Source organism: Mobula birostris, chromosome 23, assembly GCF_030028105.1.
Source record: "Mobula birostris isolate sMobBir1 chromosome 23, sMobBir1.hap1, whole genome shotgun sequence".
NCBI classification, from domain to species: domain Eukaryota; kingdom Metazoa; phylum Chordata; class Chondrichthyes; order Myliobatiformes; family Myliobatidae; genus Mobula; species Mobula birostris.
In genome coordinates, this window is record NC_092392.1 from 33,666,442 (window position 1) to 33,810,620 (window position 144,179).

The window sequence follows — 144,179 nt, forward strand, 5'->3', positions numbered from 1 at the left end:
GGAAATGACATTAGCCAGCCTTAAATCTTGATATGTGTATTGTGTTTTTCATGTTGGTCACTGAGGAATGTTGTTTTGGTTTTTATATTTAGTTGAGATACAGCGTAGAATAGACTCTTTCGGCCTTTCAAGCCACACTGCCCAGCAATCGCTGGATTTCATCTTAGCCTAATCACAGGACAATTTACAATTACCAATTAACCTACCGAATAGTACATTTTTGGACTGAGGGAGGAAACCAGAGCACTTGGAAGAAACCCATGTGGTCCAGGGAGAACGTAAAATCTTCTTACAGGCAGCGATGGGAATTGAACCCAAATCGCTGGTAATGTAGAGAATTGTGCTAATCGCTACACAACCGTGCTACCCCTTCTTGTTTTCTAAGTAGCCTGCTGCAGTATCAGCGTAATCCTCCCATTCTGAAATGACTAAACATGATCTAGTGCCCAGTGTACATGTCAATACATTCCCACACACATTGTGTGGCCACTTTATTAAGTATCTTCTGTGTACATGTGTATGGTTGAATGACAATAAACCTGGTGAACATTTCTAAGTATTATGGTTGTTATGATCTCGTAAGAATGGTGGTGAGCTGCCTTCTTGAGTCATTACAGTCCTTCACGCGAAGATACTGTCACGTGCTGGAAAGGTATCTCGTCTAGTGATATTTCCTTGGCCTTTATTATTGTCCTTCTTGATTGGAGGGACCTTCAGTTTGGATGCTACTCTTGGAGTGATCTACACAAGGAACTGCGGTGCACGGTGCACTTTATGTTTGAAACATATTGCAGACACAGCCCATTTTGCCAACTTTATCATGGCTCAGTTTTGTGTGCTTCACTGATACTAAGACCTATGTTGGCTGGAGTCAGGGCCTTGTGGTAGGGTTACCCATTCCAAACAGGTCAAAGGGTTCACTGGTCCTCCAGGTTCAGGGTTTCAGCTCAGGATGACCAACACTGACTGGTCAAAAACAATTGTTACAGAAACAGCAATGAAGTATCCTTCTATACAGACAGAGATGGAGGACATTCATTGCGGCCGTAAATGCCAGTGGCATTACAGGCAGTAAGTTAGAGCACCAAAGAAATCTGGTTCATGTTTCAGGGAGTTATAGCAATTGCAGAACAATCTGGCAGCCAGATTCTGGGACTTAGTAAAGCATTATAACATATGAATGTTTGCTTTCTGAACCTGGGTCTTGTTACATGCTTAGAAGAGGTGTAGCAATGTGCATTTTCTGTCTTTGTGTCCTTTGCTATGTCTCTACTTATGTTTTGAAAAACTTACTACTTATGATACCAGGGAGACCCCTTGGTTAATGGTAAGTGTCCAAAGCATAAAAAAGTTTGGGAACAATATTTCCTTTAATTTGTAATAACCAGTGTGCACAAAAATCTTGAGCTGTGCGCACTGAATAATTTCTTCAACAAAAACCATGTAAATAAGCAAGTTCTAAAATTTGCAGACAAATCATCTCAAACTCCATGTTGTCAACACCGACCGCATCAGAAACTGGAAAAGGAAATGTGACTTTGCACAATCGTGAAACATATTTAACGTGCCAATGACGTAGAGGGTGACAACCTTTTATGCGCAGTTTAAGTTCATCTGTGCGCTAGTAGCAAAGGATGCGTGCGTTGCCACACGTGCTCACCTTAGAGAGAGCATTGCTCAGGAACCCCTGTACTAAGTAGACAAAATTTCCTTGTTGAGATGATTTGCTTTATAAATAAATCCTGTTTCAGCCTCAGATTTCATATTATCTGTGCTAATTTTAAACCTACTTCAGCTAGCCATGTTTTTCTGTCATTTACCTGCATGAATTTACTCTAACTACACCACCTTTATGTAAATTGCGGGAATCTGTTTATTTCTCTTCTTCAAAAGAAGTGTGAAGGAAAATGTTGAAACATAACAATGTTAAACCTCCTCAGAAAAAATCCTGAACTATCTGAGTGCTTAGCAACAAACAATGTGTGTTGTTACACAATCACTACAAAAGCAAATTGCCAAGAGTTTGATGATATTCCACTGAATGTTGATGCTAACCACCTTGTAACATTATGGAATAGTTGTAGGAGGACAGAACTAATATTTACTGGCAAGCATGAACAGGGTTCACCACTTCTAATGATTAAAATGTAGCTTGCTGGGAACAGCTACCGTAAAAGAGCAAAATCTTCCACAGCGGCAGCACTGAGTCAGAGGTCTGCTGGGCTGGGTATGACTAGTGCTTCTCACATGGATTTTGGATCAGTGTCTTTAACCTGCCAAATACACTCCAGTTACACACAAAAGAGATAAGTCAGTGTCCATTTCTCATAAAGCATTAATCGCAGTTTCCACAAAATGCACAAAAAAACCATTAATTTTCCTGTGCAGGGAGCTTGGGGGTTGATGCTGTGTTTTGTTAGTTTTTGTGCTGGGGAGTGGGCTTTTAGGGTCGACGTTCCTGTTGCATTTTGTTACTTGTTTGTGCAGGGATGAGTGATTGCATATCGATGTTCTTGTTGCACTTTGACAGCTTTTTGGTGCAGTTGAGGGGGTTTGGGGGTTGATCATGTTGCCATTCTTTTTGTGTGTGTGTGGGGGGGTAGTGGGTGGGTGTGCTATTCCCTTTGAACAAATCCATGGTTTTCTTTGTTTCGTGGCTATCTGGAGAAGACAAATCTCAGCATTGCATACTGCATACATACTTTGATTACACATTAACCTTTGAATCTTTGAACTTCCCGTAATTTTACTTTGTATTTACCAACACCCTGTGCTCCCTATTACAGCATACTATAAATGATTATTAATCTTTTAAACCATTTAAAACATGCAGGATGCTCAATCAGCGATTGTTCCATTCTGTTCCTCAAGTAAGGAAAGCCATATGGTCCACAAAGTTTGAAGTCACAGTGAATTATGAAGGGACTCATCAAAAATCATTGAGTATCCTATTTATACAATTCACTGGAAAATGTTTTCATCTTCAGCATCTTTTACAGAGTGACATGCAGGGCTTGCTTTCTTACTCGTTGTTTGAATTCTGCTGATTCACGGGGCCAAGAGCTATAGTTAGTCCCAAGTCCAATTACATAAATAACAGATCTAGAGCTATTACAGACTAAACGTTTTCACTTAAATGGCTGTCTTACCGTGTTGCATACATAATGAGTCTAAAAGCACAAAGATGTTCGGAAAACATTAACTCTTAAAGCTCTGCAGGATGTTGCATCCTCAAATGTTATTATCATTCTAAACTTGATGTAACCCAGTTCAAGGAACTTCTGTTCTTATGCTACAACAGTGCTGTGTACAATGCTGTGCAAAAGTCTTAGAAACATATATAGCTAGGGTGCCGAAGACATTTAAACAGTACTGTATCTGTCAATGTGGAGCAGGGAGTGAGTTTGTAAATCTGGCGGGAGCAAAGGATGTTGGGAATTGTGAGGGTGGAGCACCACAGGAGGGGTGCGGGACAGGTGGCAGAGAAGGAGTGTCAAGGGTGGGGGGTGATGTGTGTGCAGCCACCTCTAGCTCTGAGACACCAGGCAAGGTCATTTGATTCCAAACAGTGGGTTTATTGATCAGTACAGAATACCACCTTGGAGCTTCCCACATACTCTTTTCTCCCTTCCCATTTTCCCAGTTATGATTCTCCTCTCCCTGCCCCCTTCCCACTTTCAGTCCACAAAAGAGACCCAGATCAGAATGAGGTTTATCAACACCCACGTACATCATTTCTCAACAGCAGTACAGTGCAATACATAAAATTACTGCAGTAGCGTGCAAAAGCCTTAGGCATCTTGGCTATTTATATGTGCCTAAGGCTACTGCACAATACTGTAAGTTACTTGATATACCTTCCCTTACCTGTCTGAGATACCGAAGTGCAGGTTTGTAGACTGTCATTTTGATGGACTCTCAGTCAAGGATTCCTTGGTACCTCTTGCTGTTGATGCATGGTGAGGGGGTAGGGGGCTGTTGGTGCCTCTGCTGGTTGTTGGTAGGGGGAGGGGGAGTTCAATGCTTTTGCTGCTGCTTGTGTGAAAGGGGGCTTCGAGGTATAACGTGGTGGTTAGGCTACTTGTTGGTCAAAAGGTTCCATCAAGCCAGTCACCAACTGGTCTGCTTGAAACCTGTAGCAGCTCTTACTCGTTGGTTGCCTTGTATGCCACAGCACTGGTGTCCAGTTTCAGACATCCCCGGGGTATAAGGATCATATGTGCAGGAGGCTCTCTCTCTCTTTCCTTTGTCCCTTGGGCATGTTTCACATCACCATTGGGAAAGTGCGTTCTGGAATATCTGCTTGCTCTCTTAGCTAACTATTTGTTTGTTGAATATTTAGTTTTATAGTTTGTTAACTTGTGGGGCTTAGATACTTGGTTGAATCTTTTACTGTTTGTAAATAGATGATTGATATGCTTATTCATAATCAGTGTCTACTGTCTCACTTACCAAACCTGTGAACCAACTTTACCCTGTTACACGGGGATTCGCTGCTTCTATCAGTCATTCTGTGGAGTTTTTCATTTCTTGAATGTCTGTGAAGAGTATGAATTTCAGGTTGTATACTATATACATTCTCTGATATTAAATGCACCTTTGGACCTTTGAACATATTCTAAAAACTTGAAATGAGAAGTCAAGACACTTGCAATATATGGCCAGATAACCCAGTACAGAGAGCAAAGTTACAGGGATTGTTTAATTCCACATCAGAAAGCTGCTCATGTTTGTCCACATATTGATGTGCATTATATGGCAGCTATTCTTTTATAGGCTACTTAATTAGTGTTTCTTTTCGGACCTGGCTGAACCTGAGATTTAGCAGCGATTAAGTATTGAGGTTGATGATATGCATTATTGGAGGGCACCCTCTCATATTTGTTCAGAGCACGGAAGGAACTCCTTCCAGTATCCTGGCTAACATTTATTCCTTGCCCAGGTGAAATACTGATTATTTCCTTTACGCTTTGCTATCATTGAGAGTGCCCTGTTTTAGAGGTAAATTATTAACGGCTTGAGAACAAGATTGTGTGCAGAAACTTAAATTTGGGAAATCTTATCTTTTCAGATTCAACATAACAACTCTGTAAAGTGTTTATTTTGTTTTACTCTTTGTGGAGAGATGAGAGTTGCATCATAGAAACAGTGAACATCGAATATAATTTTTGCACTGCTCCGATGCGTACACTCCTATACTGCCCACAGTCCCAAATCCTTTCTCTAAGTTCAACTTTTTATCTACACACCAGGGGTAGTATACAGTGGCCAATTAACTGACCAACTTGTACATTTTCAAAGTTCAAAGTACATTTATTATCAAAGTACGTACACATTATACAACCTTGAGATATGTCTCTTTACAGGCAGCCCAGCCACAAAATAAAGAAACCCAACTGAACCCATAAAAAAGACCAACAAACTACCAATGTGCAGAGAGAGAAAAAAACCTGCAAGCTATAAAAGGAAGCAAAATGCATTTAGAGAAAAGTGAGTCCTCAGACTTGAAGCCCAGAGCAGCCAGTACAGGCTGACAGCCTCAGTACAGCACAAAGCAGAGTAAACATCACAGAGCCCAGACAGGAGGCCCAGTGCAGGCCGACAGCCTCAGACTCAGCCTCAGTACAGCACATAGCAGAGTAAACATCGCAGAGCCCAGGCAGGAGGCCTGGAGCAGGCCCAGAGCCTCGGCCTCAGTACAGCACATAGCAGAGTAAACATCGCAGAGCCTAGACAGGAGGCCTGGAGCAGGCCCAGCGCCTCAGTCTCAGTACAGTGCAGAGTGGAGTAAACAAGCAAAACCAGCCTGACCCTCTCCTCTGGTGCCAACACCCTGCCTTTTCAATCTTTCTGGCCTGGCATTTAATTCATCCAAACATCGGGTCATTCCTCGATCCGAGAGCTGGGCCCTGTCACCCTCTGGGCCTGGGGCCGCCGTCGTGTTTTGACCTGTACCTGACCTTTCTCAAGTCTGGGACATAGGAAGGGAATGCAGAGCACCAAGAGAAGACTTACATGGTCACAGAGAGAATGTGCAAATCCCAGCCAACATGCATGATTACCAGACTTATCGGTGTAGTGCACTTGCACCTTACACATTTAAACATGTTTGTTGCTCTTTTTCTATACCTGATTTAATATTGAATTCTAGTATGCTAATACACTTCTTGATCATTTATTTTTGGATTCGTAAACCTTATTGATGAAGGGTATAATTTAGTTGTCCCAAATCAGCAAGATTTGTTAGCAGCACACACTTTCGGCAAAATAAGGGCAAAAATTGCTGAGGACAGCAGTAAAATGTCAAAATCAATATCTCAGAATGCACTAACTTCTGGCCCAATATTCAAACAGACTTTAAAAAAGTGGCTATATAGATAATAAACATAGCATTCAGCTAAAATTATGAGAGGCATACAGCATATTAATGTAATAAAATCTACTCAAACAATAACATTAGAAATGTTCCCAATTTATGAAAGCTGACTGATAATAATGTATTGAGCCCAGCATCCAATTTGGGCTTTGGTGGATCACAATATCCATTAATTTTACTGCTTTAAGTTGACTTTTGAATGAGCTTTGCCATTGACAATGTCTAAACATGCATGGTGGCAATAAAAAAAAGTGAATGAGGTGCTGGGTTATATCACCAGATCGTCTGAGTTTTGCTCCTCAGAGGTTAACCTAAAGATGGACAGAATCCTGATCAGTCTGATTCCTCTGCACCAGTTTCTTAATAAGATGGAAAAGTAAAGCTGAAAAAGAGTACTTCAAACTGCCAAAGCAGCAGGACAGAACGATATAGTGTCAAGGTGGTATATTGCACCTTTGGTAGATGTTTACATATACTTGACAACACAAAGGGTGATCAAGCTCTTTGAAGAATCATTGAGACTAGGGCATTAAAATTACTAAAGGTTCTATTAAGACTGAAGGCAGGGTGGGTATCCGTCTCTAGAAAAGGAGGTGTAAGACACTCTATCCCTCTGACACCCTCCGTCACTCTTGGGCAAGATGTAACAACTGCTTAGACCCCTCACCCAATGGATCAGGGGTCAAGTGAAACCATGGGTGCAGGTGGTGGATGGTCAAATGAGCAGCTGGTGCATATCACAAGCCCTGGTTATGCAACCGCTGATGCCAGGCAGACAATCACCGAAGAGTGTTGATAATTGCTGGGTCACCTGTCACCAGAAGAAGGAAATGGCAAACTACTTCTGTAGAAGAATTTACAAAGAACAATCATGGTCATGGGACCATGATTGCCTATGTCATATGACACAACACATAATGACGATGATGATCTATTTAGGGGAATTGCTAATACTGGTATTCATAAAAGAGCTGAGAGACTTTCTTCGCCTTCTGCAGTGGAGGTTTACACCTTTATAGAGACAGGCATAGGAGCAATTGCTGAAGCAATGCAGCAAGCCATTGAGCAAAGCTGTACTGCTTTTACAGTATGTTTGCAGGGAAATCCTAAAGTTGCTCATCATAAGAGTCTTACAACAGCCTCTCTGAACCATGCTATACATACTGACCCTCCATGCTAACGCCAGCACTTGGATCCATAGCTTGGCAATTCAAGTAGGTCTAGATCAGAGGTTCCCAAACTTTTTTATGCCATGGTCACTTACCCCAGGTTCGGAAGCCCTGATCTAGATACTTCCTAAATGTGTGAGAGTCCCTGTCTCCACCACACTTTCTGGCAGTTCTTTCCAAACTTTGAAACTCCAAGCTCTTACTCATTACCTTACCCCTGGTTTCAGGTACCTTCGGTATGAAGAAAGTTTACTCCTATCTACGCCCCTCATAATTTTATAAACCTCTGTCATCCCCTCTCAGTCTGCCATGTCCCATAGAAAACAAACTGTTTCTCCCAATAACTACACCCATTCCAGCAACATCTTGGCAAATCTCCTCTGCATCCTCTTCAGAATCAGCATATCCTTTGGGTATTGTGGTGACAAAAACTGTGCACAATATTCCAGATGTGGCTTAATCACTGGCAGATGCTTACATGGTATGTCTCATGTAGATCTCACAGCTGCTACATTTTCATCTATGCTGTTCCATATCATTTGGCAGTAAAGTACAAGATTCACCCAATATCAGAAGGAGTTTTGCAAATAAGAACAAAGGTGCTTAGAGCTCAAACAACATTGAGTGATTAATAAGTCCCCGTAATTTAATGTAATTAATGATGTTCTTTAAAGATTCTTCAGCAGCAAGGAGCTCTCTAAACACACAGTTCCCATCTCAGACAAATATTGCTTGAAAGTCTTTGTTCATGACACCTTTGTTCACTCTTTGTAATTTTGCTTTATTCAAAGGGGCAAGACAGCATTAATGTTTTACCATAGATCAACACAGATTGGTTTGTTGACCTGGTTGCTTGACATTAAGGGCACAAACATTCTTCAGGGCAATATTGCATCTACTTTCTTAGATTGCTTGGGATGCTTTCCAAGAGCATTACTGATGGTTATGTTTTTTTTGTTATCTCTCTGGGCTGTTCTTCATTGTTGGAGCTTTTTAGTATTTGGGTTTGGTCGTAGCTAGTGACTGAGCTTAGGTAGAACTGGATAGACCAGATTGTGAAAATGGAACTTCTGCACTATTTAATGTCTCCTTTATGTTGTGTTTCTATCAGTGCTTTAACAAATCAAAATACATGCATACCATATTTGCAAAATAAAGTTTCTACTGACTTTGAATGGAACTTGTGACTTAGAACCATATCAAAGAGACAAGAGGTTCTGAAAATAATGGAATGGAGGTCTTGAGTAACTCACACAAACTGCTGGAGAATCTCAGCAGGTCAGACAGCATCTATGAAGGGCTAATGAAGGACCTTGGCCCAAAAGAGTGGGTATTCATTTTCCTGCATAGACGCTAGCTGATCTATTGAGTTCTTCCAGCATGTTCTATGTGTTGCTTAGAACTAAATGTTGTGGGGCAGCACAGTTCAAAATGTGTTAACTAAAACTTTATTGATGTTTATGCAGATAACTTGATCTACCGCTATTGAGCAAGTTATCTGCACAATACCAACATCTCTTTGAATTACTCTGAATAAATTTGGGACTTCACTGCAAAGAAGCAGGTACTGAGGTTGCAGTCCACGTTTTAATACTATTCCTCATTGTTGTTGTTCGTCCATCGTTGTCGTTGATGAGGACCTTGACACCATAATGATGGTGTCCAGACTAGCGCGTGATTTGGATTTAAGTGAGGGAGAGTTGCGCAGCGTCAGCCTCACTCTCTCTTCCCAATTCCCATCTGGGTCCAGTGGCAAGACAGAGTCTAGACGGCTGGAGATGGGACTAGGCGCAGTGGATGACCAGGACATCTTCTGTGTCTTGTCCTGCTCTACACGTTCCATGACGCTTGCAGAGACCGCCTTCTTGACCGTTGGACCTTCCATTGGTCTCGTCCGCTCAATCCACCGGAGTCTGTCTTCACATGCTGGGATAGACAACTCCCTATCTCACCGAGGGTTTGAGACCCGTCGGCTACCCTCACCTGGTTTAGCCGGCTTGTCGAAGCCGTTGCCCGGGGTGTGGCTGCTGTCGCATGCAAACAGCTACGGGGAGCCACAGGTGAGAGCTGAGTGCCAGGTGGGGACCAAAGGTGGACTAACCGCCCTGAAAAGGACGTGACATGATCCCCCACCAGAGGTGCTACCCCTCCATGACACCCCATATACCTCTATTCCTCATAAACGGAGTTAGTTCCCACTGTATACTAACAATTTCTACATGTTTACATAGGAATGGATATCTATGATTCCTCCAGGAAAGGTTGTGTCTACCATCGTGTCTAACAATGACAGGAAACCTGTGCGGCAGAGTTTTTAAAGTGGAAAAGCTATTGCACTGGGGCAGTTCTATTTTCTCGACCTTGGAAGTCCAAGTCCAGAGGCAGGAACATGCCTCATAAACTGGGGCCTTTCTTGGTTGCATTGGGTGACTATGTCTTCTGTGCCCTGTCATGCCCTTCACTCTCCATGGAGATTTGAAGAGCAGCCTTCCTGGCTGTTGAATCTCACTGTAGATCTCATCTAACCAGTCCACCAGAGCTAACTTTGCATGCTAGGACAGGCGTGTCCCTAGCTCACCGAAGTATAAGGCCGCCGGCTACCCTCACCTGGTTTAGCCCGCCTGTCCAAGCGCTATACTGGGTTGTGGCTGCCGTCGTGTGTCAACTGTTACTTGAAACCACAGGTGAGAGCTGAGTGTCTGGTGGGGACCAAAGTTGAGGGAACGTAATGGGCACGACCCTTCATCAGAGGTGCTTCCCCTCCCTGAACACCCCGTACACCCCCTTCCAGTAAATATCAAACTCAAGGAATTGGTGTGACTACCTAGATGATCATTGTTTTCAGTAACAGTAGTAGAAGACTGCCAAATCGCCTCCCCTTTTGATCTAATGATAAGACATCTTATTTGAATGGGCTGACCTGTTCATAGATGTATCACAGAAAACTGGCACAAATGTAAATTAGCTGGCTTCACGAACCTGTTGGGGCGCAGAAAGGAGAGGATTGGCAATGGGAACTAATATATATAAAGCAGCATATCAAGCCAAAAGATAAAAGATAAATCTGTGCCAACAACCAATTCAAATAACCCCAAAAAAATCTAATCAAGAATCTTATTTTTTCTGTCCATAACCTGTTTCCACCAGTAGAACTTATGGAATATCATCGCCCTCCAGGGTGTTTTTAGTCAGCTCACTGCTAATATTAATACATGCAGCTCCAAGTTTGTAAGTTTAAAATTATTCTAATAATGCAATATAACATGATTCCCTTTCTATTATAATCTCTCTAATAGAAATTTCCAACCGGTGTTCCATGGACCCCTTGGTATTGATCCATGGCATAAAAAAGGTTGGAAACCCTTATTCTAATAAGGAATGTTTATTTGCACATCACATCCCTGTAGTGCTGTATATTTTTTTTGCTAGAAAAGAACTGGAAACATTTCCATTTAGAATCTTAGTGCATCTTTTTTCAAAAAAATTAAACATTTAAGGTTATGGTTGACTTAAATTCGAGTGAGCCAGGCAATGAAGTTGCTTCCAACCATCTGTAAACAAAAAGAAATTCAAGCAAGAGAAAATCTGCAGATGCTGGAAATACAAGCAACACACAAACATACACACACACACACATACACACACACACACACACACACACACACACACACACACACACACACAATGCTGGAGAAACTCAGCAGGACAGGCAGCATCTATGGAAAAGAGTAAACAGTCAACTATTCAGGCCGAGAGTTCTGATGAAGGGTCTTGACTCGAAACATCGACTGTTTACTCTTTTCCAAGAAATTCATTAATTCTTCTTGGTAATTAATAAATGCTCTGCATCCATTGTGCTTAGAGGATCCTAGTCCAAGCAGGCAGCATGGGTTTCCTTTCATAAACTCTGCCTTCTGTGTGGGAAAGATTAAAAGTGGAAACAAAATCACTCAATAATGTTATGTTTATTAAATGACAAAGAGCTAGGCAAATTTCCACTCACACTAAGAACACAGAATGGTAGTTAGAAGTTACTTCCTTGGGATAGTTGATACTTTGGATTATTAAACAAAGACAAAGATCAATAATCGTATAATAATGTGATACTGTTGCAATATGCAATAATTTCATATAATCAATTGTGCAGCAAAAATGAGACCTCTGATCACACAGTTCTGTCACAAAATGTTCATAAACTAAAAGTTTTTGGAGTGTACAGGGCTGATGTCAATTTTCAGGTGACACAGAAGACCTCCCCTGTGATAATGATATACACTGGTACCTCACTTATCACTCAAGATATGTTCCAAGGAGGAAGAGTGTTCTGTTGACTCAGCCCTGAAAGGGTTTATTACACACTGCGATGTCATAGGACAAACACTGCTGATTTAATGCACTCTTACCAGGCAAACAATGTCAATACATTAATCAAGCTACCTAGATATATTCCAAATCTTAGAATCATAGATACAGTGCTGTCGGCCAACCAGGGTGCCCACCCAGCTAGTCCCAATTTCCTGCATTTGACCCATATCCTTCTAAGTCCTATACCTCCATGTACCTACCCAACCGTTTCTTAGTTATAGAGTTATACAATACTACAGCACAGAAGAAGGGCATTTGGCCCATCTAGTCTGCTTCCAAGCCATTAATCTGCATTGACCTGCACCTGGACCATAGTGTCCATACCCCTCCATACCATGTACATATCCAAACTTCTCTTCGATGTTGAAGTTGAACCTTCATCCACCACTTGTGCTGGCAGCTCATTTCACAACCTCACTACCCTTTGAGTGAAGAAGTTCATTCTCATTTTCCCCTTAAACACTTCACCTTTCACCCTTAACCAATGACCTCTAGTTGTTGTCTCACCCAACCTCAGTGGAAAAAGCCTGTTTGCATTTGCTCTATCTATACCCCTCATAATTTTGCATACCCCTATCACCTCTCCTCTCAATCTTCTATGTTTTAGGGGATAAGGCCTAACCTATTCAATCTTTCCTTATAACTCAGGTCCTCAAGTCCTGGCAACGTACTTGTAAATATTCTCTATACTCTTTCAATCTTATTTACATCTTCCTGTAGGTAGGTGAACAAAATGGCACACAATACTCCAAATTAGGCCTCCCTAATGTCTTATATAATTTCAACATAACATTCCCAATCCTGTACTCAACACATTGATTTGTGAAGGCAATGTGCCAAAAGCTTTCTTTAATGACCCTGTCTACTTGAGACACCATTTTAAAGAACTTATGGATCTATATTCTCAGATCCCTCTGTCCTACTGTACTCCTTGGTGCCCTAGTGCTCAGTGTGTAAGACCTACCCTGGTTAGTCCTCCCAAAGTGCAAAACCTCACATTTTTCTGCATTAAATTTCACCTACCATTTTTCAGTCCATTTTTTCATCTGGTCCAGATCCCAGAGCAAGCTTTGATAGTCTTCCTCACTGTCCACTACACCTCCAATCTTGGTGTCATCTGCAAATTTGCTGATCCACTTGACTGCATTATCATCCAGATAATTGATATAGGTGACAAACAGCAACAGACCCAGCATCAATCCCTGCGGCACTCCACTAGTCACAGGCCTCCAGTCAGCGAGGCAGCCATCTACTACCACTCTCTCTCTTCTCCCGGAAAGCCAATATTTAATCCAATTTACTACCCCATCTTGAATGCCAAGTGACTGGGCCTTCATGAGCAATTTCCCATTCAGGATCTTTTCATACGTCTTGATGGAATCCATGTTGATCACATCCACTGCCTTGCCTTTATTAACTTTCTTGGCAACAATCTCAAAAACCTCTATAAAATTAGTTAGACATGACTTGCCATTAGGGATAGTAAAGCCCTGTTTACTATCCTTAATCAGCTCCTGTCATTCCAAATACTTAGAATACCTTCCATTAACTTTCCCACTGCTAATTTCAAACTCACCAGCATATAATTCCTCAATTATTCGTAGAGTATTTCTTAAACAATGGAACAATATTAGCCAACCTCTAATCCTCTGGCATCTCACCAATGGCTAAGGATGTTTTGAATATTACTGTTAGGGCTCCTGTGGTTTTCGCACTAGCCTCCCACGGGATCCGAGGGGACACACACAGGCCCTAGGGATTTATTGATGCTAAAGACAGCAACACGTCCTCTGTAATCTGTATAGGGTCCATAGGTTCTTAAATGATACTGTTACACTTTCCTCAGCTACTTCCTCAGGCAGCTTTTTCCATGTACTCAATACACTTTGCATAAAAAAAGTTGCCTTGTAAATCCCTCTTTCCCCTTTCACCCCAAATCTATGCCCTTTGGTTTTGGTCCCCCCTACCCTGGGGAAAAGACTGCTCCCTTACTTGTTCTATAAGGTTGTTCCTCATTTTCATACATTCCAAGGAACAAAGACCTAACCTGCCTAACCTCTCTTGTCCTGGCAACATCCTCATAAATCTTCTCTCCACTCTTTCTAGTTCAGTCACATCTTTTATATAACAGGGTGACTGAAACTCCATGCAAGCTTTATATGGCATCGATGAGGTTTCACTTGGAGTATTGTGAGCAGTTTTGGATCCCTTATCTAAGAAAGGATGCACTGACGTTGGAGAGGCTTCAAAGGAGGTTCATGAAAATGATTCTGGGACTGAAAAGCTTATCTTATGAGGTGCGTTTGATTGCTCTGGGCCTGTATTCACTGCAACTCAGAAGAATGAAGGGGACCTCATTGAAACCTACCGAATGTTGAAAGGCCTCGATAGAATAGATGTGGAGAGGATGTTTCCTATGCTGGGTGAGTCTAAGACCAGATGCCACAGCCTCAGAATAGAGGCATGCCGTTTAAAATAGCGATGAGGAGGAATTTCATGAGCCCGACAGTGGGGAAACTGTGGATTTCATTGCCACGGGCAGTTGTGGAAGCCAAGTCATTGGGTATAATTAAGGTAGAAGTTGATAGATTCTTGATTTGTCTGGGTATGAAGGGATATGGGGAGAAGGCAGAAAATTGGTGCTGAGAAGGAAATGGATCAGCCGTGATGAAATGGCAGAGCAGACTTGATGGGCCAAATAGCCTAATCCTGCTCCTGTATCTTATAGTCTTATATACATCTGCAGCATAATGTCCCAACTCCTATACTCAATATTTATTCTAGCGCCTTCCTCCTTCCTTTCCAGTCCTGAAGAAGGATCTTGGCCCAAAACGGTGACTGTTTATTCATTTCCATAGATGTTGCTTGACCTGCTGAGTTCCTTCAGCATTTTGTGCGTGGGCTTATACTCAATGCCATGACTGATCTAGGTCAGCATGTTGAACCCCTTTTTCGCCACCATGACTAGATGTGATACTGCTTTCAAAGAACTATGCACTTGTACTCCTAAATCCCTCTGTTCCATTACATGCCTTAATGCCTTAATAATAGTACAAATCTTATGAATTTCACTTTCCAAAATGCATCACTTCTCACTTGTCTGTATTGAAATTCATTTGCCTTTCCTTGGTCCACTTTCTTAACTGATTAAAATCCCTTGGTAATCTACAATAACCTTCAATACCAACAACACTTCCTAATTTTGTGACATCCACAAATCTACCAATCAAGCCTTGTGCACTTGTGTCTAGATCACTTATATAAGCAATGAATAACCTCTGCAGCACATCAGTAGACACCAGCTTCCTACTGGGAAATAATCTTCAACCACCATTCTCTGTTTCCTATCTTTGAGTTGATTTTGAATCCATCTAAACTGCTCTCCATAGATTACATGGGACCTGACAAAATGGACCAGTCTTCCATACAGGATCTTGTCAAGGGTGTTGTTAAGGTCCAACTAGACAATTGCACTACCTCATCTACCTTTTCACTTACCTGTTCAAAAATCTCTCAAACACGAGGAAATCTTCAGATGCTGGAATTTCAAGCAACACACATAAAAATTGCTGGTGAACGCAGCAGGCCAGGCAACATCTATAGGAAGAGATACAGTTGACGTTTCGGGCCGAGACCCTTCGTCAGGACTAACTGAAAGAAGAGATAGTAAGAGATTTGAAAGTGGGAGGGGGAGGGGGAGATCCGAAATGATAGGAGAAGACAGGAGGGGGAGGGATGGAGCTATGAGCTGGAAGTTGATTGGCAAAAGGGATATGAGAGGATCATGGGACGGGAGGCCCAGGGAGAAAGAAGGGGGGGGAGCCCAGAGGATGAGCAATGAGTATAGTGAGAGAGACAGAGGGGAAAAAAGGAGAGAGAGAGAGAGAGAGAGAGAGAGAAAATAAATAAATAAATAACGGATGGGTAGGAAGGGGAGGTGGGGCATTTACAGAAGTTATCTCTGTAAGGTTCCTCAAGAATGACTTTGCACACATGAAGGCATGGTGATTCCTCCAAATAAGATTCTTTCTATTTAAGTCTGATAGATTCTGCCCCTCAGAATTTCCTCCAGTAACTTCCTCACTACTGTTGTACTCTGGCTTATCATTGTTACCCTTTTTAAGCAGTGGAACAACATTAACCACTTTTCAGTCTTTGGAAGCTTCACCAGTGACTGACAATGAAGTAAATATCTCCATAAGGGCCTCCCACGAAGTCCAAGGATGCACTCTGTCAGGGCCTGGAGAGCTATCCATCTTAAAGTTCTGCAAAGCTGTAAATATCCTCCATTGTAATATACTCCAAAACATCTCCAGTCAATGTTTCGGGCTGAGACCCTTTGTCAGTCATGATGAAGAGTTTCGGCCTGAAACGTTGGTTGTTTTTATTTCCATAGATTCTGCCTGACCTGCAGAGTTCCTCCAGCTCTTTATATATATATATTACTCTGGATTTCAAGCATCTGTAGTATCTCTTGTGCTTATCACTTGTTTCCCTTATCCCTTAAGCAAGCATGAATTTCTCTCCAGTAAACAATGAGGAGAAATATTCATTAAATTTCTAATCGTCTTCTCAGGCTCAAGGCATGGGGGTCCTGGTGATGTCTAAAGGGATCTACTCCTTTCCTGGCCACCCTTTTTACACTTAGTATAGCTATAGAGTCTCTTGGGATTTTCTTTAACCTTACCACCCAGATACACCTCATTCCCTTTCTTTTCCCTCCTGATTTCCATTTTGTATATTCCCCAGGGTATTTGCTTGATCACAGCCTCCAAGCCCAATGTATTCTTCCTTCTTTATCTCGACTAGAACCTTTATATTTCACATCAACCAAGGGTGTCTTAAAATTGACAGGTTTACCCTTCACATTAACCAGAATATGCTTCTCCTGGACACTTGCGATCACACTCTTAAAAGCCTCCCTCTTGACATTCATTCCTTCTTCTTCAAAGAAGCTCACCGATCAACCTCTCCTAGATTTTGTCTAATTTGCCAAAACTAGCTGTGATCCAGTTTAGACCCTTGTCTGTAGACATCCCCATCCTTCTCCATAGCTATATTAAAGCCAATAGAATCATCATCCATAGAAGCTGGTTATCTGGTAAAGCAGTAAGTTTTGGCAACTTTATTTTTTTTTAGCATTTCTTTATTTAAAAAATACTCTTTTTTTAAACTACTCGAGATGAGTGTTTGGCAGCATATGACTAAGCAGGATACCATTGTATGCAATTACAAGACAGCATTACCATGCACAAGAAGTGAGATTTGAATACCAATACCTTAACTTGCAGTTGTACTATTCATAGGAACCTTACAGATTTCAGAATCAGCATCGGAATTGGGCTTAATATCACTAGCATACATCATGAAATTTATTGTTATGTGGCAGCAGCACAAGGCAATACATAATAATAAAAACTGTAAATTACAGAAAGAGGAACATATATATATAGTTAAAAAAGTTAATTTAAGTAAGTAATGAAAAAAGAAGTTGGAAAGTCAGTAGAAACAAAAATCTTTGAGTCAGGAAAGCAGAGCATTAAGACAGCAACATTTTTCACAATGTTATTCATGTTTCAGAGGTAGGGAGGACAAAGAGGGCAAGTGAATACACACTAAGTGGCAGAAAAATTGCAGAGGAACAGAAGATCTTGGGAGACATGTCCACAATTCCCCATTGGCAGATTACCTAAAAGAAAGAGAAATCATACGGCAATTGCATTCAGTGCAAGTTAGCCCATAGCCAGTGCACAAAGGCATCAGGAGAAAGATGAGAATTAAGATGTTCTAATCTACAATGTTTTAGTCACCAGTAGGGATACCATTTGCTCCCAAGGCCCTGTTATTTCTCTGCTGGCATATGGCCTTTTTGACTTCTTGTCAGTCAGGATTGCCGTGACTGGAGTGGAGAGTTTGCATTGGATAGTCAAGCATGTTTATGATTGAAGAGTTCTTTGAAATGTTCCTTCCGCTGAATGCCTTTCTAATCCTAATATTTTCTTCTCCATTCTTGTCTCGTAGTTGTGTGGAATGCTGGAAGCTTGTGCCATGGTTTTAACAGCACTGAAGAATCTACACATGTCATGCTTATTAGTGCGGTTATAGACATTCCTCTCTATTCCATTCACCATCTGTTCTTCAGTTCACAGATTTCTTGTCTGACGTCAGACTTCTGCTACCTGTAAATCTGATTTTTCCCTCTCAGTCATGAGACATGGTGGAGTTTCTAATCTAACGTTTTGCATTTCGGATGAACTCCATCTCAGAAGTGCTGTCTACAGTCCAAGAGAAGACAAATTCCAAAGGGTGAATTGTTCTGGCTATTTCTTTGGTTATATTGTCTAAATTGGGTGACGGGGTGGAGATACATTTCTACTAAAGGAGGTGTAAGTCGCTCCTTCCCTCTGCGAGCCTGCAAGTCACCCTTGGGCATGGGTGTAGCACCTGTTTAGCCCCCCTCCGATCAGGGTCATGTGAAGCCATGGGAGCAGGTGGTGGATGGTCGGATGAGCAGCTGGTGCATATCACAAGTCCTGGTTATGCGACCACTGACGCCAGGCAGACAATCTCTGAAGAGTATTGATAATGGCTGGGGTCACCTGCCTTGTAAAGGCACTGCCCAGAGGGAGGCAATGGTGAACTATTTCCGTAGAAAAATTGGCCAAGATCAATCATGGTCATGGGACCATGATCACCTACGTCACACAACATGGCACATAATGATGATGATGATCGTTTAATTGTTTCCATGATCCTACACTACACTTAAACAAATGCCTAATACAAAGAGGGTGGCTTGGGTCTAAATTTATTATCCGTGTTTTTATTGGAATTTGGAAAGAATGGGCACCATGAGTGTGTACCTGCAAACATTTTTGACTTCTGATTAACATACAGTATAATTTCTTAATTGTCTTTTTGTGGAATAAAAGGCATGGAGGTAATTTAATAAACAAAAGAAAGATTACAATAATTTAACTCAGCGCCACTGCAAAGTATTTGATGTGAAAACAGGGTTTTTTTATTGTGATGTTGATGAAAGGATTCACAAACACCATAACATTTGGTGTAATTACCTTGATACACACTGGGGCATTAAAATGGTCTGAAGTGAAAAGGGATAAATCAGGACACATTCCAAACTGCATCACTGTCTGGTATGGTGGGGCAGGGCACTGCGCTGGATCAAAATAAGCTGCAGTCAGCTGCATCTTGGTTCAATGGCTCCATGGTTTAATTTAATGTCAGAGAATGTATGCAGTAAACAACCTGAAATTCTTACTCTTCACAGACTTCCACGAAACAGAAAAAAAAAACAAAGAATTAGTGACAGAAAATACTAGAACCCAAGCCCTCTCCCCCTTCCCGCACACAAACAGAAGCAAAGGCATCAGCCCTCCCCCTCCCCTTCCCCCCACTTGCTCCAGCTAAAGCATTAAACCCCCCACAACCCACCATGCAAGCGACAGCAAACCCTCAAATAAACCACAACCATCAAAAACCACTGTCCATCCCAACACTCCGACAACTCATTCAGGCCCTCTCTCGCTAGTGAGGAAGGCAGAAAGATATCGCTCCTGCAACAAGGAAAGGTGAGACCAATAGTTTACTGTTTCGATGTTACAGTCTCCCGCATTGCTTCTCCAAGACCCCCAACCTGAGGACCAACAGACTGTCGCTCAGCGTCAAAAGAGAGAGAGAGAGAGAGATCATTTGAGTGCAGAGGCCTTCTGACAGCAGTGGATACCACCTGCTGTCTTGATGTTTCAATCTCCCTCAGCATTTCAGTCAGCAATATCGGCGAGGAACTGGGTCGTCCATGGGTCCACGCTGTGAAAGCTCACGTCTTCCAGGCCTCGCGTTACGAAATGCCACATGGCAAGTCCCGAATGGAGACCCAGCGCACACAGAGAACCAAATCGAGAAAATCTGCAGAAGCTGGAAATCCAAAGCAACACACACAAAATGCTGGAGGACCTCAGCAGGTCAGGCAACATCTATGGAAAAGAGTAAATAGCTGACGTTTTGAGCCAATATCCTTCACCAGGGCTGGAAAAATTATGAGAAGTTAGAACAAGAAAGTTGGGGTGAGCAGGAAGAAGTACAAAGTGATAGGTGATAGGTGAAACCAGGAGAGGGGGAGGGATGATGTAAAGAGCTGGGAAGTTGATTGGTGAAAGAAATAAAGGGCTGGAAAAGGAGGAATCTGTTAGGAGAGTGTAGAAGACCATGGAAGAAAGAGAAGGGGGTGAATGGACAGGTAAGGAGATGTGGGAGAGGTATATTTGAATGGGGAAATGTGAAGGGGATGCAAGTACTGGAAGTTCAAGAAATCAGATGGGAGGCTATCCAGATGGAATATAAAATGTTGCTTCTCCAACCTGAGTGTGGCCTCATCACAGTAGAAGAGGAGGCCATGGACTGACATGTCAGAATGGGAATAGGAAGTGGAATTGAAATCAGTGGCCACTGGGAGATCTCGCTTTTTCTGGCTAACAGAGTGTAGATGCTTAGTGAAACAGTCTCCCAATCTATGCTGAGTGTCATCGATATTTGTGAGGCCACACTGGGAGCACTGGATACAGTAGATGATCCCAACAGAATCACAGGTGAAGTGTCATCTCACCTGGAAGCACTGTTTGGGGCCCTGAATGGTAGTGAGGGAGGAGGTGTAGGGGCAGCTCTGGCACTTGTTCTGCTTGAGAAGATAAGTACTAGAAGGCAGATCAGTGGGGAGGGACAAATGGACAAGAGAGTTATATACGGAGCGATCCCTGCAGAAAATGGAAAGTGGTGGTGGGGGGGGAGGGGTGTTGGGACCCCATTGAAGGCAGAAGTTATGAAGAATTATATGCTGGACACGGAGGCTAGTGGGGTGGTGGAAGGATGGAGTGAGGGTAGAGGTGCGCAAAATAGAAGAGATGAGGGTGAGGGCAGCGTTGTTGGTGGAGGAAGGGAAATTCTTTCTCTGACGCAGAAGAACCAGAGTTTGAGTTGCAGTTGTAGATTAGGACCCCAGCCACCTTAGGCACTAGCCTTCCCATCATCCAGGACATCTTCAAGGAGCAATGCCATCATTAAGGACCACCATTGTCCAGGTCATGGCTTGTCCTCATTTATACCATCAGGGAGAAGGTAAGGGAGCCTTCTTCCCATCTGCCATTCGATTTCTGAATGGACATTGAACCCATGAATACTACCTCATGACTTTTTATCCCCCTTTATCACTACTTGTTTAATTTAACTTATATATACACACCTCTCACCAACATTCACAGTTCTTATGATTATGTATTCAAATTTCACGACATATGCCCGTGATATTAAACCTGATTCTGATTCTGAAACATACAAATTGTTAAGGCTCTATACATTAAGAGAGATGACAGCAAGACTAGAATGTTCTTGTCAATTAATGCAGATTGATTTGGAGTCTTTCCAAAGTCAGGTGCATGCAGAAGCAAAGGGTAAGCTACAGAGCATTGTAATAATGATGTTATCAGCACCTAAGATCTTAAATGTTTTCTGCCCTTTTCCTGAATGTGTAAACTGAAATGTCAAAAACTCTTGGTGAGCGAAATCTGTTGTCTAGTTTTCCTATTTCACTCATTTATTATGTGAACACATACAACAGTCATTGAATAGCATAACCAGTGCTCTTGAATCATAACATTTTGAAATTTTTAGAGTTAAATGATTATACATAGCAAAGAATAATAGCTTCTGTCACTGCTGCTAATTTCCCCTTTGAGCTAGAGGATAATCACACAAATTCTCTTTGGTCTTGTATCAGAGATGTTCTCCAAACCTTGCAGCTTAGGAATACCAGGATAGGAATTTTAACACACAGCATATTGCTCTACCCAACGTGTGTCGCCATCACACATTCTGTCATGCGGCTGCCCATGAGTATTTATCTTTCAAATTAGTATTCAACTTACATTGTTAATCAACATTAACAGTGTAACTGAATGAGCTGAAGAGAAATTACAATGAACATAAACAATTTTCATAAATTTCAGTTTGTCATGTAACGGGATGTTTGACCCATAAATTCAGTGGAGACAATTCACTCTGTGCTAGCTATGAATTCTTCCCCTAATTATCATTATGTCCTAAAGCCTTACTAAAACCTAAACACACCCTGTCTATTATTGCATATTTCTATCCAATCAGAATCTAAACTGGAAAGTTAGAATTAATTTCCAGCTTTTTCTTCCTGGCCACCCATCACGACAAACCATTTCTGGATTTCAAAAGTTATACCAATTCTCTGACATTACTATTGAGATGGTGAAAGTCTTGGACAATCCAATAGAATCCAACCTTTTGTTGTATGAGAAACTTATGAATAACTATTACATGTTTGTATATATATTTACAGCAAACAACAAAATGGAAAGTGCAACTACACATTTTTAAAAATTTAATCATTTTGGGGGCATTTGGGTGTCATTGGCAAGACCTGTGGGTGGCCGGGTGGAGATACCTCTCTATCAAAGGAGATGAAAAGGGCTCCTTCCCTCCGCTAGCCTGCTGGTCACCCTTGGGCAAGATGTAGCACCTGCTTAGCCCCCCGATCAGGGTCATGTGAAGCCATGGGAACAGGTGGTGGATGGCCGTATGAGCAGCCGGTGCATATCACAAGTCCTGGGTATGCAATCACCGATGCCAGGCAGACAATCTCTGAAGAGTATTGATAATGGCTGGGGTCACCCATCTTGTGAAGGCACTGCACAGGAGAAGACAATGGCAAACCACTTCTGTAGAAAAATTTGCCAAGAACAATCATGGTCATGGAAAGACCATGATCACCCACGTCATACGATCTGGCACATAATGATGATGTTCAGTTGAGATTCAGTGGTAATTTCCAGATGGTGGTGTGGTGTGCTGTGGCTATTCTACTGAATACCAAAGCTGGGTACTTATACTCTATCTTTTTGGACATGGTTATTTCCCAGCACTTTTTGTGTTACAAAGACTTATTAATCATCCTATGCCATTGATAAAAGTTGGATATCTTTATAACTGTTTGCTTATTTACTGTAATGCCAGTAAGGCTAGGCTCCACCACCAGTCTTCATGTGGTGTCCAATGATGGAGCACAGCATTTGTCATTCAGTAAGTCCTCTAGCCAGGAAAAGCTTCATTCCATCTTGGAATGGATATTGAACCCATGACACTACCTCACAACTTTTATTTTTATTTTTGCACTACTCATTCAATTAAACCATTTAATACATCATCTGAATGTAACACACAGTTTTTTTTCTCTCTATTGTTATGTATTGCAATGTACTACTGCCACATTGCAACAATTTTCACAATATATGCCCGTGATATTAAACCTGATTCTGAACCAGTTGCTGTCCATTGACTTGAGTTTTGTCAGGGTTCTTGATGCCATGTATAATTTGGAGCTGCATGGTAGCTTAGTGGTTAGCACAATGCTTTATAGTATCAGCAACATGGGTTCAATTCCCGCCGCTGCCTGTAAGAAATTTGTACATTCTCTCTGTGACCGTGTGGGTTTTCTCTGGGTGCTCCGGTTTCCTCCCACAGTCCAAAAACGTACCTGTTGGTAGGTTAATTGTTCATTGTAAATTGTCCTGTGATTAGTCAGGGATTAAGTCGGGGGATTGTTGGGCAGTGTGACTCGAAAGGCCAGAAAGGCCTATTCCATGCTGTATCTCAGTAAAATATAAAAATAAAAACTACTCAATTACTAACCTGATTTTAGTGTTTTCCGTACAATGCCTAAGTATGAGTATAGCTGCCTAGATGCTCATATTATTTGATGGGAGTTAATAAGAAGGGAGAATTAATAAGAATAAGAAAAACGGTTATAATGAAGAGCATAATAATTAATAAGTGAAAGTAATTGAAAATCAAGCATTAAAAAGGGAAGTTTACTAATGGTGCAAAGTCAGACAATTACTTTAATTCATAGTGACTTGCATGGTCAACATTGTTAAATAATTCGGCCAAAGGAAGAATAATCTGAAGCAAAAGGAAGAACTACAGTGAGAACTTATTCAGGCAGAAGTTGACAATGTGGGGGGGGGGGGGATTTATTTATGTTAAGGTCATGAAGTGCATTTTGCATTTGTTAGATGATAATGTAGATTTCCCCGTGGCAATGTTCGAAACAAAGTCAGGTTTGTTTTAAATAATGTCAGGTATTTGGGAATTTTTGGGGCTTTCATTTGATTCTCTGTTATATGTTCAGTGGAAATCCCAGGGAATCTGCCTCTGTATATGGTAGTTTCCCCTGTCTTTTCTGGAATTGCTGATAGGTGGGAAATTGGGATAATTCTGATGGAAATTCTATTAAATGACAATCTGAAATAGAATACACAAACTACGGCATGATAGTGCGACGTAATTACAGCCCTGAGCATTCCAAAGTTCAGTGTTTAATACTGGTGCTGTTCTGTAAAGAGTCTCTGTACGTCCTCCCCATGGAATGTGTGGGTTTTCCCCGGGTGCTCCAGTTTGCTCCCACAGTCCAAGGACATACCGGGTAAGTTAATTGTCCTGTGATTAGGTTAGAGTTAATCAGGTTTGTCGGGAGTTGTTGGGGTGGCGTGGCTCCAAGGGCTGGAAAGGCCTACTGCATGTTGTAAATACTGTGCCCTAAAATAAAAAATAAAAAAATAAAATAAAACTACCATTTACAACAAATTAAATTTATTTAATTACCTAACATTTTAAAATTTATTAGTTCTCATTTTTGTAACGGCTATAACTTTATATCTATGTTATGTATACATCTTTATCTACTAAATAACAAACTTTGATTAAGAGACTGATAGGCTCCGGCAACATGCAAAGATAGCTATCCAGATCTTAACAATTAAAGGAAAGAAGAGCACCCTGAGCTTTGTAAACTTTGGCGTGTTGTTGTCAGATCAGGTAAGAATGAAATCTATTCCTGAGACTTTGAAGCATTGATTCAGATCTGATACCTCAAAGCATGGATAAAAACAGGTACTAACACTTAGCCAGCTATTGAAGAAAGAACAGAAAAATTTGCCCTCCCTTTCTGTACACTTTTAATAAATTCTAGGGAAATAGATCAGTAGTTCTCAACTTTTTTCTGCTCATGACCTACTTGTGATTTTCATTTTCCTTTGTGGACCCCACACCCATAGTCACCGTTAGCTGCTGAAGTTCTGTTTTGACCAACAGTAGCTATTTATTCTAATACACAGTTAATATTTATGTTTTAACAGGTTATAGGTATTATTATATGTTAAATATAATGTTATAGGTATATATGAAAAATAAAACTATTTCAAAGTTCTGAATAGAGTACTTTATTTGTAACAGATCTAATATTCTTCCAACAGGCAATGAAAAGGTGCTTATTATTGTTACTTCCGGTATTTACATACTTCACACGTTCTACCAGTCTGTTGTCACCTGTACAATCTTCTATGCACTGGTGTGCTGGGGCAATGGCATCAACACGGGCATTGCCAAAATGCTCAATAAACTGATTAGAAAGGCTGGCTCTGTTATAGGAGTCAAATTGGATGTACTAGAAGCTGTGGTGGAACAAAGGACCCTACGGAAAATCCTGGAAATCCTGAACAATGTTTCTCACCTTCTGCAGGTCACCTTGGCTGAACAGAGGAGCATTTTTAGTAATAGACTAAGACAAATGCGCTGCTCTAAAGAGTGCTAAATGAGGTCATTCTCATCAACTAGGCTCTATAATGAGCCCATTTATAGCTGGGGAAGCGAGAGGAGGTAATTCCCTCCTGTTCGACTGTTTGAGGTAACTTATTTTATATTCTTTCTTACTCTCTTCTAATATTTGTATATCTGTGCACTTGTAATGCTATTGTGACACTGTAATTTCCTTTGGGATCAATAAAGTATCTATCTATCTATCTCTATCTATCCATTTGGTGAGATCCTTGAAACTGATATGAACAACTGAGTTTTTGAATATCTGGTTGCAAGTCGTTTAAAGATAATTGAAGATCAGCTCTTCTCACAACATCAAGACGGATACTAGCTTCTGATAGCAGGTGAAGAGCTTGACTAAAACCACACTTAACTAGATAAGAGGTGGGAATTCCAAGTAAGAACAACATTGCTTTCTTCCACAGCTGTGGAAACTTATTTTGAATATCACTAGTTATGCAGATATTTTGCTTGCTGCATTTGAATTGTGCTTGAGCTGTTATGTTTCTCTGCAGCTCAATAAGGCATTCTAGCCCCATGGTGTCAATATCACACACAAACTGCTGGAGGAACTCAGCAGGCCAGGCAGCATCTATGGAAAAGAGAACAGTCGATGTTTTGGGCTGAGCCCCTTCAGCAGAAACAACCCAAAACGTCGATTATCTATTTCCCTCCTTAGAAGCTGCCTGACCTGCTGAGCTCCTCCAACACATTGTGTGTATTCCCCTCGATTCCCTGCATCTGCAGTACCTCTTGTGTCACAGGAGTTGCATCTTACATACCAAACGAAGAACGGTACCTGGAATATGCTAGATCAAAGAGAACTATATTACTAATTTTAAAAAAAAAATCCTTTCATAGAAATATTAATAAGATAGTATTTATTGTTCATCTTATGTTGCTCAGAAGAAATAATCATTATGTACATATTGTGAGCCACTTTGGGTAAGGAGATGCAGACCCTTTCTTTAAAGGTTTTGATGAATCATTTTTTTGAATTCTTGACATTCCTTGCAAATGTCCTGATTCTTTAGGCTGATCCTCCAGAATTGGTGGCACAGTCACGTCGTGGTTAGCACAAAGCTTTACAGTACGGGTTACCCAGGTTTAATTCCCGTCGCTGTCCGTAAGGAGTTTATACGTTCTCCCCGTGACCAGGTGGGTTTCCTCTGTGTGCTCCAGTTTCCTCCCACAGTCCAAAGACGTACCAGTTGGTAGGTTAATTGTTCATTGTAAATTGCCCGTGACTGGGTTAGGATTAAATCAGGGATTGCTGGGTGGTGCAGCTAGAAGTGACTGAAGGGCCTATTCTGTGCTTTAGCTCAATAAAAATTTTTAAGAAAGTTACCATCCATTCAAAGTATTTTCCTGGGAGACATACACAAGAGGAATTTTATGAGATCTTTAGGTCTCAGAAGCATCCAACAAGGAATATTGAGGCGTTAGTGGTGGGTAGAGCTTGTTCCAGATAGTCCTGAGGCAGAATTCCTTGAGAAATCACGGATAACTTTTGACAGAGTTAACCGCTTTGGCTGGAGCTTTCTCAAAGTTATGAAGTAATTTCAACACTTTTTAAATGCCTCTGTCATTTTAAACTATTGCAATTGATTCACATTCTTTAAAAATATCAAAGATTAAAAGAAATTAAAGAAAAGTTCATTTAGTAATGGAATCTCTTTCTCATTCCATAGGTTGGAATTCTCCATTGAAATGAATCATTTCTGCGATCCTAAGCCAGGTGTGATTGATACAGGCTGAGAGAGGCAATTCCTCAGTGGAATGCTACAGAGTCCCTGGATGCCAGAGCTTCTCCAGTAGTCTCCATGTGGAATCTGGTGACAGATGCAGCACCTGATACTCAGGAAGTCCTGGACACAAAGCAGCACGACCTAAATCTGGAACTGACTTCACTGCAAATGAATGAGCACCGGCAGTTCACTTTGAAAGGCTGACCACTGCCAGCTGGACTTGGACCATTGAATTCAGTCATGATTTGAGCTCTTGACCTTGGTCTTTCTTGCACCCCACCCCAAACCCTTATATTACTGCTGTTCAAATATTATCTAACACCTTGAAGTGCATACGATCATGTGCTGCCTTTGATGAATTTTTGTTATGTTTTATCATAGCTTTACTGTGCCTAAAGATACAATTGAATTATCTCCGTATATATCATGATTAATAACAATCACAATAATCTATCTATACTGTTAGTATTTGAATTTCTAATTATTTAAATGATGACAAAGCATAATACTAACATTTAGAGTTGCCAAATTTTAGCAGTTTCTATGATATTACTAATACAACAACCAAAGTAAAGAGTGATCTACATTACTGTGCAGAAGTCTTGGGCACATATACAATATACAGCTAGATTGCCTAAGATTTCTGCACAGTACTGTAGTAATTTTGTGTGTTGCATTGAGGTGCTGCCACAAAAAGAAAAGAAAAACAAATTACATGATATATGTGAGTGATGATAAACCTGATTCTAATATGGGGCTATATTGTGGAATGAGAGTGGGAATGAGTAGGGGGCAGGGAGAGGTGAATCATGTTTGGGGAGAAAGGGAAGGGAGCAGGAAGCATCAGAGAGACATTTTGTAATATTCAAAAAACCAATTGTTAGGAACCAAATGACCTTGCCTGGTATCTCAGGGCTGTGTGTCTGTGTGTCCGTACCCACACCAACCCCGACAATGATACTCCTTTTCTGCCACCTCACCCACACCCCTCCTGTGGCACGCCACCCTCGCCATTCCCAACATCCTTTGCTCCTGCCAGATTTACAAACTCGCTCTCCACTCCACATTGACAAATGCAGTACTGTGCATGTCTTAGGCACTCTAATATTTATACAGTACTGTATAACCTGAAGATCTCTGGTTAGTACATGAGAACTTTATTCATGATGATTCCTTGCTTCAAAACGTTAAGCAGAAGCTGGAATCTTCATAAACTTACAATGTTGCCAAATACTCTACTCTGAAGAACTCTTCCTTCCTTTTGCTTGAAATTCTAGAATAGCAATTACAGCATTACCCCTTACATCATTATCATTATGTGCCATATCATATTGAAATGGGCGAACATAGTCTCGTGACTTTGAATGATCTTGGAAAATGTTTCTACAGAAGTGGTTTGCCATTGCCACATTCTGCGTGGTGGCTTTACAAGATGGGTGACCCCAGCCATTGTCAATAATCTTCAGAGATTGTCTGCATGGCATCAGTGGTTGCATAATCAGGAGTTGTGATGTGCACCAGCTGCTCATAATACTATCCACCACCTGCTCCCGTGGCTTCACGTGACCCAGATCGGGGGGCTAAGCAGGCGCTACACCTTGCCCAAGGGTGACCTGCAGGCCACTGGAGGAAAGAAGCACTTTATACTACATTTGGTAGAAACATATCTTCATTTAGCCACCCATTGACACCCTTAACCGCACAAAATAATATTGTAGCACGTTGACAAAAACAGATTGATGGGATCACCACGGTAGCTGTGGCTAAACAGGTTTACCTCTCTGCAAGCCAACCTTGGTAAAGGTTTTTAAAGAAGTGATCTAAAACACCAAATGCAAATCCCAGAGCTTGCAGGGCATCGACACTCATGAAAATGTGATGCAAAAGTTGCCCATTTACGAGCTTATTTGCAATTCTTATCATTGTTATGAGTAATTTTAGAAGGAATGTGTGAACCACAACAAACCTGAGCTTTGTCTTTTTTTGACGGGACAATTTTAAATCAGTCGGTTACAATGGACAGCACCGTTGCAAGTAGTGAGTCAACTGAGTGTTGTGAGACCGATGCAGGAATAATCTAACAATAACTCGTGCCTGAGGTGGATACTGTCAATCTTCGATGGTGCTTCCAGTGCTTCACTGAAGAAATAAACAGATGTTTAGTTCAGCAGCACGTCTCAGATGATCCAGTTGATCTTTTCTGAAATGGCCTCTCTAGAATAGATGGTGAAACTTACTACCGCAGTAAAAGCACGAGCAGGGCAGTCCTTCGAGCTGCTAACATCACTACTGTTCAACGTGGTAAGGTTGCATCACATCACTGCCACGTGCTTTGAGCCTTTTGTAAGAATTATCTATCTTTATTTCAATCAATTTTACTCCTTCTATCCATTTTACTTTAAAATGCAATCTTTTAACATGCAGGAAAGCAAGCTAGGCTGTAAAATTACTAGGTTGAGATGTTCTGATAGCAGCTGAACAGGTGAGGGTGGCAGAATTTTGCAGCAACAGCCCAGTTACTTTGTCAGAACAGCTGTTTCCTCATTCCAGATATAAAGTACATTTAAAAATAAATCAGACTCTTGGCATTTAGAATCCTAGTTGAGCATCTGTAATGAATGTAATGTTTTTCAAATGTGATCTTTGAAGTTCTTCGGAACTGTAATGGAAAAGTTTTTTTTGCAAACTAAAAGGGTGACTTTTAGTTCTAAAGTGCAGAGAATTTTTTTCTTCAATGAACTGAAAATCTGTGACTAGTTCAAATGCAATAGTTTACCACCGCTTATCTGGTTGGTATCTGAGAATGAGTAGAAGTCCAAGCCAAAAAGTTCGTACTGTGGAATGTGCTGAATTGGAGTTGGTTGGTTGAATGCTAGCAGCAACTAATAAGAAGGCTATAAACTGCATGGACAATACAAAAAAGTCTGCAGATGCTGGAAATCCAAAGCAACACACACAAAATACTGGAGGAACTCAGCAGGTCAGGCAGCATCTATGGAAATGAATAAACAGTCGGAGTTTTGGTTGGAAACACTTCTTCTGGGACTGAGAAAGAAGGGGGAAGTTGCCAGAATAAAAAAAGATGGGGAGCAAGGATGAATGCTAGCTGGAAGGTGATAGGTGAAGCCAGGTGAGTGGAAAAGGTCCTTGGCAAAACCTTGGCAAATTTCTATAGATGTGTGGTGGAAAGTGTGCTGACTGGCTGGATTACGGCCTGGTATGGGAACACCAATGCCTTTGAATGGAAAGTCCTACAAAAGGTAGTGGATTCAGCCCAACACATCACAAATAAAACCCTCCCAACCATGGAGCACATCTACTGAAACGTCATTGTAGAAAATCAGCATCCATCGTCAAAGATCCTCACCACCTAGGCCATGCTCTCTTCTCACTACTGCTATCAGGTAGAAGGTATAGGAGCCTCAGAACTCACAGCGCCAGTCTGAAGAACAGTTACTATCCCTCGACCACCAGGTTCTTGAACAAAAGTGGATAACTACACTCTTTTAAGGACTCTGTTATATTATTATTTCATGCTCATTATTTATTGCTATTTACTTATATCTGCATTCACAGTTTGTTTACAGTTAACAGTTCCTGATGTTTACACTTTCCAGTTACGGTTCTATAGATGTACTAAGTATCATGCAGAAAAAAGAATGTTGGGGTTGTATGTGGTGGCATGTATGAACTCTGATAATAAATCTTACTTTGAACTATGAAAGGTCAAGGCCTACAGAAGAAGAAATATGATAGGAGAGGAGAGTGGACCATAGGGGAAATGGAAGGAGGGGCAGGTGACCTAGGAGGTTACAATGGGATAAGCATCCTTTATCTAAGATTAAACAGGATTGGGAAAAGGAACTCAATTTGACTTTTATGACGGAGGATTGGATGCAGATTTTGAAGTTGGTTAACTCTTCTTCAATTTGTGCTAGCAATTCATTGATTCAATTTAAAATTGTACATCGTTATCATTTGACGAAGGAGAGACTTTCTAAAATCTTTTCTAATGTTGGTAGTCATTGTGATAGATGTAAAACTGAGATAGGAAAACTGACACATCTGCTTTGGTCTTGTTCTATATTGGAACAGTTCTGGAAGTCGGTTTTTTCAACAATTTCTAAAGCACTTAAAATTAATCTACAACCTAATAAATTAACTGTGCTTTTTGGAATAATTCCTCAAAATATTCATGGTATCTCTGTGTCTGACCAACATGTTATTGCATTTGTTACATTGATAGCTAGGAGGGCCATTTTGTTGAAGTGGAAGGATACATCAGCTCCCACTTTGTCACAATGGTTCTCTCAAGTGATGCTATGTCTTAGTTTGGAGAAAATTAGAAGTCGAACCTTTGAACCTTTATTTGATTTTGAGAAATAATGGGGCTCATCTGCTTGTTATTATCATTTGAGCTAATTGACAGATTTTTTCCACGATCTAATTGTAAATTTTTTGGTATATTTTCTTTTGCTGGCGGTTTGATGTTTATTTTTAGAAGCTTTTTGTATGACGCATGGCTCCGGGCTTGTATGCCAAATGGGTTCTTTTTTTTCTCACTTTTCCTGCTTAGTAGGTTTTTTTGTTATCACAAATTTTTTTTCAATCTTTAAGATAATATCTTTTTTGAGACATTGTAAGTGTTGTTACTTGAATGTACTCGTAGTGTAACAATAAAAAGATTTGAAAAGAAAGAAAGACCTAGGAGGGACCTAGGGGCAGGTGAGAAGAGGTAAAAGTCAGAGTGTGGAATGGGGGCGGGTGTTATTTTGTTAACTGGAAGGAGAAATTGATATTCGTACCATCAAGTTGAAAGCTACCCAGATGGAATATAAGGTGTTGCTCCTTCAACAGGTGGGGCGTGATCTTGGCACAAGAAGAAGCAATGGATCAATACATTGAAACAGGAATGGGAGTGGGAATCAAAATGTCATCGGGAAGTCCCACTTCCCGGAAGGTGTGGAAGTGCTTGACGAAGCGGTCCCCCAATTTACGACGTGTCTCACCAATGTAGAGGAGGCCTCATCAGGAGCACTGGACACGATAGACGATCCCAGTAGATTCACAGAGGGCCTGTCCTGGAAGGGCTGTATCGGGCCCTGCTTCAAGGAACTCTTCCCATCTTGACTCCACAGGAACATGCAAAATAAAATCAAAGTTACCCTTTCAATGGAATTAACTTTTTTATGGAATATGAAAGACTCCATGACTATTCCATTTAATGCCCTGCACCCTGCAATCTCCTGCAAAGAGCCTACAAAGGAAAGATGTCGGGACAGTCACTTATGATAGCATAATACCTTTGCTATTCTTGCTAATATAGAATGCCTTTATCCAGACACTGAAGATCCATTGCATCCTGTAAATGTTATTATCCATTTAATGCATCTAAAAAAATTACATTAAATGCATATTTCTAACCCATTCATGTTTCTAGTTACTTAGTAATTTGCATTACATTTGCAAAGCAGTTATCAAAATGTTATGAGTCTAAATGAAGGGTCTTAACACAAAACATTGACTAACCATTTCCCTCCATTGACGTTAAGTGACCCGCTGATAGCACCTTTGCTATCAATGTGTTACAGCTGATGCATATTAGTTGTTGACCGTCCTGTTGGGTGCGATCTTTCATTGATTCTATTGTGTTTCTTGTACTTACTGAGAATGCCTGCAAGAAAACAAGGGTCATGTATGAAGATATATAGGTACTTTGAACTTTGAACTTCCTTTGTGGAAATGAATATACTTAATCCCAGGACACATTTGGGAGAATTTAAAACAGAAATACAGATGGAATATACAACAAGAATAAGGGAATGTGACAAGAATATGATACTATCTTGAGGAGCTTTTCCAGTGTTTTCTTTGACCTGCCAAAGGTACTAGATTCAATGTAATGCATCATTCTTTACAATATCTATTGATTAAAGTTAGCAGTAGTCATGCCTGATTATAGACAGTGAGCCTCATTACTGGACAAGGATTGGATAAAGACACTAAAATGTCCATGCAGATTTGCAGAGTAAACTTTCTTGTCTACTCAGATCCTGCAAAATTACATTTGGAAATGCTATTGCATAAATATGAGTACTTACTGTGTACTTACAATGCAGAACGCAGGGCAAGCATCTGCATCAAACTTAATAATAAATCAATAAGGCATAAATCTTGAATTGTGTCATATTAGTTATGTTTTTGTATCTTCAAAACATTAAACTAATTCAAAGGAAGATACAGGAGTCAGAAATTTGAGTCTAACTTCATGTTTTAGAACATAGAACAATACAGCATAGAAACAGGCCATTCGATCCACAATGTTATGCCAAACCAGCTAAAAAGCAAATCATAAATACCCAAACACTAATGCCTCCTACCTACAACATGTCCATATCCCTCCATCTTCCTTGCATGCACATGTCTATCCAAACAGCTCTTAAAAGCCTCTAATGTGTTTGCCTCTACCACCATACCGGGCTGTGTATTCCAGGCATCCACCACTCTGAGTAAACACTTACCCCTCAAATCCCCCTTGAACCTACCCCCTTTCACCTTCCATGTATGCCCTCTGGTATTAGACATTTCAACACTGGGAAACAAATACTCCCTGTCTACTCTAGCTATGCCTCTCATAATCTTGTAAACCTCGATCAGATCTCCCCTCAGCCCCCGACAGTCCAGAGAAAACAACCCAAGTTTATCCAGCCTCTAAAGCAGGCAGCATCCTGGTAAACCTCTTCTGCACCCTCTCCAAAACCTCAAATTCCTTTCTAAAGTGGGGCAACTAGAAGTGTACACAATACTCCAGATGTGGCCGAACCAGAGCTCTATAAAGTTGCAAGTTGCTTTAAGTTTTACTTAGAGCAAGGCACGCCTGTATTAACTGGTCGCGTCATGACATACTCAATTCGTGTATTTTTATGTATAAACTTAGAGAATTATATAAACAATGAAGAATGTTTTATCAAACAAAATATTTAAAATCTTACTCAAATATTACTAAAATATTAAATACACAATTTTTGTGTGATACCCTCACTGTCCCTACACAACATTCGTTGCATGGTCTTCCCTGCTTTCCTTGTTCTGTTGATAATTAGTGAGTCGGTTCATATGTCCACATTTATTTAAGTTTAATTACTGACATTTGCACACGTGACCATTCGGCTAATTGTTGATTGCTCATAGCTGTTTGCACTATCCTCCTGTAAATTTGTTGGTTGCTATAGCGTTGTCTATTATGCTTTTGTCCCGTGTTTTATGCTTGGCACCAAACCACAATCAATTCTGGTTTGTTTCACATACTGGCAATAAAGTGATTCCAATTCTGATTCTGAAAATGACAAGTGCAAGCAGAATTAGACAATCTCAACAAGAATGGAGTCCCAGCAAAAAAAAAATTAGTCCAAACAGGAGTTATTCATTTTGGACTAAATGTGGATGCCTATCCTTTATAACTGTGGGGGGACAAACTGAAACCATTGTAATAGTGAATAGAGAAGAAATCCAGCCGAACTGAGATTCATCAGGACCAAAATCAGGTTTAATATCACTGCCATGTGTTGTGAAATTTGTTGAATTAGCAGCAGTACAATGCAATACATAATAATATAGAAAACAAATAAGTAAATCCGTTACAGTAAGTATACATGTATATTAATTAGCTAAATTAAAAATAGTTGCAAAAACAGAAATAATAAAAAAGGGAGGTAGTGTTCATGAGTTCAATGTCCATTCAGAAATCGGGTGGCAGAGGGGAAGAAGCTGTTCCTGAATCATTGAGCGCGTGCCTTCAGGCTTCTGTACCTCCTTCCTGATGTAGCAATAAGAAGAGGGCATGTTCCGGGTGATGAGGGTCCTTTAATAATGAACGCCACCGTTCTGAGGCACTGCTCCTTGATGACGTTTTGGATACTAGAGAGGCCAGTACCCAAGATGGAGCTGACTAATTTTTCAATCCTGTGCAATGCCCTCCCCTCCCCATCACACCAGATGGTGATGCAGCCAGTCAGAATGATCTTCATAGTACATCTGCAGACATTTTTGAGTGTTTTAGGTGACAAATCGAATCCCTTCAAACTCCTAATGAAGTATAGCTGCTGTCTTGCCTTCTTTATAGCTCCATCTATATGTTGGGACCAGGCTAGATCCTCAGAGATCTTGACACCCAGGAACTTGAAATTGCCCACTCTTTCCACTAACACATTGGATTATACAATCAACTTCTGAAAAGCTGAGATTGATTTCCCTAACTCACAATCTACCTGAAGAACTGTTGATGAAATAGTGACTCTAATTCAGTTTGGATGCTCTTTAAATACTAAAATTCTGGTGCCAAAACATGGCTGCCAATTAGCAGGGTGGGCCAGAGCCTTTAAAGTGGCCATCCCAGCTATCCACATTCCAAAAAGTCAGAGCGTCTAAGCCTCGGAAGCTGGCGTGCATCGTAACACACTGATTGTACACAGAGAGCTCTCAAAGCAGTACTGTAGAGACTTGCTGGACACAGGTCACCAACTGTTCAGTTTTTGAAAAATTGCTGGTAATGAATTTCGAAAGTGTGGAACAAGCTTCGAGCTCAAATGGTGCATGTGAGCTTGCTTTCACTGTTTAAGAGAAACTTGGATAAGTACATGGATGGTAGGGTACGGAGGGCTATGGTCTTGGTGATGGTCAATGAGATGAGGCAGGATTAGATAGGCACGCAGTAGATGGACTGTAGGCTCTGTTTCTGTGCTGTACTTTTCTATGACTCTATGACTTAGTGCTTATGTGGCTACATTGAATACTCTAATAACAAGAGTTATGTTATAATGTGGAATTGGGTTCTTCTTTCCCAATGAAGATGAAAAATTAAAAAGTCATTTATATTCTTAGATATGAGGTCATTTTCTTTCATTCATCAATAAAATTATTTCAAATGAAATTGCATTGATTTAACCTGAAAAATATGCTTAACTTTGCCGTTTGAGTCTTTGCATGATCTGGGCAAGTTTCATTGTGACCCGACATCTTCATGCAGACATGAGCTGAACTGGGCATAGACATGGTCAAGAAAGGCCACAGTCTCTTCTGCACAAGGGTCATTGTTGCCTCAATGCAACAACTCTCCTTATGTTACCCAGGTAACGATCTTTGTGCACTGGAATAGTTTCACGGATGACGTTGTAGGGTCAGATACATCTTCCTCTCTAAACAATCTCCATCAGCACATGTGCAACACAAAGCTGTGTGCTTAGCACCCTGCTCTACCACTTCAGACTTACGACTGTGTGGGTAAACACAGCACCAATGATGTATTTAAGTTTGCTGACAACACCACTGTCGTTGGCCGAATCAAAGGTGGTGACGAATTAGCATACAGGAGAGAGATTGAAAATCTGGCTGAGTGGTGTAATAACAACAACCTCTCACTCAATGTTAGTAAGACCAGGGAGCTGATTATTGACCAGGAGGAGGAAGTTGGAAGGTCCATGAGCCAGTGGTAATTGAGGGAACTGAGATGGAGAGGATCAGTAACTTTAAGTTTCTTGGTCTTATCTTTTCCGAGGACCTGTGCTGGACCCAGCGTGTAAGTGGAATTTCAAAGAAAGTACGGCAACACCTCTACTTCATGCAAAGATTCAGCATGACATTAAATACTTTGACAAACTTCTATAGGTGTGTGGTGGAGAGTATATTGACTGGTTGCATCACAGTCTGGTACAGAGACATTAATGCCTGTGGACAGAAAGTCTGACAAAAAGCAGTGGATACAGCCCAGTACAACACAGGTAAAGCCTTCCCCTCCATAGAACACATCTTGTGCTGTCACAGGAAAGCAGCATCCATCATCAGGACTCCCATCACCAAGGCCATGCTCTCTTCTCGCTGCTGCCATCACAAAGAAGGTATGGGAGCCTCAGGACTCACACCGCCGGGTTCAAGAACAGTTATTACCGCACAACCATCAAGCTCTTGAACCAAAGGGGATAACTTCACTCAACATCACGGGCCCCATCATTGAAATGTTCCCACAATCTATGGACTCACTTTCAAGGACTCCTCATCTCATGTTCTTGATATTTATTGCTAATTTATTATAATAATTTTTTTCTCTTTTGTATTTGCATAGTTTTTTGTCTTTTGCACACTGGTTGGTTATCTGTCCTGTTGGGTGTGTTTCATTGATTCTGTTTTGGTTCTTGGATTAGTAAGTACACCCGCAAGAAAACAAATCTCAGGGTTGTATATGGTGACATATATGCACTTGGATAATAAGTTTTCCTTGAACTTTGAACTATGAAGATTTTTTGAAAGGTTCATATAAATTGTAATGTCCTCAATCAAATGTGAGAAATATATTAAGGAGCTCCATTCTTTGATAAAAATAATTAGATTTTGAAACATATCAGGAATGAGATTCTTTTGGATTAAATTATTTAGAGTCTTTCAGTAGTCAACATTTAGTAAATGGTCAACATTTTGGGCCGAGACCCTTCATCAGGACAACACACACACACACACGCACACACACACACACACACACACACACACACACACACACACACACACGCACACATACACACACAAAATGCGGGAGGCTCTCAGCATGTTAGGACGGGAACAAATGTTTGATCTTTCAGGCCGAGACCTTTCATCAGAGTCCTTGGCCAAAAACAACGATTTTGTGTGTGTCAGTCTGGATTTCCAACATTTGTGTTTACAAATTTTGAAAAATCCATTATTTTTTATTTTTTTGACTTGTAATATAAATTAATAGATTCCATTTACCAGTTTTTGAGAAATTAACATAAATGTTAAATGGTCAGGAGATTGAGATGTGGGTTGATTGTTTTAAAATTTAGTTTAGACTGCCAAAAATGACTGAAGCTTTAACTGCTACTATAGATCAATTGCTGATTTACTAGTCAATATTTTGCATCCAAAGTTACATTCAGACTGCCTCTTCAGCAGGATGATAGAAGTGGGCTGTTTCATTGAATGTCGGGAAATCTGTGACAGCTGCTTACTAATTTATGCTTCTGAGAAATAAATAGCTTCTTTCCTGCTCTTGTGATTTCAGGAGTGAAGCTTTCTGAATTGCAATATAAGACTGGAAAACTGAGTTTTTAATTGTGATTTCATAATTTTAATTCTTACATCATTGGCAGTCTTCTTTATCTCTGATTGTCTCTCACAACAGGGAATTGGGACTGTTATCAAATATGTGGGTAGAAGTGAACAAAACTGCTAAGCCACCCTCAGGGTGGTGGAGCAACACCTTATATTCTGTCTGGGCATTGATTTCTCATTCAAGTGAACTAAATTTCTTTCTCCCTTCCTCTATTCCCCATTCTGACCTTTTACTTCTTCTCATTTACCTATTAATCCCCCTGTGTCTCCTCCTCTTTCCCTTTCTCCTGTCATCCACTCCCTTCTATCAGATTCTTTTTTTTTCTCTCCAGCCCTTGATCTTTCCCACCCACCTGGCTTCGCCTAACACCTTCCAGCTCGCCTCTTTCCCCTCCCTCCACCTTTTCATTCGGGCATCTCTCCGCTTCCCTCTCTGTCCTGAAGAAAGGTCTCGGCCTGAAACATCAACTGTTTACACTTTTCCATGGATGCTGCCTGACCTGCTGAGTTCCTTCAGCATCTTGTCTGTGTTGCTGAGAAGAATTTGCACTAATTGATATTGAAAGCAAGATACTTAATCTTTTTATGAGATTATTTGGCAGTACTAACAGAGGCAGTGGTCTACTTATTCTTAAAAACTGAACTCTATAATTAAAATGGGTCAAAATTAATTCAATACAACGTCTTCTCATTCTTACACAATAATCCAATTTTGCCCTATTATGTTACTCCTTATCGAATAAATATTATTTATTTATTGTGATATAGCAAGGAATAGGCCTTCCGGCCCTTCAAGTCATGCCGACCAGCAAGCCCCTAACTTAACCCTAGCCTAATCACAGGCCAATTTACATTGACCAATTAACCTACCGACTGATTCATTTTTGGACCGTGGGAGGAAACTGGAGCACCTAGAGGAAACCCATGCAGTCACAAGGAGAATATACAAAGCTCCATAAAGCAGCAGCAGGAATTGAACCTGGGTTTCCTGTGCTGTAAAGTGTTGTGCTAACTATTAAGCCACCATGCTGGAAGATGGAAGAATATCCCAAATTAAAACAAATCCACTTATCATTTTTTGCATTTGTACAGTGGAATTCAGCTGTTAGAATTTTCCGGATCTCGATGAGGAAAATATTATATCTCCATCAGAAACTTGTAACTTGTCTTTCCTGTGTTATTTTCATTATATTTTCAAAATGGAAAATATACATTTAATGACCATTTTATGAGATACCTCCTGTACCTTTTAATGAGTGTGTGTGCATGGTCTTCTGCTTCTGTAGCCCACCCATGTCAAGGTTTGACATGTTGGCCAGTCAGAGATGCTCTTCTGCACATCAGTGTTGTAACATGCGGTTATTTAAATTACTGTCACCTTCCTGTCAGCTTGAATGAGTCTGGCCATTCTCTTCTGACCTCTCTCATTAACAAGGCACAGAACTGCCGCTCACTGGATGTTTATTATTTATTGCATCGTTGTCTGTAAACTCTATTCCAGGGGTTTCCAACCCGGGGTTTGTGGACCCCTCGCTTAATGATATTGGTCCATGGCATAAAAAAGGTTGTGAGACTGTTATGCATGAAAATCTGATGTGATCAGCAGTTTTTGAGATACTCAAACCACCCTGTCTGGCACCAACAATCAGTCCATGGTCAAAATTACTTAGATCACATTTCTTCCCCATTCTGATATTTGGTCTGAACAACAAATGAACCTCTTGACCATGTTTGCAGGCTTTTATGCATTGAGTTGCTGTCACAACATTGGCTAATTATATGTTTGCGTTAACAAGCAGGCATAATTCTGTACCTAATAAAATGTCCGCTCAGTGTAGATTTGAATAAAGTTGTTCAAGCTCAAAGTTCAAAGTAAATTGTATTATCCAAGTGCATATATGTCACCTTATACAACCTTAAAATTCTTTTTCTTGTGGGCGTACTCAACAAATCTATAGAATAATAACTATAAGAGAATCAATAAAAAATCATCCAACTAGGTTGTTCAGTCAGAGTATATCTAACAGCAAACACTGGTTTATAATGCCTTGGTGCATTACTTGATGACAGTTCGCATGGAATAGGAAATGGGAAAGAAGGGTTTGGACGAGTTGAAATCTACAGAGTTGGAAATAGAAACAATTGAAGTGGGATTGGTAAGCTTAGGGGTGATCAGTGAATGGAGTAAGTTTCCTGCAGCAGATTGTCAGCTGTAGCATGGTTTGAGACACGGCAAGTTGGTGAGAGAGGTAAAATGGATTCTTTGGACAAAGGATAGTTCAAACTTCACGTGATTCTTCTGGAGGTTTGGCCAGGTCTGCATGAGACAGGTATTTGATTGGACAGTCTGAAACCATGGAGGCAATGGAGATGCTTTATTGACTAAATTTTAAATATTGTACATTCCCTCCTCCTCCTTCTGTAGCATCAATCACAGCTGAGACTGCTATCAGTCAACGTATTCTGTGCAGCGCTCGATACTAATAAGCTTGTCTCTTTCACCATGACGCTGGCTTCTAGCTTTGGTTTTCCTCCCAACCTAGCCTGGCATTAGCACTATAAAGCTGAAACAGCTTGCAGATATGGCTGTAAAGAAAATGTTACAAATGATTTTGCCACAATACAGTGTAAGCCATTATTTCCATTAGCAGTCATCAGAAGATGCAAATTTACAGTGGTCGATAATATTAGCAGAAAGAAAATAAGGAGTATTTCATTAGATGGGGTGTTTTTATGATGTAACATACATATTTTGAATGTGTTGAGAACAAAAATTCAAAATAAGTTGAATATATACTGTTCTGTGCAAAATTCTTGGGCAGATATATATACAGCTATGTTGCCTAAGACTTTTGCAAAGCACTGTAGTAATTTTATATATTGCATTGTACTGCTGCCACAAAAAAAAATAAATTTCATGACATATGTGAGTGATGATAAACCTGATTCTGATATGGATCTCTATTGTGGACTGAGAGTGGGAAGGGGACAGGGAGAAGGTAATCATGGTTTGGAAAAGGGGAGGTGAGAGGGGAGGGATTGGGAAGCAACAGAGAGACATTCTGTAATGATCAATAAACCAATTGTTTGGAATCAAATGACATTGCCTGGTGTCTCAGGGCTGGGTGTGTCTGCATCTGCGCCATCCCCTGCCCTGGCCCTGGCACTCCTTCTTTGACACCTATCCCACACTCCTTCCAGGGTGCTCCACCCTCGTCAATCCCAACACCACTTACTCCTGCCATATTTACAAACTTGCTCTCCACCGTACATTGAGAAATACAGTATTAGCACACTAGCTATATACATGTGTTTGCAGACCTGTAGGGAAAAAGTAGAATGATCGGATTGCCCTTTCAAGAGTAATTTATTCTTTCCATGCTGCCTAACTTGATTGAGTAGAAATTTGTCTTCAGTTGTGAAACTAATCTCACAACATACTAACAAATTCTTGATGTACTCCACGCTCAAGCTTTGATTCCTTTAATGCCACTAGCTACTATATCATGGGCTGCCACAAGATTGTATTGGTTAGCACAATGCTTTAGAGTTCAGGTGACATGGGTTCAATTCCCACCACTGTCTGTAAGGAGTTTGTTCGTTCTCCCCATGTCCAAGTGTGTTTCTTCCAGGGGCTCCCCTTTCTGCCCAGTCCAAAGATGTACCAGTTCATAGGTTAATTGGTCATTGTAAATTGTTTCATAATTAGGCAAGCATTAAATCGGGAATTGCTGGGTAGCACAGGTCAAAGGGCCAGAATGGCCTACTCCACGCTGTATCTCAATAAAATAAAAGTAAATATTTCATGTTTAATGTCAGGGTCAGGGCTGTACTTGAATCATTAGCTCCTGAAATGCAAGTTTTTGTTGGCCAAGAATTTAAGCCCATTTATAATGAAGAATTTTATTACTTTACTGCAACTGTAGCGTAGAAGAAATGACATTATAATTGCATATTTAATCAGTATGACATGGGTCATCATGGTCTTTCCATGGGCATGAATGTTCTTAGCAAATTTTTCCGTAGAAGTGGTTAGTCATTGGCTTCTTCTGGGCCATGTCATAGTACATAGAACAGGACAGCCCACAATATTGTGCTGACCAGCTAAAAAGTAAATAAAAAAAAACCCAAAATTAACCCCTCCTACCTAAACAATGTCCATATCCCTCCATCTTCCTCACATTCATGTGCCTGCCTAAACATCCCTTAAAAGCTTCTAATGTATTTGCCACTACCATCAAACCAGGCAGCTCATTCCAGGCATCCACTACTCTCTGAGTAAAAATCTTAGCGCTCACAAACCCCTTGAAACTACCCCCTCTTACCTTCAATGCATGCCTTCTGGTATGAGACATTGCTACCCTGGTAAAAAGATACTCCCTGTCTACTCTATCTATGCCTCTTGTAACCTTTACAAGCCTTGTGACCCCAGCCATTATTAATAATCTTCAGAGATTGTCTGCCCAGTTTCTGTGGTCACATCACCAGGACTTGTGATGTGCACCAGCTGCTCATATGACCATCTAGCACCTGCTCCCATGGCTTCATGTAACCCCGATTGGGAGACTAAGCAGGAGCTACACTTTGCCCAAAGTTGAACTGCAGGCTATCGGAGGGAATGAGCACCTTACACCTCCTTTGGTAGAGACCTATCTCCACCCCGCCATGGCACATAATGATGATAATGATTTAAATAATACATTGCATATGCACAATGATACTTCATATGAAATCTTAACAAGAATGGACTATACTCTCTGGAATTCAGAAGAATGAGAGGGGATCTTATAGAAGCATACAAAATTTTGAAAGGGATAGATAAGATAGAAGTAGGAAAGTTATTTCCATTGGTAGGTGAGACTAAAGTTAAGGGGCATTGCCTCAAGATTCAGAGGAGAAGATTTAGGATGGAGATGAGGAGAAAATGTTTTTCTCAGAGAGTGGTGAATCTGTGTGAATTCTCTGACCAGGGAAGCAGTTGAGGCTTCTTCACTAAATATATTTAAGATACAGTTAGATAGATTTTTACATAGTAGGGGAATTAAGGGCTATGGGGAAAAGGCAGGTAGATGGAGCTGAGCTTACGGACAGATCAGCCATGATCTTATTGAATGGTGGGAGAGGCTCGATGGGCCGGATGGTCTACTCCTGCTCCTATTTCTTAAGTTCTTATGGAGTCTTGTGCAGTCTGTAGTGTTTTTCTTGAGCTTATTTCATCAAAAATAATTAAAATCAGATTTAATGATAGTTTTATTTTAATAAATTCTTTTTTGCATGGTTGACAATTTGTTAGGCAAACACTACTAAGTAATTGACACTGTCAAACAGAAGACATATCCTTGAAAAAAATATATCAGCTGTTTTGGAAGCACAACATGCACATTTGCAGATGAGGTAGGTTAATGAAATATGAATGAGATTAATGATTTGTTAATAAATCAATTGTATTAAGAAATCTACTGAGTCAGCAGCCTACAGATGAAGCAGAAGATCAATTGATGAGACTTCAGAGAGATGACATCTTTTGTTTATTAAGTGGGATTGAGTTATTTTCCCCATAATGTTAGTGGATTGTGTGACTGAACCTCTCTAAGAAGTAAAGTCAGAATAGAATATTATATAAATCATAGGCATTCAAAAGCAAATTTAGAAAGTGTATAGTAGTCAGTAGAAGTATTCTTCCATCTGAATTTTCTCTGCTGATAACCAGTTGCCCACTCTTGGCAATAAATGTCATCATCATCATTAGGTGCTGTGTTGTATGACATGGGCGATCATGGTCTATGACCGTGATTGTTCTTGGCAAATTTTTCTGCAGAAGTGGTTTGCCATTGCTTTCTTCTGGGCAGTGGGTTTAGAAGGCAGGTGATCCCAGCCAGTCTGAATACTCATCACAGATATCCTGCCTGGCATCAGTGGTCGCAGAACCAGGACTTGTGGTGTACACCTGCTGCTCATGTGACCATCCACCACCTGTTCCTGTGGCTTCATGTGACCCTGATCGAGGAAGGAGGGGTTAAGCAAGTGCTACACCTTGCCTAAGGGGGTGGCCTGCAGGCAAGGGGAGGGAAGGGGTGACGTACACCTTCTTTGGCAGAAACATATCTCCACACTCCCACCCATGGTAATACCTCACACTTCTCTCTCTCTCCCTCTATCTCCCTCTCTCTCCTTCTCCCTCCCTCCCTCCCTCCACTCTCTCTCTCTCTCTCTCTCTCTCTCTCTATATATATATATATATATATATATATATAGTGGCAAGCATTTGGTCCATAATGACAGATGAGGAAGCTCTTTAACTCAACAACCGTTTTATTGTGACAAACACAAAGCAGACCGGGCACCATGACCCGGAGAGTGAAGCCCACCAGTCTCACACAGACGGGGAGAAGTGACTATCACACACCTCAGTTACAGTCAGGGTGACCCACAAATACACAAGCAAATAACTGTATAACCCAAGCTAAAATGTAACAATAAATGAACTGGAACTTCCCACCTTAATCCCACAAAAGCATTTTAACACAAGAGCAATAAGCAGTACTGGTCATTAGAAATGCAGGAATGCAGGGGTGGGCTGTCAACCGCACCCCCACCCCCAGACACACACACACACACACACACACACACACAGATACATATATATTTCTATTTCTATCTCTCTCTCTGGGAAGGACAAGAAGGATTATGATTCAGGTGCAACTCAATGGAAGTAAGGCTTGGCATGAACTAGATGGAACGGAGAGCATTTATTGTGCTGTCGTATCCTATGGCTGACTCTCTCTCACTCACTCTCCTCTCTCTTGTCTCTCATCTCTGTACTGAAAATATATAAACACGATATTTCCCTCCAGAAAACCTTTCTGTGTTGGAATCAACCACTAGTGCTGTTATGTTTGATTTAGATTTGCACATGCATCATATGCACTTGCAATAAATTGTTCATCCATTCAACTGAAGTGTTTTATTTAATGCGGAAATTTAATTAAACAGCAGCTCTGTAACATAAAATGTGATTTTACCATTAAACAGCACATTATAGACTTGGTCTGATAAATGTTGTTAGAGTATTGTACTTCATCTGATAGTTGCTCATTTGCGATGTCAATATGGCCAGTTGAAGCCGTTAACGATGAAAAATTTCATTGGGGTTAAATGGATGCGCTTTTACTTGTCGGTTGAATAATACGTTTACTTCATTTGATCCTATATGGATTAATCCACAATTTGCCCTGAGGCTTAATGTGCAGTAAATGATGTTCTATGTAAAATGGCATTTCAGTTTTACTTTTCTACTTTAAAGTGGCTTTGTTGTTGATAGTATTGGTGCACTTGAATTCAGGAGAGAACATTTTGCTTGTTTAACACACATTGGTTATATTGCTTGGATCAACATCCATATTGCTTTGAAATTCAAATTTAACAAGAAAATGGTTAGTTCGGGTTGGAAGCTGACTTTGGGTAAGGTGTTGCCCTGTTTTGCTAATTAACACAAGAGAGTCTGCAGATGATGGAAACCTTGATGAAAATACACAGGGCTTCAACCACTAAACTTGTTACTCTCAATTACATTTTTAGAATCAGAATCGGGTTTAATATCAAAGGCCAAAGTTCAAAGTATATTTTAATATCAAAGTAGATACATGTTATCATATGCAACCTGAGATTCATTTTCTTGTGGGCATACTCAGCAAATCTATAGAATGGTAATTATAACAGAATTAATGAAGGATTGCCCAACTAGGGCATCCAGACAGAGTGCAGAAGACAACAAACTGTGCAAATGCAAGTATAAATAAATAGCAATAAAAGATGAGAACATGAAATGAAGAGACTTTGAAAGTGGCTCCACTGGTTGTGGGAACATTTCAATGATGGGGCAAGTGAAGTTGAGTGAAGTTATCCTCTTTGGTTCAAAAGCCTAATGAGTGAGAGGTAATAACTGTTCTTGAACCAGGCGACGTGAGTCCTGAGGCTCCTGTACCTCCTTCCTGATGGCAGTAGTAAGAAGTGAGGAGAGAGCTTAAGCTGGGTGGTGGCGATCCTTAATGATGGACGCTGCTTTCCTATGTAGGTGTGCTCAAGGTTGGGAGAGCTTTATCCGCGAAGGAAGGGGTCAAATCCACTATTCTTTGTAGAATTTTCCATTCAAGGCATTAGTGTTTCCATACCAAGCTGCGATGCAGCTAGTCAATATATTGTCCATTACACATCTATTTACAATGACCAATTAACCTATCTGGTATGTTTTTGAATTATGGGAGGAAACTGGAGCACCTGGAGGAAACCGATGCATTCCACTGCTACTGTAGCGGTTTTGATTTTTTTTCAATACACCTTTGGCTTTTGCAATTTTATAGCGACATGAAGTGCAGATATGGTTGTTAATTTATTAACCAAGTCCCCAGGGTGTTACATTATGTGAGGCTGGTATAGCAATTATTAGGTAAGTATTCATTCATGTAAAAGTTATATGCAATTAGTCGCATGAAATGAGAACAGAAAAGGTGTAAATACACAACAGGCCCAACAGCACCTGAAGGACTAACACCAAGTACATTTTTCAGTTGGACTATTTATCAGCTGAAGCATTTCTCTATATCTCTCTGAGAGATTTGTAGTCATTTTTCACGTTTTCATAAGTCCAGATGTAGGACTTCTCACAGTGTTTTTTCACAATTCTTAAAAAGAGTGGGCATTTTGACACTTTTTAATTTGTTAAGAAAAAAAAATATTTAAAGCATGATGCTCCGTGCCTCAGGAGAAATGATAAGCCTGGACTGACACCAACCTACTGCCCTCTATTGTGCCTATTGTCTTGTTTATTATTTATTGCAATGTCTGCACTGTTTTGTGCACTTTATACAGTCCTGGGTAGGTCTGTAGTCCAGTGTAGTTTTGTGTTGTTTTACGTAGTTCAGTGTAGTTTTTGTATTGTTCATGTAACACCATGGTCCTGAGAAACATTGTCTCATTGTTACTGTGTACTGTACCAGCAGTTATGGTTGAAATGACAATAAAAAGTGACTTGACTTGACTTGACTTGGTAAGTAGCCAGATAGCCAGTGGGGAATTACTTCACTCAACTTCACTCACCTCAACGCTGAACTGTTTCCATGACCTATCGACTCACTTCTAAGAACTCTTCATCCCATGTTCTTGGTATTTATTTATTTTGTTTGTTTCATTTTTTTGTAGTATTTGCATGGTTTGTTGTCTTTTGCACATTGGTTGTTTGTCTTGTGGGCGGTTTTTCATTGATTCTATATTGTCTCTTTTTATTTACTATGAATGCCCACAAGGAAATGAATCTCACCATAGTATCTGGTGACATTTATGTACTTTGATAATAAATTTACTTTGAGCCTGTTTTCAGTAGCACCTATTGAATATTTTGTGTTAATACCAATTAAGAGTAGAATTGCTGTATACAACATGGAAACAGCCCCTTTAAACAACTCATCAGTGTTGATTGTGTTACACAGCAAGCTACCTGTGTTTGCCCCAAAACACTAATCCTCTCCTATATTCGTGTACTCACGTAGATTGCTATTAAATGTTGTAAATGTGCCCTCCTTCAACCTCCGTTTCTGACAGCTTCTCCAAATATGCACCAGCCATTGTGTGAGGAATTAGTCACTGATGCCCACTTTAAATCTCTCCCCACTGATCTTAAACCTATACCCTCTTAATTATACAACCCCTCCCCCTCCTTTTGTGAAGAAAGACCATGTGCTTTGTTTCTGCCTGTGACCCTCATGATCTTACATACATCAATCAGGTCACCCTGCGTATCACGGAATAAAGCCCAAGTCTATGCAACCCCAGCTACTAACTCAGGCTCGCAAGTGCAGGCGACATCCTGGTAAATATTTTCTGCTCTCTTTCCAGTTTAAAAGCTGCCCTGCTTTTTTTTAATGCCAAGGGAGTGTTACAAGACCGACAAACTGGGTCATCAGTTGAACAATTCATCCAAAAGGCTTTTGCCTTCTATCACATAGCATTTGCTCAGTAATGCGCAGAAACAGGAGTGTAGATTAAGTTCTCAAATCACTGGAGGGAAGAATGAGCCTATTAATATCTGGCTCGGGATGTGACTTGTATAATGTTAGAAAGCACGTTTGGCAATTAAAAATGAGGTTCTGATGTTTATATCCTTCCGTGGGAAGGTCTGTCAAAGGCCCGAACTTCAGAGAAATGGCAGCAGGTCCAGGCTGAACTTTTGGCAGTTATCATCTTCAATGTAAAGAACTTCAGAATCTTGTGATAGTCCACAAGCCTGCTGGCTGACCATGCCAACAATGCTCCTATGTTGGGCCCTTCATGGAACCTGGTGGCAGAACACACCATTAGAAAATTCCCCAGCAGTAACTCTGGAGAATCCACTCACTGAACCTGTAACAGTTAAGACCAGGGAGAACATTCATTTGAATGATGTGGAATGGCCAGGAGGGCACAGGGTAAAGTTTTGCTCTAATGTAGATTATTGTTCATGAAAGACTTTGAATAATTTTTGCTATATTTTGTAACTTCAAACCATTAAGCTAATTCAAAGGAAGACACAGGGGTCTGAAATGTGGGTCTAACTTCGTGTTTACTTTAAACGAGGAATGCAGGTATCACGTGGCAGCCAGGTGATGTATGCAATTCACGTATTTATACATATAACCTGTCATTATTTTTTTTAAATGAACAACAGTGCTTAATTAACCAATATATACTGTACAAGAGTATTCAAATATTACCTAAATATTAAACACACAATACTTTTATCATAATCATCAAAATCTATATACGCTGTTTTTGATTTAATTTGTTAAATCGATTTATCATTTTTCAGTGCTTATGATATTCAAAAACATTTGAAGTCCTCAAAAGTATTCACAGTCTGCAAAATTGTTTGCAGTTGTTTCATGAACGGTACTTGTTCTCACCCTCCCACGTGACGACATTTCCATCCCTCATCATTGCCTGCAATATTTCACTGTCAACAAGTCAGCAGAAGACAACTCCTTACAATCTCCATGTGCTATTGATGAGTGTGAGCAACTCACTCAATTTGATGGTATTACTTTCAGTATTACCTTTAAGCTGTTTGTGGATGAAGAAGAAGATAAATAGTTTATTGATCCCAAAGGAAATTACAGTGTCACCGTAGCATTACAAGTGCACAGATATAAATATTAGAAGAGAAGTAGAAAGAATAAAAATAAGTTACCTCAAACAGTCTAACAGGAGGGGGTCATCACTTCCCTGGCTATAGGTTGACTCATTATAGAGACTAATGGCCGAGGGTAAGAATGACCTCATATAACGCTCTATAGAGCAGTGTAGTTGTCTTATTCTATTGCTAAAAGTGCTCCCCTGTTCAGCTAAGGTTGCATGCAGAGGGTGAGAAACATTGTCCAGAATTGCCAGGATTTTTGGTAGGGTCCTTTGTTCCACCACAGCCTCCAGTGTGTCCAGTTTGACTCCTATAACAGAGCCAGCCTTCATTGAGCCTGTTAGCATCACCCGTGTTGATGCCATTGTCTCAGCACAGCACCACATAGAATATTGTACTGGCAACAACAGATGGTAGAACATGTGAGGGAGAGGCCTGCATTCTCTGAAGGACTTCAATCTCCTCAAGAATTAGAGGTGACTCTGGCCCTTCTTGTACAAGAACTCTGTGTGAAAATTATCTAAGGGATATACTGGAACAGCATCATATGAATTTGATCAAATGCAATTAATTCAACTCCAACCTATCTTTGTAGAAAAATACTCCACTGAGCAATAATCAGAGTCAGGTTTAGTACATCAGCATATGTCACGAAATTTGTTAACCTTGCAGCTGCAATACAATGCAATACATGATAATATGAAAAAAAGTGGAATTACAGTAAACATACATATATGTAACTATGATATATGTATGTGTATATATATGTCTACACATATCATAGTTACATTAAATAAGTAATGCAAAAAACAGGAACTTAAAAAATGTAGTGAGATAATGTTCATGGGTTCAATGTCTATTCAGAAATCGGATGGCAGATGGGAGGAAGCTATTCCTGAATCGCTGAGTGTGTGCCTTCAGGCTTCTGTACCTCCTTCCCAATGGTAACAATAAGCAAAAGGCATGTCCTGGGTGGTGGACATCCTTAACGGTGGATGTTGCTTTGTTGAGGAATCGCTCTGCGAAGATGCCTTGGATACTACAGAGGCTAATGCCCATGATGGAGCCGACTATGCAGCTTATTCCAATCCTGTGCAGTAGCCACCCCCCATCCCCATACCAGATGGTGATGCAGCCAGTCAGGATGCTCTCCACAGTACACCTGTAGAAATTTGCGAGTGTTTTAAGTGACCTACCAAATCTCCTCAAACTCCTAATGAAATATTGCCACTGTGTTGCCAATCCAGTTTTTCCTTAGCACCTGTCATAAGTGCTTGATGATGATACAAACTGATGACCTTTCAGTGCTGAAATTCCAATCAAAGGAAGTGGTCGTGTTCCAACAAAATTCTGTTTTAATTTAGAACATCTGCTGAATCTCCTCTTAATCTTCATAACTTTAGTAAAACTAGACCCAGCATCTCACATCTCTTCAGATAGCCACAGCTGGTTAAATTGGATAGCCCCGGAAAAGAGGACAGGGATTGCGTTATAAAAATAACCCACCAGTTGCCTCTAAATCTGGCATCACTCTAATTTCATGTTGCCTGCTAAGTTACATATTTGCAGCCAGCACCAACTGTTCTGTTGAGTGTGCCTCGGTAGGGAACCAAGATCATAAGCGCCCAGTGTCAATTAGGTTAGTCAGCAGCACTGAGAAGTTACACTGCTAAAGTTGGAGATGTGGTTCAACTGCACGAACAAGTAGTGGAAGGTATTCCAACCAAGGAAGTAATGGCATCACGTGGAAAAGTGGATTCGTCATGATTTTCGAGGGCTGCATTGGAAGTTTGATGTATGACATGGAGGCTGAGCACCATGCATTATCCAGAAGCATTAAAGACATGGTGCAAGAAGTTCAATGTCTTCATTTCCCAGGTTAGGTTCAGAAAATGTCTCTTCAAATATAATATCCCGTCAGTTGCGTACCAACCTCAGATACAGTACTACTCGATAGACCATCACACTTATCAACTATAGTAGTCATAGTCATACTTTATTGATCCCGAGGGAAATTGGGTTTCGTTACAGTTGCACCAACCAAGAATAGAGTATAGATATAGCAATATAAAAACCATAAATAATTAAATAATAATATGTAAATTATGCCAGGAAATAAGTTCAGGACCAGCCTATTGGCTCAGGGTGTCTGACCCTCCAAGGGAGGAGCTGTAAAGTTTAATGGCCACAGGCAGGTATGACTTCCTATGACGCTCAGTGTTGCATCTCTGTGGAATGAGTCTCTGGCTGAATGTACTCCTGTGCCCAACCAGTACATTATGTAGTGGATGGGAGACATTGTCCAAGATGGCATGCAACTTGGACAGCATCCTCTTTTCAGACACCACCGTCAAAGAGTCCAGTTCCATCCCCACAACATCATCGGCCTTACGAATGAGTTTGTTGATTCTGTTGGTGTCTGCTACCCTCAGCCTGCTGCCCCAGCACACAACAGCAAACATGATCGCACTGGCCACCACAGACTCGTAGAACATCCTCAGCATCGTCCGACAGATGTTAAAGGACCCCAATCTCCTCAGGAAATAGAGATGGCTCTGACCCTTCTTGTAGGCAAGCCTCAGTGTTCTTTGACCAGTCCAGTTTATTGTCAATTCATATCCCCAGGTATTTGTAATCCTCCACCATGTCCACACTGACCCCCTGGATGGAAACAGGGGTCACCAGTGCCTTAGCCCTCCTCAGCTCCACCACCAGCTCCTTAGTCTTTTTCACATTAAGCTGCAGATAATTCTGCTCACACCATGTGACAAAGTTTCCTACCGTAGCCCTGTACTCAGCCTCATCTCCCTTGCTGATGTATCCAACTATGGCAGAGTCATCAGAAAACTTCTGAAGATGACAAGACTCTGTGCAGTAGTTGAAGTCTGAGGTGTAAATGGTGAAGAGAAAGGGAGCCAAGACAGTCCCCTGTGGAGCCCCAATGCTGCTGATCATTCTGTCTAACACATAGTGTTGCAAGCACAAGTACTGTGGTCTGCCAGTCAGGTAATCAAGAATCCATGACACCAGGAAAGCATCCACCTGCATTGCTGTCAGCTTCTGCCCCAGCAGAGCAGGGCGGATGGTGTTGAACGCACTGGAGAAGTCAAAAACCATGACCCTTACAGTGCTCGCTGGCTTGTCCAGGTGGGCGTAGACATGGTTCAGCAGGTAGACGATGGCATCCTCAACTCCTAGTCGGGGCTGGTAGGCGAACTGAAGGGGATCTAAGTGTGGCCTAACCATAGGCTGGAGCAGTTCCAGAACAAGTCTCTCCAGGGTCTTCATGATGTGGGAGGTCAATGCCACCGGTCTGTAGTCATTGAGGCCACTGGGGCGCGGCCTCTTCGGCACAGGGACGAGGCAGGACGTCTTCCACAGCACAGGAGCCCTCTTGAGACTCAGGCTCAGGTTGAAGACATGGTGGCGTACTCCACATAGCTGAGGGGCACAGGCTATCTGTATCAGTCAGCATTTCTGCCTAACGTTACACTCAAAATTGTTGCATACCTTGCAGCTTATGCACATCTCTGACTATTTAATCATAACTGACACCTCATCCAGATGCATTTCAGAAAAATCTTTGAAGTTGGTCAAACCTCCTTCATTTCCTCCCTCATCAGTAAATATCATACTCACTTTGAACACTGCATCCGGAGGACCACAACCTTGTCGATGGGTTTGGAGGCTTGCGTGCCTTATTGACCTGGAGGGCTATATTGTCTGGAGTCAAGGCTTTACGCTTTGGCTCTTGGTAGGGTCGTCCTTGCCAAACAGGTCAAAGGGCAGGCTAAAGGTGGTCCGCTGGTCCTCCAGGTTTGAGGGGCCAGCTCAGGGCTAACAACCCTGACTGGTAAAACTAAACTGCTATGGAAAACAGTAAAGGACCATTCTACATCTGAGTGTGACAGTATTCCTGAGTTTCCACTCGGGAATTGCATGACTGATAATAGGGGAAACCAAGTTACTGACATGATGAAGAAAGCCCTGAACACGGGCAGAGATGGAGGACCTTCATTGCTGCCTTAAATGCCAGTGGCGCAACGGGAAGTAGAATTATAATACTAGAAATCACCGGGCACTCAAGGGACTGTAACAACAGCCAGTAAATGTAACAAACTTTATCATATAATTGACAGTGCCTGCTCATAACACATAACACAGCTTCTTCCCCTCTGCCATCCTGCTTCTGAGCATGTGTTCAGCTGTGCAAGGTTAAGTGAGGGCATTACATGGTGTGTTGTGTTCTAAAATGGGAGCATTCGTATCAAATCGCTGCTGTATGCTGATTGATGTTACCATCTGCCTCCTCTTCACACTTCCTATAGGCAGTGGTTCGACGTGTGCACATGGCCGATGATCATATTGCTTGAGTCTTTGGCACAACTCATGCCACAAATGCATTTACACATCAGAACTGAATTAGCACCTGTGGTGGCCAAAAATAACACACCCCAGTACCAAATGATGCAGCCACACTCTTCCCTTCTAAACATTATCTCTCTGAATCTAAATTATCTGCCCATTTCGTTTTACAGACCTTTCAGTGCCCAAAAGCTGAACTCGGAAATCTGGTTGTACACATCCATTTTTGTTTTTTTTTATTCTTGTGTGTACCTAACCACTTTCCTAAAATGTTCTTTTAGTAGCCAAGTAGTTCAGGTTGAACTCTCTATATTCATCTTTATTCCCATAGCCCCATGTGTTGTTTTTCTCCTTCTCTCTGCTCATTGGTGTTTGACAGTTTTCTTTTTTTTAATGGGTCCTTTTGGGTTTCTTAGTTTTGTGGCTGCCTGTGAGGAGGCAAAGCTCAAGGTTGTATAACGTAAACATACTTTGAACTATCCTGATGTTTGTTTCTTTGCCAAAATTATTATCACTTACTTCAGCACATTAAATTGTATCTTTTAAACATCTGCGCCCATTCAGGAAATAGGAGAAGAAATCTCGATGAACATCTCATTCCCAGTGAAGGCAGGGCCCAACATTTGAGTGTAAAAATATATGGCTGAAGCATTTTCAACTGCCTGTAGACTAAAGTCCCAAGCGAACAACTCACCTTTGATTCCACCTAAGATCTTCATTATCATAAAAGGTAGTCTTTAGTCAAATTGATTAACTCCACTTCTCAAAAAAAACTGAGTGCACTGGATAGAGCAACACATGAAACTAGATGATACCTTAACTCTAATACTGAAGACCTTGGCTCTGAATCTTGTTGCAATTCAATTGTTTTAATCCAGCAAAACCAACCAAATTGAAATTCAGTCTAAGAAACAGAACTAAGAACCAGAATAAGATTAGAGTCAGGTGATCCAGTTATCAAAGCACTATTTACAAATGTGACTTTAAGGAGACCGAGTGAAAATTATATTAGTGAAGATCAAGGAGAGAACTATTTCCAGACTGGCAAAAAGATTCATATTGTTGCTCCTGTTGGATATTGCAGTCCACAAAATCGTTGGGAATACCTTGACAGTGGGTATTTAATTGGGAATCCCAAGCATAATTGCACTACTGTCAAAAGTCTTAGGCACTCTAGCTATATATATGTGCCTAAGACTTTTGCATAGTATTGTACTTTCAGTTCACTCGTCAATAGCTTCCCTTCATCAAAACATCAGAAACGTTTCATCACCATATGAGGAGACATCGTCAGTGTGCTGTTAATTGTGGTGTGTCTTCATTCGAGTGGCAAGTAAATCGCCAAGATTGGAGAAGTAATCTGCACCTAGCTGCCACTAATGTTAACACACGGACTTCAAGGTGGCAAGTGACAAGCAATATTCATAGTGGACACTGGCAATGATGATTTCCAGTGAGAAACAAAATTTCATCCCCTCTGCATAATCGATAATATTCTGGGGGTCATTGTTGGCAGTAAAGTTGACGGAATGAACTGTCATATTACCTGGGTAACCTGAGATGCTGGATTTTTTCCAGAAAAGGACTTGCTTCCTGATTCACAGTCACGCGTTAGACTCATGATGGATCTCTCCACGACATAAACACAAGATGCTGGAAATCCAAAGCAACACACACAAAATGCTGGAGGAACTCAGCAGGTCAGGCAGTATCTATGGAAATGAATAAACAGTCAACGTTTTGGACTGAGGCCCTTCTTCAGGATGGGAAAGGAAGGGGGAAGATGCCTGAATACAGAGGTGAGAGGGAGGGGAAGGAGGATAGTGAGAGGGTGATAGGTGAAGCCAGGTAGGTAGGAAAGGAAAAGGCTGGTGAAGAAGGAATTTGATAGGAGATCAGAGTGGACCTTAGGAAAAAAGGAAGGAGGAGGGGCACCAGGAGGTGGTGAAGGCAGGTGAGAAGAGGTAAAAGGCCAGAATGGGGTACATAAGAGGGAAAGGGGGAAGACATTGGCCCAAAAGAGGACAATGGGAAGAAAAATCATGGTCATGGAATGACACGGTGACATACTAAACAAACGAATCCACGTACCATTCTGTCGGAGCAAAAAGCGTTGCAAAAAACAAATTCTGCTTGCATTCAAATAAACATTTTGTATAAACTGAAGAATTAAATTAGTTCTTCCGGAATAAAGAAACCAAAAAAGTAATCTCTGCATTGAGGGCAGCATGGTAGTGTAATGGTTAACAGGATACTTTACAGTACTGGGGACCCAGGTTCACTTCCTGAAGCTGCCTGTAAGGAGTTTGTACCTTCTCCCTATAATTGCATGTGTTTCCTCCCACAATCCAAAGATGTGATGGTTAGTAGGTTAATTGGTCATTGTATATTGTCCTATTATTAGATTATGATTAATCGGAGAATTGCTGAGGGGCATGGCTCAAAGGGTCAGAAGGGCCATGCTGTATCTCAATAAATAAATAAAATGACTAAGCAACTAGAATGGTTCAACTGGTGTCAGCAAATCTCAAAATCTGTTAAAGAATAAACACAGTAAACGGAGTTTTAATGATTTATGAGGAAACTGAGACTGAATAATAAAGGTACACATATAACAGGGTGAAATTTCTTTTCAGATGAACTCTGAACTCTACAAACAGGTCAAAGGTCTTCCCACTTGTCTGGAAAGGTTCTTGATCCTTATTAACACTGTCTCTTAACTCTAATTATACAACATTAAATTTAAACAAAATTCTAAATAATGATGCTTTTTTTACTGCTTGTTATTGTCACTTTTTAAAGATATATCTGAATTGATATATCTCTTTGCCACCTCAGGCCACTTTAATTATAATCAAATATTTTGAAGGCCAGAATATGTAGACTAGACTTGGTAGCTATGTTGCATTCAACACAGTTACACAGACAACAAAGAGATGAAGGGTCAGTTCCAGAGTCTGGGAGGACTTATGCCATGTTCCCTCAGAATGTGCTTAAAAATTTATTCCAGGCCGATGACGATTTCACACACTCCCTCACCTCAGCACTCTAGGCACAATATTTACCTATTTTGTGTGTGAGGAGTAACAGTTATCACTCCTCAGCCATCGGGCTCTTGAACCAAATGGGATCATTTCTCTCACCCCATCACTGAACAGTTCCCACAAACAACAGATTCACCTTCAAGGGCTCTTCATCTCCTGTTCTCAAAATTTGTTGTTTATTTACTTATTTATTTTTGTATTTGCATAGTTTGTTGTTTTGTTTTGCATATTTTGTTTATCTGTACTGTTGGTACAGTCCTTCATTCATTCTATTGTCTTTCTTGTATTTACTGTGTATGTCTCCAAGAAATTGAGTCTCAGGGTTGTATATGGTGACCTATATGTACTTTTCTAATAAATTTATTTTTAACTTTAAATCTTCTATTAACAAAGCTAATAAGGATTCAGAACATATCTCAAGGGTGGTTGATAATACATAGGAAAAAATGATTCCCGTTTCCATTCGGACATGTTGGTCCATGTACTCCTCTCATGCCAAGATGAGGCTGCCCTTCAGGTAGAGGAGGAACACCTTATATTCTGTCTTGGTAACCTCAAACCTGATGACATGAATATCATCTATTCCTTCCATTAAAAAAATCCCTTCCCTTTCCCCCTTCTATTCCCCACTCTGGCTTCTTACCTTTTCTCACCAGCCTGTCACTTCCCTTCCTCCTTCCATTTCTCCTATGATCCACTCTCATCTCCTATCAGATTCCTTCTCCTCCAGCCCTTTATCTTTCCTACCCACCCATCACCTTCTAGCTACCCGTCTTCCCCTACCCTCACTTTTTTATTCTGGTATCTTCCCCCTTATTTTCCAGTCTTGAAAAAGGGACTCAACCTGAAGCATCAACTGTTTATTCATTTCCATAGGTGCTGCATGACCTGCTGAGTTCCTTCAGCACTTTGTGTGTGTTGCTCTGGATTTCCAGCACCTGCAGACTTGCTTGTGTTTAAGATTTTACATTAGTTGCTGATACAGTCCATCCCCAGGTTATGAGCACCTGATGTATGGACTTTTGGACACCTGACACCACAAGTGAGGTCCTATAATATTATTGCATTCAAAAGTTTGGTGCTAGTATATACATTACTTCCGATGAATAGTATAAAATTAGTTTGTTTCTCTGCTCATAGTAATTGTTCCTTATTATCAGTCTTTATGTGCTTTTCATGCATTCATTACAAAACTGTGGTGGTTTGGCTACCATATCAGAATCAAAATCAGAATCATTTTTAAAATCACCGGCATATGTCGTGAAATTTGTTGTTATGCAGCAGCAGTACATTATAATGGTTCAATGGTTCCATTTAATATTAGAGAATGTATACAGCACACAACCTGAAATTCTTGCTTTTCACAGACATCCACAAAAGCAGAAGAAAAATCCCAAAGAATGAATGACAGAAAATGTTAGAAGCCCAAAGCAACCTCGCTGCCCTCCCACACACAAGTAGCAACAAAACATTTGTTCCAGCAGAAAGCATCAGCCCCCCACCACCCACTAAGTAAGTAGTGCATAATAATAACAACTGTGAATTGCAGTAAGTATATATTAATAATAATTAAATTAACTAAGTAGTACAAAAAAAGTAGTGAGGTACTGTTCATGAGTTCACTGTCCATTCAGAAATCTGATGGCAGAGGGGAAGAAGCTGCTCCTGACTTGTTGAGTGGGCACCTTCAGACTCCTGTACCTCCTCCCTGATGGTAGCAATGAGAACAAGGCATGTCCTGGGTGATGGGGGTCCTTAATGATGGGTGCTAATTCTTTGAGGCATCGCTCCTTGAAAATGTCCTGTGCAGAGGCTGGTGCCCATGACAGAGCTGACTGATTTCACAGCTTTCTGCAGCTTAGTTCAATCGTGTACAGTACCCCACCCCGCCATACCAGATGGTGATATAGCCACTTAGAACTGTTTCCTTGATACATCTGTAGAAATTTGTGTGATTTGAGTGACAAACCAAATCTCCTCAAACTCCTAATAAAATATAGCCGCTGTTGTGCCTTCTTTGTAATCGCATCGATATGATTGAGTGGGTTTTGTGTACTTTTCGACTTATGAACAAGTCAATCCAAGGACCTTTGGTAAAATAGAACCTATTCAGATCAGCCTGTGACTTTGACTTGCACTCTACCACCAAGAGTTCCTCTGTTTTTCCACCTCTGCCTCTCTGAAATTTAAAGCATAAAAGACTTCTCACTTTTGTAGTTTTAGTGAATGGTCCTTAACTCAAAGCACTGCCTGCCTCCCCATCAATGTTTTTTTGACCTGTTGAATTCTTTCAGCATTCGCTTTTTAGAGGTACCTGTATGGAAAATCCTTTTTTCTTTAGATAGAAGGAATGTTAGCCCTATTTGCAAAGGTCAGTCAAAATATTTCCAGAACACAAACAGTTCCTTTGAATCAAAATAACTGAAGGTGGCTGTGGAGAGAAATACCGAGATTTCAGACTCAGATCTTCAATATTATTATTGACCGTTCATCTCAGTCACAACTGTTACTTTGAGTGATTTTGAAGTTCACTATTCCAAAATTAGCATCAGTCGGTTTAAAAAAACAAATATCACCATTACCAGCTTCTGGGGGAAGAAAACAGAAAACTTTCCAAGGTAAATAGTTGCCACAATTGGCATGAAAGCAACTTCTTTGATTTGGAAAATCTAATATGTGTGATATAATTGTACAAACACATTGTGTCCATAGTTATGTATTTGTGCTAAAACATCTTTCTTCACCATCTCCAAGACTAAATGAGACCTAGTTAAGAGAGATGTTGTGTTGTGGTTAGTAGTAGTAGTAGTAGTAAACAGCCGTCAATCCTAGAGGATCATGGGTATTCACCTTGTGTGGACCGTGTCCTCTCCAGGGCACAAGCCTGGGCGGGAAGATTTGAAGAACTGGCTTTTCCCATGCAGCGGGATCCCCCTCTCCTCATCACTGATGTAATCCAAGGGAAGGGCAAGCGCCGACACAGCTTGGCACCAGTGCCATCGCAGAGGTTGCCAGAGTGAAGTTGTAAACAACATCAAACTGCCTTAGGGACCCCAGCTCCGGATTTCTTTCTCGGGGCAGCGGAGGTTTAAAATCAGAGTTTTCCTTCTCCTAGATGGGCTGCCGTGCAAGGCTGACGAGCCCCACCTGCCCGGTTAGTATAATGCTATTACAGTGCCAGTGACCTCGGTTGAAGTCCATCACTGATAGTAAGGAGTTTGCACATTCCCCCCATGACGACATGTGTTTCCACCGGGTGCTCTAACTTCCAACTACATTCCAAACACGTAGGGGTTGGTAGGTTAGCTGTTCACAAGGGTGTAATTGGGCAGTGCGGGTTTGTTGGACAGAAAGGTACGCGGTCTTGGGGAGAACATACAAACTCTTCACGTTCTCACTGGTGCTGTGATGTATTGTGCTAACCACTACGCTACCATTACCACCTTATTCATCACCAGCATGACTATCAACCTCACTTCTTATTCAGTCATGCATCTTGCACAGTTTCAACTCCTGTGACACCTGTAGCCTTACGAATAATTCCTGAGAACATTTTGTGTGTTGCTCCAAACAACGTTTTTATAATGCTTCTCTGGGCTGAACAACATGATTATATAAATATCATAGGTACTTTTAAGTGCATATTACTTATCTCCTCTACTTTGTCCTCTTCTCCCCTTCATTGTTTCAACCTGCACACCCTCACATGTTAATCTCATTACCATGCCACCATCTGCCCCAGTCTGCACACCCAACATTCTTTTCAATTCCCCAAAAAATCAATCACCCAGCTACTCACAAGGATCCAATCTTCCCCAACTTCCTCCCAATTCACCACACTACCGTTTACTAACTGATCAACTATTTCACCTATTGCAAATTTTACTTCAGCTAGTGACATTCCCAAACGCTTGTGTCTTAGTTGCAGCTGGACACTGAGGTCTCAGGCCCACAACAAAACAGTCATTGGCACATCACATGATAAATGCCGTACTTTTCAAGACAAATATCAATTTCTTCACCACTGTCTTTCAAGTTAGACTTTAATACGTGGTTTTATTTGCCTTTTGAATGCACACAAACCAAGTATTACCTGACTAATTTCACTAAATCAGGTTGGCTATCTGTCCCATTGTTGTTTTGTGGTGAGTAGTGGAGTGGAAACACATCCCTACCAGAGGAGGTATAAGGAGTTCCTTCCCTCCACTGGCCTGCAGGTCACCCTTGGGCAAGGTGTACCACCTGCTTATCCCCCAATCAGGGTCACGTGAAGCCGTGAGAGCAGGTGGTGGATGGTCCTATGAGCAGCTGACGCATATCACAAGTCCTGGTTATGCAACCACTGACACCAGGCAGACAATCCCTGAAGAGTATAGATAATGGCTGGTGTCACCTGTCTTGTAAAGACACTGTCTAGGGAAGGCAATGGCAAACCACTTCTGTAGAAAAAGTTGCCAAGAATAATCACGGTTAAGGACCATGATTGCCCACATCATATGACATGGTATATAATAATGATGATGTTGCTTTGTAAGGGGCCATGAAGGGTCTGGGGCTGAAACTTTGACTGTTTATTCACTTCCATAGGTGCTTCCTGTTATGCTGAGTTCCTCCAGCATTTTGTATGCGTTACTCTGGATCTCCAGAATCTGCTGAATCTGTCGCATCTACCTTGTTATATATTAGCTTTCCATTGGAAAGCTGCTAGATGTTTTGTAAAATCCTAAGAATGAAAAGGGATGTATTTAAGTACATGTTCTTGCATGAGAACAGTGCATATCTTTACTCATTGCCTTTAAGACAATACATTGCAAGTATTAACTCCTGCTGCGTTCACCAGCAACTTTGATGTGTGTTGCAAGTATTAACTCCTTGGTTACAGATTGCTTTTTACATTGGACCAGAAGGGCATTCGACTCAAAGTTCAAAGTTAAAAGTATATTTATTATTAATGTACATATATGTCACTATATACGTCCCTGAGATTCATTTTCTTGCAGGCATACTCAATAGAATAATAACCATAACAGAATCAATGAAAGACCGCACCAAATTGGGGGTTCAATCATTGCACAAAAGACAACAAACGAAAAAAGAAAGGAAAAGTAAATAAATAAGAAATAAATATCGAGAACATTAGATGAAGAGTCCTTGAAAGTAAGTCCATTGGTTTGGGAACATTTCAATAATGGGGCAAGAGAAGTTGAGTGAAATTATCCCCTTTGGTTCAAGGGTCTGATGTTTCAAGGTTAGTAACTGTTCCTGAACTTTGTGGTGCGAGTCCTGAGACCCCTGTGCCACCTTCCTGCTGGCAGTAGTGAGAAGAGAGGATGTCCTGGGTGGTGGGGATCCCTGATGATGGATGTTGTTTTCCTGTGACAGTGTTTCATGTAGATGTGCTCAATCTGTGATGGACTGGGCCGTATCCACTACTTTTCAGGGGCATTGGTGTTTCCCTTCCCCATGGTTTGTCACCTTGTTGCGGTGGAGAAGCTTGTGTGGTCCTGAGATCCCGAGAGCAATGCCATCTGGAGCTATGCTCCTGGTAGGGTCACCCATGGCGGTAAGGTCGAGGGTGAGGTCCCTGACAAAGAACAATCCAACCAAGACCTCAACGGTGGAACAGGTGGACGAAGTTACTTTGAACTCAACGGCTGTGAAGGCGAATGAAGGCTGCAACAAATCCATCAGCTCCAATCGTTGTGGTTTCCATGCTATTGGAATCAGCTGGTTGATTTGTGAAGTATCGTGTGCTTCTTGGAGTGCAACATCAAGTACACGTTAAACAAATACACGCACAGGCGTCTTTGCTCTGTACAGAATGAAGACCATCATCCTCAACCTCAAGGGACCCAGCCATGAGGACGACAGTGGTGTTTCCATTGCAGGCTGGGATGCAGCCAGACAATATACTCCCACTACACATCTATAGAAATTTGTCCAAATTTTAGATGTCATGCTGAATCTTTGCAAATTCCTAAGGAATTAGCGGCACTGCCATGCTTTCTTTGTAATTGCACTTACATGCTGGGCCCAATACAGGTCCTCCAAAATAATAACAGAGAAATTTAAAGTTGCTGACTCTCTTCACCTCAGATCCTCTGATGAAGACTGGTTCATGCACTCCTGGTTTCCTTATCCTGAAGTCAATAACCAGCTCTTTGGTCTTGCTGAAATTGAGTAAGAGGTTATTGTAATGGCACCACTCTGCCAGATTCTCAATCTTCATTCCATATGCTGATTCATAACCGTATTGGATTTGACCTATGAAAGTGGCGTCATCAGCAAACTTGAATATGACTTTAAAGCTGTGCTTAGCCACACAGTCATAAGCATAAAGTGACTAAAGCAGAGGGCGAAGCACACAACCTTGTGGTGCATGGTACTGGTGGAGGAAATGTTGTTGCCAATCCAAGCTGACCGTGGTCTGCAAGAGAGGAAATCGAGAATCCAATTGCTCCAGGATGTATTGAAGCCAAGGTCTAGGAACTTACTTATGAGGTTTGAGGGGACGATGGTAGTGAGTGCTAAGCTGTAGTCAATAAGGAGTATCCTGATGTATGCACCTTTGCTGTTCTTATGTTCCAGGGTTGAGTGAAGAGCCAGTGAGATGCATCTGCTGTGGACCTGTTGCTCTTATTTTTGTTTCCCAACCACCTTCCTATTTTAACCAATATACAGTACTGAGCAGAAGTCTTAGGCACCCTAGCTATATAAATAACTATGGTGGCTAACACTTCTGTGCAGTACTATATATGCATAAAAAATTAACAAACATTCTCAGATTATCTTTGTGTAAAAAACTGTTATTGTCCAAAAACTACTCTGAAATGTGAATTGTTGTATAATTTAAAAGAATTTTAAGTCTTTCCATATATTACATGTTCATTTTTATTTTGCCAACAAAATTAGATTATTTAATAAAAATCACATAAAATTTGATTGTGGACTTCAGAAAGGGTAAGATGAGGAAACACACACACACACCAGCCCTTATGGAGGGATCAGAAATGAAAATAGTGAGCAACTTCACATTCCTGGGTGTCAATATCTCTGAGGATCTACCCTGGACCCAAAATATTGATGCAGCTACTCAGGAGGTACAACAGCGGCTATAATTCATTCGGAGTTTGAGGAGATTTGGTAAGTCACCAAAGGCACTCCCAAATTTCTACAGATATACCATGGAAAGCATTGTAACTGGCTGCATCACTGTCTAGTATGGGGAGCGGGGGGGGGGGGGGGTGCTACTGTACAGGATCGAAAAAAGCTGCAGAGAGTTGTAAACTCAGTCAGCTCCATCATGGGCATTAACCTCTGTAGTATCCAGGACATCTTCAGGAAACAACGCCTCAAAAAGGCAGCATCCATCCTTAAGGACCCCCTGTCACCCAGGACATGTCCACTTCTCATTGCTACTGTCCGGGAGGAGGCACAGAAGCCTGAAGGTACACATTTAACGACTCAGGAACAGCTTCTTCCCTTCTGCCATCTGATTTCTGAATGGACATTGAACACATGAATGCTACCTCACTAATTTCATTTCAATTTTTGGACTACTTACGTAATTTAACTACTATATATATACTTACTCTTAATTCATGTTTTCTTTCTATTATGCATGGCTGCTGCAAAGACAACAAATTTTATGACATATAATGGTGATATTAAACCAGACACTAATTCTGATTTTGGACTTTGAAAGTATTAATCAGATACCCTGATTTTAACTAGATGCTGGGGAAATCCTGGATAAACATGTTCCACTGCTGTAGTACCACTTATTTCCCATTGACTCATGTAATGATTACTTATTCATTGTGGGTGGAAGTCACGATACGCAACATATTTCATCTGTTGGAAAGCCTGTAGTAACCTCATCAATTAAGTTCAATAAGTGGGTGTAGATCCAACTCAAGTGGGGCAAAATAGCAGTTTCCAGGCACTTGAAGGACCATTTAGCTTGTTAGCTAAAAGCTGAGGTCACCACCTGAATGTGCTGACCCCTGCAAGAGGACGGAAGCAGGTAGCTTTGCAACATTTTGAACACTAACCCCCATCCAAAGAAGTGACTTTAAGGGGAGAGGGAGTAAGACTCGCAGAATATCTGTCTCATAGTTCACTGAAGGAATATCCCTTTTCATTTGCGTGGCATTCAGATGAGGGTGGCACGGTCTAGTGGTTAAAACAAGGCTTAACAGCTAAATATTATGTTTATCCAGTTATGTTACATGGCTCAGAATGTTGGACAATATCTAGTAACATGAGGAAATGAATTGTAGCAGCAGAGAGGTGGTTTTTGAGGAGGATGCAAAGAATATCATGGACGAAATGAATATCTAATGAAGATGTCATGAACAGAGCAAGCACAAAAAGAGAAATAATGTATGAGATCATGAAAAGGCAACGTGACTTCATTGGACTTGTGATTAGGAAAGAGGAATTAGAATGCACAGTAATTATGGGAAAGATTGAAGGGAAGAAAGTAAGAGGAAGACAAAGACAAATGATGATGGAGACAGCAGACAGAGAACTGGAAATGACTACAAATGAATTGATCCACTTGACCCGAAACAGGAGTGTGTGGGCCAAGGCAGTCAAAGCTCAAACTGGGCATGGCACCTGATGACGATGATGAACAGTACCAGTGACCCATGTTCGATTGCCACCACTGCCTGTAAGGAGCTTGTCTGTTCTCCTGGTGACTGCGTGGGTTTATTCTGGGTTGCCTTACTTTCTTCTCACCTTCTAATGCCATACCGGTTGGTAGGTTAATTGATCATTGTAAGCTGTCCCGTGATTAGGATAGGGTTAGATCAGAGATTGCTGGGCAGCACAGCTCAAAAGGCCAGAAGGTTCTCTTCTCTGCTGTACCTCAATAAGTAAATAAATAAAATAAAAATTAACCACATCATAAATATTATTTCTGGGCAAATAAATTTACTTTGCCAGGAAACAAGAGAAACATATTAAAACAGAAAAAAATCTACCCTTGAGAACAACAGGTATATTTTATTATATTGAGATACAGTGCAGAATAGGCCCTCTGGCCCTTCAAGCTGTGCTGCACAGATACCTCTGACTTAGCACTATGCTACTGTGCTACTGGTTAGCACAATGCTTTATGGTACAGGTGACCTGGGTTCATTTCCCGGCACTGCCTGTAAGGAGTTTATACATTCTCCCCTAACCGCGTGGGTTTCCTCCAGGTGCTCCAGTTTCCAAAGACGTACTCATTGTTAAGTTAATTGGTCATTGCAAATTGTCCCGTGGTTAGGCTAGGGTTAGGTTAGTACCAACCATTGCCAGTTATTCAGGTTCAAACATTCAGTCCTGCCTATTCTTTAGCCAGAGGGTGGAGAATCTGTGGAATTCATTGTCACAGGCAACTGTGGATGCCAAGTCATTGGGTATATGTAAGGCAGAGGTTGATAGGTTCTTGATTAGTCAAGGCATGAAGGGATACGGGGAGAATTCAGGAGATTGGGGCTGAGAGGAAAAATAGATCAGCATTGATGAAATGGCAGAGCAGATTTGATGATCTAAATGCCTTAATTCTGCTCCTTTATCTTCAAAGTTCAAAGTACATTTATTACCAAATTATGCATACATTATACAACCTTGACATTCATCCTAACAGGCAGCCATGTAACAAAGAAACCCAAAAGAACCTATTAAAATAAAGAAGACCGTCAAATACCCAGTATGCAGAGAGAAAAAAAATCATGTAAACAATCAACGCAGCCAAATGGTATTCTGAACTGAAGTCCACAAAGAGAGCCCATCCCCAGAACCTCAGTGCTGCACAGAGCAGAGCAGCAATGTGAACCGGCCTGTCTCTCGCCTCGGGCCCGGACATCCTGACTTTATTAATGTGGCCCAGTGCCTAAATCATCTTCCAAACATTGGGTCCCGTCACTTCAGTACGACCTGGGGCCTGGAGCCTGCACCTTGATTGGGCCTGTACCCAATGTTTCCAATTTGGCCTGGCGCTTACGGTCTTATATCAGAAATGCAGCACAGCAAAAACAGTATTATTAAAACAAAAATCTATTTTAAGGCCAAATACTTCATTATACAACTGTTGGTCATTCCTATATCCTGAAGTAAATCCTTTGTTGACAGACATGTCTGTTTTGAATTTCTGATGTTCTTGATTTGTCAGTCATCTAATGCAGTTTCATGTCAACAGCATTGGTGTGTTTAAAGGGTGATGCTTTCCTTTGGCCTACAAATAGTATCAGAAAGAAATTCAAGATCTTTGCTTCATAGATACAGTTTATTTGAAAGTATGATTTTACTTGAAGCATGTGATTAATATATATTTGTTTCACACTTGCTTAAAATGTTGCTCCAAAAGAAGCCGGTTCCAAAATGAACCTAGGTGCAGCATTCCACAGAGCACGACTCTTTGCAATTGCCCTGTCTCCCCTGTTGTGCTTTGTTTTTTGTAGAGAAGTTCTGCACGTCACAGTTTGGGCTGGTATAATTACACCTCTGCGAGGGCTCATTTTGATCACAATAATATTGGCATGACTTTCCTTGATGTTCTGTTTACATGTTTGGGTACTTTTCCACCAGGGCCGGTCTGTTGTTGGTAGTGTCTGCGCACCTGCATATCACATTTCAAGGAGGACAGGTTGACATGAAAACAAACTCGTGAAACAAGAAAGCTCTCGTCCTGAATAGCCACTCTTTGCATAATTGTGCCCTATTTTCAAAGACTTCCTTCAGATCTTATTACCAAATGTAATAAAGCTTCCAGAACCTATGCTTACTTTTTTGAATAAACATTTATTGAATATTTAAACAGTTTTCTTTCCTGAAGTGCTGAAGTCATAATTTGAAGATAAATCCTTTTTGTAGTACTTATAATCCGTGTTGGACTAAGATGGTGTGTTCAAAGTTCAAAGTAAATTTTATTATCAAAGTACATATATGTCACCATTTACAACCCCGAGATTCATTTTCCTGTGGGCATACTCAGCAAACTTATGGAATAGTAACTATAACAGGATCAATGAAGGATCAACCAGAGTGTAGAAGACAACAAACTGCAAATGCAAATATAAATAAATAACAACAAATAACACGGAGATAACAGAGTCCTTAAAGTGAGATCATTGGTTGTGAGAACATTTCAATGATGGAGCAAGTGAGTGTAGTTATCCCCTTTTATTCAAAAGCTAGAATTGCAAGCTCTAAGCATTGTTCCATTGTAATTGATAACATTGGATCTTTGAGTGCAGCTTACATAATGCAAGAATTGTTGCATTGTATATATCGCCCATGTAACCAAGATGAATTTCCAAATCAGGAAGTGTCCTGATTGTAAACTGCAGTATTAATATCAAGTTTTTCTTTTAACATTGGTCTGTGACTGTAAACAGAGTCAATAAAGCTTAACAGGTGTAGGGCTAACAACAAACATGAGGAAGTCTGCCTCAAATCCGAAGCAGCTCACACAAAATGCTGGAGGAACTCAGCAGGTCAGGCAGCATCCATGAAAAAAAAGTAAACGGTCCATGTTTCAGACCGAGGCCCTACTTCACGACTGAGAAGAAAGGGTGGGGGAGGGGGGGAATGCCTGAATAAAAAGGTTCGGGGGAGGGGAAAGACGTTAGCTGGAAGGTGATAGGTGAAGCCAGGTGGAAAGGTCTAGAGCTGGAGAAGAGAGAATCCGATAGAAGAGGAAAGTGGACAATAGGAGAAAGGGAAGGAGGAGGGGAACCAGGGGAAAGTAACAGGCAGGTGAGAATAAGTGAAGGGTCAGAGTAGGGACTGGAGGGGGTGGGATTTGGTTGCCGGAAGGGGAAATTGATATTCATGCCATCAGGTTGGAGGGTACCCAGATGTTGTTCCTCCACCCTGAGATTGGCCTTGTCTTGGCACAAGAGGAGACCATGAATTGATATGTCAGAATGGGAATGGGAACAGGAATTAAAATGTTTGGCCAAAGGACTAAGAGCTGCTGGATTTACGCATCCAATTCTACGAACTTCAGTCAAACTGACTTTCAGCACCATATAACACCAACAACCAATGACACATGGTATCATTGTTGGTACTAGTTAAAACAAACTTACCTTCACCGTGACAAGGTCACAATACTTGAGGTAGAACATTAAGTGAAAGCAACTATGAATTGCTAGAACAAAACATAAACCTCTGGAGGAAGCCTGATGCAGGGTCTCCGTCCAAAATGTCGACCAACCCTTTGCATCCACAGAAGTTGCCTGATTTGTAGTTTGTTTCTCTCTCTTGATCACAGCAGTTGCAAGCTCTCGTGTCTTCCTGAATTGCTAGAGAATGGAAAACATTACATCCCACAACATGGTAACTATGTAAGAGGAATCGCGTTATTTACTATATTTTTATCTAATCTTACTTTGTGTAATTAGGGAATTTGGCAGCAGAGGCCTAAATCAAATTTATTTCCAGGTGATAAGGACTTTTGAATAACCATTGTGGAAATTTATTTACCTATCTATCTATATATGTACTTATTGACTGATTAATTGATCAATCGATTGACATTTATTGATTTATTTATTTGTTTGCTGAGCTAGAGTGTGGAATAGGCCTTTCCAGCCCTTCGAGCTGAGCTGCCAAACAATCCCCCAATTTAACCCTAGCCTAATCACGGGACAATTTACAATGACCAATTAACCTACCAACCGGTATGTCTTTGGACTGGGCGATGAAACTGGAGCACCCAGAGGAAACACACGCAGTCATGGAGAGAGCATACAAGCTCCTTACAGGCAGTGGCAGGAATTGAACCCGAGTTGCCTGTACTGTAAAGTGCTGTGTTAACCATTACGCTACCATGAAATCTACTTGAAGAAATCATGCTGCAATTATCCTCAGCATCTATCTTTTCTACTTCCCATGCTAGAACACTATACAATCTCAATTAACTTGTGGGCTTAATTATTAAATTCTGGGAACATTTTGTGAGCTCAGACACAACATAATTATTAACCAGTTCTTTGTAAAATATACTTCAGACTTAATTACTCTTAACACACAGAGAAAATCTTCCATGTTATGGTTAACTTTTCATTTGGCATCGAACCAAATCACTGCTTGTATAAGCCAAATTGGTTAGTCAGCTGACAAATAGTGTTGTTTGAAATGTAGAACTTGTGATAGCTCTGTTAAGGAGACTTGACCAGGGTACTTAACACTTACTACATTTTCTTCCGTCATAAGTATTTCACTCCTTCTCATGCTAACCTAATATCTGTATGTGTAGAATCAGCAACTGAGATTGTAAGATTGTCGGTCAAGGAAACAGAACTGTTAAAAACACATAATACTTTTCATGGCTGAAAACTCTGTGTTCCTAACACTGCGAAGCAGAAGTTATAGTTACTGATATTAACAAGTTATGAAGAAATATCATTTTCTACAATCTCTGATGGTAGCAGAATTCTGTTTGATGCCAAATTACTCAATTGCATTTTCTTTTACTGAAACTTAGGTGAGGGTTCTGAAACTTTATTTATTGACATACAGCATGGAACAGTCCCTTGAGGCCATTTGAGCGGCACCACCCAGTAATCCCCTGATTTAATCCCGGCCTGGTCACCGGAAAATTTACAATGATCAATTAGTCTACCAATCGGTACGTCTTTGGATTGTGGGAAGAAAGTGGAGCACCTGGAGGAAACCCACGTGGTCACAGAGAGAGAGTACAAACTCCTTACATGCAACAATGGGAATAGAGCCCGGTTCACTGGTGCTGTAAAGCATTGTGCTAACCACTATGCTACTGTGTCATTGTTCTGAAAACAGAACGTAGAACAGTACAGTACAGTACAAGCCCTATGGCCCAATTATGTTGTCTCAACCTTTAACCTACTCCAAGATTAATCCAACCCTTCCCTCCTACATAGCCCTCCATTTTCCTTTCATCCATCTACCTCTATCTAAGAGTCTCTTAAATGTCCCTAATGTATCTACCTCTACCACCACCACCACTGGTAGTGTGTAATTTACCTTAGACTTCCACTTCTACCAATCACATTAACATTATGCCCTTTCAAACTAGCCATTGCCACTTTGGGAAAAAGTCTCAGGCTGTCCATTTTATCTATGCCTCTTATCATCTTAGTTGGCGCGTGGCAAAGTGGTTAAGGCATTTGTCTAGTGATTTGGAGGTCGCTGGTTCGAGCATTGGTTGAGGCAGCATGTGTGTCCTTGAGCAAGGCACTTAACCACACATTGCTCTGCGACGACACCGGTGCCAAGCTGTATGGGTCCTAATGTACTTCCCTTGGACAACATCGGTGGTGTGGAGAGGGGAGACTTGCAGCATGGGCAACTGCTGTTCTTCCATACAACCTTGCCCAGGCCTGCGCCCTGGAAACCTTCCAAGGCACAAATCCATGGTCTCATGGGACTAACGGATGCCTATATAAATCATCTTAGGGCATCTTTAATGGGATTTTTGATAACCAGTCATAAACATTATACTAAACATTCCTGAGGTTCCCAAATTGATTTTGGAGACAGAGGGAATGTAATTTTGTCCACTTAGTTTTCTCACAGATACTATTGCCATATTATAAATTTGTTTATATAAGATATAGGCAAATACTGCACAAAAGTCTAGGGTGCCTAAAATCTTTGCACAGTATTGTATTTATTTGTCAATGTGAAGCATGATAAAGAAATTTATCAAAGTACATACAAGTCCCCATATGCAACCCTGAAGGGTCTCAGCCCAAAACCATCGACTGTTTACTCTTTTCCATCGATGTTGCCTGGTCTGCTGAGTTCCTCCAGTATTTTATGTATGATACAACCTTGAGATACATTTCCTTGCAGGCATATTCAAGAAATCCTTAGAATAATAACCATGGCAGATTCAATGAAAGATCACACCAGCCTGGGTGTTCAACCCATGTGCGAAAGACAATGAACTGTGAAAATGCAAAAAGAAAGGAATAATAAGTAAGCAATAAATATCAAGAAGATGAGATAAAGTGCTCTTGAAAGTGAATTCATAGGTTGCGGGAACATTTCAAAGATGAGGCAAGTGAAGTTGAATGAAATTATCCCCTTTGGTTCAAGAGACTGATGGTTGAGGGGTAATAACTGTTCCTGAACCTGGTGGTGTTGGTCCTAATGTTCCTTTACCTTTGTCTTGATGGCAGTAGTGACCTGGGTGGTGGGGTTCCTAGTGATAAATGCTGCTTTCCTGCAACATCATTTCATGTGGATATGCTCATTGGTGGGGAGGACTTTACCCGTAATGGACTGGGCTGTATCCACTACTTCTTCTAGGATTTTCCATTCAAGGGCATTGGTTTTTCCACACCAGGCTGTATTGCAGCCAGTCTCCACTACATATCTATAGAGGTTAGTCAAAGTTTTAGATGCCTTCACAAACTCCGAATCTTCACGAACTCCTAAGGAAATAGAGGAGCTGCCGTGCTTTCTTTATAATTGCACTGACGTGCTGAGCCCAGGACAGGTCCTCCGAAATGGTAACACTGAGGAATTTAAAGTTGCTGACCCTCTCCATCTCTGACACCCCAATGAGGACTGGTTTATGGACCTCTGGTTTCATCTTCCTGAAGTCAATAATCAGCTCCTTGGTCTTGTTGACACTGAGTGAGAGGTTGATGTTGTTTCATCACTCAGCCAGATTTTCAATCCCCCTCCTATATGCTGATCGGTCACCATCTATGACAGTGATGTTGTCAGCAAACTTCAATATAGCACTTGAGCTGTGCTAAGCTACACAGTCATAAGTGCAAAACAGGTACATCAGGGTGCTAAGCACAGCCTTGGGATGCACTTGGGCTGAGGGAGATTGTGGAGGAGTTGTCGGTCTGAACTGACTGAAGTCTGCAAATACAAAGCTCAAGGATCCAATTGCACAAAAAGGTATAGTGGACAAGGTCTTGAGGTTATTGATTAATTCAGAGGGAATGATGGTATTGAATGCTGTGCTGCAGTTGATAAAGAGCATCCTGATCTATGCATCTTTGATGCCATATCCCATGGTCCTGAGCAACTTCTATACTGCTTTTAATTCACTTTGGTTACAGGTTGACTCATTGACAAACTGTAAGCCCTCAGGTCTTGACTCTGTAACCAGCAACACAAACAAAAAGTAAAGCTGCCTACAATGAGATCCAATCATTGGTACCTGGTACCTCTTCCAGCAGTGCCATTCTGTATCATTTCTACCAGAAAACTGTAATCACATGCAGAAGCTGTGTACCCTCTTCATACAAAATAATTTATCACCACATAAAAGAGGCAAAAACAGATGAGAAGTATCAGCCATTCATATCCTCAGATATCTTATCTCTCAGGGTAACTCTTCCAAGAACTTTAATGCTTAAAATTCCTCCCATTCTAGTTCATCTAACTAACTGCAGTCCTTATTATTGTTATCCCCAGTAACCCATCTACTGTCTTTCTTCTATCCAACTTCATTAATGTTGTCCTGGCTGACTGCAAATCCAAACACTGGTGAAAACACTAGAAAATAGTAACTTCACAGTGAACTTATCAGATACAGTACTGTGCAAAAGTCTTCGGCACGTATGTATAGCTAAAGTCCCCTAGACTTTTGCAAAGTACTGTAGTAATTTTATGCATTGCACTGTACTGCTACCACAAAAAGAAAGCAAATGTCATGACATATGTGAGTGATGATAAACCTGATTCTGATATAGGCCCCCATTGTGGTTCGAGAATGGGAAGAGGTCAGGGAGAGAGGAATCATGATTGGGAAAAGGGGAAGGGAGCAGGAAGCACCAGAGAGACATTCTGTAATGATCAATAAACCATTTGTTTGGAATCGAACGACCTTGACTGGTGTCTCAGAGCTGAATGTTTCTCCCTGCCCCTGGCACTCCTTCTCTGCCGCCTGTCCCACACCCCTCCCTGGGCGCTCTATCCCCGCCATTCCCAACATCCTTTGCTCGCGCCAGATCTACAAACTTGCTCTCTGCTCCACATTGAGAAACACAGTACTGAATAAAAGTCTTGAGCATCCTAGCTACATCTATGTCCTAAGACTTTTGCATGATACTGTATGAATAATACTTAAATAATTAAAAACCTCAATTTTACATCTGCACAGTAAAACAATGTACTGAATTTTCTCTGCTACTGCTCTTACAAGGTGCATTCATGTTTGTCTTCAAGCTTGGTGTAGGACATCTATTGATACGTATGACCTCAATTGTCTATGAGCGTCAAGGGCGACAACCAAATGTCATATCCTCACGTAAACCAGAGTGGTCTAATCCTGATTGTTGTGAGACACTTGAAATTGATTGGTAGACTGATGGCTGGGTGAAAGTTGATTGTCATCTTGAGTGACCAGGGGGCTTTGCCTTTCTTCCATTTTCAGAACAGAGTATAGCAGTGATGGGAAGTTTTGGGAAGCCCTTGACATAACATACTTCAGAATCTTGAACTCTGCAATCTGACCTTGAGTGGCCCTGCAAAAGGGTACCAGAGAACAACCCCTCACTGTTAGGAAGTGTAGAGAAGGTTCGACCCAAAAACAGAGCAGCGGAGCTGAATTAGCGGTGAGCTGTAACTTTAATAATCAGCTGCAAAAATCACAAGGGGCTACAAAACAAGAGAGAACAGGTACTAAACTAAACAGGCAACTTGGTAATTGAATGATAGGAATGACTAGTTGAGGCTGGCAGGTTCAATGAGTGGACAAGGATTGTTCTCTTTTTTTTGCATCATTTAATGGCGGTTGGCAGACCAACATGAGGTGCATTGCCGCCACCTACTGAGTTGGAGTGTGGAGCAAAGAGACAGGAAGTATACTTCCTAAATATCCCCTCTCAAAAAAGCTAAAATAATTTCAAAAAGTCTAAAACTTTTCATAAAGTCAACACTTACAGTATATATAATACATTATGATGGCAGTGATATCCTGACAAACTTTCAATGTTAAATTGTATCTGTCCCAAAGATCTCAATTTAGCAATTGGATGTTTTCTTTGCACCTCATAGGATCTTCATTCAACAATATATGCTGCCAATTTTCTTGACACTGCACTCCCCACAAATGCTCATATCATGCATATTAATCCTGAACAAGGAATTATTCAATCGAGTATGTCTTATACATAAACATTTAAGTATAATTTCTTTCCTCCTTTTATACCCATCTCCCAGTTGAGTTCCCACCATCCTCTGAAATTGTTATAATTGCCAACCTTTCTTTTCCTTATCCCAACTTTGTTACCACAGTGATCAAATCGACTTTTTCACCTCCCGCTTATGCAAAAGCATCACTACATTTATATCATTAATGTTAAGTGATTGCTCGGATAGAATATCCGCCATTTCGTTTTGTACAATCCCAACATAGGCTGGAACCCAAAAGAAATGTATACCCAGGCCTAGAGCTTGCAACCTCAACAGATGCTGTCCAATCTCAACTATAATTTGAAAAACCTGTTTTAATAGATATCAAGCCTGGGAATAAATTGGAGCACAGAAATAGGGTGTACTTCTCTCAATCCATTCCAACGCAGAAATGGTAGCAACCATCTCAGATGTGATTACTGATACTTCGTCTCATAATTGTTGTGTATTTATTATATTGTAATATTGTAAATATATTGTTTGTTAAGCATTCTTTGTTTACACAATTCATTATGGGTTATGTGTAAAAGTACATGAATGGCATACGTCATTACACCACCATGTCATAAGTGTGTGCCTCACTAAAGTACCAATGAAGTACAAACATTTATCTCATCCGTCTATGTTTTTCTTTTCATTTGTTTCTAGAGCTACAAAACATAAGAGTAATCTTTAATAGTCAGCTGAACCTTTGGAACATAAACAGAAACACCTAAACAACCTATCAATGGATCTTTTGAACCACCTGTGTAGAACAAGGATTGCGGATAAGAGGTGGGTTTAAATAGGCTATGGCTAATGTTGGAAATGAGTGGCTGGTGACTCCTGATAGCTAGCTGAAGTCTGGCAGGAACCTCCATGTGCAGGCCTAACACTCACTTCTCACATGAAAGCCATTAAAGCTAAAATTTGAGCATAGTTTAAGCCATGCCTCCAGATTAAACTGTTCAATAAACCTGTCGAGGACTGTGAATTCTTCTTAAAATCTCTTGCATTTCAGAACATTCAAAATCTATCAAAATACACTAATTAATAACATTAAAGTGAGCTTAATTAAATTAACTTACCATCATCTTGCATGGTTCTTTCTATTGAAATAAATTGTTGTTATTGTTCCTCTCCGTGCCTTGTCCTTTCTTTAGCATTTTGTCTGTTCTTTATGCAGCTGAGTTGTTAGCTCGATGCTCAACCCAGCACGGATGGAAAGTCGGCTGGATTCGAACCTGGGGCCACTCTCCTCGAAGTTCAGTGCTGATACCACTACGCCACCAGCCAGCAGTTTGAAATAAATGGTCTTGCTGTTACTGTGCCAGATACGATATAGTGCAACACACACAAAATGCTGGTGGAACTCAGCAGGCCAAGCAGCATCTATGGAAAAGAGTAAACAGTTGATGTTTCAGGACGAGACCCTTCATCAGGACAAGAGAGAGAGATGAGGTCAGAGTATGAAGGTGGGGGGAGGGGAGGAAGATGTACAATGCACTAGGTTATAGGTGAAATTGGGAGAGGCGAAGGGGTGAAGTAAAGATCTGAGAAGTCAATTGGTGAAAGAGATTTCTCATTCCGAAATGTCAGTCCATGGCTTCCTCTACTGCCACGATGAAGCCACACTCAGAATGGAGGAGCAACACCTTTGGACAGCCACCAATCTGATGGCATGAACATCAATTTCTCAAATTTCTGGTAATGCCACCCACCTCTCTTCTTCACCGTTCCTCATTCCCATTTTCCTCTTTCACCTTATTTCCCTACCTGCCCATCACCTCCCTCTGTTGCTTCTCCCCCTTCCTTTTCTTCCATGACCTTCTGCCCTCTCCTATCAGATTCCCCTTTCTCCAGCTGTTTATCTTTTTCACTAATCAACTTCCAAGTTCTTTACTTCACCCCTCCCCCCTTCTGGATTCCTTCTACTTCTTCCTCCCCTCCCCCTACCTTCTTACTCTGACTTCTCATCTCTTTTTTCCAGTCCTAATGAAGGATCTTGTCCCGAATCGTCGACTGTTTACTCTTTTCCGTAGATGCTGCCTGACCTATTGAGTTCCTCTGGCATTTTGAGTGTATTACATTGATTTCCAGCATCTGCAGATTTTCTCTTCTTTATGATTCAACAATATAGTGCAAATTCCGTGATTTTTTTTTTGCATAGGGAAATTATAAATCACGTTGAGGTTCTGGGCTCCGTCCAGAAGTGACGGAGAATAATTGTCAAAACTCCAGTGAGCAGTAACAAGAGAATTCAGGACTCTAGTATTTCCATTGGATTCCCAAATTTCCTGTCACATATGGGAATAATGCTGGCACTTCACAGTGGAAATGATTGCCAGTTCTAGCTGACAAGTTTTTGCATGTTGATCTGAACACCAGGGAGAATTTAAATGCTCATTTCCAAAATAGAACCATATGATCATATGCATCCTCCTGAAATGGCTTTGATTTGACATGTCATCCCAATAATGGCACTTCTAACAGCTGGAGTTCCAGGCGAAGTATTCTGATCCAGAGGCTGGTGTGCTCTTATTGAGCAGCCGCTGATGCTCATATTTCAGCTCTTCAGTAATATACAGTACTGTGCAGAAGTCTTAGGGTCCAAAGGCTTCTGCAGAGTACTGTAGTTGTCAATATGGAGCGGAGAGCAAGTTTGTAAATCAGGTGGGAGCAAAGGATTTTGGGAATGGTGAGGGTGGAGTGCTGAGGGAAGGCTGTGGAACAGGAGGCAGAGAAGGAGTGCCTTGGGAGGAGGTGACCTGGGTGCAGACACCCCAGCCCTGAGACACCAGGCAAGGTCATCTAATTCCAAACAACTGGTTTGTTGATCATTACAGAATGTCTCTCTGGTGCCTCCCGCTCTCTCCTTTCTCCCTTCCCCTCTTCCCAACCCTGACTCCCCCTTCCCCACCCTCTTCTTACTCACCGTCTATAATAGGTCTCCGAATCAGATTTATTATTGCTCACATTGTTCAGAATTTTTTTTTTCCGGCAGTAGCTCAGCACGATACATAAAATTACTACAGTACTCTGCAAAAGGAAATGACGTTGAGGATTTATGAGGCCTGGTGAGGCCTCACTTGGAATATTGTGAGAAGATTTGGTCCCCTCATCTGAGAAAGGATGTGTTGACATTGGAAAGGGTTCAAAGGAGGTTCACGAAAACGTTGGCTTTTAAAAGCTTTCCAGTTCTCTAACTTCCATTAGTTTTTGCTCTACTATATTCCTTCTTTTAGGCTTTTATGTTGCCGTTGACTTCTCTTGTTAGCCACAGTTGTGTCATCTTGCCTTTAGAATACTTCTTCTTTGGTGTGTATATATCCTGTGCCTTCTGAATTGCTTCCAGAAATTCCAGCTCCTGCTGCTCTGCTGTCATCCCTGCCTGTGTTCTTTTCCAATCAATTTTGACCAATTCCTTTCTCATGCCTCATGCCTCTGTAATTCCCTGTACTCATAATTTGTGTTTTTTTTTGTGCATTGAGTGTTTGATGTCTTCTTTGAACGAGTTCCACAATGCTTCTTTGTTTCATGGCTGTCTGTGGGAAGATGAACCTCAGGGTTGTATACCATATAGATGCTTTGAGAATAAATGTACTTTGAATCTTTTGAATATTTTTGAATAGATGAATTGACATTTGTGTCCTCTCCCTCATTAACATCTCCAGCACTTTGGTACTATTTAGAGACAATCATCAACAAGGATATTTAGAGTGATTGACTCACAGAGCACTACAGCACAGAAACATCTACTCCATAGTACTCTGATCTTTTGCCTAGCCCCATCCACCTAAACCTGGATCACATTCCTTCACACCCTTTCCATCGTTATCCCTTTCCAAACTTCTCTTAACTGTTACAATTCAACCAGTAACCACGTATAAGTAGTTCATGTCATTGATATGCCAGGTATAATACTCCCTTAACAGACACTGTACCCCAAGTTCTGTCACATCAAGTGATCACCAGCTGTGAAAATGAAATAATTGAAGAACATTCTCAAAACTTTCTTCAACAAGAGTAACATCCCCACAAATGCTTAGGAACCCCTAAACCATGCCCAGTCAAAATGGAGAAGGGGATTTTGGTATGGTATTAAAAACTTCAGCCTCTTTTATAGGAACACGCAGAACCTCAGTGGAATATAAGAGGGGAGACATAACCTACTTCTTCAATCTTGATGAAGAGTCTCAGCCCAAAATGTCAACTGTTTTCTCTTTTCCATAGATGCTGCCTGTTCTGCTGAATTCCTCCAGTATTTTGTGTGTGTTGCTCTGGATTTCTAACATCTGCAGATTTTCTTGTGTTCATAACCTCCTCAGCTAAGCTCAGGTCCACCCAGCAATCATCTCCAGCCCCAGCTGCGGTAGAGAGTTTGTGGTTCCTATTTTGACCTCATTAGTCATCTCAAAGCCACAGAGCTGGAATAGAAGCAAGTGGATCTGAAAGATTGCCTAGGAAAAAGAATTACTCAATGCACCTTTAAAGCATACAATAGAGCTTGATATTCTGCATACCACTGAATAATGGTGTTTCAGGCAGTTCGGAACAAGGCCTTTCAGCCAACAGACCCAAAACTAGCAGCCTGCCATCACTCTCAAGGCTGTCAAATGGCCTATTAATATTTGATAGCTACTTCTAAGGTTTTTTAAATGTAAGTCGTGACTTCTACACAACAATCAATTATTCAGTAAAGTTTACTGAATGCTCCACTGTTATTCAAACTTGATTTGTACTCGGAATTTTCTGGTAAGTCACATGAAAGCAAAAATGATGCATTGGAATAAAGAGCAGATAAGTCAGTATTGTATTCTTCTGTATTGTGTTATGGAAAATTATATCTATTATTTATCCAATGAGCTCCGATTTCTCCCTGTGGTTTAAAAATAGATAATATCCGAGTCTTCATGTAAAATGCAATTAGCGTTAGAGGTTTAATTTGGAAGAGGTGAACTATTTGAAATCATTGTAAATTGCTGTGACTGCTGCAAATGAGGTTTCTATTTTCCCACACAGTAAGCTTTCACAAAGAGTAGGATATGAAGACCAGCTAACTGTTATAGGTGATTGTAAAATGTATGTGATCAGTAGGATCTTAGTTTCTAAGGAGGAGTCCATGACAAAGTGTACAGACAAATGTATACGGGACACAAGTGGATCAAACAAGCTGTTTTGTTCAAAGGTTCAACCCAGATTGTCTCTGGAGCTTCTTGTACAGATTACTATAGCACAGAGAATATAAAGTTACATGAAATCACCTTCAAAGGACTGAACACTTTAAAGTAATGATTCTTGTTCCCACTTAATATTGCCTAAGCAAATTGCAGTATCCTGTCCCTTTTGTGAGACATAACACAGAAACAGGTCCTTCAGCCCTAAAGCCAATGCGACCAAAATGTGCATCTAAGCTAAAATGTTGAGCACCATTTTCTAATAAGTAGGTCTTTTTGCATTCTTTTCCTGCTACTTTCACTGCTGTGGTAGAGAAATAATCTACCACCTTCTACAATTATTGAGGCTTCTTCATTGGGTATTGTTTATAAGGCATTCATCCTTGAGCTTTATTTAGATGCTCTGTTCCCAGCGTAGACATTTTGAGCCCACCTTTGCATCATGGGAGCAGTAGACTAGAGTCTCAAGATTGCCAGTAAAGGCTGATGGTCAAAAACTAACATGAGTGGCTTTCTCCAGCAAAAAAAAACACAGTGAGATTTTGTAACTCCAAATATTGTTACCAATGCCTCTTTCTTAATTTTAGTGTAAAATATTTCTGTTGGTCACTGAGCATTGACGGATGCATTGACCTTTTCACTGTCCCTGTCCATGATATGGCAAATCATTACCCCAACTGTGTAGTCAAGACAACGACAAGCAATCACAAACTATCTTACTTACGGCCCATTATGCTGCTTGTGTTTAGGGCAGCAATCAAGGTCCCCCATCTCTGTTTGCCCTTGGCCAGTTAGGTGCAGAAGGATCCTTTATTGCCGTTTCTGTAACAGATTTATTTACCAGTTAGGGTTGATAGCCCTGAGCTGAACTACTAAACCTGGAGGACAGGTTGACCACTCTTAGTCTGGCCTCTGCCTCTTGAGCTGTTTGCCATAGGTGACCTGACCAAGACTCAAAGCATAAAGCCTTGACTCAAACCAACATAGCTCTCTGGGTTATCAAAGAACACAGCCTCCCTCCAAACCACAACCTCTTGGAGGATTACAAACTGTCACAAGCAAATTTTTGTGCCATGGTTAGTGAGAAAATAATCCTATATGTCCAAAGAGCCTCACCATTGAGGGTTTCCTAAAACAGATTGTTGATTATGGTCTACATTTTGTTAACAGCTCAATAATAAATGGAAAGAAATATTAATAGAACAGCCAATGTAATGGATCAGCCGAGATTTGAGTAGAGCTCAGTAATATTTTGGTTTTCTGGTTTTGATGCTGGTTTCAGCTTTCACCTTAACTGGCTGCAGTCTGATTTCACCAACTCAAAGACTTGAATGTTCTTGATGTAACGTGGATGAAGTTGGTGGTGGTGATGATTGCAATTAAAATGTCATTCTGATCGTACAAAAATGTTAGATGCCCACAGAATCTTGTTCATAATCCCCTGGAAGTCTTGATACCTGTTACGATAGATTGACTATGTTAGTTGTCAAGCCAGACAGCATCTGGGGAGAGACATTTCGGACCATGACCCTTCATCAGGACAAGTCAAATAACGTCTACATCAGTGGTTCCCAACCTGGGGTCCATGGACCCTTCAGTTAATAGTAGAACCCCTGATCTACATTATTATCCATAAGGAGTTAGTATATTCTCCCCTTGGCCACATTGGTTTCCTCCGGGTGCTCCAGTTTCTTTGCATAATCCAAATATGTATTGGTTTCTAGGTTAATTGGTCATCGTAAATTTGTCCTGTGATTAGGCTAGGATGAAATTGGGGGTTTGCTGGGCCCCACAGCTTGAAGGGCTGGAAGGGCCTATTCTGCACTGTATCTCAATAAATAAATTAATTAAATAAATAGATGTGAGACAAATCTAATTTATGGAAGGCTTTTGTCCCACTCATTGTGGCAGACAAACTTTGGACAGATGCTACTGTTCATCATTCATCCCTCTATTAAGGGTCAATTCATAATCTCCATAATGGTAACAGCTTTTATCTGCTTTGGACGGTGTTGCCTTCAGTAGGAAATTGCTAAGTTGCATTTTCATCACTCTTGGTTCATTCAGCACTTCTACTCATGCAGATAGGAAAGATTTTGGAATAAAATAGAAAGGTATTTGTCAGATTTGTGTGAAGAGAATTTGACACATTTTAATGTCCTTGAACATCTATTAATGTTGCACCAGAACTATAAACTCGGTTTGTGAAGAGTTTATGTTAAATACATTTTTCCAACTATTCCTCAATGGGCTCAGTCAATTTCTTCCAAAGGGTTGCATGGTAGTGTAGTGGTTAGCAGAACACTTTACAGTACAGGCATCCGGGTTTCAATTCCTGCCAGTGCCTGTAGGGTGTTTGTATATTCTTCCCGTGACTCTGTGGGTTTCCTCTGGTTGCTCGGGTTTCCTCCCTTTGCTTGGGTTTCCTCCCACAGTCCAAAGGCACGCCGTTTGGTAGGCTAATTATTTACTTACTGTCTGTTACACCACAGGCACTTAGGGCTGCAATGGAGGTCCTCCATCTCTGTCTATATCGAAGGATTCTTCATCTCTGTTTCCGTAACAATTTCTTTTTGACCAGTCAGGGTTGTTAGCCCTGAGCCAACCTCCTGATCATGGAGGACCAGTGGACCACTCCTCGCCTGGCCTCTACCCTTTGATCTGTTTTGCATAGGCGACCCTACCAAGAGCCAACGCACAAGGCCTTGACACCAGGCAACATAGATTTCTAGGTCATTGAGGCATGCAAGCCTCCAAACTCTCCAACAAGGTTGTGGTCCTCTTGGAGGTGGTTGGTTAGTTGGTCATTGTAAATTGTGCTGTTTTTGAGCTAGGATTAAATTGGGGGACTACTGGTTGGCGCAGCAAGGGCCAGAAGATCCTATTGTCAATAAATAAAATGAATAATTAGTAGACTTCCTTTTTATTCACTACAAAGGACCTCATTTTTAGTTTGTCCTTATATTCTCAGCATCTTGGCAGAATATGTTATCAAGTTTAATTCTTTTTGCTCATAAACTCTGGTCATACTTTCTCAGTTCAATAATGGAGAGGTCTATAGTAATCCCAAAGTACATGTTGATGTCTTGATCATTAACATATATTTCAATTTCAAAATAACTACTTGTTTTAAATTTTCACTCCTGGCATATATGTTGTTTCATATGCATTCATCACGATGTATATCCTCCTAGATATTCTATTCTGCCTACCCTTGCATACGAAGTCTATGTATGCATGCTTTATACGATTAAAATATCTGACTGACACACTTGAGACAAATTGTTTTCATGGGCAATGTTGCCTGGGAAAGTTGAATTTTGGATATTAAGGATATTGAGAGGGATGAAGTTAGTAATGGAGATGGTGATTTGCACACCACTGTTGTAACACATGATTATTTGAGTTACTGTCACCTTCCTGCCAACTTGAACCAGCCAGACTGTTCTCCTCTGACCTCCCTCATTGAAAAGGCAGTTTTGCCCACAGAATGCCATTCACTGGGGAAAAAAACACCATTCTCTGTAAACTCTAGAGACTGTTGTGTATGAATATTGCTGGAGATCAGCGGTTTCTGAGGTACTCAAACCACCTTGTCTGGCACCAACAATCATTCCACAGTAAAGTCACTCAGATCATATTTCTTCCCCATTCTGATGTAAGGTCTGAATGACAACTAAACCTCTTGACCATGTCTACATGCTTTTAAGCATGGAGTTGCTGCCACATCATTGGCTGATTTGATATTTGCATCATTGAGCAGGTGTCAGGTGCACCTAATAAGGTGGTCATTGAGAGCGTGAATTGAGATAAATATGAATCATGGTCATACTGAGTGGTGGAATAGACCCACTCCTGCTTTTATTTTTAAATTCTGACCATTGATGCTCATGTAATCCAGATATTTGTCAAAGTTCCCTCCATTGCATTGCTATTGGTTTGTAGACTGACCTTTTTTTTTTATTGAGATACAGAGCAGATTAGGCCCTTGGGGTCTATGAATGGATCCTTTGAGCCACGCCACCCAGCAATACCCCAATTTTATCCTAGCTCATTTACGGGACAATTTACAATGATCAATTAACCTACCAACCGGTACTGTGGGAGGAAACCAATGCACCTGGAGGAAATCCACACAGTCATGAGGAGAACATACAAACTCCTTACAGACAGCAATGGGAATTGAACCCAGGTCGCTGGTACTATCAAGCGTTGTGCTAACCACTATGTTACCATGTCACCATCTATACCAGCTGAAATTACTTCTCATTTTTTGTGGCCATTTTCACAAACAAAGTTTTCTTTCATTTCCCTGTTTTCACTGAACATGTGTAACGGGAAGTTGAACATGAACTGAATGTGTGTAACGGGAAGTCGACATGGTGAAGATTTATTTTAAGTATGCAATTGCTAATTATTTAACGCGATCTCATTATGGATTCTAAGTTAAAACACTGAATCTTGTACCGACCCTCAAAATTCGCATATTGATGGAGCCCAGAGAGCAGTTTTTCGCATGACAGGATCTTTGCAGCCGGTCAAATCCTTAACCCAACAATTAGTCCTGAAGAAGGGTCTCAGCCTGAAGCACGGCTATATTCATTTCCATAGATGCTGCCTGACCTGCTGAGTTCCTCCAGCATTTTGTGTGTATTGCTTTGGATCTCCAGCCTCTGGTGACTTTCTCATGCTCATATATTGTGAAAATAAAACCTAATATTGTGGTCTAAAATACTGTAACCCTAACCCTCGAAGTGACATGCCTTTCATTATCTTGGTCCATGGGGAAAACACAGACCAGAGCCTAATCAACCCTAGTTGGGTCACCTGGGTGAGGCTGTTTGCTGTTTACATCTTACTTTGAGATGAAGCCTAATAGTTAGGCCTCAAAACATAATCAACTCCCCAGAGGGTCAAAATAAAACCTAATGAGGTCTAAAATACCCTACCCTAACCCTCAAAGTGACACGTCTTTCACTTATTTTGGTTCATGGGAGAAACATTGGGGGGGGGGGTGGAATCTGACCAACCCTAGCTGGGTCATCTGGGTGAGGGTGTCTGTTGTTTACAACTTACTTTGAGATGAAGCCTAATTCTTTCCTAATTTGCTAAACTAAAATTTAATTGAAGAACTAATATGTCAGGAGAAATTAGTCCTCTCGCTTACCTGGATCATTTAACCATTAATAATAAAATCATGATTGATATTAATATTATATTCTAATCATGCTGACTGGTGTATACAAACAAGTGGCTGTGTTTTTAGATGGAAGAGCAAATGTGCACATCCTCTCTTACATTGTTATAAACTTGCTTTAAATGTAGTTGAGCTGTTCGGTATTATAAATATAAGATATTCTGCAGATGCTGGAAATGTCGAGCAACTCACACAAAATGCTGGAGGATCTCAGCAGGTCAGGCAACATCTGTGGAAATGAATAAACAGTTGATGTTTCAGGCCGAGACCCCTCATCAGGACTGGAAAGCAAGGGGGATAACACCAGGATAATAAGGTGAGGGACAGGAAGGAGGATAGACAGAAGGCATGGTGCTACACCTGCCCATTTACCTCCTCCCTCACCTCCAATCAGGGCTCCAAACAGTCCTTCCAGATGAGGCAACACTTCACCTGCAAGTCTGCTGGGGTCGCCGATTGTGTCTGGTGCCCGCGATATGGCTTCCTCTACATTGGTAAGACCCGTCATAAATTCATCAAACACCTCTGTTTCATTTGCTTCCAAGTCTTGACGAAAGGTCTTGGCCTGAAGCATCGACTGTTTATTCATTTTCATAGAAGCTGCCTGACCTACTGAGTTCCTCCAGTGTTCTGCATGTGTTGCACTTAATGCAACAATTATTGTTCACATCAAAATTACATGAGCCCTAGTCTCATATTGCAGGAAAATAGATAATATCAGAATCACACCTATAACATTCTTTATATATTTGTCAAATATAGTCTATATAAAAATATTGTTTGCAAAACTTCTACGTTCCTTCTGATATTACAGACCATTGTTGTTCCTTCATTAGCACTTAGTGTAAGTATTGGAACACCTTGGCCAACAATATTTTTGGGGTACATGGGATTGTTTAAGGAGGTGACTCACCCCAACAATTTTGCAAGTGCATTTATGGAATGGCAATATTACAGTTTCTTACATTCCCACAAAAAATAAGGGAAAATCAAATAGTTTGTTATGTGTGAGGTATCACGTCAGTGAAGTGCAAGCCTGGTGAGTACAATACAGAGAGATATAAAGTTAGCCAGCTCCATCATGGACACTAGCCTCCACAGTATCCAGGACATCTTCAATAAGTGATGTCTCAGAAAGGCAGCGTTCATCGTTAAGGACCCCCATCACCCAGGTCATGCCCTCTTCTTATTGTTACTGTTAGGAAGGAGGTACTGAACTTGGAAGGCACACACTCAACAATTCAGGAACAGATCCTTCCCCTCTGTCATCCAATTTCTGAATGGGCATTAAACCCATGAACACTACCTCATTTTGGAATACTACATTTTATTATTTCCTATTTTGTTTTTGGAATACTTATTTAATTTAACTTGTAGATATGGATATATATACTGTATTATACAGCTTTCCTTCTCTCTATTATCATGTATTACATTGTACTGCTGCCGCAAAGTTAACAAGTCTCATTAAACTTGATTCTGACTTTGAGCAAGCTGTTGCCCATGCAGCAGGCTCCTCCACTCCACGTGGCTGATGAATCCAAAGCAATGGCAGAGATCGATACAGTTTGGCACGAATGATGTCGCAGGAGTTGCCACTCAGTCTTGAACTCAACGTAGGACTACCTTAGGGACTTCAGCTCCAGATATTTTCCTTGGGGTTTACTCCCAAGTCTTTTCCCATGGGTGAGTATAGCCGCAAGGCAGCAGAGGCTTGAGATCAGAGTTCTCCTTTTCCTAGATGAGCTGCTAACATGGCTGTCAAGCCCCATCTGCCCAAAGTGACTGGTTTTAAGTTGCCAGTAACCCACTTTTGCCTCTTCTCCTGTCAGTAGAAAATTTTCAGTCGGGCTTAGTAGCTAAGCCACACGTGTAGGCCAGGAGACGGACTTGGTTGTCAGAGACTATTTGAGATCGATGCCATTGAGTGCATTTAATAGATAGTGGGATCTTATCTACAATACCCCCTATCCCACACTACCCCCTACCCCCACCTGGCTATGACCACCTTTAGGAACTGAGCTGCCATAACAGACAGATAAAAGCCTTAAGAATTCAATCTTCAAGTTGGAGTTGTTGCTAGCAGAACAACACTGACACATTCACGTTCAAACAGTAGCTTCCTGGAACAGTAATTCTCTCTTTTTTTCAAATTATATGAGCAAGATGTAAATAGACTTAAAAAAATAAGCAATAACTTTAAAAGCACACTCAAAATGCTGGAGGAACTCAGCAGGCCGGACAACATCCACGGAAGAGAGTGAACAGTCAACATTTAGGACGTGACCTTTCATCAGGGCTGGAATGGAAGTCAGAGTAAGAAGGTGGGGGAAGGGGAGGAAGAAGTAGAAGGTGGTAGGTGATAGGTGAAACGGGGAGAGGGGAGGGCGTGAAGTAAAGAGCTGTGAAGTTGATTGGTGTAAGGGATGAAGGTCTGGAGAAGGGGAAATTTAGTAGGAGCAGATAGAAGACCATGAAAAAAGGAAGGGGGAGGAGCACCAGAGGGAGTTGATAGGCAGATAAAGAGAGAAGATGGGAGAGGGGAACAGGAATGGGGAATAGTGAAGGAGAGGAGGCTAGGTTATTACTGGAAGTTGGAGAAATCAATATTCATGCCATCAAGTTGGAGGCTACCCAGACGGAATATAAGATGTCACCTACCACCTTGTACTTCTTCCTCCAGTCCTCTCACCAGCTTACTCTGTTTTCTCCTCTTTCTTTCCAGTCCTGAAGAAGGACCTCGGCCCGAAACGTCAACCGTTTACTCTTTTCCATAGATGCCACCCGGCCTGCTGAAATTGTCCGGCATTTTGTGTGAGTTCCTCTGGATTTCCAGCAGCTGCAGATTTTCTTGTGTTTGTGAAGAACCTTGACATTTTATACTCGTTTCTATTCAGTACAATAAAGAAAGACAGGATTTATAGACCCCCCCCAGATACCTCATTACTTCTCAATTCACAAACTCAGTGTTCTTAGCTGTCTGCTACCAAGAAAGGGGAAAAAATCAGGAACAAGCATTAACATCACACAGACAATGTATGACACCTATTATGGTGCCACATCATTATTGCTTTATTTCTCTCTGATATTTAATTAGAGGAGCACAAGCAGGTTCCATTTTAATTGAATGAATAACCGAATGAACTAATCAGATATAAAGTTCATTCTTTCCTCTGAGAAGCCTGGTATTCCCTGTGTTACTATGCCCAGACACATATCTGCTTTGGGGACAATCGAAAAAGCAACATAAAGGATTGTGAGCAACACACATAAATATTGCTGGTGAATGCAGCAGGCCAGGCAGCATCTCTAGGAAGAGGTACAGTCGATGTTTCGGGCCGAGACCCTTCATCAGGACTAACTGAAAGAAGAGATAGTAAGAGATTTGAAAGTGGGAGAGGGAGGGGCAGATCGGAATTCATAGGAGAAGACAGGAGGGGAAGGGATGGAGCCAAGAGCTGGAAAGTTGATTGGCAAAAGGGATATGAGAGGATCATGGGACGGGAGGCCTAGGGAGAAAGAAAGGGGGAGGGGGAAAGCCCAGAGGATGGGCAAGGAGTACAGTGAGAGGGACAGAGGGAGAAAAAGGAGAGAGAGAAAAAAATTAATAATAATAATAAATAAATAACGGATGGGGTATGAAGGGGAGGTGGGGCATTAACAGAAGTTAGAGAAATCAATGTTCATGCCATCAGGTTGGAGGCTACCCAGACAGAATATAAGGTGTTGTTCCTCCAACCTGAGTGTGGCTTCATCATGACAGTAGAGGAGGCCGTGGATAGACATATCAGAATGCGAATGGGACGTGGAATTAAAATGTGTGGCCACTGGGAGATCATGCTTTCTGGTGCCATATGCCAAAATCTCCTTCATCATCCCTACCTACTTTCAGAATCAAAATCAGGTTTAATATCACCGGCATATGCCATGAAAATTGTCATTGCAGTAGCAGAACAATGCACTACATAATAATAAAGAAAAACATGAATTACGGTGTATATATATAATTAAATCTGTTTCACTATTTCAAATTTTTGAGGGATCTTGTTTTAAAGCTCAATTATGTTTTGTAAAACAGTCTAATTCCATAGAATTAAGTTCCAAGTAAATTTATTGATAAAGTGCATACACATCACTATATACAACTCTGAGATTAAATTGCTGTAAAACTTACACTTAAGTTACTGTACCATCTTGAAGGCTTGGTCCTGATATACAGTACTGTGCAAAAGTCTTAGGCACATATATTGTATATAGTTAAGTGTGCCTAAGATGTTTGCACAGTACTGTATTTGTCAACATGGAGCAGAGAGAGTTAGTTTGTAAATCAGGGCAGGAGCAAAGGATGTTGGGAATGGCGAGGGTGGAGCGTCGAGGGAAGTGTGTGGGTCAGATGGCAGAGGAGTGCCAGGGCAGGAGGTGGCATGGGTGCAGACACACCCAGCCCTGAGACACCAGGCAAAATCTTTTGAATTCCAAAACAATCGGTTTGTTGTACATTACAGAATGTCTCTCTGGTTCTTCTCAATCCCTCCCCTCACCCTTTCACTTTTCCCAAACATTTCTCTGATGACAGGTTAGTAAGCTTAAATTTTATTTCTGTTGCTTTTAATCTACAAAGATATTGCATGACTAGCTGCCTAGTTCCATCATTTTTTTGTTTTATGTAATAACTACTAGACACTCAAGGATACTCCAGGTGATGAACTTTCCATCATTAGGAATCCCACCATTCAGGCCATGTTCTCATCAGGAAGAAGGTAGAGGAGTCCCTGGACCCACACCACCAGGTTCAAGAACAGTTGTTAAACCTCAACCATCAGGCTCTTGAACCAGTGGGGGCAACTTCACTCAACTTCACTTGCCCCATCACTGAACTGTTCCCACAACCACAAACTTACTTTAATGGATGCTTCCCCTCATGTCCTTGATATTATTTATCTATCTATCTATCTATCTATCTATTTATTTATTTATTTATGTATTATTCCTTTTTTCTATTTGCAGTTTGTTGTCTTTCACACATTGGTTGTTTGTGTGCCCTGTTGGGTACGGTCTTGCATTGATTCTATTCTGTTTCTGTGTATGCCCGCAAGAAAACAAATCTGAGTCTTGCATATGGCGACATATAGTATGTACTTTGATAATAAATTTACTTTGACTTTTGCGAAGGCTGAGAATACAATGACGTCCATTTAGAACAGTGATGAGTAGGAATTTCTTTAGCCAGAGAGTGGTGAATCTGTGGAATTCATTGCCACAGGCAGCTATGGAGGCCAAGTTATTGGATATATTTAAAGCAGAGGTTAATAGGGTCTTGAAAACTTAGGGTATCAAAGGTTACAGGCAGAAAGCTTGAGAATGGGCTGAGAGGAATAGTAAATCAGCCATGTTGAAATGGTGCAGCAGCCTTGATGGACCAAGTGGCTTAATTCCGCTCTTATGTCTTACGGTCATATGTTCTTATGATATCCATTTCAGGGTGCTGTCGAGGTTTAAGATGGTGCTGCTGAAGTCAGGCGATTACTTACTGGCAGTTAACAAACCAAGGAATGCAACTATTTTCTTTATTATCTTTATTATCTTTATTAATAAACATATTGTCTGTAATAAAATTATGGCAAGCGATGACTACAAACAATGACGATACTATTGAATGTGAGGCAGAGTCAAGGGTTGAAGTCTAGGCAAGGTCGAGGTATACCTGAGGCGAGCGGAGTGGAGCAAAGTCAGAGTGGAGGAGGGGCGGTTTCAAAGGCCGTGCACTTAAACAGAGAGCGAGGTTTGATCGATCTAAGTGCCTGACTGATTTGAAAAGGTTGGGTCCAGGCCGCAACATGGTAGCAGGGTCCAGGCCCAAAGCGCGTCGATGCGACAGGGCCTGGGTCTCAGAGCAAGGTCCGACCCGATGTTTGGACATTTAATCGCTGGGCCAGGCCAATTGAGAAGGCAGGGTGTCGGGACCAGAAGCAAGAGTCTGTTCACTGCTCCATAACACTTACTCCACTCTACATTGCTCTGAGGCTGTAGGCCTGCTCCGGCTGCTCCAGGATTCGTGTCTGTGGGCTGCATGACGTTTACTCCACCACGTGCTGGACTGCGGCTGAGGTTGTCATCTGCTCCGGCTGCTCCGGTCTTCGTGTCTGAGTGCTCCATTCCATTTTAAATATGACTTGCTTACTTTTATTGTTTGCACAATTTGTTTTTTCTTTCTCTCTGCACTTTGGGTGTTTATCGATCTTTTTTTTAATGGGTTCTTTTGGATTTCTTTGTTTTGTGGCTACTTGTAAGGAGAGGAATGTCAAGTTTGTACAATGTACACATCCTTTGATAATGAATGTGATTCAAACTTTGAACTTTGAACTTTTTAGCATCTCTTCCAGAGATTAAAGTTCCAAGGTATCTAAAAAGTATGTTTCCCCAGCAGAAGATGGGCAACTGATGTTCTGTCTCATTAGCAAGAGCAGAGCTGATAATGGTGCCAAGGATCCGAACTTCCCTTGCGATACAGAATTCACATTTAATCTCAGATTCCATCTCAACTTAAGCCTTCAGGCAGCCCTCAAAGAAATGTGTGCATAATTCCAAATAAAACTTACAAGGAGAGAGCAGGATTCTGAGTATAATAAAACCATAGAGATCTTGTGTGATGGTATCAAATGCAATTATACTCATTGAAAGTGGCAGGGCAAGTTAAGAAAGACATACAGTACTGTGCAAAAGTTTGAGGCACATATATATAGCAAGTGTGCTGAAATTTTTTGGACAATACTGTAGTAATTTTATGTATTGCACTGTATTGCTGCCACAAAAACAAAAACAAATTTCATGACATATGTGAGTGATGATAAACCTGATTCTGATATGGGTCTCTATTGTGGACTGAGAGTGGGAAGGGGACAGGGAGAGGGGAATCATGATTGGGAAAAGGGGAATGGAGAAGGGAAAGAGCAGGAAACCCCAGAGAGACATCCCATGATGATCAATAAACCAATTGTTTGGAATCAAAAACCTTGCCTGATGTCTCAGGGCTGGGTGTGTCTGCCCCAGTGCCACCCCTGCCCCAGGCACTCCTTCTCTGCCACCTATCCCACACCCCTCCTGCAGTGCTCCACCCTCGCCATTCCCAACATCCTTTGCTCCCGCCAGATTTACAAACTTGCTCTCTACTCCACATTGACAAATACAGTACTGTGCAAAAGTCTTAGGCACCCTAGCTATATATATGTGCCTCAGACTTTTGCACAGTACTGTACACAATACTGGGCTTTATCAACAGCATATGAGAGCATATAAAAGGGAGGCAGAGTGAAGATACATCTCCACCAAAGGAGGTGTAAGGTGCTCCTTCCCTCCACTAGCCTGCAGTCACCTTTAGGCAGGGTGAAGCACCCCCCCCCCCCCCCCCGATCAGTGAAGCCATGGGAGCTGGTGGTGAATGGTCGTGTGAGCAGCTGGTGCATATCACAAGTCCAGTTATGCGACTGTTGTCATCAGGCAGACAATCCCTGGAGGGTATTGATAATGGCTGTGGTCACCCATCTTGTAAAGACACTGCCCAGGAAAAAGCAATGGCAAACCAAATCCGTAGAAAATTTGCCAATAACCATCATGATCACGGATAGAGAAAAGAGTAAGAACAACAATGTGAAGGGATTCTTCTCAACAGACAGCAATCAGAATAAAGACAGATGAAAGGCCGTGATCATACAGAATAACACATGTTGACGATGATGAGAAAAGCAGAGAGATATTGCGGAGTATTTGTAAAGTAAAAATGGTTCTTCCTCAAATGGAGTATTGTGTTCAATTCTGGCTGCCTCTTTGCTGGAAGGATGAGGGAAGATAATGGTTCCTGGGATGAGAGACTACAGTTAAAAGGATTGTTTGGATAGACTGGGACTGTTTTCCTTAAAGAGAGGTCTGAACTCTACTCCTTATCTTTTTTTCCAATCCTGCTGAAGGGTCTCAGCCCGAAACATCAACAATACACTTTTCCATCGATGTTGGCTGGCCTACTGAGTTCCTCCAGCATCTTGTGTGTGTTGCTTGGATTTCCAGCATCTGCAGATTTTCTCTTGTTTTTGAAGGAATTTCTGATGGAGTACACAAACTGATAAGGGGTCTGGATTGGAAAGCTGAATCCATTGGTTAAGTTAGTGAGATCTGACAGTCACAGTTTGTAAAATTGAAGAAGATTAAGAATGAATTAAGGAAAACTACTTTTTATATCGTGTAGGGTTGGAATCTGCAATGCATGCCTGCATTTGAGGTTCTACTGTGCTCTTCGAGAAGGACTTGGATAAACATCAGTTCTAGCAGTCTAAAACAAGAATATTTGATGATTTCCATCAGAGACACTCACAGGAGTTGCCTTCTTAATGGTGCCCCAGAAGTCATCTGATTCCTGATTCTGGATACCAAGTGGTGAAAGAGCATAAGGAATACAGGCCATGGAGAAGCAACAATGAAGTAAAACTTGCGAGTTGATCTGGTGGAGATCTGGCGTGGGCATAATAGGTCGACTGCTTTCTTTGTTTGTTGAAAACACTCTATGATATGTATTGGATATTTTTAGATGAGAAACTAAAGTTGCACCACAACTGAAAGTTATTTGTTGAACATAGTTCCCTAATAGAATGTAGGATTTTAATAACAATGCAAGGAATGTACTGAAGTATTCCACACATAAATTATGTGCTGCATCCTGAATATTACAGATGCTGCAACATGATCAGATGTTACTAAAAATGTCCCTGCAGTTCTGTCTTGCAGCCTGTGGCCACCAGCTGTTCTTCCCATGGAGCTGAACTGAATTTGGCTATTCGTCCCTTTTTTTACGGAGTTTTTCTTGAATTTTAGTCCTTGGGGAGATCCTCATGAAATTCAGTTTCTTGTTGACCCAGTAGACCATACATTCAATTTCACCAGCAGACAAGAACTTAAATTCTATTAATAGCAGTGTCCCTCCATACCACCCGACTATAGGATTACGTCTCTTTTTAAATACTGAGTAATGTTTTTCCGAGTGCAAGGTACCGTGTAACACTGTGTTCTGGAGACATCAGTAATTGTCAGGATGTGCTCGGGATGCCAAGTGAGAGACAGCATAGCAGAAATACAGAGCCAAACTGCTTCTAGCAGCAAGCGAGAGGTACCCGTCCAGAAGTTTGTTAATGGCAACCGAAGCAAGAGTAAACAGGTTATGCAATTGAAAAGTTTCAGAATTAATCACCTCTGATGTTCACTGTCTGGAGCCATCGAGGTGTACAGAAATATGCTCACAAGTCAGAATTTAAAAGCAGCTGTCATTTTTAGCTCTGCCATGCAATTAGTTGTGTTTATTTTAAACCAAAATATTCCTTGTCGCATGAATTTTCATCTCATTGGTTGAAATATCAATTACATCAATGTTGAATGAAAGTCATCATTAAAGAGTAATTATAGAAAGCTGAGTTCTAATATAAAAGATTTTAGTGTAATTATTACCTCCAGCTTTGTTTGCAGAACCTAGCATGTAGTAATTGCCATGACAATACTACATTCATGTGGGAGTAATATTTCATTCTGTAAAACTATTCACACTGTCAGAACCATGCAAAAGTATTAAGCATATATATATAGCTAGGGTGCCTGCACTGCGCTGCTGTCACAAAGAAAATCATGACATATGTGAATAATGATAAACCTGCTTCTGATATGGGTCTCTATTGTGGACTGAGAGTGGGAAGGGGGCAGGAAGAGGGAAACCAAGGTTGGGAAAAGGGGAAAGGAGAGAGGGAGCAGGAAGCACTCGAGAAACATTCCGTAATGATCAATAAACAAATTGTTTGGAATCAAATGAGCTTGCCTGGTGTATAGAGCAGGGTGTGTCTGTACCCACACCAAACCCCACCCCTGGCACTCCTTCTCTGCCACCTGTCCCACACCCTTCCTGTGGCAATCCATCCTTGACATTCCCAATATCCTTTGCCCCCACCAGATTAACAAACTTGTTCTCCACTCTATGTTGACAAACACAGTACTGTGCAGTAAAGTCTTAGGCACCCCCTAGCTACAGTAAATATATGTGCCTAAGAGTTTTGCACAGCACTGTAAATGTCACATTACATATATAAATCCCAGCAGAAGAAAAATTCACTTAATTATCAACTAGCCTGAACCCACTTGCAACTGAACAGTGTACAGCGTAATGGTGGCGAACCTTTCTGTGAGCATCTAAATTGCTGATAATCTTTTCAAAATTTCACTCATGTACAATGGTAATTTTGAGCAAAGATTATCATCAATTAATGAGTTAATAACAATAATTATGGACTTTTTAAGGATAACAGGTGAGACCTGTTGCTTATTTACATGTATTCATTGTTTTCCTATTAATTAAAGGAGAACAAAAACAGATTGAAATAAATGAAGCATTTTAGAAGACCTGTTCAGAACTTCTTAATATTAACCCTTTAAAAAGATACTATTATTATTTCTTTCTTTTTATACTTGCACAGTTTGTTGTCTTTTACACATTGATTGAACACCCAAGTTGGTGCAGTCCTTCATTATAGTTATTATTCTATGATGGATTTATTGTGTATCCCCACAAGAAAACTAATCACAGGGTTGTATAAAATGAATCACAGGGTGGTTGTATATAGTGACATATATGTACTTTGATATTAAATTTACTTTAAACTTTGAAAAATAAATATTTATGGTGGTGCTAAGCCACGGTACACGCAGTATTCCCCCCTTATTATCCCTGAATATCCAGTGTTCACTCACAAACAGTAGAATAAACATAAGCAGAGCAAAGCAAATGCCAACTGGCCCAGCCTCTCACAATCCAAATACTGGTGTGTACACCAGATCTGCGAGGATTTCGAAAGATATCACCCAACATCAAGGTGGGGCCAAGCCAGTGTGAGGCATTTCCCTGCTCTTGTGTTGTGAAAAATTATTCACTGTTTCATTTGGCAGTAAAGATTGCCATTATGTATTTTTTATTAAAGGTGGGTTTTAAAGAATCGAAGTTTCACACTGCGTCTTGCGTGACAACCATTTATTTTCACATGCCATCTTGGGCATGGTGTCATAGGTTTGCCACCTTGGATTCTACAGGACTTCCAATTTTAACCAAGTAAGTTTATATTCGATCAAATATAGAAGAAAGAAAATACTCAAGTCTGACCAGCAGTAACTTATTTTACCAAATCCCTTCTAGTTCAGTTGTAATTTTGGTGAGAATCAAATTATCAAGCTTAGTCTAGACTACATTGCTGGTCACAGCACTGAGTTGAATTGGTCCTTTAAAATTTTCAGTTTACTCTGTGGTATATAGAAAAAAAAACAGATATACAAAATTAGAGAAATTGAAAATACACAAAACAAACTGAAGAGCAGCAAAAAATCTCATTGATATGAATGAGTTACTGTGGCAATTTTCATTGGACATGAATTTTGTGTCCCACAGTTCCTCACTAGTAATTCAGTTAACATAAATGACATTAATTCTTCTGAAAATAGGATCTCGATATTCTTACAGATGCCTCAGGCATCATGCAAGGAATGCTTTTGATTTTTCTCCCTATGGGAACTAAATCTGTGGGCCAATTTTCAATAAGAGTAAGAACATTGATAGGAAGAGTTAGTTTCTGATGTGTTGATATTTTACCAAGGAGGACAAAGTTGTAGTTTTGGTGAGGGAACTGAGAAATTAGGGTTATATTTAACTAGTTAAGGAGGTCAAAAAATAATCGGTTACAGAATTTTATGACTCTGAAACATTTTAAAACTGAAGTAAAATTCCAGAAATTAGAATGACACAATAGCATAGCGTTTAGTGCAATGCTTTTCAGCGCTAGTGCCATGGTCGTGTAGCAATTAGCATGATGCTATTACACCTCAGTACATCGGAGTTCAGAGTTCAATTCCACCATCCTCTTGAAAGAGTTTGTATGCCCTTCCTGTGACTACGTGGGTTTCCTCTGGTTGCTCCAGTTTCCACCCACGTCCCAAAGATGTACCAGTTTGCAGGTTAATTGGTCTTTGTAAATTCTCCTGTGATTAGGCTGGGGTTGAGATGGGTTGCAGGGCAGTGCACCTCATTGGGCCTGATGAGCCTGTTCTGTGCTGTATCTCTAAACAAACAAACAAACAACGAAATGAATAAGTAAATAACACTAAAGATGTCGGTTAATGATCTAGCTCCTGAGATGGACACAGAGATCAAGAAAGGGGAGACACGTGTCAGAGATGGGCCAAGTAAACTTGAGGACAGGGTGGAAGTTGGAGGCAAAGTTGATAAAATGATGAGCTCAGCATGGGGATATAATTCAGCACCAATCCAGTTGTCAATGTAGCAGACATCTAAGATGTCCCCTTTTATTCCACCACTAACAATGCTGCCCTCACCCATATCTCCTCCACCTCTTACAGATGAAGTGCTGCCTCACCTGGAAGGACTGTTTAGGGCCCTGAATGATGGCGAAAGAGGAGGTGGAGGGATAAGTGCCAGGTAGGAGATCCGTGGAGAGTAAAGAGCGAAGAAGAGAGTCAAAGAGAGAGTGATCCTTGCAGAAAGCAACGGGAGGTGAGGGGAGGGAAAGATGTGCTTGGTGCTGGGATCCCATTGGAGATGGTGGGAAATACGGCTCATTGAGTGGTCGGGAAGAACATACCTCTGTTATGCTGGTGAGAGGTGGGGGGGGTGTTGGTTAGGTGATGGACTGAGGACAGATGTGTTCTGCATTTTCTTCATACAAACCCCCATAACATGGTACATAGAAAGAGGCACAAGCAGCCATGGGAGTCTGTAAGGAAGGCCATGCCATACTGTACTAGTAATGCCTGAGAAGAGATATACAGGTCCCACACTGTGATGCAATTTAAATCTATCCAATTATAGGATACCAGCAGCTCCAATTGGCTGGAAAGGGAAGGGAATTACTAGCAGGGTTAAACTGTTCCCTCCAAATTCATCCATGCCCTTTCAATAACTGGTTGAGGAATGCCCTATCAGCCAACACAATGATTCCTTCCCTCTTTTCCCCTCATTTCTTCTAGTACTATGCCATCTTCTGTATTATACGTTTTATAAGTTGGTGGTGAGGAAGGCAAATGCGAGGATAGCATTCATTTCAAGAATATAAAATCAAGCACGTCACGTTGAGACTTTATAAAGCACTGGTGAGGCCTCACTTGGAGTATTGTGAGCAGTTTTGGGGTTCTTAACTAAGAAAGGATGTACTGACATTGGAGATCGCTCAAAGGAGGTTCACGAAAATGATTCTGGGATTGAAAAGCTTGTCATGTGAGCAGTGTTTGATGACTCTGGCCTCTACTCCCTGGAATTCAGAAGAATGAGGGGTGACCTCATTGAAACCTATGGAATGTCAAAAGGCTTTAACATAGCAGATGTGGAGAGGATGTTTCCTATGGTGTGGGAGTCTAAGACCAGAGGGCACAGCCTCAGAATAGAGCAGAATATCCAGAGAGTGGTGAATCTGTGGAATTCGTTGCCACAGGCAGCTATGGAGGCCAAGTCATTGGGTATATTTGAGGCAGATGGTGATAGATTCTTGATTAGTCAGGGCATGAAGGGATATGGGGAGAAGGCAGGAGATTGGGGCTGAGAGGGAAAATGGATCAGCCATGATGAAATGGCGGAGCAGAGTCGAAGGCCTACTTCTGGTCCTATATCTTATGGTCTTATGGTTTTATATGGAAGAAGCTGAAGACCGCAATGCCTGGGAATTCTGTGGTTCTTTACAGTATTTTGCTATAAGTACTGTGGAATTGAGATTAGAGTAACTTTATTGATTTGAGCATACATACTATATACATTCTTGTTGTTAGGATGTTGGCTCTGCTATTTATGTTATCACAATGGATTAGCTCCAAGTAAGCAATTGTCACTGTTGGTATGTACTTCGTGATGCAAATGAATGTTTCTAGGCAACAGCAAGAAGGATGCTAGTTAGATGATTCTAGTGTCGTGTCTAATGTAGTCTAATTATGCAGAATGCGTGACTACTACAGTGGGAAACATAATGTTTGCTCTAGGAACATATATGAAATTAGAAACTCCAGATTTCAGATTAAAAATTAGTCCATTTATAAATCCAGATTTTAAAAAAAAATTTACGATCAGATAATGAGCGTGGGTATTGCAGAAAGTGTTTATTTATTCCAAGTGTTGGTGGTGGAGGGGGCAGAGGAGGGGGTGGGGAGTGGGAGTATGACCGCTGTAGCTTGAAGGGAATCAGAACGTGGAACGGAACAGCACCATTTGAGGTGATGATAATGATCCAGGAAATGTGGCAATCGAATTAGTTTCTCCCAACGATTTGAAGTTCTTCAAAGATTCAAAGTACATTTATTATCAAAGTATGTATACAGTACACAGCCCCGAGATTTGCCTTCCCACATTTAGCCACGGAACAAGGAAACACCATGGAATCTGCTGAAAGAAAACATAAATATCCAAAGCACAAAAAGAAAAGAACAAATCACACACAGCAAAAAAAAAAGAGTGAGAAACACAGAATATAAAACATCAAACCACAAAGTCAGTGAAACAGTCTAGGAAAGTTTAGTTCAATTTGGTGCTCCGTCGTTCATTGACTGCGGGCGGCAGAACCAGTCTGCCCTGATCAAAATCTCACAAAGTAGCAATAAAAAAAGGAATAACTCCTGAAACCAGAAACATATCATAACATGAACTACAGAATCCAATCCAGAAAATGCTTCAATTAAACCTTGTCAAAGACCCAAGACTCTGGCAACTTCTTCCCATGCCTGTGCCCAGCACTGTTCAGAGAGCAGAACTTCAGTCAAGTCTTTTGATGATGCTTAATAGAACTGATGAATAAACTGTATAAAATGTCCCTTCAGGTTCAGTGATTTTTATTTCACCAGCAATAATTCAAACATGGTGGTTGTATAAATTTGTTACATATTACTGCATGAGACTTAATGGTTTGAAGAGAGTCCACAAATGTACAAACTATAAGGAAAAAATGAGTTCAATGGACCTCTTTATCTTTTCATTCCAAGTCCACATTGTATATTAAAATCACAATATACAGTACTGAGCCAAGAATCTTATGCACCTATATATAGCTAGGGTGCCTAAGACTTTTGCACAGTTGTGGATTTGAAAACGGATCTAGTGCTTTCTCAGTGTACATGATGAATAAACTCTTCTCCCAGGTGGCGGTGTTTGTCATTGAAACATCAGTTATAATCTATACCTGTACCTGTCCTGAAAGCCTGAAGAGTTTATTCGTCAGGACTGTATTTGTCAAAGGGGAGTAGAGAATGAGCTTGTAAATCTGGCAAGAGCAAAGAATGTTGGGAATGTCAAGGGTGGAGCATGCCAGGAGGGGTGGGGGATGAGTGGAAGAGAAAGAATTCCAGGGAGAAGGGTGGCGTGTGTGCTTCACACCCAGCCCTTAGACACCAGGCAAGGTCATTTGGTTCCAAACAATTGGTTTATTGGTCATTACGCAATATCCCTCTGGTGCTTCCCCCTCCCTCCCTTCTCCCTTCCCCTTTTCCCAACCATGATTCCCCCTCTGCCCCTTCCCACTCTTAGTCCACAATAGAGACCCATATCAGAATCAGGTTTATCATCACTCTCATATTCATGAAATTTGTTATTATTTTGCGGCAGCAGTACAGTGTAATATATAAAATTACTACAGTACCACACAAGAGTCTTTGGCTCCTTTCATATATATGCCTAAGACCTTTATGCATGCTGTAAATATAGAAAAAACATTAACTATTATAATTATTATATTGGAATAAGAATCCTACCATCGATTAGAAAATCAACACACACAAAATACTGGAGGAACTCAGCAGGTCAGGCAGCAACAATCGAAATGAATAAACAGTTAATGTTTCAGGCCGAGAGTCTTCATCAGGACTGAAAAAGAGAGAGGAAGATGCCAGAAATGCTCTATCTAACCTTTATACGAAACAGGTACTTGAATGCTCGTGATGACTGACTTTAAACGTTATACAGGAAGCATTAAATAGACATGTGATTGCAACAAGATAGCCTCTTTGTGATTTTAAGATTATGTCATAGGTAAAAAGAAGGGCAAATGTCTGAACTTTAAGTCAGAATAATTTTCTTGCAATAAGGTCAAAATTTTCATTATTTATTTATAAGTTCATCCGGACCAACGAGCCATGGCACCCTGTAATCCACCTATTTACCACTAACCTAATTACAGGTCAGTTTAATAATAATCAATTAACTTGTAACCAGTATGTCTTTGGACTATGGGCAGAGACACACATGATCACAGGGAGAACGTATAAACTCCTTACGGATGATCAGAATTGAACTCAGAACTCCAATGCGCTGAGCATTACATTAACAACTACGCAACTATGGCACCCCATTGAAGTATTCTTTACTGTCAGTGATAGTGTTACTTAGATAACTGTTGGAATAATTAGAAACAGGAGGTGATATCATCTGATGTGCACATTTACTGGATTAACTATAACATCAGTGCTGGGGATGTTGGCCTCTGAGGGGAAGCTGACATCAGTTCACTAGCCTTCTAACAAATATGGAAGATTTTGTGGAGATAAAATTGATTATATTTTCCTAATTCCTTGAGCACATAGTAGGATAATTATTTTCGTGCCATAGTTACGTGCAGGACTGAGGTTCTGTTCTTGAAATATCCATTACTTAAACCAAAGGCTATGCTGGCATATTGAAAGCAGTGATAAATTTCATTGTCAAAGTCTGCCTTCATTAAGGGATGGCTCCTGAGATGTTAGAAGTGATGTACCTTGTTCAGTTCCCATTGTGAGTCCTTCTTATCAGTGGGATGTGTGATGCTGTGGAAGCACGTTAGTAGAACATCTCAGTCAATGCTAGCATTCATTTTGAGAGGCCTAGACTATAGAAGCAAGAATGTAATGCTGAGGTTTTATAAGGCTTTGGTCAGATTTCACTTGGAGTATTGTGAGCAGTTTTGGATCCCTTATCTAAGAATTAGGTACACTCTTTCTTCTATTGGACCTTGGACTTTTTGACAGGCCACAGTCTGTCCGTGTAGGCAGAAACATCTCTAGCTCTATCTAGCACTGGCAACTCCCATGGTTGCATGCTCAGCCCGCTGTTGTTCACGATGTTGCTGCGTGACTGCACTGCTAGATCCCGTTTAAACCAAATCATCAAGTTCTCTGATGATGTAACAGTGGCTGGCCACATCAACAACGACAAGACGGCCTACAGAGAGGAGATGGAGCAGATAGTAGAATGGTATGAGCACAACTTAAATCTCAATGTGGTCAAAGCCAAAGAGATTACTGTGGACTTTAAGAAAGTACAGGCTGACCTCTCCTCAATGCAGGTAAGTGACTCCTCCATGAAGAGAGCACCAAGTTTCTAGGAGTGCACACAACAGACAGTCTCACCTAGTCCCTCAACACCACCTCTTTGATCAAAAAAACACAGCAGTGTCTCCACTTTCTGAGGCTCTCACCCCCTCCATCTAACCAATTTTGACAGGAGTGCTTTCGAGAGCATCCTAACCAGCTGAATCACCATCTGGTATAGGAATTGCCAGGCATCTGACTGCAAATCTCTACAAAGGTTTGTGAGGACTGCTGAAAGAATAATCAGAATCTCTCTTTCACCCAACAGAGATATTTAGCAGAACTTTGTACACAGGCCATTAACATTGTCAGCAATCTCTTTGATCCCTACCATCAGACAGGTGCTTCCATAGCATTAGGACAAGAACTGTCATAAAAATACTGAACTCCCTACCACCGCCCACGTCTCATCACATATGAAGTATCAGTGGTGTTATACTGTTTACTTTTTAGCTTGTGCCAGAAATGCAATTTATTACTTGTTAATTTATTTGTGGTAATATTACTTTACATGTGGTCTGTGTGTGTGAGTTTTGTGCACCTCGGTCCGGGGGAATGTTGTCTAATCCGGTGGTATACATGCATGCAGTAGAATGACAACAAACTCAACCTGAACTTGAACTTGAAGGATGTGCTGATGTTGAAGAGGGTGTTCACGAGACTGATCCCGGGAATGAAAGGGTTAACATACGAGGAGCATTTGATGCCTCTGAGCCTGTATTCATTGGAGTTTTGAAGAATGAAGGGGGAACTCATTGAAACCTATCAAATATTGAAAGACCAAAATAGAGTGGACATGAAGAGGATGTTTCCTATCATGGAGGAGTTTAGGACCAGAGGGCACAGTCTCTGAATACAAGGACATCCTTTTAAAGCAGAGATGAGAGGAATTCTTTTGCCTGAGGGTGGTTAATCTGTGGAATTCATTGCCACAGATGGCTGTGGAGGCCTAGTTATTGGTATATTTAAAGTAGAAGTAAATAGTCAGGGTGTGAAAGGTTACAGGGAGAAGGCAGGAGAATGAGGTTCAGAGGGATAATAAATCAGCCATGACGGAATGGCAGAACAGACTCAGTGGGCTGAATGGTCTGATTTTTCTCCTATGTTCTGTAGTCTTCTGGTCTTGTGGCTCTAGTGTCAGCTATATGTTGTATGTATGCTCAACACTGGGCTCCTAAAACAGACACTTAGTCTTGAGCACTGTTCCAATAACAGATTTCCAAGGTGGATAGAGAAAATATTTTGAAAATCTGCTCAAAGTTTCTTTGAAGAAGTACAAAGCTCACACCAGCTCTTGGGAAGTCCTGGTCTATGACGACGCAAAATGAAGGAGAAGGACGCAGAATGGTAAAGAGCCACAAGGCAACGCATCAGGATCGCACATCAGTGATAGACAGAGCGCACCCTCTCAGTAACTACCCAACATCCCACCTCACCCCTCACCTTCCACCCTAACCATGGAAAAATATGTAGTTTCCTTGGTTGTCTCAATAGTTATCTCAAAAACCACAAAAAGAAATAGAAGCAAATCATTCTCAATCCTGCCACACTGACTGACAAGAAGGCAATACCATCATTCTTCTGAGCAAATAGAGTGTGCCATTGGTCATTTCCAGACCACAAGATGATGGGTTGATATTTTTGGTAATCTCTCCGCAGGAAGGTCTCTCGGAACCAAAATTAAGGAGACAGTTGCCATCAAGATTTACAGCATCAGCACTTGACCTACTTACCACGAAGGAAGGATTCCCTGAGCTGCTGCAGTATCTGCTGTTGAAACAGCACAGAGAAGCCATCTGAAAAAATATCTCTATGGCAGTGCCCGCAAAGAACATCCCGCTCCGCCGACGCAGGCAAAAAGGCGTTGCTGCAGCAAGTGGTCGGAAGAGGAATTAGCCTAGAGGTATTCCAATAGGAGGAGAACATTGTGTGAACGAAGGTGACAGAAAGAATGAACACTGTTCCCAACACCCAGAGAATATGCAGCAGATGAGGGAACAGCTTGTTAATCCACTCGTCAGTGCCTTATATTCAGCAGAGATGTAAAATATGCATGGTAGAGAGTGTTTTCTCACAGTCTTTTGCACATTTCTTACTGCATATTGTCCTCAGCAAACTGAGGAAATGAATGTTCGGAGACCATAATCTCCAATTATGCATTGGACAGCACTGATTCCCAATCTTCTGTCTGTTTTGTTTATTCAAATAACCTACAAAAAGCATATCAAAGCAATGGAGATATACCAACACTATAGTCTCCACAAAATTCTCCAAATCTATTGGCAAGTTGAAGAACCAATGCCAGCATCCTCTGTTATGCCAAGATCCCCAGTTCTGAGACTCTTACTGCACCCAGTTGGTTTCTATTGATGAACTATTGTCAGCACCACTTTAATATCAAAGATCTCATCATGCTGAAAGGTATTTGTTTACTGAAGAAGATAGCGCCAGAGAACAACGCAACCAATGGCGATGTCCTTCAGATAGTTCATAAAACTACTTCTTTTACTTCTTCTTCTTTCAAATATGATTCTAATACTTTTGGAACCTGCGATTTACATTTTGATGGTATGCTTTCAGGCCAATTGAGCAATCTGACGATTTGCTGCTTCCAAGTGAGCGCGAGGCCTGGAGGCCAAGAGGACTACAGAAGGAGCGTGAGCCCGTAATCAACTCCATTTCCCAACAATCTCACTGATTAAAGTGTCGAGTAAGACTGAAAAAAACAAGGATAAAAGCGCAAGGCGAGTGGGTGCTCAGCACGGTCTGCCTGTGTTTGACAGTCTCTCTCTTTCTCCTTTTCACACGATACTTCTGAATGATGATGCTGGAGTCCTAGGTCTTGGGCAACGTTTAATCAATGCTGTCTGTGGATTGCATTCTCTAGTTCATGTTATCATGTGTTTCTAGTTTCTGGTTACTCCCATTTTAATTGTTATTTTGTATGATTTTGATCAGGCAGACTGGTTTGTAGTCAACAAACGACACAGGGCTAAATTGAACTGAAATGAACATCACTAGACTGTTGTTATGTCTTTATGGCTTGATGTTTTATAAGACAATAAGATATAGGAGCACAATTAGGGAATTGCCCATCGAGCCTGCTTTGCCCTTTCGTTATGGCTGATCCATCTTCCCTCTCAGCCCCAGTCTCCTGCCTTCTGCCCATATCCTTTCATGTCCTGACTAATTAAGAATCTATCAACCTCTGCTTTAAATATACCCAGTGACTTGGCCTCCACAGCTACCTGTGGCAACAAATTCCACAGATTCACCGCTCTCTGGCTAAAGAAATTGCTCCTCATCTCTGCTCTAAAAGGACACCCCTCTATTCTGAGCCTATGTCCTCTGGTCTTAGACTCCCCTAACATAGGAAACGTCTTCTTCATATCCACTCTACTGAGGCCTTTCAACATTCTATAGGTTTCAATGATGTTGCCCTCATTCTTCTGAACTTCGGTGAGTAGAAGCTCAGAGCCATCAAATGCTCTTCAACTGATATGCCTTTCGTCCCTGGAATCATTTTCATGAATCTCCTTTAAACCCTCTCCAATGTCAGCACGTCCTTTCTTAGATAAGGGGATGAAAACTGCTCACAGCACTCCAAGAGAGCCATCACTAGTACTTTATAAACCCTCAAAATTACATCCTCTTGAAATGAATGCCAACATTGCGTTTACCTTCCTCACCATCGACTCAACAGTGACTCACAAAACAATTTTGTGTTTTTTGCTTGTTTTTTTTGCTGTTTGTGTGATTTGTTCTTTATTTGTGCGTTGGGTGTTTGATGTTTTTCTTTGAACGAGTTCTATGGTGTTTCTTTGTCGGAGTTGTATGCAGTCCAAAGAGCCCAAGCCACTTGTACTTTAAAGCATTGTGCTGACCACTACATCACCGTGCTGTCCCATTATACTTGCTGCCTAACTAGATTTCATCTAAAGTTCAATACCTAAACATAACTGGGGTATAGGCCATTGTGTTTGCCCATAGTGAATCAACAAATGATTAATGTCACCCCTAGAATTTGTTATTACTTACATATACTTTACAAAGTGTGGGGGTCACTGAGAGAAGCAGGTGCCAACCGAAGCTGAAAGATTGCACCAGCATTATTTTAGTCCCTCTTCCTGCCAGGTGAGGAGGCTGGTTACAAGGGTTTTTTTAAAATTAGATGATTACCCGCATCCATCCACCTCCGGCTTCTCTCTGTATTCCACTGCACATCACTTCAACATCCTTTAATCTTCACAAACCTTCTGCCTTTACTTAATTAATCATCTTCCCTTCCCACACAACCTACTTCCCAGCTCATAATCATCCCTCTGACTACCTCAACTCCTCCCAATCCCATTCCCTGAACTTTGGCTGGAGAAGGTTTCAAATCTTCTCCGTCCTCCCGAACAATCTCCCTGATTCCTCTTTCTCCCTGGGTACTACATTTCCCTCTGCAACTGAACACAATCTCCCCTCTTCAACCCATTCCAATTTTCTTTAAGCTCAGTTTAATTTTCTCTCACCCCAAATCACAGCTGACTGCATTCTTCTCCCCGATCAACACTACCACTATTATATTTTGCCAAACATTTTCATTCTCCTCTATTGATTACCTTCTCCAGATCATCTCCTGCCACTAATCTTTCCAACACTCCCTCTCTTTCCTGAACTAATTCCCCCTGCAATCTTTCCTACCATCTCAACCCCCTATCTTCTCTTCCCAGACTTTTTGTAAGATTTGATGTTCCCTCTTATTCTCTCCTCTTTGGTGAGGACATGTGTAGATGCAAAGCCTATGTGAAGGTTCTGTGCTAATATGCATGCAATGTCTGGGACTATCAGTTCTAATGTATGTGACTTTTTGGATTATGCAGCCTTACTCAAACCTGATGAAGTTCCCTTTGCACAGCCTTTTCAATATTTGTTTTCAAGCATTCCTAGCTTAGCTTAACACTCTCTACAAAAAAAAAGTTATCTGTTTAATAACACTTCAAGTGGTCAGGAAGTGCCATAAGTTAGAGAACATGTTACATTCTTCTGAGAAGACCTTAAGAACACTTTTGAAGAGCACCTCTGTCTATGATAGAACTCAGTGTAGAAAAATTTCTTAAGAGATCCAGTGTCAGAGAAGTGGACAATATAGACCACTCAGCAGAACTGGTGAAACATGGTTAGAGCAATCGAAGTACATTTGCAGTGCCTATAATAAAGTATTCACCGTCCCCCTCCCAGAGGTTTTCATGTTTTATTGTTTTACAACATTGAATCACAGTGGCTTTTGGCTTTTTTGACACTGATCAACAGAACAAGATTCTTTCATGTTGAAGCAAAAATGGATCTCTACAAAGTGTTCTAAATTATTAACAAATATAAAACACAAAATAATTGATTTTATAAGAATTCACCTCCTTTAATACGACACACCAAATCAGCCAATTAGTTTCAGAAGTCACATAATTAATTTAATGGCAATCACCGTGTGCAGTTACGTTGTTTCAATACATTGTAGTAAGAATACATCTGTATCTGGAAGGTCCAACTGCTGGTGAGTCAGTATCCTGGCAAAAACTACATTATCATGAAGGCAAAAGAATACTCCAAGCAGCTCCACAAAAAGGTTATTAAAAAAGTCAAGAGATGGATACAAGAAAATTTCAAGGTCACTGAATATCCCTTGGAGTACAATTAAGACAATCATCAAGAAATGGAAAGAATATGGCACAGTTTTATATCTGCCTAGAGCAGGCTGTCCTCAAAAACTGAGTAACTGTGCAAGAAGGGGACCAGTGAGGAAGGCCACCAAGAGACCTATGACAACTCTGGAGGAGTTACAAGCTTCAGTGGCTGAGGTGGGAGAGACTGCACATATAGTAACTCTTGCCAAGTGCTTTATGGGAGGGTGGCAAAGAGAAAGCCACTGTTGAAAAAAACTCACATGAAATCTTGGCTAGTGCTTGACAGAAGGTATGTGGGAGACTCTGAAGTCAGCTGGAAGAAGGTTCTATGGTCTGATGAAATCAAAATTGAGCTTTTTGGCCATCAAACTAAACATTACGTTTGGCATAAGCCAAACACCGAACATCTTCAAAAACACACCATCCCTACCGTGAAGCCTGGTGGTGGCTGCATCATGCTGTGGGATGCCTCACTACACTCCAAAGACATACCAATTGGTGGGTTAATTGGTCATTGTAAATTGTCCAGTGTCTAGGCTGTGGTTTAATTCAGAGGTTTGCTGAGCAGTGCAGCTTAAAGGGTCGGAAGGACCTATTCTGCGCGGTATCTCAATAAGTAAATAAATGTTTACTATAGAATTCACTATAGAATTCCTCAGTGATTGGCTGAACAGATCCTTGCTAACTGTCTGATTTACAGCTTAAACGCAGATGGACCTTACCTTTGTCAATTGTTGTCAAAGTCTTAAAGAGGAAATTTTGAATGCATTGGAGATTTTCTGGAATAAGCTTCACAATTGCATTAAATTTTGAGGTGAATTCCCTGAAGTAGTTCCATCAGTTTCTCTGAGATGATCTTTAACTTAAGTCCTGTCAAAATAATCTGGGGCAGATTTAGGAAAAATTAATTTGCAGTTTGACTAAAATTTTAAGACTAGAAAAGGAGGGAAGTTTCTGGGATAATTAAGTTCCTTCCAGGAACCAGCTCTTTTTTTGTAGATTTTCGACAAATTTCTATAGATTTGTCATGGAAAGCATACTAACGGTTGCATCACCATCTGGAATGGAGGGGCCACTGCATAGGATGGGAAAATACTGCGGTAGGTTGTAAATTCTGTCATTTCCATCTTGGGGACTAGCCTCCCCAGCGTCCAGGACACCTTCAAAGGGCGATGCCGTAAAAAGGCAGCATCCATCTACAGGGTCCTCCATCACCCATCACTCCATCGCCTTGTTCTCATTGCCACCATCAAGGAGGAGGTACGGGAGCCTGAAGATACATACTCGACATTTCCTCCCCTCTGCCATAATTTTTCTGAATGGACAGCAAACCCATGAACACTACTCCAATATTTTTGTCCCTCTCTCTTTGCACTACTTCCTTAATTTAATTGATTAATTTTATTAGAGATACTGCACTGAATAGGCCTTTCCAGCCCTTCAAGCTGCACTGCCAGCAACCCCCCGATTTAACCCTAGCTTAATCACGGCACAATTTACAATGGCCAGTTAGCCTACTAACCAGTATGTCTTTGGACTGAGGGAGGAATCCGGACAACCTGGGGAAAACACGAACTCCTTACGGACAGCGGTGGGAATTGAACTCTAAACTCGACAGCCCAAGCCGCAATAGCGTTGCGCTAACTGCTAAGCTACTGTGACACCCCCATTAAATTTAAATTTTTAAAATATACTCTGCCTCTTATTGTAATTCATAGCTTTTATTACTATGTACTATAACATACTGCTGCTACAAAACAACACCCCTCATGACATATGCCAGTGATATTTAATCTGATTCTAATTCTGCTTCTCTACGCTGAATGATAGATAATATAATGATACAAGAACAATACTTGAAGGGAAAGAGGATGCCTTTCTGTTTTCAGTATAATTAAATTACTCCAGGAGTTTGAAGGATAAATCTAGCTTCAGTGAAACAGAAGTCAGGAGAAGTACAGTATATAACAAGTGGTTGATACATTATCGTATGTTTTTTTATGTAACTGACATGCTTTCGGTGTAATATCAATGTACTGCAGACTACATTACTCAGACACAGGGCATTTGATACTTAATCTAACTGACCCAGTAAGTTAGATCTAGTGGTCTTGTGGTATCCTTGTAGATCTAATGGTTTCCATGGTCGTCTAGTGGTTAGGATTCAGAGCTTTCACTGCCGTTGCCTGAGTTTGCTTCCTCTTCAGGGAATATTGTTTTGGGCACCAAAGTAGTGCAGTGGTTAGTGTGACTCTATTACTGTTCAGGGTGTTCTGGAGTTTGGTGCTCCGTCCCAGAGCCGTTCGGTCAGGAGCCTCTGCATGCCCTCCCCGCGGAATGCATGGGTTTCCCCCGCGAGCTCTGGTTTCCTCACACTGTCAGAAGACACGCTGGCTAGCTTAATTATTATTGTAAATTCTCCTGTGATTAAATTAGGATTAATCGGGTTTGTTGGGAGTTGCTGGGGTGGCATGGCTCGAGGAGACAGAAGGGCCTAGTCCATACTGCACTGCTAAATAAATAAACAAACAAACAAATAAACCAATAGATGGATAGATTGAGAGATAAATAAATAAATATGTCAATACAGAGTTAATACTCCATCCTGAAGGCAGAAAGAAGTCCCACTCTGCTTCAGTACTAATAGTTCACAATTTCTGAATTCAGGTAATTATTATATTCCTAACATCCATTGATATATATGACTTATGCATTTGTTAGAGCACTGAGAAGTTTCAGATTACTTTTGGGTGATTAATGAAGGAGAGATGCTTACACAAATGAGGTAAATAATCATGACTAGATTCTTTAAATAATTCCAAAGCATGTTACCTGAAAAATAGCTCCAGCATCAGATCCAATCCCAAATTTATTTTCTGTTATATTATGTACAACGGTAGGCAAGTATCAATTTAGGGCATTTAAAGATTGCTTTCTGTTCAGTAAAGCCTAGAGTCAGTTCAGAGAAATTCTACACATTTCAGTAATTTAGGCTCTAAGAAAATACACTGGGTTCTTAATTATGTCACCTTGATATGTGACACAAAAAGGTGATACAGATATTGAAGAATAAAGAGCAGGATGTATAATATAGATATAGAACTTTAGTTCACAGTCACTTAAACAAACATTGTTTCCAAGCAGAAGCTACAGTACAAAAGTCTTAGGCACATACATACAGTTAGGGTGCCTAAGACTTTTGCACAGTACTGTAGTAATCTTATGTTTTGCACTGTACTGCTGCTGTAAAGAAAAATGATCAATAAACTAATTGATTGGAAACAAATACCCTTGCCTGGTGTCTCAGGACTGGGGGTGTCTGCACCTGCACCACCCCACCTTGGCACTCCTTCTTTGCCACCTATCACCTAGCTGCCACACCCCTCCCGTGGCACCCCACCCTCCCCTTTCCCAACATCCTTTGCTCCTGCCAGATTTACACACTCGCTCTCTGCTTCACATTGAGAAACACATTACTGTGCAAGGTACCCTAGCTGTATATAGGTGCTGACGATTTTTGCACAGTACCGTATCTACTTCTGTATTTGTTGGTACTGATGGCTCACTGGAAGGCTAAATAGTAGAAGACATTGTTGGATATTAATTCATGCGAGCAGTTGTAATGCATGTGTTAACTTTCCTCTCATAAAACATGACTAGAATATTCTCTGATTTTGACAATATTTGAATTTTTTTATGAGCACTGCAACTCTAATTTCTTTGGCAAAAAAAGAAAGTGAACATGCACTTTTTATCTATGTATCAGCTAAACTGGGTGACGGGGTGGAGATACGTCTCCACCAAAGGAGCTGTAAAGCGCTCCTTCCTTCCACTAGCCTGTAACATCCCCTTTGATAGCTCTTTCTCTCATCACTAATACTCATCTCCCTCTGGCCTCTTGCCCTCTCTAGAGTTTTGCATTTTCAATTGCTGACACATCAACTGCCTTGACTTCTACAACTGCAACACCTCTGAATGCGGCTGTTTCCACTCGTTCTGCACCAATCCCAACATTATCATTTGGCCGGCAGTTAAAGGTAGTGCCACCATAGTCTGGTGGACTGATCTCTATCTCACAGAAACTAAACAGTACCTCTCAGACACCTCCTCATACATACCACTGGCCATAACCCCACCAACAAATATGAGACCACCATCTCCCATACCATCACAAATCTCATCACCACAGGAGGTTCCCCTCCACAGCCTCTGACCTGAAACCTCCAACCCTGTCTGTCCATTTCTATCCCCTACCCAAGGTTCAGGGTGGCAGGGTGGAGATACCAAAGGAGGTGTAAGGCGCTCCTTTCCTCCGCTAGCTTGCAGGTCACCCTTGGGAAAAATGTAGTGCCTACGTGATACAACATGGAATATAATGATGACGGACACCTATGATGAAGAACAGACAGGTTTAGCCCATTGTGTACATTCAGAATATTGCACAGTTGGAAAGATTGTAAAGTACACCAAGGAATTAGACCTGAAAACAAGCAGAGTATCAGCTGGACAACGCACCCAAGCAGTTGTGGAAGGTTACAGACCGAACTTCCTAGAAAATCGCAGCAGAGATGCTGAGAATAAGATAAGCAACTATTGTTATAAATCACTGTCAAAGGGGACAGAAAATTAATTAGGTACATACACATCAATTATTTAAAAACCATAATTAAATTGTTATATATATTAATGAGCTAAGAACATTTCAGTACAACAATCTGTAAATTGCTTCTGTTTCCAGGAGCTTCCTGTCAGAGATCTTTATCTTTGACATTTACTTAGTGGAATTGAGTGTCACCCTGTACTCCTGCGGTCCCTGAATTACCATGAAGTGTCAGGAATGTTTACGGCATACGCGGTGTTATGGGATGTGCATAAAGCTCCCTGCCTAGAATAGTCTACTCATTGTAGAATCATGTTTAATCATTTTTATATAATAGCTATTAATAGAAGGATCTGGCAGTACTTTCAAGGCACTTTGGATTATTTGAACTTCAATAACTTGATCATCATCATCACCATTCTGTGCCATGCTGTATGATGTAGGCAATCATACTATGCTTGCTCTTGGCAAATTTTTCTACAAAAGTAGTTTGTCATTAACTTCTTCTGGTATAATTTAATAGCATGTTTATATAGTAAACTTTAAAAAAGAACTTTAGCAACTTGGCAAGGTAAAATCTAAAACAATTGGACACAATTAGTGCTGATAAAATTTGCAGTCAAGTACTATTTTAGCCATTTGGATATTGTTTTAGTACCAAGGTTGATCTATTCATTTTAAATAGGAGAACATTAGCAAATTATAGAGCTTAAGGGTAAAAGAAGAGGAAATGCTTTTGGAGGAACTAGCCTGAACCCAACATATCGATGCAGCTGCAAAGAAGGCAGTTTGGCAGCTATATTTCATTAGGAGTTTGAGGAGATTTGATATGTCACCAAAATCAGTCGCAAATTTTTACAGATGAACCATGGAGAGCATTCTAACTGACTTCATCTCTAACTGGTATGGTGGGGGGGAGGGGAGGTTGGTATTGCACAGGATCGAAGTAAGCTGCAGAGAGTTGTAAAATTAGTCAGCTCCATCATGGGCACTAGCATCCATATTATCCAGGACATCTTCAAGGAGCGGTACCTCAAAAAAGCAGCGTCCATCATTAAAAACTCCCACCAACCATACTCTCTTCTCATTGCTACCATCAGGAAGAAGGCAAACACTCAACGATTCAAGAACAGCTTCTTCCTCTCTGCCATCAGATTTCTGAATGCACAATGAACCCATGAAAACTACCTTTCTACTTTTTTATTTCCTATTTTTTGCACTACTTACTTAACTATTTATTATACTGTATATACGTATATGTTTACAGTAATTCAGTTTTTGTCTCTTTATTATTATGTATTACATTGTAGTGCTGCTGCAAAGTTAACATATTTCATGGCATATGCCAGTGATATTAAACCTGATTCTGTTCCCCTTAAACAGCAATGCTTTTAGCATGACCTGGGGAATATTACAGCCAAAGAAATGCAGTCACTGATGTAATGTAGGAAAGTGATAGCCAATTCACATGCTGCAAGTCTCCAGATACAGCAATCTCTTCATGAGTAGGATCTTTTCCTTTGGAAGATTAGTTAACATTAAACAGGATACTGAGGGCATCTACCCTCCACTTCTTCAGAACAATCTTATGGGATCTTTTCCACTCACTTAGGAGGACAGATACAGCCTCTTTTTAACGCCATACGACTTGGGAGCAGAATGAGGTTATTTGGCTCATCGAGTATTCTCCGCCATTCCATCATGGCTGATCTATTACCTCTCTCAACCCCGCTCTTCTGATTTCTCCCCGTAACCTTTGACGTCATGACTAATCGAGAACCTATCAACCTCCATTTTAAATAGAGATCAAATGAGCTTTCTATTCTCTTTGAAAGATCGCTTTTTTGACAGAGCAGCGCCCACTCAGTACTCTGTTCAGGGAGTTCAGAATCAGAATCAGGTTTAGTATTACTGTCATATGTCATGAAATTTATTGCCTTTACGGCTTTGCGAAAGTAGTACAATGCAATACATAATAATAGAAAAAAAGGTGAATGACAGTAATTATATATATATATATATATATAAAATAGTTAAATAAGTAAAAATAAAAATGAAAAAAAGTAGAGAGGTGGTGTTCATGGGTTCAATTTCCATTCAGAAATCAGATGGCAGAAGGGAAGAAGCTGTTCCTGAATCACTGAGTGTGTGCCTTCAGTCTTCTCCGTTTCCTGGGTAATGGGGGTCCTTAATAATGGATGCTGCATTTCTGAGGCATCACTTCTTGAGGATGTCCTAGTTACTAGGGAGGCTAGTGCCCATGATGGAGCTAAGTTTATAATTCTCTGCAGCTTACTTTGATCCTGTGCGGTTGCCCCCCCCCCCCACACCAGACGGTGATGCAGCCAGTTAGAATGCCCTCTACAGTACACCAGGCCTGTAGTGTTTGTCCTGGCTCTTTGAAAATGAATTAGTCAGTTTGGTTCTACTGTTCCATCCCACGGCCTTATTAACATTTCCAATTCGAACCAGAAATCTCATTTGTTTTTGAATACCGCTGCTAAGTGAGCAGTTAATAGATTTCATAAAAGCAATGTTAATCCAATGCTTAGAAATATCATCAAGAGTAATTTCTTGTCCTCAAGATATTTTTATTGTTTCTTTGCAAATTCTCTTTAATCTGCTTTGTGATCATCATCAAGACCTCCCGCAGCATGGAGTCAAGAGTAGAAATTCGTTCCTAGCAACAAAAGAGTACGACAAAATATTTTATTAATACGCATTTTCATGTAGAAGATATGGTAAGTGATCACCGCAAACAATGGAGAGCCGAATAAAGTTGAGGCTAAGTCTAGGATCCAAGCATATGGGTGCGAGGTGAGGTTGAGGCAAGGTCAGATCATGTTCAAAGCAAAGTCAGGGCAAGGTCAAGGCATTTTTGAGGCAAATTTGGGGCAGAGGAGAGGCATATTCGAGGCCCATCCACCTAAACCGAGAGCAAGATCTAAGCGCCAAGCCAATTTGGAAATGTCGGGCATGGGCCAAAACATGGTGGCCGGGTCCAGGCCCTAAGTGTACCGATGTGACAGGGCCCTTGTCCTAGTCCTAGCCCTAGTGTGAGGTACAACCCAATGATTGGGTGATTTAAAGACCAGGCCAGCTGCACTGACAAGGCAGGGTGTGAGGACAAGAGGTACGTGTCAGGCCCGTTCTGTTCACTGCTGCACAACATTTACTCAGCTCAGTGCTGAACTGAAGCTGAGGTCGTGGCCTGCTCTGGCTACTCTAGGCTTCTTGTCTATGGGCTTACTCTTCTTCTGAATGCTATTTGCTTACTTTGATTGTTTGCATTATTTGTTTTCTTTTCTCTCTCTGAACATCGGGTGTATGATGATTTTTTAGTGGGTTCGTTCGGGCTTCTTTGTTTTGTGGCTGCTTGTAAGGAGATGAACTTCAAGGTTGAACTTTGGACCCCAATAAGATTGCAGTGGGCATTGCTATAATGCTGCGGTATTCTTCCATCTCTGCTTCTGCTGTGCCTGTATTTGTTCTCCCAAGTGATACATATTTGGATTTCTTTCTATTTTACTTGGTGCACTCCCTGTCATATTTCACCTTCTTTGCTGAGAGTCACACTGCAGACTATGTAACAAAGAGAATGTCCCAAAATAACCCCTCCCTCTAATTCTCCCTATTTTGAAATCAGAGAAGTCAACAGCTCCACACACACACAGAACAAGACGATTCAAACTGCAAACCAAACTGTGATTCATGATGTGATGCGTTTGATCTGCAGATAGCTTTATAATGACAACAATCTTCTAAATATCTAACTCTAGCTTTTCCAGTCATTTATCGTATACTAACATGTCCTCACTTTTTGGAAATAACGGGGAACAACTTTACAAAGTATGAAGTACAACTGTATTCAGCTTTCTCAATGGACAACTTCCTGCTTTCACTCATGCCCATTGATAAGAAAAGATCCCTCTTATGCAAGAGTCAGGTGACTTACAGTTTCCCTCGCCTCTTCCCCGAAGTTATTTGTGAAATATTTCCTCTATTTCAGCAATTGTCTGATAAAAACAGTTTGTCCCAGCAGTGCAGGTTTTTCATTGTAAAGGAAGTTGGAATTACGACAGGGATGGAATCGAATAGAAACTTGCTGGAACTGACGTCCACTAACATTGCGAAAGTCAAACAGTAACATGTTGTACTGTGAACCAAGACTAATGCTGTGCCAATTTCCTGACAGTCTCTCAAGGAACTGTCACACTTTTTGCTGTACAATGCACAAATTCAAAACAAAATCGTGCACGCTGCCTTTATTCAAAAACGATCTGTGAAAGATTTATTTTAGAGTTTAACACTTCATTTCTAAAATTATTTCTTGTTGATTTGTGCATTATGATTCACTATATTTTGTCACAATCCATTGTCTATAAAAGGGTTTGAAGTGTTGTGTCTTGTTCTGAAGAATTAAGGTACATCTGATAAAAGTAAATGGGAGGCTTACTTGCTTACTCACTGCCTGCTACACCACTGGCATTTAGCACAGCAATGAAGGTCCTCCATCTCTGTCTATATTGAAGGAGTCTTCAATGCTGTTTCCATAACAGTTTTGTTTGAGCAGTCAGAGTTATTAACTCTGAGCTGAACTCCCTGAACCTGGAGGACTGATGGACAACTCTTAATCTGACCTCTGCCCTTTGGCCTGATTGGCATGTGTAACCTCACCAAGAGCCCTGACTGCAGGCAACATAGGTCTCCGGGTCATTGAAGCACGCAAGCCTCCAAACCCAAAGACAAGGTTATGGTCCTCTAGGATGATAAGATAAATGGATAGTATAAAATACTGTACACCGATAAAACTGGATGCAGAAAGTTAATACATTTCTCTGAATGAAGGTTTTGTAATCATCAGCCAGGTTTGCAAGAAACCTTAAATAAAAATCTTAGTTGGTAGTTCATGTAATTTCTCTGAGGATCCTCCTGAAGTCAAGGAGTAGTGGACAGGGAATCTCCCAGGAATTCATATCCTACAATCATTTTATTGTATTTAACTTTCTTAAAGAAATAAATGCTTACCTTGTTATACTACATGTCAAAGCTGATGACTAACATGCAGTTCTATCCATTGCTCAAATCAGAATCAACTCCATATTTTGATAAACAAAAGTGTGTCCTTTCAAGTTCTTTTGAATACTGTTGTTTCTTACAGTTCTGTGGTAGGGACCCGTCCACTCTCCTCTCATATCATGTTCCTTCTTCTCCAGCCCTTAACTTTTCCCACCCACCTGGCTTCACCTATCACCTTCCAGCTAGTCCTCCTTCCCCTCCCCTCACTTTTTTAATCTGGCATCTTCCTGCTTACACTTCAGTCCTGAAGAAGTGCCCCAACCTGAAACGTTGACTGTTTATTGATTTCCATGCTAGCTGCCTGACCCACTGAGTTCCTCTAGCACTGTGTGCGTGTTGTTTGAGATTTCCAGCATCAGCAGATGTTCTTATGTTTTTGACAATTGATCTGACTTTCCCTGATTTATATGTGACATGGCCTGAGATAAAACTATCTCAGTGATTATAGACAACTGGTGGTCAACAAACCCCAAGTGAAATGTGCACAAAGTACTCCACAAATGCATATGCACATGGACAACACACACACACGGGTGCACATGTAAGCACACACACACTTATATATCTACATCTACACCAAAGCATACACATCCACATGTACACTTAGGGTTCAAGATTGTTAATTGTTATTCTTCAGGTCACAAGTGTAAAGGAAAGGAGATCTGGTGTGGTTGGAAGCAATGTTGGGAATAGAGTGCTCTGAGCGTGAACCCATGATCAGGACCAACTCGCCGATTAAAGCGTCGAGTAAGATTGAAATCAAGGAGGATGAGAGCAGAAGGCGAGCGGGTGTTCAGCACCATCTGCCTGCATTTGACCAGTTTCTCTCTCCCTCTTGCTTACTGCTGGAGGAAGGTGCAGGTGTCTTGGATCTTGTGCAATGTTTGATTGTCTCCGATGGTGGATTGGTCTCGTTTTTAGGAGACTCTAGCGTTTATGTTGTAGGTGGTTCTGGCTTCTGGTTACCCCTTTTTTATTGCTATTTTGTGTGATTTTGATCAGGGTGGTCTGGCTCTGCGGTCATGCAGTCAGTGAACGACACAGTAGTAACTGAACTGAACTGAATCAGACTGAACATTTCTAGACTGTTTCAAGGACCCTGTGGTTTGATATTTAATACTCTGTGCGTCATTCGCACGTTTTTTTTTGTTTGATGTTTTCTTTGAACAGGCTAGAATCATCGACAACACAGTCATAGAAAAGTACAGCACAGAAACAGGCCCTTCAGCCCATCAAGTCTGTGCTGAATCATTTAAACTCCCTACTCCCATCGACCTGCATCAGGACCCAACCCTCCATACCTATACCATCCATGAACCTATCCAATCCCCTTTTAATGAAATCAAGCTCGAATGCACCACTTATGCTGGCAACTCATTCCACATTCTCATGATCCTCTGAGTGAATGAGTTTCCCCTCATGCACTCCTTAAAGCATTTTACCTTTCACCCTTAACCCATGTCCTCTAGTTGAATTGAATTGAATTGACTCTATTTCTTACATCCTTCACATACATAAGGAGTAAATATCTTTATATTACATCTCCGTTTAAATGTGGAATGTGCAACTTATAGTAATTTGTAACTTTGATTGTTCCTCTGAATTTGATATACTGTAAAGAAAACACTATGCGCATAAAGAAAACAGGAGGAAAACTCAATAAATATAAATGCATAAGATTAATTTAGCTAACTGCACGTAAAGTGACGCTAGGTGGAGGACCAACATACATACACAAATGCATGCAGACACACAATCACATACATGAACATGTATCTGCATATAAACTCCCACACTTGCTAGTAACTACACACACATACTGTACACTAATCATGTTACACTAATATTTCACTGTTATTAATTCAAGGTGGTCTTTAATTTTTTTTTTAATTTTATTTAGCAATTCGGCAGGGAGTAGGCCCTTCCAGCTCTTTGAGCCACACTGCCCCAACAACCCCTGACAAACTTGATTAACCCTAACCTAATCATGGGATAATTTACAGCGACCAATCAACCTACCCAGAACATCTTTAGACTGTGGGAGGACAAACAGAGACTCCCTACAGAACAGTGCCAGAATTGAACTCTGACCTCTGAAACGCCCTGAGCTGTAATAGTGTCATGCCAACTGCTACACTACCGTGGTGCCCATCTCTGATCTGATCTGAGATTTACTGTTTGACAGGTGCCTCACATCTCTCACGGTGGTACCGTATATAACTCAACTCAACACTATTTAGTTAAGTTATTATTCTCACGCAGCAGATTGGGAAAAATTAGTGACTTTCTAAAGTTAATTTATTTTAGTTTGATGTCTTAAAGTGATTTTATGTGTTTTAACCTTTTACCTTTAAATTACTTCCAGCTAGTTTAATATCAGTAACGCTTCAAGTTATTCAATGCCTTGTAGGTGTAAATAAAAATAAAGGATCCTGAAACGAAAACAGAAACTGTCAGTAACACTCTGCCCTGCGTGAAGGGGGTCCTTAACGGTGGATGCCACCTTTTTGAGATATCACTCCTTGAGGATGTTCTGGATGCTACGGAGGCTAGTGCCCATGATGGAACTGTCGAAGTTCATAACTTTCTGCAGCTTATTTAGATCCTGGCAGGCCACCCAAAATCTGCTGAAACAGAAATGGGGGTTAATATTTCTGGTTGAACAGCCTCCATCAGAACAGATGAAATTCTGACAAAGGGTCTTGGACTTGAAATGGCGACTGCGTCTCTTGTCACTGAATGCTGCCTGACCTGCATTTTCTATTTTCGCTAATGGCTTTGACAAAAGGCACCCCCAGCATTGCCTGTGCTCAGACAGGCACTCACAGGCATACCACCTGAGAGTGAGTTTCTGCCAAGACATTGGTATGCCTCAGTGGATGCCACTAAGACCTGGAAGCTCACCAGTGGCATACCAGGAGTTTAGTGGGGTTTGGGAATAATGTTGCTGATGAATTCAGATGACAGGCTGATACCTGTATCATACAGCCTGTCTTCTTGAAATAGCACAAGATTATTTTTAGATGTGTGTCTTTTTGCAGACAAGACACTGCCAGTGTGTTAAACAATGTGTTAGTAAATAATCTTCCACAGTATGTTCTACCCATAATTAATCCACTAAACATAAGGATCTAATCTAGTCAATGATATGAATAGAATTACTGCAACATTATTCAGTAATAATATTTTATCAATTTACAAAGTTATAATAGATTATATAATTGAAAAGTCTCACAATAGTATTGGTCATCTCTAAAGGGAGAGTATAATCAGTGGCATTTGGCATTCACTGGCATCACTATTAGTGAGTCTGCTATGATCAACGTCTCGCGAGTCATCATTAACCTAAAATTCAGCTGGACTTCTCCCATAAATATCATGGCTACGGGATTATAACAAAGGTAAGATGTTTTCTGACAAGTGATTCCTGGTGTCCAGAAACCTTTCATTATCTATCAGTTGTCAGTTGTGTGAAACATAACTTGCCCGGAGGACAGTGGCTCCAATAACATTCAAGTACGTAACTTTAACATCATCCAAAGTTCAAAGTTCAAATTAAATTTATTATCAAAATACATAAATGTCACCAAATACCACAGTGAAATTCATTTTCTTGTGGGCAATCACAGTACAGTTATGCGTCGCTTAACGTCCAGGATACGTTCTGTGAAATCGGACGTTATGTGATTTGGATGTTGTGTGAAAACCATATTATATACTTAGCAAACCTATATGGAATACTGTAGTGTACCTGTATTGGCTAAATCCATGCCATTAGCAATTTCTCTATATCCGATATACAAACGTATGTCCCTCTCGCATTTTCATGAGTCTTGTAGTTTTCAGTGAAGCCGATCCTTTAACAGCTTCGAGAATTTTTTCAGGATCGTTGTGATTGTGTAGTGCAACATGTCTAAATCCCGAACAATAGCATTCACTAGTTTTCCACCTTCATATTGTTTAATAACCTCTTGCTTCACTTCCAAATCAATACTCTTCCTTTACCCCTTGTTGCTGCCATCACAAGGAGTGGTTTTGCTGCATTTGGAAGCCATGGTGAACTTTATTTTCAAAAGAAAATTAAACCAAGAGATAATGCTACTACACTCAAGAGACGTGTGATACACGAGATTGGTTAAGTCCGCTACGTCACGTTCTCCGATCGGGACTATGGACGTATATGTGATTGGATGTTGTCCGAATGGGCGTTAAGCGGCGCACACCTGTAAATACATGAACGAACCCCCCTCCCAATGATTGGCACCCCATGCATTACCCAAAACTTTCATTCCCTTCAACTCCCCTACCACACAATGGATAGAGAATGTGCCAGTTACAAATTGCTCTGCTGTTACATACCTTGGTTACTCCCACATTCCGAAAGTGTGACCACAGAACTATAAAGGACAAGAGCATCATGTCCATTAGAACTGAGCATCCTGCACATTGCCCTTCAAGGTGCAAACCATTTTGACATGGCTTTTTAATGGCCCTCCAAGGTGCACACCATTTTGGCTTAGCCCTTCATCTTCAATGCCTCTAAGCCCTGAAACACCCTCGCCAGTCATACTGTTGACTATCTACACCAGAAGGTTTGCAACTGTTCAAGAAGTTGGCTCATCATAATCTTCTCAAGGAGATTTGGAGATGAGTGGTCTTACCAGCAATGGTCTGCCTACCAGAAAATGAATAGAAAACAGATAATGCAACTCTGCATAAACAGAAAAGTCTTGATGATGCTACTGGAATACAAACTATTACATATTAATGGTGAGAACTGATTGCTGTTATTGGTGTAGTATAAACATTATTCCATTTGTATTTCATATTAAAGTAATTAAAATCAAAACACAAAAAGCCGTGAAAGACAAGAAATTGGATCCATTATAGCACACTTTTATACATAACGCATTCACAGAAGTGGCTTTACCCAGGTTAGATTGCACAAGCAATCCTTCCTGAATGAAATTACACCCACTGGGAAATTGGCCCAGGCACAAATCAGCTTAGCAAGGCTGACATTTCTCTGGCATCGGTTGTGCATCTAATGACATTACATTTCCTTCCTTGCTGGCATAAATTGGAGCTTTGTATGCAACCTATGACCTTGACTGAACAGTGACTAAAAAAAATGAAAGGTATCTCCTGCTACTTTGTTATATTGCAGTCTATTCTGCTGACCACTGGAATATCTGACTGGACAACTTCGAAGGTGATTGTATTTCATAGAGTGTGCTACAACTAACAGGGCTGTTTTTCTTTGGTTCAGCAGTTAGCTGCTCAGAAAAGTTAGCTTATTGGTGACTGTAATAGCAATGCTTCATTACTGGCGGCTTCAGTTTGGCATGCTGTTATTTATTTATTTATTTCTGTATCGCGATGCAGCACAGAATAGCCTTCGAGCCACACCACCCAGAAATCCCCTGATTCAGAGTCATAGAAAAGTACAGGACAGAAACAGGCCCTTTGGCTCAAGTAGGGTGTGCTGAACCATTTAAATTGCCTACTCCCATTGACGTGCAGCAGGACCATAGCCCCCCATACCCCTACCATTCATGTGCCTATCCAAACTTCCCTTAAACATTGAAATAAAGTTCGCATGCACCCTTATGCAGGCAGCTTGTTCCACACCTTCACGACCCACCGAATGATGAAGTTTCCTCTCATGATCCCCTTAAACTTTGCACCTTTCACTTTTAATCCATGACTTCTGGTTGTAGTCTCGCCTAACCTCCATGGAAAAAGTCCGCTTACACTTACCCCATCTATACCCCTCATAATTTTGTGTACTCTCATCAAATCTCCTCTTAGTCTTGTACAGTCTAAGAAGTAAAGTCCTAACCTACTCAATTTCATCTTAGCCTAATTACAGGACAATTTACAATGACCAATTAACTTGCTGACTGGCATTTCTTTGGACAGTGGCAAGAAACGGAAGCACCCAGAGGAACTCATGTTGTCACGGGGAGAATGTATAAACTCCTTCTAGGCAGCAAAGGGAACTTATGCTCCTGACACTAATTCACACAACAACTAAGCAACTTAGGCAGCACAGTAGCGTAGTGGTCAGCACAACACTTTACAGTACAGGTTCAATTCCCACCGCGGCCTGTAAGGAGTTTGTACATTCTCCCCATGACCATGTGGGTTTCCTCTGAATGCTCCAGTTTCCTCCCACAGTCCAAAGACCTACCAGTTGGTAGGGTAATTGGTCATTGTAAATTGTCCCGTGATGAGTCTAGGGTTAAATCGGGGGATTGCTGAGCGCCGTGGCTCAGAAGGCCGGAAGGGTCTATTCCACACAGTGTCTCTAAGTAAATAAATAAATAAGATCCATGTGAGTATCCACATTATCTCTTGTGAATATGAGATTCATGTGCATGATACTGTCGTGGTCATCCTGTGGCAGCTGCTCAACAGGAATGTGATGGTGCTCACGTGGCTGCTGCATGGTGCCCGTGTGCAAGCTAAAGGCAGCGGCACGTCGTGGAGGAGAAACAGCAAGGAGATCTGTCTCCTGAGCAACCTGAAGTGCAGGCTGAAGAACACCAGAAATAAGATGAGCAGGAGGGAGAGCGACACCACTGAAGGGCAAGTCCCAGCAGAACAACTCCAGCTAACTTCTCAAAGATCTATAGTACCATGTAAAAGCCTCAGGCATATAGATATAGGTAGGGTGCCTAAAACATTTGCACAGTACTGTAGTGATTTTATGAATTTCACTATACTACTGCAGCAAAAATAAACAAATTTCATGACATCCATGAGCAATGATAAACCTGATTCTGATATGGGTCACTATTGTGGACTGAGAGTGGGAAGGAGGCAGGGAGAGGGGAATCATGGTTGGGAAAAGGGGAAGGGAGAGGAGAGGAAGCAGGAAGCACCGGGGAGACATTTTGTAATTGTTTGGAATCAAATGAACTTACCTGGTGTCTCCCAGCTGGGTGTGTCTGCACCCAAACCCTGCCCCAACCCAGCACTCCTTCTCTGCCATCTCCCACACCCCTCCCATGGCACTCCACCATCACCCTTCCCAATGTAACAGACAATCTACATAACTATTCTACCAAAGCGGATCACCCTTGGGCAAGGTGTAGCATCTGCTTAGTCCCCGATCAGGATCACGCGAAGCCATGGGAGCAGGTGGTAGATGGTCGTATGAGCAGCTGGTGCATATCTGACACCTGGCAGACAATGTCTGAAGAGTATTGATCATGGCTGAGGTCACCCATCTTGTAAAGAAACTGCCCAGATGAAGACAATGGCAAACCACTTCTGTAGAAAAATTTGCCAAGAACAGTCATGGTCATGAGTATGATATGGTCATGACAGGGTCGTTTAAGAGACTTTTGGATAGGTACACAGAGCTTAGAAAAATAGAAGGCTATGGTAAGCCTAGTAATTTCTAAGGTAGGGACATGTTTGGCACAACTTTGTGGGCCAAAAGGCCTGTATTGTGCTGTAGATTTTCTATGTTTCTATGATCTCCCACGTCATACAACATGCCACATAGTGGATGGATGGACATAACCTCTCAAATTGCTCTTTCTTTCCAGGAATCAATCTAGTGATTCATTATGCCAACACATCTGAAAGGCAAACTCATACTGGGTATGGTTATACTGACACCATATATCTTACCTAGAAATTCTTCCCTGTTTAGCAGCAGGAAGTGCATTTTGTAACAGCATCACTGCTTTATATTCTGCTTCCAAAGTCAAATGAGTGAAATTCAGAAGCAGAGATCAATGTGCTGACCAACACAGACAAAATGCTGGAGGAACTCAGCAGGCCAGGCAGCATCGATGGAAAAGAGTAAACAATCGACATTTCAGACCGAGTCCCTTCATCAGGACTGAAATAAAGATCCTGATGAAAGGTCTTGGCCCAAAACGTCACCTGTTTGCTCTTTTCCGTAGATGCTGCCTGGCCTGCTGAGTTCTACTGGAATATTGTATGCGTTGGTTTGGATTTCCACATCTGTAGATTTTTTTCTGTGTATGTAACAATGCGCTGATATTAGCTTGCCCACATTTAGAGCTATAAATTTCCAGGCAGCTCTCTCTTATTCCACAGCGTATTGTCATGAAAGATAACATTTCACCTGCGTTCCCAACTTCTAGCTACATCAGCACACTCATTCTTAGCCCCAAATACTGGGAAATAATTTTTCACACTGTCATCTGAATCATTTTCAATTCTCAATGTATTTCACAGAGTTTCTATCTTCAAATGCAACAAAAAAAATCTGATATCCTACAAAAAACAGAAGGACATAACAGATTCCACCACATCAAACAATGACAAAGGTATCAGAGTAATTGTATGAGCTGGCTTGTGGAGTTAATCTCTTTCCTGGGATGTGCTTGAATGCCGTTTGTACTTGTGTATAACTTCCAGAGAATGAATCAAGCAATTATTTATCAGTGAGCATGTCAGAATGACATGTATAATAAATGCAATTTTCTTAATTCAATCGATATAAATTGCTTTCACTGTTTTTTCCTCAAAATGGATTTTATGATTGTTACAATGCACTGACGCACACTGCCAAGGCTCTGAGAAACTTCCTCATTCTATAATTGTGTTCACAATACTGTTTAGAGAGTCATGTACAATTGAATTAGTGAATAGGTGAGATAAGCTCATGGTATTTCATTGAAGGGTTTTTTTCTTGTTTGCTTACATCTACCTAGGTATTTACTTACTGCTGCCCGAAGCTAACTGAACTGGGTTGTGATTTCCATACAATCATTTTCACACTTTCTAAGCACTGGCTAATTTTCTAACAATGCAAAAGATAAATTCAGATATTAGTTGTACAGATATGTGGCAAACCACAATAAGCCATAATGCCTTACCAAATTTTAATGCCTAAATTTCATACCTTTATTCTCAAAGACCTACAGTACCATGCAAAAGTCTAAGGCACATATTTATAGTTAAGGTCCCTAAGACTTTTGCATAGTACTGTAGTAGTTTTATATATTGAACAGTACTGCTGCCACAAATAGAAAAGAGAAACAAATTTCATGACAGATTTGAGTGATGATAAACTTGATTCAAAAATGGGTCTCTATTGTAGGGTAACAGTGGGAAAGGGGAAGGGAGAGGGGAATCATGGTTGGGAAAAGGAGAAAGGAGAGGGGAGGGAGCAGGAAGCACCAGAGAGACATTCTGTAATGATCAATAAACCAATTGTTTGGAATCAAATGACCTTGCCTGGTGTCTCAGGGCTGGGTGTGACTACATCCGGGTCTCCTCCCACCCCTGGCACTCTTTTTCAGCCACCTGTCCCATACCCCTCCCCGAGTCTCCACTCTCACCATTCCCAACATCCTTTGCTCCCGCCAGGTTTGCAAACTTGCTCGTTGCACCACATTGACAAATACAGTACTGTGCAAAAATCTTAGGTACTCTAGCTATATACATATATATGCCTAAACTTTTGCACAGTGCTGTATACAGATTTTAGTTGTATGGATATGTGGGAAACCACAATTAGTCATTAATGATATAGCTTTTACCCAAATTGTCTCTCATAGAACTGAGGTGCAGTTAATTTTCCTTAAGTGCTCCAGTTCACCGCATTGCCAAGTTGCTTGGATAACTTCCATACAAGTCAAACCCTGAAATTTTAAAATAAAAAATAGAAAATGTGGAAAACATTCAGCAAATCGGGTGGCAAGTTTGGAAAGTTAAGCAGAGTTAATTATTCAAGTGAAACACCTTTCATCAGAACGGGTTAAGAGAGAGAAATGAGGAGCTTTATGTTGCTGTGGGAGTACCCGGTGGCCGCACACAATCAGAGATAAAACTTTGTCTTATCTATCCTGTTTTTTCACTCCTCCCAATTTTGACTTGGAAGATTTTTTTTCTCTTTCCACTGCCTGATCTACAGAGTGTTTTCAGGATGGGTCAGCATAGTAGCTTTGTGGCTCGCAAAACGCTTCACAGTTCAATTCCTGCTGCTGCTGCCTGTAAAGAGTTTGTACATTCTCCTCGTGACCGTGTAGATTTCCTGCAGGTTCTCCAGTTTCCACCCACAGTCTAAAGACGTACTGGTTGGTAGGTTAATTGGTCATTGTAAATTGTCTCAGAATTGAGGTAGGATTAAATCAGGGGATTGCTGGGTAGCGTGGCTCGAAGGATGAAAAGGGCCTATTCCACACCGTTTCTCAATAAATTAAAAAAAAGTTGTGTTTTTATTTTAGATTTCCATCACCTGCAAATTTATTTATTCCATTTTTGCTGAACATTTTAAAGAGTTTTTTTTTAAATGCAGCTGCACAATTCCAGAATTCTGAGTTGCATTATTGATCAGGATATGAACACCAGAAGGTAAAGAAGGAATTTTTTTTTCAGGGAAATATTGGCATTTCCCAGCCTCACAGTGCAGCATCAGGATTTCCCAGAATACATTTAAAAAAGTGCTGAAGTTGCAGTCAATCATGTATTGATCCTTTCTTCTGATCCTGGACTCCTCATGGAGTCAAGAGATGGTTTTCAAAGTTGCAGCAACTCCCATACCATTTACAATAGGAATCTGCAAAGTTTGGTATTGATTTTAATGGAGCAGAGCAGTTCTGAAGGTCTAAGGTAATTGTTGGCTAATTTAGATTTTTTGAATGGCTTAGTTAAATATTTTGAGTGCTTGCAAGCAATTTCAGTTTTCATAATTCTATTTTTAAAATTTCAGTGAAGCTTTTAATCATTTCAGAAGTTTACTGCCTTTGACTGTTTCAAATGGCTTTAATTGTCAAAAAGTTTCAGGGAGTTTTAACAGCCTTATGGTTAGTTAAACTAAAGAGAGTGGTTTACAAGCTATCAAATACTTTGAACATCTTTCACCTCAGCCCAATTTATTTGACCATCCCAGAGCCATAACCCAACACTGCTTGCCCTACACAACATAGCCCTCATCCCCAGCTACCTCCAACATGAAACAAATCTACATCATGGAAACCTCTGCCCATGTGTAGGAATTGGCTGCAATGAAAAGAGCTAGGTTCAGCCAACAACTCAACTGCATTAAGTATATCTGTCCATTGGTCAGCAGAAAGTGTGGAAGGCCCACTGTCAGTAGCAAATTGTAGGTAAGTGTTTACAAATTCCCCAATCCCACCTGCAACATGAAAGCAATGCAACACTTCAAAAAAGCCATACTTGCCTCAACTGAGCTGCCCAGAGTATCACAATCCTAAGTTCATAAGTGAAACAAAAGAATTCCTATCTAGTTTTAAATATGAAGCTCCAGTTAAAGTCTTTGGATGTACTTTTCCAGAGGTCAATACTGTTTTTAACATTTTACTGGCACATACACCCCTTGGTCTCTGTGGTTTACCTTTTATGTTATGATACTGTGCAAAAGTCTTAGGCACATATATATAGCTAGGGTGCCAATGACTTCTGTACAGTACTGTAGTAATTTTATTTATTACACTGTACTGCTGCTATAAAAAAAACAAATTTCATGACATATGTGAGTGATGATAAACCTGATTCTATTGTGGACTGAGAGTGGGAAGGGGGCAGGGAGAGGGGAATCATGGTTGGGAAAAGGGGAAGGGAGAGGAGAGGGAACAGGAAGCACCAGAGAGACATTCTGCAATGATCAATAAAACAATTGCTTGGAATCAAATGACCTTGCCTGGTGTCTTAGGGCTGGGTGTGTCTGCATCTGCGCCACCCTCCCCGTCCCTGGAACTCCTTTTCTGCCACCTGTCCCACACCCCTTCCGTGACACTCTGCCGTCACCATTCCCAGCACCCTTTGCTCCTATTTTCTCCCCATAATCCCTTCATGCCATGACCAGTCAAGAATCTATGCCTTAAGTATACCCAATGATTTGGCCTCCACAGCCACCTGTGGCAACAGATTCCACAGATTCACCACTCTCTGGCTGAAGAAATTCCTCTTCCTTTCCATTCTAAATGGACATCCCTCTGTTCTGAGGCTGTGTCCGCTGGTCTTAGACTCCCCCATCGTAGGAAACATCCACTCTGCATACACTGAATTGAGGCCTTTCAACATTCAATAGGTTTTAATGAGATAATTCCTCATTCTTCTGAATTGCAGTGAGTAGAGGCCCAGAGCCAACAAACACTCCTGTGATAATCACATCTACTATGTCTATTGTTTTTCTCTCTCTATTCTGTGTACTGACAGATAATAGAGTGAATGAAGAACTTAATGCTGTGTTTTTCCTTCTTTGACATAACAAACTCATCAGTTGGGTCAAACTGCTGAATGCAGTTTAACAGGAGAAACTACTTTACTTCAAAGTTCACTTTTGCAATCAAATCACATCGTATCTCTTCTAAGATCAACCTGCTTGGGATTTAGGGGGTTGCGTGTCATTTTTCAACTCTTAGTCTCTGGAAGCCCTGCTATTTGCCAGCTGCTGACTCAGGTTTTACCCTGATAGAGTTTCTGTTTACACTGGGAATTTTTAGCTGACAGGGCTGCCCCTGAACATGTGCAAGTCTATCTGCGGAAGCCTTTGTAACATATGTCAACTTGGCACAAACTGTAAAGGATAAAAAAAAATTAGAAAGCCTGTACCAGCTGGGTTCCGTGCATAGATACCATTTTTGGTAGTCATGACAACTGCATGGATCCATGACATATGTAGTTTTGAAATCTGAATCCAGACTTTTAAGTCTACAATAACTCTTATGACATTAAGGACTCAGCCTTTGAAGGAGACAATAAAAATTGTACAAGGGGGAATTTGATGTGCCAAAAATTGGCTTTGATGTTCAATAACCTGTGAACCTGTGTTTTATGAGAACAAGAAACTTTAATCCTTCAATCAAACCTAAGAAAACTGCATGGCAGAGAAAAAAAAACCTTGGCATCTTTTGCAATTACCTTAAAAATGGGAAACGGACACTATTTTTCTCTCTGTTATTTATTGGTCCGGTAACCTATGTGGCCCATCGAGCTGTTTCAGACAGCAGTTAAGACTCCTTAGATTTCGCAGGATCAAGCATCCATGGGAAGAGAGCCTGTGACATGTCACTGTGCTGGGTTATGGTCAGTGGCCTTTGATGGACCTAGATCATGGTCTCTTTGGGGGCTTTGTTATTGCTTGTTTGTCGATGGTGGAAGAAGACTGATGCTTCCTGCTGGAACAAATGAGAGGAGTGGGTCTGTGGGGTTCTAACATTTTTGTATCATTCATTCTTTGGGGTATTCTTCTGTTTCATGGATGTCTGTGAAGAGTAAGAATTTCAGGTTGTATTCTGTATACATTCCCTGATATTAACTGGAACCACAGAAGCATTGAACCATTGAACCATTGAACAAGAACCAGCAAGAGTGGTAGGTTTCCTTCCATGAGGGATATTAATGACTTGGAATCTCTAGGTCCATTATAGCCATTACCGATACCATTTTGTTTCTTATTTCAGATTTGATTAACAAATTCGTTATCATTATGTGCCGTGCTGTACGACATAGGTGATCATAGTCTTTGACTGTGATTGTTCTTGGCAAATATTTCTACAGAAGTGGTTTGCCATTGCCTTCTTCTGGGCCGTGTCTTTACATGACAGATGAGCCCTGCCATTATCAATACTCTCCAGGGTGTCTGCCTGTTTGTCAGTGTAACCAAGATCTGCACCAGCTGTTCATTCAACCATCCACCATCTGCTCCCATGGCTTCATATGATCCTGATCAGGAGGAGGGGCTAAGCAGGTGCTACACCTTACCCAGGGGTGACCTGCAGGCTAGACGAGGGAAGGAGCAACTTACACCTCCTTTGGTAGAGATATATGTCCATCCCACCACACATAATTAACAAATTAATCTCCAAATTTGAGGAAGGACATTCTTGCTATTGAGGGAGTGCAGCGGAGGTTCACGAGGTTAATTCCTGGGATGGCAGGACTGTCATATGTTGAAAGGTTGGAGCGACTGGGCTTGTATACACTGGAATTTAGAAGGATGAGAGGGGATCTGATTGAAACATATAAAATTATTAAGAGATTGGACACGCTAGAGGCAGGAAACATGTTCCCGATGTTGGGGGAGTCCAGAACCAGAGGCCACAATTTGAGAATAAGGGGTAGGCCATTTAGAACGGAGTTGAGGAAAAACTTTTTCACCCAGAGAGCTGTGGATCTGTGGAATGCTCTGCTTCAGAAGGCAGTGGAGGCAAATTATCTGGATTCTTTCAAGAAAGAGTTAGATAGAGTTCTTAATGATAGCGGAGTCAAGGGATATGGGGAGAAGGCAGGAACGGGGTACTGATTGTGGATGATCAGCCATGATCACAGTGAATGGCGGTGCTGGCTCGAAGGGCCGAATGGCCTACTCCTGCACCTATTGTCTATTGTCTATAATTAAATTTCTCAAATACCTGGGGTAGTAGCTGAGCAAAATGACCATGGACCCTAATCTTGAATGGTTGCCAGTGAACAATACAGCAGGATTCCAAGACCATTGTTTTCTTTTTTGTCTCTTCTCTGCTCAGCCATTGGGTTGGACAACTGATATCAGGGGTCCCTGGTGGGTATTCTTTTGAAGACTCCAAAGCACTTTAGAAAGTGTGGGTAGAGAGGGAGACTGGGCTAAAGCATATTGTCGTTTGATGATCCAACATGTCACTGGATTGGGAAACAATTGGGATGCTTGTGGAAAGGGGAAATCAGTACTAATTGTAGCAAGAGTAGTGAGAAACGGAGAGTGGAAATCAAAAGTTAAGGAGAGCTGTCCTGTTTCTGCCCAGAAGATGAGTAAAGGGTCTTTAACATTTTGCTTCTGGCAACTCCAGAGTATTTTGTAACCATAGGAAACCTATGGTGTATTATTGAATTTTATGCTGAATTTATTTTTTAACTTATTTATTGAGATAGAGCGTAGAATAGGTCCTTCTGGCACTTTGAACCTCGCCGCCCAGTAATTCTCCAATTTAATCCAAGCCTAATCACTGGACAATTTACAATGACTAATTAACTGACTAACCAGTAGGTCTTTGGACCGTGTGAGGAAACTGAAGCACTCAGAGGAAGCCCACATGTTCGAGGGGCAGAATGTACGTTCTCCTTATAGGCAACAGCAGGAATTGAACCCGGGTCACCTGTACTGTTAAGCATTGTGCTAACCACTCACTATCGTGTAACCCTGTGGGAGCTCAATTTAAATATGTTAATGAAGGACTCTACTCTCCACCCACCTCCACCTCATGAGCCAATGAGAAACTCAGGTGCAAGTAAAACCCTTTCATTAAAATGAAAACAGATTCAGACACTGATAATTTATTTTCAGAGTAATGGCTGCAATGGCTAGGATATAGTATAGTCTGCAATGAAAGGTGAAGTAGATGACATCTGTTTTCCTCACAACGAATTTCTAGAAAATTAGATTTCATTTAATATTTTAAAAATTAACTTAAATTGCTCAGTTCTGACCAGTGTTAATGTAATAGTTTCCTTCTTGCTGGAAAATTTGAAGACTATTTGAAGATCATTTCAATGATTATTCCATTATTATTTGATCAATTGCTGCCTTTTAGACAGGCTGCAGGTGATAGCCTAGTTCCTTGGGACTGAGGACAACTTGATTCCATTCTAGTTCTAAAATGACCAAATGTGGGAACTGCGCTCTCCAGTGGGCAGGGCAAGAGATGCTTCCACTGCATTTTGACCAGTTATAGGCCAGAGGTCCCCAGCAATCAGTGGAGATACATATCACACTTCTTCAAGGAATCTTTAAAGACACCCTTCAATCTTATTCTCTGTTCATCAGTTTCCATGAGTCATCCACCACAGAAGCAGGTCCTCTGGCCCACTGACTTCAAGCACAGACTTATATAAGTCCTACACTTATTCCATTACATTCTCTCCACCTTCTCAGCAACATAGTTCTTAGACTAGATATGGCTCAGTCCATCAGGGGAAAAGCCTTACCAACCATTGAGCAGATCTACATGAAGCACTATTGCAGGAAAGTAGCATCTATCATCAAGAGATCTCACCACCCAGGTCATGCTCTCTTCTCCCTGCTGCCATCAGGAAGAAGGTACAGGAGCCTCAGGACTCACACCACCAGGTTCAGGAACAGTTATTAACCCTTAACCATCAGCCTTTTGAACCAAAAGGGATAACTTCACCCACCTTCACTCACCTCATTACTGAACTGTTCCTACAACCAATAGACTCACTTTCAAGGACTCCTCATCTCATGTTCTCAACATTTATTACTTATCTATTTGTCATTATTACCTACTTCTTTTCGTATTTGCACAGTTTGTTTTCTTCTGCAGTTGTGGTTGAACATCCAAATTGGACAGTCTTTCATTGGTTCTGTTATGGTTATTGTTCTAGATTGCCTGCAAGAAAATGAATCTCAGGGTTGTATATGGTGAAATATGCATACTTTGATAATAATTTTACTTTGCATTTTGAACCTCCCTCCAGATTTTACATCTCACCTACTCACTAGGGGCAATTGACAGTGGCCAATTAGTTCACCCACCCACTCAGTTCTGCAACAGTAGAGGAAACTTGAGTATCCAGAAGAAACCCCTGTAGTAACAGGAAGAAACGCATAAACTTCACTCATAGAACACCAAAGGTCATAAAGGAACATTGGTCACCAGAGATGTAAGGTATCAACTCGACTTGCTGGCCTATAGTATTGTCACGCAATAGAAATCAGAGCAGAGTTTCTGCTTTGGGAGTTTGGTATGAGGCTGCAAACACTGTGTTTTGCTCAATGTAGCTGATTGAGAATAAAAAGGGCCCCAAAACCTGGAGATATTGGCTTGAGAGATGACGCTGGTAAAATTTCACTTACTCTGGGTGAATTTGGAGCATTTTAGAGAGATTTTAGTGTTTGTATTATATTTCCTTGAGTTGCCTGCTGTTGGTAACTCAGGACTCAGGAGGAAGGCAGGAGTCATTGTTGCCCAGTAGACCAAAAGCTTTGTGTGACGTTTGAGGTCCTGATCCTCAGGCATCTCCTTCCTCAGCCAACCAAAGGCTATGCTAATGTACTGTAAACAACAGTGCATTTCATCTCATTCATATCTGTTTTCATCAAAAGGGAGATTGAAAATTTTGCTAAATGGTGTAATAACAACAATCTCTCACTCAATGTCAATAAGACCAAGGAATTGATAGTAGATTTCAGGAGAGGGAAACAAGAGGTCCATTAGCTAGTAATTATTGAAGGTTCAGAGCTGGAGAGGCTCGGTAACTTTAAATTACTGGAAGTCACTATCTCAGAAGACTTGTTCTGGACCCATCATATAAATAAAATTGTGAAGAAAACATGACATCACTTCTACTACCTCAGGAGTCTGCAGAGACCCAGAATGTGATCAAAAACCTTTGCAAACTTCGATAGACATGTGCTGGGAAGTGTGCTGCGTCACGGCCTGGCATGGGAACACCAATACCTTTGAGTGGAAAATCCTACAAAAGGTAGTGGATTCGGCCCAGTACATCACCAGTAAAACCCACCCAAGCATTGAGCACATCTATCTGAAACATTGCCATAGAAAAGCAGCATCCATCATCAAAGGTCCTCACCACCCAGGCCACGCTCTTTTCTCGCTGCTGCCATAGGTAGAAAGTACAGAAGCCTTAGGACTCCCACCAGGTTCAAGAACAGTTACTACCCCTCAACCATCAGAATCTTGAACAAAAGGGGATAACTACACACATTTAAGGACTCTTTTATCTTGTTATATCATGCTCATCATTTATGGCTATTTATTTATTATCTGCATTTGCACAATTTGTTTACAGTTTACAGTTCCCGATGTTTACAGTTTACAGATTCTATTTAGGGTTACCCTTCTATAGGTTTGCTAAGTATGCCTGCAGAAAAAAGCATCTCAGGGTTTTATGTGGTGCACGAATGCATTCTCTTAACAATAAATTCTACTTTGGACTTTGAATTTTATCCGGATGTGGGAAGCCATTTGCATTTTCCAGGGTCTTACAGCCATCCTTATTGTTGGAATGGATTCAAAGGGCTGAATGGCCTGATTCTGCTCCTGTGTCTTATGGTCTTATGGAGTGCATTGTGCACAGTGGGGTTAATTTAGAGGAGGAGGTGTATAATTTTGCTGACGACACAACTATTGTTGGCAGAATTTCAGAAGGTGATGAGAAGGCACACAGGAGCAATATATATTAACTAGTTAAGTGGTGTTGCAGCAACAGCCATGCTTTCACTGTCGGTAAAACCAAAGAATTGATTGTGGACTTCGGGAAAGGTAAGACAAGGGAACACACACCAGTCCTTATAGAGGGATCAGAAGGGGAAAGAGTGAGCAATTTCAAGTAACTGGGTGTTAACATCTCTGATGATCTATCCCGAGCCCAACATATGATGCAGTTACAAAGGAGGCATAACAGCAGTTATATTTCATTAGGAGTTTGAGGAGATCTTGTATGACACCAAAGCAAAGACACTCATAAATTTCTACAGATGTACTGTGAAGAGCATTCTAACTGGTAGCATCACCATCTGCTAAAGGAGGGTTTGTGTCCACTGCACAGGGTCGAAATAAGCTGCAGAAAGTTGTCGACTTAGTCAGCTCCATCATGGGCACTAGTCTGCCCAGCATCCTGAACATCTTCAAGGAGCGATGCCTCAAAAAGGCAACGTCCATCTTTAAGTCCCCCCATCGCCCAGGACGTACTCTCTTTGAAGTGCTACCATCAGTGAGGAGGTACAGAAGCCTGTAGGCACACACTGAATGATTCAGGAACAGCTTCTTCCTCTCTGCCATCAGATTTCTGGCACACATATATATGTCCCTTCAGAATGTGTCAGTAGTATACAGTTGGCCCTCCTTATCCGTGGGTTCCGCATGCGCAGATTCAACCAACCGCGGATTGGGAAAACCCGGAAGTTCTCTCTCCAGTACACGTTGTTTGAACATTTTTTCTTGTCATGATTCCCTAAACAATACAGTATAACAACTATTTACATAGCATTTACAATGTATTAGGTATTATAAGAAATCTAGAGATGATTTAAAGTATACAGGAGGATGTGCGTAGGTTATATGCAAATACTAAGCCATTTTATATAATGGACTTGAGCATCTGCATTTTTTGGTATCCGCGGGGGGTCCTGGAACCAATCCCCCGCAGATAAGGAGGGCCGACTGTATATACTTCTTACTGCAATTCACAGATTTTATTATGTATTGCAATGTACTGCTGCCACATAACAACAAATTTCACCACATATGCCAGTGATATTAAACCTAATTCTGATTCTGGGTGAGACAGAGAAAGGAAGGTAGGATTAATGTTTTAGCTCTTTGACCTAGTTATTGAATAATGTGTGATGTGACCAATGCTGTGTGCAAACTGGTTAGCATTGACGGACATGTCCTAATTGAGGATAAGCTACTTACAAAGTGTCCTGATGCTAAAGTGTATATTTCACTGAGTAAAGTGCATTTTCATGCTAATTGGATTGCTATACATTAGTGGATAGACCGCTACAATCAGTCAATCTGACTGTCTAACAGAATAATTACCAATTCATAGGAAAAAGGTTGCCTTTTTGAGGGCTTGGTAGATCAGAAGATCTGCACCATAAGTTCATAACCTCCCCTATCGATTCATGCTTTCCATGGTCATTTTTGTTAATGAATAAATAATTTATTTAGCAATAGCGCATGGAATAGGCCCTTCGTGTCCTTCAAGCTGTGCTGCCCCAGCAACCCCACAACCCAATTAACCCTTACCTAATCATAGGACAATTTACAATGACCAATTAACATTCCCAGTACATCTTTGGACTGTGGGAGGAAACTGGTGTCCCTGGGAAAGCCCATGTATTCCATGGGGAGAGGCTCCTTGCAGAATGGTGCTGGAATTGAACACTGGACTCCAGAAGTCCCCAAGCTACACTAACTGCTACACTACCATGGCACCCAATTACAACATTGTATCTTGAGTCATATTAGTAGAGTTTTGGAGAACCAAGAATGCTTGCTTCGATACTAAAATAAGTTATTTAAGTCAGTTATTGTTCTGGAGATATATTTCAATTAAAATGGTAACCATAACCATATAACCATATAACAATTACAGCACGGAAACAGGCCATCTCAGCCCTTCTAGTCCATGCCGAACTCCTACTCTCACCTAGTCCCACCGACCTGCACTCAGCCCATAACCCTCCATTCCTTTCCTGTCCATATAGCTGTCCAATTTAACTTCAAACGACAACATCGTACCTGCCTCAACCACTTCAGCTGCAAGCTCGTTCCACACAGCCACCACTCTCTGAGTAAAGAAGTTCCCCCTCATGTTACCCCTAAACTTTTGCCCTTTAACTCTCAACTCATATCCTCTTGTTTGGATCTCCCCCACTCTCAATGGAAAAAGCCTATCCACGTCAACTCTATCTATCCCTCTCATAATCTTAAATGCCTCTATCAAGTCCCCCCTCAACCTTCTACATTCCAAAGAATAAAGACCCAACTTGTTCAATCTTTTTCTGTAACTTAGGTGATGAAACCCAGGTAACATTCTAGTAAACCTTCTCTGTGCTCTCTCTATTTTGTTGACATCTTTCCAATAATTTGGTGACCAAAACTGTACACAATACTCCAAATTTGGCCTCACCAATGCCTTGTACAATTTCAACATTACATCCCAACTCCTATACACAATGCTCTGATTTATAAAGGCCAGCGTACCAAAAGCTTTCTTCATCACCCTATCCACATGAGATTCCATCTTCATGGAACTATGCACCTTTATTCCTAGATCCCTCTGTTCTACTGCATTCTTCAATACCCTACCATTTACCATGTATGTCCTATTTTGATTAGTCCTACCAAAATGTAGCACCTCACATTTATCAGCATTAAACTCCATCTGCCATCTTTCTGCCCACTCTAACTGGCCTAAATCTCTCTGCAAGTTTTGAAAACCTACCTCATCATCCAAAACTCCACCTATCTTAGTATCATCTGCATACTTACTCATCCAATTTACCACCCCATCATCCAGATCATTAATGTATATTAATGTTGATCTCTACATTTTAAATATCAGTACCTGTTTTACACTTAACTAGTTTGAGACACTTTCTAGTGAACAAGGGTATAATGCTGCTGAGATACATCCTAAGAAGTGCTGCGACTCATCATCAGTGATGTCATCTGGCATCATCGGGTGTTTCAGGTCTTTCAACATCAGACACCTTCACCCAGATGAGCCAGGCAGGGCTGATCAGGCCCTAGCTTATGTCCCAGCAGCATTGGTCTATGGGTCACACTTCTTGATCCATAGACCTTTGGAGGCTTATTCAACAGCCTCTGTGATGATCCTGATGGCCCTTTTCTTTGCAGCCCCTGTAATGACAGTACTGTGCAAGAGTTTGAGGCATATCTATATAGCTAGGCTGCTTAAGGCTTCTGCACATACTGTATGCTATGCAACAAATGGAACGTACTACCAGGACAGATTCAGTCATAGTTTTCAAATATAAATGATTGAAAGAAAAAATATATTTTGCAAGTTGGTGAGTTAAATGAGATACATATTGTGCAAAAGTCTTTGGCACATATATTTAGCTAGGGTGCTTAAAACTTTTGCACAGTACTGTAGTTTGGTTAAAATAGGAAGGTGGTTGGGAAACAGAAATAAGGGTACTTAGCTTTGTATTTGCTTAGTAGTATTAGGTGTTATTTGGTAACTGGATGTAGTACTATGCAAAAGTCTTAGGCATATATATATATATATAGCTAGGGTGCCTATGACGTTTGCACAGTACTGTACAGTTTCCTAGGGCTATAGTTCAACTATCTGACGTAATGAACACTGAGCTAAACTGAATATGGATTTTTTGTTTCCGTGTTTTTGCTCAATCTTTTTTTGATGCTGTTTGCATGTTTTGTCTTTTTGCGTGTGGGGTGGGGGTGTGGTTACATTTCTCTTTAAGTGGGTTTCCTGGTTTTCTTTGTTTCTGGGTTGGCTGAACTGGACTCTTTCATTTTTGGGTTTTCTGTTCTGTGCTTTTCATTCACTTTGTTTTGTTGCCATTTACATGATTTGTTTTTGTGTGTGTGTGTTGGGGGTTGCATTTGATGTTTTTCTTTGAACAGGTTCCATAGTTTTCTTTGCTTCATGGCTACTTATGAGGAAAACACAGCTCAAGGTTGTATACTTTGTAATAAATATACTTTGAATCTTTGGGTTGTTAAATACTTATGATATCACTTAAGAAATACTTATAGATAATCAAAGCCTTCCAATTTGCAATCTTATTTCTGGGAAGAGGTGTACGGTGGTGGGGGTTGGGGGAGGATGGGTGGCAGGAGACAATTCCGTGAAAACATTTCTTTATTCCTTAAGTGAAATTTCCTGAATGAAAACTCTGAGTGAACAAGATACCTGATGTTTAATAAAGAAGGATCTTGGAGAGAGAAGTGGATACAATATTTAGTACCATCGGGTCTTAGAGTTGAATGGCATGGAAAAAGGCCCTTCGGCCCGACTTGTTAATGCTAACTAATTTGCCTACTTGAGCTAGTCCCCTTGCAGATGTTTCTTAAGTTATTTTAAAGGACAAAAACATCAGATTTTTCAAATATTTATTTTCACATTAAATATGTCATGAAAGTGGGTACTCAGGGCAGGGGGAAGTGAGGACTGTGTGCTGGTTATTTCCTTGAACCTGCAAGTAATCTGTACAGCATCTAACTGACACAAAGTTAATGGACATAAAGCAACAACATTTCATGTCATGTGAGGATGTTTTTTATGTCCTCAGCATAAAGTGGGAGTCACTGGCAATATCAGCACGTATCGTCTGAATGAAAGTGCCCTTAATATTAAGTAAAACCAGAAAACATCAGTGTGTTCAGCAGGTCAGGCAGCAGCTACAGAGAAATAAAAAGAGAAGGGGGGGGGCTGTTGAAGAAAGAGGGAGAGAGAGGGAGGGGGGAGATAGAGTGAGAAAGAAAGAGGGATTTCACTCCCTTGAGTGAAAAGGGAGGAAATTGGGAGAGAGAGGGAAATGGAGAGATGGGGGGAGAGAGAGAAAGCAAGGGAGTGAAAGGGACAGTGAGAGAGGAAGAGAGAGGAAAAGAGATAGAGAAGAGGGGAAAGAGAGAGAGAGAGAGAAAATGTAGAGATATGGGAGAGACAGAGAAAGAGGGAGAAAGAAGGAGAGAGAGAGGGGAGAGATGGAGAGAGAAAGAAGGATAGAGGGAGAGGGAGAGAGAGAGGAGAGGAAGAGAGAGAGAGAGAGAGAGAGAGAGAAGGAGAATGTGTTTCCTGTTTATTTCAGAGTGCAGTTCAATACCATTCATAGTGTTGTGGAATTGGCATCACATGCAGATCAGAGCAGCGAGAACAAAATGTTTCCCACCCAAGGAAATGAGAAAACTGAAATGGTTGTTCTGATAATCCAGTTGTTTACTCATACTTTTATTCCAGATTTATTTAATTAATTATGCTTGAATACTTCAGTTATAATTACAAGGTTTAAACTCATTCACCAGAGTAGTCATGACACTACTGAATTAATAGCTCAGTAACAGAAACACTATGTTACCATATTTATCTTGTTCAGTAGAAAGATTAACATATTAAGTCTGATTTTCTGAATTTGTGCTTCCAATTTACTTAGATCCATGAATTGACAGGTTTCCCAAAACAACATACTGGTGGGCAGGGCTATGTGCCAAGTTCATCCTTTTCAGAAGTCAATGCTGTTGTTACTAAGAGCATCAAAAAATGTGAATGACTGCTCCGGTCAGAAAACATTAGAAATATACTATCACGGAAACAGACTTGGGCTGCAACAGGGGTTCCCAACCTGGGATCTAAGGACCCCTCAGTTAATGGCAGGAGTCCATGGCACAAAAAAAGTTCGAAACAATTGGCTTAGAACCTAACTCCCAATCTTAAACACCATCCCCATGAGTTAAATTGTCTCTTACGTCTGTGCCTGCGGAATCTTACATGAAATTTAGAGTCTAACTGAAGGACAAATGTCTGTATTTCTCACCTTCCAGTTCAAGCTACAAAGTTCAAAGTAAGTTTATTGTCAAACTACATACGTGTCACCATATACAACCCTGCGATTAGTTTTCTTGCAGGCATACTCAGTAAGACCATAAGACCATAAGTCACAGGAACAGAATTAGCCTATTTGGCCTATCGTGTCTGCTCCACTATTCAATCATGGCTGATCCTTTCTTCCCCATCTCAACCCCACTCCCTGGCCTTCTCCCCATAACCTTTGATGCTGTGCGCAATCAAGAACCAATCAAGCTTTTCCTTAAATACACCCAATGACCTTGCCTCCACAGCTGCCTGTGGTAACAATTTCCACAAACTCACCACCCTCTGGCTAAAGAAATTTCTCCACATCTCTGTTTTAAATGGCCACTCCTTTATCCTGAGGCTGTGCCTCTTGTCCTGGACTCCCTCATCATGGAAAACATTCTTTCCTCATCGACTCTGAATAGGCCTTTCAACATTCGAAAGGTTTCAATGAGAGCCCCCCCTCATCCTTCTAAATTCCAATGAGTACAGACCCAGAGCTATCAAATGTTCCTTTTATGATAACCCTTTCATTCCTGGAATCATCCTTGTGAACCGTCTCTGAACCCTCTCCAATACCAGCACATCTTTTCTCAGCTGAGGAGCCCAAAACTGTACACAATACTCAAAGTGAGGCCTCACCAGTGCCCTATAAAGCTTCAGCATCACATCCCTGCTCTTGTATTCAAGACCTTTTGAAATGAATGCTAATATTGCATTTCCCTTCCTCACCACCGACTCAACCTGCAAGTTAACCTTTAGGGTGTTCTGCACAAGGACTCCAAAGTCCCTTTGCATCTCAGATTTTTGGATTTTCTCCCTGCTTAGAAAATTGTCTGCACTTTTATTTCTTCTACCAAAGTGCATGACCATGTATTTTCCAACACTGTATTTCATTTGTCAATTTCTTACCCATTCTCCTAATCTGTCTGTCCTTCTGCAGCATAGCTGTTTCCTCAACAGTACCTGCCCCTCCACCAATCTTTGTATCATCTGCAAACTTTGCAACAAAGGCATCTATTCTATCATCTAACATACAGCATCAAAAGAAGCAGTCCCTTGCGGAACACCACTAGTCACAGGCAGCCAACCAGACAAGGATCCCTTTATTCCCAATCACTGCCTCCTCCTGATCAGCTAATGCCTTAACCATGTTAGTAACTTTCCTGTAATACTATGGGCTCTTAACTTGGTTAGCAGCCTCATGTGTGGTACCATGTTGAAGGCCTTCTGGAAGTCCAAATATACAACATCCATTACATCCTCTTTATATATCCGACTTGTAATCTCCTCAAAAAATTCCTACAGATTCGCCAGGCAAGATTTTCTCTTAGGAAACCATGCTGACTTTGTCTTATCTTGTCCTGTTGTCACCAAGCACTCCATAACTTCCCTGATAATTGCGGTTCTGCTGTCTGCCAGCATCTTCTTCCAATTTACTTTGCTGAACTCCTCTTTCATATACATTGTATCCTTTACTCCACTGAAATGTCAGACTTTACTTTCTCCCTAACAAATTTCGAGTTGAACTCAGTCATTTTTTTGAGGCCTGAGAGTAGTGAATCTGTGGAATGTTGCGCCACAGACTGTGGTGGAGGCCAAGTCTGTGGGTGGGCTCAGGTGGAAGTTGATAGCTTCCTGATCAATCAAGACATCAAAGGATATGATGAGAAGGCAGGGGTATAGAGTTGAGTGGGATCTGGGATTAGCTATGATGGAATGGCTTAACTCGATGGACGGAATGGCCTAATTCTGCTCCAATGTCTTATCACCTTATGCTTATATATTGTGATCACTGCCTCCGAAGCATTCTTTTACCTTTAGCTCCCTAATCAC

General features: G+C 41.0%; 1 long non-coding RNA gene across 2 annotated transcripts; it reads right to left on the reverse strand.

The window, feature by feature from the left end:
- Positions 1-32,024: 32,024 nt before the first annotated feature.
- LOC140186760 (uncharacterized) lies at positions 32,025-79,521 on the reverse strand. 2 transcript variants are annotated; one of them, XR_011882934.1, is made up of 4 exons: positions 79,344-79,521; positions 76,259-76,562; positions 32,886-33,030; positions 32,025-32,481 (listed from the first exon to the last, which is right to left on the reverse strand). It is a non-coding gene; the product is annotated as an uncharacterized lncRNA (long non-coding RNA). The 2 variants fall into 2 exon arrangements; XR_011882935.1 differs by lacking the exons at positions 76,259-76,562; positions 79,344-79,521 and adding an exon at positions 69,134-69,366.
- Between the last annotated feature and the right edge of the window lie 64,658 nt (positions 79,522-144,179).